This window comes from Tiliqua scincoides, chromosome 3, assembly GCF_035046505.1.
Source record: "Tiliqua scincoides isolate rTilSci1 chromosome 3, rTilSci1.hap2, whole genome shotgun sequence".
Classification (NCBI taxonomy): Eukaryota; Metazoa; Chordata; class Lepidosauria; order Squamata; family Scincidae; genus Tiliqua; species Tiliqua scincoides.
In genome coordinates this window covers 168,166,937-168,311,115 of record NC_089823.1, presented here as the reverse complement: position 1 = coordinate 168,311,115, position 144,179 = coordinate 168,166,937, and the positions used below count along the sequence as shown (strand labels likewise).

The 144,179-nt window shown below is 43.5% G+C and overlaps 2 protein-coding genes and 1 long non-coding RNA gene across 3 annotated transcripts; 1 reads left to right on the top strand and 2 right to left on the bottom strand.

Annotated features, from left to right (window-relative positions):
* Positions 1-27,866: 27,866 nt before the first annotated feature.
* Positions 27,867-72,056, bottom strand: C3H10orf143 (chromosome 3 C10orf143 homolog). Its single transcript, XM_066621432.1, has 4 exons — positions 71,938-72,056; positions 54,817-54,981; positions 54,633-54,698; positions 27,867-27,968 (listed from the first exon to the last, which is right to left on the bottom strand). The coding sequence occupies exons 1-4, from the start codon at positions 72,010-72,012 to the stop codon at positions 27,867-27,869; spliced, it is 408 nt and encodes a 135-aa protein (XP_066477529.1). The 5' UTR covers positions 72,013-72,056.
* Positions 72,057-79,389: 7,333 nt separating this feature from the next.
* Positions 79,390-88,225, bottom strand: LOC136645626 (uncharacterized). Its single transcript, XR_010794150.1, has 2 exons — positions 87,906-88,225; positions 79,390-80,656 (listed from the first exon to the last, which is right to left on the bottom strand). It is a non-coding gene; the product is annotated as an uncharacterized lncRNA (long non-coding RNA).
* Positions 88,226-88,354: 129 nt separating this feature from the next.
* GLRX3 (glutaredoxin 3) lies at positions 88,355-112,818 on the top strand. The gene is made up of 11 exons (XM_066620172.1): positions 88,355-88,538; positions 94,474-94,582; positions 100,942-101,016; positions 101,673-101,874; positions 106,653-106,825; positions 106,946-107,007; positions 107,743-107,800; positions 108,825-108,877; positions 109,185-109,224; positions 109,309-109,401; positions 112,545-112,818. Exons 1-11 carry the CDS (start codon positions 88,450-88,452, stop codon positions 112,593-112,595), a joined length of 1,005 nt encoding a protein of 334 aa, XP_066476269.1. The 5' UTR covers positions 88,355-88,449; the 3' UTR covers positions 112,596-112,818.
* The last annotated feature ends 31,361 nt before the right edge of the window (positions 112,819-144,179 follow it).

Below are 144,179 nucleotides of genomic sequence, written 5' to 3'. Positions count from 1 at the left end.
GCTACATCTCTGCTTTGGAAGACTGCACATATAGGGGTCACCCTGATTTGCTGTATTAGATAACTCGGTAGTGGCAAACAATGGAGCCCCTACACAGGTCAGATTCTAATATAGATAATGTACCCTTTTAATGAATGAAGGACTGTTATAAATGAATGGTACTGGAAGGGACAAAAAGACCATCCAGGCCAAAGATCACCATTCTTTCTCTGATCTCTCCCATGATATGATTGTCAGACCCAACTCCTATGGAACTGAGAGCAAGGCAGGCAGAACGGCTGGGGCAGGAGCTGTCCAGAAGCATGGGGAGGATGACAAAGTGATGGCAATCAGCAGTCAAAGCAGAGTTTCCTATTTACTCAAACTATACAGTACATTAAGCACATCATTAGATGATTATTGTGCATCATTGGTGGCAACGGGAGCTTTCTGCCTGGGACCAACAGATGTCACAGGGAATCCATGCCAGATGGGACCACTGAGAGGGCAAAGGGTTGAAATTCCCTTCTCCTCATTCCTTAGTTTTGTTCTGGATTGCACCTTCTCTCCCAGGAATTCCTATTTAGAGAAAAACACACACCCAAAATCTTCATATTTAATTATCTGGACCTCTCCCCCCCCCCCCAATGGATCCCAGTGGTATATTTGGCATGAGGTCTGCCACTGGTGCTGAGGGTTCAGGGTTTGGCTAGATGTACCCTCTGATGGGTGTGGGCCTTCATGCACTATCCTACAGGGCAGACTCCTGACCTCACCTGCTCCTGAATGCTTCTGTAGAGCTCCGTTTTCGTTCCTTGTTGAGGCTTCCTTAGCTGCTATGGTAGTTCGCCATGCAGTTCCCTTCCCTCCTTTAGCCAGAGATATGTGGGTCTAACAGGTAGAATCTCTGCCTAAGATTCCTCCTCCATTTGCCAGTTCAAGAGTTGTATGGACTCATGCCTAGACAGATGCAATCAGAGAACACGTGCATTTCATAAACATTCCAACAGACTAAACTGTTCCAGATGATTCTGGCCTGAGACTTCAGCAATTTCCTATCAGAGAAAACAACATGTAAGCAATGCATCAATCTGCATAGGGTGGGAGACGGTTTCTTCCTCAACTCAAATACAATGATTGGTCAACCTGAGCATGAACAAAACCAACATGTACACTGAGTTACCTAAGAAAACTTGCAGGAGGAGATACAATGCACTGAATTGTATTGGTTTCTACTGCCAGAAGAAGCCCTTTTTAAAACAGTTGTTTGCAAAAAACCTTTTCACTTAGGTTGGTTTTTTGAGGCTAGACTGGGAAGGTTTTATGCTTAGCATTTAAAGTGCTAGACTGGGTTTCAAGAAGCAAGGTATGACATGGTAGGATTTAGCCCTAATCTTCTCATTGTTCACCACAGTTTTGTACCAAAGAATCTTTCCACCACAGTCCAGGTTCAAAGGGAAAAGCCTACAGTACGTGGGGGAAAGCTTGAGAGGACAGAAACATAGGAAGGTAGAAAAGAGAGCAAGCAAACCTGGGACACAAGTCTATAGGAAAGATAAGATAGTGCTAGGGGTTTAGAAAACAGAGGGAACTGTGAGCTCTGACAGCCCATTATGGTCTGGGGTGGACCACAGCAGCTCGTTCCCATGACTCCAGGCAATGACATCATCACTAGGTGTCAATAATCTGAGAGAGACTGTCAGTTACACAGCTGACAGTGGTCTCAAACAGTCAGGACCAGGCAGCTGGTATTAGCTCTTTAAAAATGGTGCTGGCAGGAGGAGGGAGGAGAGGCAAAAGAAGAAGACAGAGGAAAAAGTGCAGACAGATGGAGAGCTCAAGAAGATCTTAAAGATAGGGTTATCAGATACAAAGGGGCACAGAATGTCTATACCTTTAACCATTGCATAAAAGAGGGGATTTTGGCAGGTGCAGCTCAGTTGGGTTTAAAAAGCTGCACCTGCCAAAATTCCTGCGTCTATGCAATGGTTAAAGGTATAGGCACTCTATCCCACTTTGTATCTGGTAACCCTAGTGATGACTGCATGCTTGTGCCTTTGCACCTGGTTCTCCCACAGGGCATTAATGTGGGGGCTGGTCTTTACCAAAGTTACCTTTGGGAGTGCTGACACCCCCCCCCCCTCCTTAGCATCCTTCCTCACTTGGGGTTCCTCCATGTGCTCCTCCTTCTGCCCCCTGTGGTTCCAGTGCTTTGCTTCCCCCTTTCTTCTCCATGTCTCTTCTCCAAGCTGTCATGACTAGGACACCCATGTGACACCTTTAGTGTCACTTCCTCTTTCTCCTCTGCTCCTGCAATCTCTCTGCTTCCCCTCCTCTCTTGTTCCACCTGTCTGCTTAACTCATTTTTGCCCAGCCCACAAATGTACAGATTTGGTCCCTGTTGTGTATATGCAATGTTGGGCAGAAATGGCTTAAACCTCCTTTTGAGCTGGAAGTACTGCCTCCTCCCTTCACCTGCCTAGTCAGCAGTAGTGTTGCTGCTAGGCAAACATGCCTCAATCCACTTTGAAGGACAGGCCAAGAGGAATGCAACACCACCAGAATGGTCCCAATCTGATTCATGCAGGCTCCAACAAACTCTTGAGGAGGAAGTCCCCCCCCCCTCACCAGCTGACAAGGAAAATATATTGAGCACTATGGAAAGTGAAACTGAGCCACACTTATGTATACTCATGAGTAGGAAAGCATGCCTGGGCTCTTATTGAAGGCCAGGCAAAGAGGAACTCAGGGCCACCAAAATAGTTCTGATCCAGTGAATGTGGAGCTCAGCTAAAGGTCCAGAAGATGATCTCACCCCTCACCATTGTGAAAAGGGTAAAAACAATTGCTTGGGTGGCTGATAGAGTGAAACCTTTTTTTTAGTCTCATAAAGCAAGGTGGGTTCTGACAGAGAGTCAGTTGAAAAAGTGGGTCCCAGTGCTAAAACATTTGGAAACCACTAAGCAATTCTATCACACTGCCTAAAACACACAGGGGCTCTGATTGATCCTTGTAGGTAAGGGGGGAAAAAAACTTTCATAACAGGACAGGCCTGTTTATGAGGCAGTCTAAGCAAGTCACCTCAGGTGATGAATTGACAAGGCCTCCCACCTCTGGTCCCTTGTCTGCTTGCCTCCACAACTCTTCCCTTCCACTCTCTTGATTTGAAAAGGAAATCAGTGGCAGAGTGAAAGAGGGTATGTGGAGTGAGGAGACTGGTAAGCAAGAGTGTCTCATGCTCTAGCTAGCCCTTAATTCTACTCTCCTCCACACTTCTGCTCTGTTCCTCTCTTCCTTTTTGAACCCAGGGAATGAAATGAGGAGGAGGAGCAGGATAGGCAGGTAGGCAGGCAAGCAAGCAGAGGTGGAAGTCCCTGCCAACTCACCACCAGAGGCATCTGGTGTGCCATTGGGTAAAGGGAAGCAATACTTAGTGTTCCATCGCATGCACAGGAAGATCTTGCATGGTACCCAATTCCTAATAACTTGAAAAGTACAAGATATTTTAAAAGGCCAGTGAATTACATCTTCTGTCTCTGAAGTGGGTGCCCTGAAACAGTGCACTGATGAAGATACCCCCCAAAAGAGATATTCTGAACATTGATGGAAATCTGCATTGAGCCACAATCAAATAATACTGCATTATTGTGAGCACAACTAGCAAGAGCCGGTATTAACATTTGTAAAACCCACTGTCTTTTGCAAATATTATACACATATGATGAGGCTTTTTATTGATCTTGTTGCCTTGTTATGCAAGATGTTTTTGCAAAGATTTACCATAATAATGTCCTCTAATGAAGCTGATTATGTCTCCCATAAGGCACATTAATATATGAATAAATTGTTCTTAAGGTAGGTCTATTTATCACATGAACAGCAATAAGCATAATGCAGTGTTCCATAGAGCATAGTATATGTTGTAATATATGGATGCATCTAATATTTATATATTTTTCTTAGGCTCTTTTCCAGAACAATGAAAATCCAGTTTGGTAAGAAAGAGGCTACAAGAGCAAGGGAAAAGTTAGAAAGTGCACTGCGAAGAAAACATGCTAGTTTCTTAACAATATCGATCTCAGCCTGGATAACATTTGCACTATCATTATGGTGGTTGTCGAATGCCACATTGCAAGAAGAACAATGCTGATTATGTTATTGTGAGTGTAAGGAAAGGGGGATAGCAGACATTGGGTATGATATGACCAAAGGTAAAACAAAGTCAAATTCCACTGTTTTAAATGGGAAAACTAAGTGGCCAGCCCAATCCTACTATGGGGCTGTGCCAGTCTCCCACACACTGCCCTGTTATTGGCTACCACAAACGTGCCATAAAGGATGTCACAGTGACTGGGAGAGGAAAGGCGCCAGGGGGGAGGCCAGCACCAATTGATGCTGGGCCTTTGAGCTGGTCAGATGACTGGTGGAACCTGTCGACGATAGGCTACCTGCTGAGCCTTGGGGAGGCATTTTGTGGTGTGAGAACGATAGTGGGAAGGTGGGGACGGAGAGTTTTGGGGCAGGGAGAGTGTCATGAATGTGTACAGTTTAGGCCTAGTAACATGTAAAGCCTGAACCAAGCTAAAACAGTTACACAGAAGTGGCTGCAGTCCTAGCTGCTAAGAATTTACAACTCAATGGAAGGTGATTATGTAGCACCTAGGCAGCCAGAAAGACGCCCATCAAGGATGGAATGCAGCTGTAGATCTCCGGGGGGGGGGGGGGGAAGAGCTGAGAGGGCGAGCTTCCAGCCCCACTTCCGGAGGACAGGGTCTTTGGTCTTTGTTTCTGGGTGAGAGAGGTGGTGGGTGCACAACCTGCCCGGCCAGGACCATGTGGCCATAGTTATCTGGCCTAAGGAACTACAAAAGAAGCTGACCCAGGTGAGAGTCAGAGAAAAATAGAGTTAGCCAGTTAGCTTTGTTGTTTTATGCTGATATGTTTCCTAGAAGTTTTTATGCCTCTAGCAATTGCTGCCTTTTGTAACTTTTTGTAACCCAATGTACTTAATAAAGTAAAAATCTTTTTTAACATGTTGGTTCATTGTCTGCTGGGGACAAAGGTTCAGAATCCTGCCTAGCCGTTCAGCAAGCTACCAAAAATTCTCATTGTGGACTAGTAACTTGAGGACTGAGACTTTAAGTAAAGAAAGTGCTCAGTGCCTACAAGGGATATAGTTAAGCTTGGAGAGTCCCTGGACTGAGACACTGGCTCTTACAGGGTGGTAGCAGTACTATTGAACAGGGATCTTTTAGGGCTCTAGGGTTCAGAACCAACAACTCTGAGCACCCAAAACCCTGGGAGTGAGACCAAGTATACAACAGGGAGAGCAGGATAGTTCAGGCTGGGGGGGGGGGGGAGGAATGCAGCAGAGACTACCGCTGCATCCTATCCCTCCGTTGTATTGGCAACCTTCAGTCTCGAAAGACTATGGTATCGCGCTCTGAAAGGTGGTTCTGGCACAGCGTCTAGTGTGGCTGAAAAGGCCAATCCGGGAGTGACAATCCCTTCCACACTGGGAGCAAGTGCAGTCTGTCCCTGGTCTGTCTCCCTGGCTATGGGCCTTCCTTCTTTGCTTCTTTGCCTCAGACTGTTGGCCAAGTGTCTCTTCAAACTGGGAAAGGCCATGCTGCACAGCCTGCCTCCAAGCGGGCCGCTCAGAGGCCAGGGTTTCCCACCTGTTGAGGTCCATCCCTAAGGCCTTCAGATCCCTCTTGCAGATGTCCTTGTATCGCAGCTGTGGTCTACCTGTAGGGCGCTTTCCTTGCACAAGTTCACCATAGAGGAGATCCTTTGGGATCCGCCCATCATCCATTCTCACGACATGACCGAGCCAACGCAGGCGTCTCTGTTTCAGCAGTGCATACATGCTAGGGATTCCAGCATGTTCCAGGACTGTGTTGTTAGGAACTTTGTCCTGCCAGGTGATGCCGAGAATGCGCCGGAGGCAGTGCATGTGGAAAGCGTTCAGTTTCCTTTCCTGTTGTGAGCGGAGAGTCCATGACTCGCTGCAGTACAGAAGTGTACTCAGGACGCAAGCTCTGTAGACCTGGATCTTGGTATGTTCTGTCAGCTTCTTGTTGGACCAGACTCTCTTTGTGAGTCTGGAAAACGTGGTAGCTGCTTTACCGATGCATTTGTTTAGCTCAGTATCGAGAGATAGAGTGTCGGAGATCGTTGAGCCAAGGTACACAAAGTCATGGACAACCTCCAGTTCATGTGCAGAGATTGTAATGCAGGGAGGTGAGTCCACATCCTGAACCATGACCTGTGTTTTCTTTAGGCTGATCGTCAGTCCAAAATCGTGGCAGGCCTTGCTAAAACGAACGAGCTGCTGAAGATCTTTGGCAGAGTGGGTAATGACAGCTGCATTGTCGGCAAAGAGGAAGTCACAAAGACATTTCAGCTGGACTTTGGACTTTGCTCTCAGTCTGGAGAGGTTGAAGAGCTTTCCATCTGATCTGGTCTGGAGATAGATGCCTTCTGTTGCAGTTCCAAAGGCCTGCTTCAGCAGGACAGCGAAGAAAATTCCAAACAAGGTTGGTGCAAGAACACAGCCCTGCTTCACTCCGCTTCGGATGTCAAAGGGGTCTGATGTGGAGCCATCAAAGACAACAGTGCCTTTCATGTCCTTGTGGAAAGATCTGACGATGCTGAGGAGCCTGGGTGGACATCCAATCTTGGGGAGAATCTTGAAGAGGCCGTCCCTGCTGACCAGGTCGAAAGCCTTCGTGAGATCTATGAAGGCTATAAAGAGTGGCTGTCGCTGTTTCCTGCATTTCTCCTGCAGTTGTCTAAGGGAGAATACCATATCAGTGGTGGACCTGCTGCTCCACCTGTGCCTGAAAGCCCTACACTTGGCTACTTGAATCTATGCCAATGCACAGTTTGCGCTGTGCCAGGGCCTGACACAGGGTAAGGAAGTAATGTTCCCTTACTCTGCAGAGACCTTCAGTTGCCTCCCTGGCCCCGTGGGATACAGTGGCAGCCATTTTGGTGCTGTTATATCATGGGAAGGGCAACCCTGATAGGTTTAGGCTGTAACTAACTTAGGGCACAATCCTAACCCACTTTCCAGCACCAACATAAGGGCAATGCAAAGGAAGGGAACAAACATTGCCTTACCTTGAGGAGCCTCCATGACTGCCCCCCCAACTGCAGGATGCAGCACATGCCCCACTGGCATAGCTATGCCAGTGCTGGAAAGTTGGTTAGGCATGCCTACTCAGAAGCACGTTGCATTGAATTCGTTGGTACTGACTCACAGTTAAGTGTACATAGGATTTTATCTTAACAAGTTATGACTCAATCCTATCCACTGGCTCTACCCTTCCTTGTCATTTCAGTGCTGATTTGTTGTCAGTTAATGGCCAAATGCTATCCCCCACTGGTGTACATGATTCATTGCTGCTAATGGGTGGCCTGTTGTATCATGCCACCAGCAGGGAACCAGGAGGGCTGGGAGAAGTAAGAAAAGAAAAATTTTACTTTCCATCATCTGCATGATCCCCTATGGTAGTAGCTCCTATGGCTGTAGGTCTTGCAGAGTGTTTGCAGGGTGGTGGTGATAGGACCTCCAGGACTGTGCTGCTACTGGGGACAAAAGAGCTTTTAAACCCTTACTGGGGGTTGCTATGTCTCTCTGGATGGTATGGGGTGTCCACGTCCCCCTCTGCAGGTCTCCCCACTGTGCAGAATGGCTAAAAAATGTGATCATAACCCACTTCCAGTTTGCGCAACAAAACTGGGGTGGGTTGCAATTACATTTTTTAGCCATTCTGAGCAGCAGAGAGGCATGCAGAAGGGGGGCACAGGCTCCCCACACACTCTAGAGAGCCACAGACCCCCAGTTACTTAAAAAAAAAAGTCCTTTTGTCCCCGGTGGTGGTGCAATTCCAGAGGTCCCGTTGGCTGCTGTTGCCCCATCCCTTAAGGGGGCAGAAACAGGGCTTCCTTGGCTGGCGTGTCACAATGCCCCAATTTGAGAATGCCCAATGAGATTCTCAGAGTGACATCCACTTTCTTCATGGCACATCTCTGAGGGTGGGTCAGGCCTGGGATAAGGATATAAGGTTCTGCGCACAGCACTGCCACTGTAATCCACCCTGTCCCATGTCCAAACTTACCTCTGTGCTGCCAGAACTCCATTGTAGAGTGCTGTTGGTGGTGCATGGCCTTCCAGGCCTTGCACTGGTGGCAGCACTCTGTAGACCACTGGAGAGGCTGCTGTGATGGCATAACTCACAGATAGGATTGGGCCATTAGTTCATTGAAGTGCCATTGACATCATATATACCAACAAGGTTATTTTCTAATGAAGACCAGTGACATTCAGGGGAATGGGAGGGGAAATCAAGTATGCATGAAAGGTGTGAGTGTCTTTTTGAGGCTCATTTGCCATCATATTGATTTCTCAATTCTTTTTGTAGCTGTGGTGAAGAACATGAATCCTACACCTTATGGCCATAGTCCCCCGCTTATTGTGAGAACTGCCTCTCTATGTCCTGAATTGTCCATGACTGTCTTTCCATCTGTTATTTGACCTTTTATGTTTTCAATTTATCATTCAATATTTAAGGGGAAATTAATGTGAAATAATTTTGCAAGACAGGCACCTGGCATCTCCATCGTACTTGGCAGTAAACATTTGATTTAAATGGAACTTACTTTTAAGTAAATGGCTTAGGATATAGATCATATTACATAATATTATTGTAGTCTAGAGACAGTCTTATATGATGGATGATGTGAAGGGCTGCAGAATCCAGCAGAAAAGAAAAGATTGTTTTTAAAACCGCAAATAAAGCATAGTTCATGTCTCAGACTTAAATTTGTGTAATTCACAGTGTTGTTTTTTTTAACTGCATGAGTAATGTGTAATCTGCATGTATGATTGGGAATACCTTTTTCATCTGAGTGCACTCCATTTTGATTTGTGTACCTCTGGAGTGCTTAACAATGAAGATGCCAGTTGTGTGGAGAGGAAGAGGTTTGCTGATTCACAAAAGAACAGACTTTATCAGAACAATCTAACAACGTGCTTTACTTTACTAAAGTAAGCCCTGTGTGGCCAGCTGGAACTTTGAAATTTTGCCGTAATCCACTGGGATCATTAAATCACAATAGAACTTATTTTTAATGAAGTTTTCTGAAATGGCACATGACTACATAATTGTCACAACAGAAATCTGTTTAACTGTGGAATAAGAAGAAGGCATTCTCATGTCCTGACAAAGAGTGGAATGCACTTCTGAAAGATGTCATGCTGGAGCAATCAGGAAACACAAGCGACTGTAGGAAGAGATGAGGTAAGCTGTCTGCAAAGAGCCCTCTTCACCCCAGAGTTTGTCACACTGTCTCTGTGTATGCTGTGTCTTTGTGCATATGTATGAACATATGGACATCACTTGCTTGCTTGCAGATCCATGCACAGTGATGCTGCTTCCATGATTTCAGATAGGAGTATTAAGAAATTTAGCATTACACATTCTGCAGGAATGTAGGATCTCCCGGGCCTGAGCGGAATTTGGCTGCTGTGCATTTGAATCTTTTGCACATGTTTTGCAGGTCCTGTTCCTAAGGAATTGGAAATGTGGACATTAGAAAGAATTGCCAACCTGTGATACAAGTGATAACCGAGTCATGTATGACACTGATGCCACAAAAAACCGAAGACAGCATCTGTAGGCTTTCCACTGATCTTCTGTCTAGGTCCACATCTGAACTTCAGAAGCATCACTGCTTCATGGGACTTCAGGCCATGTCCTGATGTAACTGCCAATTAGAGTAATCATACTAGAAAAAAACTGAGATGAATGTTTGGGAATTTTGATTAAAGAATAGTGAAAATGTTGAGGAAGCTGTTGAAAATGCAATAAAATGTGCAGGTGTTATTCACAATAGTGATGAAGCTGAAATTGTAGAGACAGTTTGGACTCCATTCCAACTATAACTGGTGCAGCATTGTGGCTAAGAGACTGACAACGCAATTCTAACTTGCGCCGGACAAGGCAGACCAGTGGGCCTGTGCTGCATCCAACCTAGCTGGATTCCAGAAGCGGCGCAACTCGAGGCAAGGGGAAAACTCAAAGTTGACCTATAAGACTGATTGTTCTGAGAGCCAATGAGATGTTATTATGACACTGCATGGAACCAGTAAGATGTTTACAGGAGTCAGTTCTCATTTCCTTGTATCATAAAACAGTTACCGCTGCTAACTGGGTAAAGAGGCATTTTTTTCAAGTGGTGCTCCTCATATATTTAGCAGGGAGACAATAACCGTCCCTTTTCACTCCAACAAAGTGTCCCTAACCAATAAGGGGCACACTTTTGTATTCACTGACAGTGCAATCCTGACTTTTGTTTAGGCCGGTGCAAGTCCCTTGGTTAAGGCACATTTGCTCCTCCTCGTGAGTTGGCTAGGCTGGCGTGCAGAGGCATACCGGACTGCGAAGGCTGACTTAAGCCTCTGCACTGATGGAGGCACCAAGCCTTGCATCGGCCGAGCTTGGCTGATGCAAGGCTCTGTGGTAGGTGGGGAGGAAGCAGGCGTTCTGGGGTGGGGGAAGGGTGGGCAGTGGGTGGCCCTGGGGGCTGGGCAGGCGGAGAGCAGGAGGTGAGGCTGGGACCTGGCAATTATGCCGGATTCCAACTCCTGTTCCTGAGCAGCATGGATCGGCATTAAACCTCCTCGGACTTGCGCAACCCCAGGAGGTGGTGCAAGTCTGAGGAAACCCATGGGGGCCCGGGTGGTTTACCCGGAGATAAGGGGAAAAGTTTCCCCTTACCTCTGGCTGAACCACTTTGGGCACCTATCCTGCACTGGATACGTGCAAGCCTCTTGCGCCCTGAATTAATTAAATTTGATTTTGTCATGGAGGGGGTGTTATAATATCCTTTTTGACCCCACGTAGCAGATAGAAGCCTTAGCTATGCCACTGACTGGGGTGAGGAGGTAGAGGAAGTGGATGGCAAGCTGCTGGGGGAAGGAGGTGGGTTCCACCCCCCCCCCCCGATTTTCACTTAAAAAGCCCAGACATGACATCACTTTCGGTTGTGACATCACTTCTGGTGCATCATTTTGAGCTCGACACAGGGCTACACAATCATTAGCTATGGCACTATGGGGCTTACTCCCTAGTACATGTGTACAGGATTGCAGCCTTATTTTCCATATAGGGTTGATGTAAAAATAGCAACAAGATACATGCATGTGTATCATGTATGCATGTGAAGCGCTATAAAATGCTAAGTACTGTATTATTAGAAAAGCTAGAAACTAAGAGAAAGCCTCTAGGCTGCGTTTAGGGCCTGATCTTATCCAATGCTAGCCTATATGAAGCAAGGGCACTGATGCAGCATCTGCTGCATCCTGCAGGCTGGCTGGGAGCTAGACTGACTTGGAGAGAAAAGTCAAAATTTATGTACCTTCTCCATTGCTCCCTGGTTCCCTATGGACCTAATCAGATCTATGCCAGCTATTTTGCTGGCGTAGATCTGATAGGGCAAAGGGGGCGTGTCAGGCCCAGGATGAGGACTCCAGAACTCATGGATGCCACTGCTGCCAAGATCTTCCTTGACCTACTCCCAACCTGGCCTGATCCCTGCCCCAATTCATCCCCACAGCCACCTCACCTACGGCAACAGCTGGACTGCTGCCAGTCATCTCCAGTGCGAAGCTTACTGGCTGCCATGCTCTCAACACATGCTGTCAGCTCAACTGTAGCAATGGCGGCCCACGAGACTCACCAGCAAATCACGTAGATAGGATTGGGCTGCCCACCTAGCAGCTAACATTGTTTGACCCTCTTGCAAAAAAAGGTTGATCCATGGAGCTCATGGGCCTCTTAATTTGTCTTTGAGGGAGGCAAGCCTGTTTCTTTCCTATGCCACAGTTTCTGTTTATGGGAGTGATCCTGCAAGTCTATCTCACGATGAAAGTCAATACGTGAGAAGGCATTAGACCTGCAATGGTACCTCTGAGTCAGACATGTGCATACTGGGAATTTAAGGCAGGGCCTCCTCACAGTGGTGTAATTTTTGCCATTTTGTACGAACACCTTCTTGTGAACAGAAACTGTAATATGGAAAGCATCCCTGAGCTTCACTGCAAATATTGTGCTTTTATCGTTTCTTTCTTCTATAAAACTTTTACTCTCACATATAGCTCTCTTAATTTAGCCCCCCAAACAATTTGGCAGAGGCAAAGGCCAGCCAAAGACCAGGTTAATACACACCTCATATATGACTTCACTAGCAACCCCCTAGTCCCTTGCTTCCCCCCAAACAGCGACTGAATTAATCATATCCAGATGTCATCTGGCAAGTATGTGCACCTGATCTCCAAATGGCCGATTTATCACAGTGCTAATGGAGGCATTCAGCACACTGCGAACAAGTGCCCCACTTTTCCATTTCCTGGAGGTATAGCAGATATGCTCTGTGCATTTCCTAACACTTTTTGATGGATTTCAAATGTGCCTCTTGACTTAGGACCACTTTGGATGTCATGACCATTTTTGAGAAAACCTGTGCACAGAGAAACTTGAGTACAGGGCCAACTTCTCTGTTAGACACACATGTGTTCCCAGTATATTGCCATGTGCAGTGCCCTCCCATGTGGCTTTTGCTTTTCCATCTGATTCCTGGCATAAGGAGTTTAGCACAACGGGAAACATTTAGGCATTACCCCAGAATCCAACTGTAAAAGGGGAAAAAGAAATCAGATGTAGTAAAGTCAGAGTCTATCTGCAAGAAAGGACTGAGATACTCAGTAGGGAGAAGGCATCTCTGAGACGACATACTAGCAGCATTCATTCATTGTAAAATAAGTATATAATGGGAAGCAGAACAGATTAAGGGCCCAATCCTATGCAATTTTCCAGTGCCAGTGGGGCATGCACTGAATCCTGTGGGGTGGAGGCAGTCACAGAGGCCTCCTCAGGGTCAGGGAGCATTTGTTCCCTCACCTTGGGGCTGCATTGCGACTGCACTGGTGCTGGAAAGTTGGATAGGATTGGACCCTAATTCTGTACAGATTTTTTTTGCCTTGAAAGCCCATATATTCATTTCAGCCATTTCAGATTTCAGTGTCTGAAGTGTGTGTTGTGTGCACACGCACACACATGTAAGATTCACCACAAGATTCAAAGGCCTGATAATGGTTATATTCAGGATTAAAGTACAAAAGTCCCCAGTGCATTCTAAAATCATTTGTTTTGGTTACTATTCTGTACCCACTTTTTCTGAAGTAAGAGATTTGTGCCCTTGGCATGCATACCTACTGCGTACATCCATTTAATGCTTTTAAAAATAGTCACTCCCAAACTAAGCATGACTGTAATGGACATGTGTCTTTAATAAACTTGTGTCTCAGGGTACAAGCCTAACCAGGTCTACTCACAAGTATGTCCTATTTTGTTCAATGGGGCTTACTCTCAGGAAAGCGTGGTTAGGATTGCAGCCCCAGAGTCATACATTTAGTGGGATGGGTGTCCAAAGGCCCAGTCCTAAGCACCCTCTCCATTGCCAGAACTAGTGTTCCAATGGTGGGGAGTGATTAACAATGTCATAAATGGCTTGCTGGCATTTCACAGAGCTGTGCGCTGCCAGCCTGCCAGCAGTGAGGTCGGAGCAGTCCTATGTGTGGTGATGAATAGACCAACAACTGCTGAGGATGGCAAGGGAGGTGGGACAGGGCGGAGGAGAATGGGACAGGGGAAGTTGGAACAGGGCGGCAATGTGTCAGGGGGAGGGCAGATTGGGTCTGGGAATGGGGTAGCTTTGGCAGCAGCAGTGACCGCCAAATCCTGCCACTCTTCCCAGACCTTCTCTGGTGGTCCATGTGGGAGTACATTGGAAGTGATCAAAGGCAATCTTTTTTTCCTGAGACTTTGCGGACCACTTCTGAGGGTTTTGCGGACCACCTATGGGCCCTGGACGAGTGCTCTAGGAGCTAAAGGCCACCAAACCAGACAGTAGCAATGGGCAGGTGGAAAAGGTGGGTGCTTTCATGCTGCTCCCCACCCTCTGATCAGTGGAGGTGCCTGCTTCACTTTGCTTCATGATGAAGTCAGCCACAATCAGGTTTAAAGAAGTGGGGGATATGTGTTGAACAAGTGAGCTAGTTACAGCTGCATCTCTGAGGAAAAATCATAAGTGGCTTGGCAAGTGAAGGGGTCACTGTCTCACTTACCCTCCCTAAATGGCCCCCCCCATGAAAAATATACATTAAAGAAACAGGTTACAGATTTTCTTCTTGTTGTGCTAATCTAGACGTCACCTTTAAAAGTACTGCTGACTGGGTTGAGGATCAAAGAGGCACTTCCTGATCCTATGCCTATTTATTCAAAAGTAAGTTCCACTAGTTCAATATAACTTACTCTCAAGTAAATATGTAGAGAATTGCAGCTTTAATATTCAAAATTACATTAGCTAGAAAAAACGTCAGCCACACTCAGAAGTTATTGCTACTGCAACTACTTTAGAATTTATTTTTTTGGGGGAAAAAATCAATACAATCCTTTCCAGTTAGGAAGACTTTGTTATGGATGCATGAATGGATTTATATAATATTCTACCAGTATGCAGAATGATGGTTTAATGAAAAGCCACTGAATGGGAGGATATGAGATACATGGCTTCATTTCTTTGCTTGGCCACCGCCTCTCCCTGTGATCTTGATATAATAATTTAATTTATCTCATAAAACTCCAATATCCCTACTCATAATTAAAAGGAATTAATACTTCCCTACTGCAATGGGGCCTTACTTAAGAAGGATGCTTTGAGCATGAAATTATTAAAAAATTGCTAGATGCCCAGATATTATATTAATGAGGACTGGAATTTTTTTGAGTCACAGGAGAACCGTAGTTCCACATTGATCTCCTTTCTAGTCTAAAGATATCACAAGGGTCAGATAGGGAAACAGCTACAGGAGTCAGTTCACTACTGTCTGTAGTCCCTATATAGAAAATACTTCCTAGACCAGTGTTTCTCAAACTGTGGGTCAGGACCCACTATGTGACTCACAAGCCAATTTCAGGTGGATCCCCATTTATTTCAATGTGCATTTTATTTTTTAATATATTAGACTTGATGCTACCATAGTATGTGACAACATCTGGGGGAATGTTACTGATCTGTACTTTTAACAGGCTACGTCATGTTGGCATCCTTCAGTCTTGGAAGACTATGGTATCGCGCTCTGAATAGTGGTTCCGGAACAGTGTCCTCTGCAGTGCGCGAAGCCTGGGTAAGGTAGATATGGAGGATAGACTGTTACCCATGCAGGAAATCCCCCCTCTCCACGTCGCTGAAATGGTCCAATGGAAAGGCAGAAGCCAGTACGGTTGGTTCCAGCGGCATTGCAGGAATTGCCAGGACATGACTATGTTCAGCCATGAACTGCCTTAGGGATTCCGGCTCCGGATTTTGCCTCGAGGTTGACTCCTAAAGCCTTTTCCATAACTGGATGTAGCCACAAGGCAGTGGAGGTTTGGGATCAGAGTTTTCCTTTTCTCAGATGAGCTGCCTTCCCAGGCTAACGAGTCCCATCTACCCGGTGGCTGTTTAGTCGCTTCTTATGACAAGTACAGCCAAACTGAGGGCCTATTCTTATCCCCCAGCCCCAAGGAGTAACAACTGCAGCAGCTGTTACCCTGCACATGCCTGATGTCTGATCTTGGAAACTAAGCAGGGTCAGGCCTGGTTAGTACTTGGATGGGAGACTGCCTGGGAATACTGAGTGCTGTAGGCTTATACCAGGGGTGCCCAAACCCCGGCCCTGGGGCCACTTGTGTCAGAGAGCCGATGTGGCCCTCCTGCCAAAAACTTTGGATACCCCTGGCTTATACCATAGTCTTTTGAGACTGAAGGTTGCCAACCACAGGCTACAATGTATATGCTTTTAGCAATGATAGTCAATGGGCTTACTCTCAGGTAAGTGTAGATAGGATTTCAGTCTTTGGGATGTTTGGGAATTTTAAAAAACAGATCAGCAACTGCTTGGGAGGGTTAGGAGGGTTCTCTATTTTAAATAAATGTTTAAACATATACTTATTGTAAATGTTTAATCTGCTTACTTAACTGATTTGATTTTGTCATACGGTGACGTTAAAAATTTTCCTGCTTGATGATGTCACTTCTGGCCATGACATCACTTCCAGGTTAATGACATCACTTCTGGTGGGTCCTGACAGATTGTCATTCTAAAAAAGTGGGTCCCAATGGAAAAAGTTTGGTAACCACTGTCCTAGACAATTTATTTGTATAAATACTGTCATGAAAGAGGAGGGGGACTTCCAGCGACCACCTGCTAATCCAGGGCAGTGATGCCTAGTGCCAAGCACTCACTCCCTTCCCGCTCCCACTCTTCCAATTTTTTTAACGTGCAACTTGATAGAACCTGACCTGGTAGATCTAGTCCATTGCCAGCAGCCCAAGAGGTCCGGTTCCCAAAGGTTCCTTGGACAAAACCCCTCCTCAAGAATGCTATGCAGGGTTGTTAAAATGTCCTCATTCTGCCAGTAGTACCTGCAAAGCTGGAAAGCTGGCAAATCCACTGATCCCAGAACATGGCAGAGGTTTTAAACCAAAAAGGTTTTATTAAGAGATGAGGAAAAAATGTGAACAGGTTTGGTTCCGCATAGATAAACATCCCCTGAATGGGGCTGGCTCTGCAGGGAAGCCTCCACCTGCAGGCTGAGACAAGGTTGAGAACCTGGAACCCCACTTGGCCTAGTGCAAGCTGAAGCAACTAAGAGCTCCCAACGTCTGGATGGGGAAGGACAAACAAATATAAAACAAAACCTAACTTGTCTAGCTTCTTTTTGGTCCCTTCCCTGGGGCTCTTCCCAGCAGTTTTCCCTTTGCTTACCAGAGAGGCTCTCCTGTCTGTCCAGTCTGGAGCATGCTCCAGAAGACAAAGCCTCCTTTCCAGCCAAGAGACTTTCCCTCAATCCTCACCTCTCCAGCTCTCCAATTGGCTGGCCCCCATTTTGAGTCTAAAGTCCCTCAGACATCGGAGGGAAATTGGAGGGAAAATCCTCCACAGAAAGCGCAACTGTGAACTCTTCCATCACAAATACCCTCTCAGACTATTTGACACATCTCATCACTAACTATAACAAATGATTTATCCAGTAGTAACAAGTTCTCAGCCTTCAAACTGGTAGGATGACAGAGTGTTTGGACAAGGGTTGCTGACTGACCACAAAGGCTGGAATACTACTTTCTAGGACATAAGCTCCAGTGAAATCAGTGGGACTTGCTCCAGGTACATTTAACTGAACCAAAAGACAGGTGAAATGGTTAAGTTGACATCCACTGTATTAATACATTAATACGTTGGCTGCATTAATACATTGGCGGCTGATGTCAATCTAGTTGACATCAGCTGCATTAAGACATCACATTTCTTCTGGATAGGAAGGCTACTCAAATCTTTGCAAATCAGCCATTATTTGCAAGCCCTGATGGCAAATTAACAACAACAACAACAACAAGGTATTTATATACCGCCTTTCTGGTCATCAGATTATTCCTCTGACTTTATTCAAGGCAGTTTACATAGGCAGGCGTTTCTAAATCCCTCAAGGGGATTTTTACAATCATAGAGGTTCTCTCTTTCAAGAATGGATCTTCCTGGTTTGGTCTCACTTCTGGCCTCCAGACTCCAGTTCTCCCACGCAGGCTGGCAAGCAGCTCCATCTCTCACAGGAGGGCAGCCAAGACACATATTGCTCACACCAAGAGCAGGTGGAATCAGTCAGTTGGGCTTGTCAGCTGCTTCAAGGTCTCGCCATTCTCAGCTGTTCAGGGAGCTGCCGGTGTTCTCGAACTGGTGACCTTCTGATGTTATCTTCGGGCTAACGGAGGCTCTACACTCTAGACCAGACCTCCTGTCCCTCTAAAGCAGACCTCCTGCCCAATTGATGAAAGAAAGGAGAGAAAAATGCTTCACATTTGTACTGGAGGTCAACAGTGGTGGCTTTCCTTCACTTTCCAACCATCCACCACTTTTGGGACTGTCTAGCCATTGTCTAATTTCACATGTTCTGGAAGCCCTCCTCTGGCATTTTTGTATGATCCATTCCTCCTATTTCTGCTCCATAGTTGCTTATGCTCCCAATACAGACCTGACTGATTGGGATGTAACAGTTTAAGGCAGTGGTTCTCAAACTTTTAGCACTGGGACCCACTTTTTAGAATGAGAATCTGTCAGGACCCACCAGAAGTGATGTCATAACTGGAAGTGACATCATCAAGCAGGAAAATTTTTAACAATCCTAGGCTGCAATCCTACCCACACTTACCCAGGAGTAAGTCCCATTGACTATCATTGTTAAAAGCACAGTTGTGTCACATTTCCCCAAATGCAGTCACATACCATGTTATTATCAAGTCTAATATAGGTAAAATATTGAAATGATTGGGGACCCACCTGAAATTGGTTCATGACCCACCTAATGGGTCCTAGCCCACAGTTTGAGAAACACTGGTTAAGGGTTTAATGGTAACAACCAGTAACTTGAACTGCAGCCAGAAATAAATATGATGTCAAAGTGGATTGTACAGCGATGAACAATATCCAACAACAATGTTCCTTTTACAAAGCCCCCATCAGCAACCTGGGAGTGGCATTTTGTACCTTTGCAGTTTCCAAGTACGCTTGAAGAGTAGCCCTATGTAGACCATATTGCAAGCGCATATCTGCAATTGCCTGAAGAGATACCTATTCTATCAGACGTTCCCAAACAAGGCCTTGGAAAATGATACTGAAGAAACAAGTTCTCTCAACAAAATTCTTGCATGAATAAAAATCACAAAGCCCCCAAATCATTTGCAGGAGTTTTTGTACAAGTTTTGTTTTTATAAACAACTATACTGAAATTGCTTCCCGATATCAAGGAATTATTTATCCCCTTTTGCTGATGGAAATCTGTGTTTGTGCCCTTAACGCAGTTGATGTTCTCAAGGTGCAGGACTTTCTGATATGCAGAGGAGAAGAAAGAGAGATATTTTTGATGGTGTGTTTATTTATTTATCTGTTATTTAGAACACCTACTTCTTGCCTTTCCCTCCTTCAAAGACATAGCTAAGGCATCTCACTACATCTTAAAAGGCATAGTCAACAACCGTGAAAATGAATTCAACGTTAAAAAACACACAACATCAATGCTAAGCAACATATAGCAGAAAAAAAAATGAGAACAGTGCAATTAAGAGGAAACAGAATAGATTAATATTCTGAGATTAATTTAAGTGAGTGGGGCCTGGGGCGGCAGAAAGTGCAATGTTCTGCTGCTGTTCTCTTCCCCATTGCTCCTTATGGGGTTACTCCTACCAATACCAGTTCTGTTGGTGGCATAGCATTTTTCTGGTATTGGGAGCATCTGTTGTCTGAAGGGGATGGTTAGAACATAGTTAAATTGACTCCACCTCATTCCTCCAATGTTCTTTCTACATCCTTCCTACATTATGTCCCAATCTCTTCCCTGTTTTGGCCTCTCTGCCAGCAGAGTTGGGCTGGCCTCCAAATGAGCTATGTCAGTCTGGCATTTTTCCGGCATAGTGCCAGCATCTGCGGTGCATCCATTGATGGGCAGTTTTTCATCCTGGCGGGGCAGTCACTGTACCAGTGTGGAGATAAACTGCCGTATCTCAAGAATAACATTGAACCTTTTGGCTGCATTCCTGTCCACATTGACCTGGGTGTAAATCTCAGTAAACTCACTGGGACTTACTTCTGAGTAGACATGCATAGAATTGCACTGTCAAGGACCATCTGTCCCCACATGACCTTGGTCACTTGCTGTATTTTAATGGGGAGATTTTGCTCCATGCACCACATGTTGGAGATTTCATTGGTAAGCACAGGGTAGGGTCTTCTCCAGAGTCAAACTCTTTCCTCCTGTGGGAAGCTCAAGCTGCACCATCCCTGTGTGCCTTTCAGTATTTTGTAAAAATGCACCAGTTTTCTTGTGTCTGGGAAAAACTGAAGGTTCACGCTCGTCTTGACTGCTTTGAGACTGGAATTTTTAAAGCAATAATTATGTTACTTTAAACCATTCTTAACCATCTTGAGGCCATTGTGGTGAACGGCTTTTTGAAAATTAGAGGATAGATACAGAAGCAGAGCTAGAGGGGAGTGGTGTGGCAAATATGGCAATGCACCATCGCTGCCCTGAATGGCTCCGATACCGAGGGGGAGGGTCGCTTACATGGCGCATTGAGGAGCACTCACCACAGTGTGAGCACTCACTCACCAGTGTGGTACTCACCAAACTGCCCCTTCCAGCTCCATTTCTGGATAGACAGATGCAATGCTATTTGTGCATCAATACATTTTACTCGAATGTACACGTGTCCTAAAAGCCAATTATGAAACCTTGGGCATGCCTACATCTAAACCATTCAGCATGTTCTATCCCTTGAGCACCTGATTTCTGAAATTGGTAGCAAACAGGCACTCCAAACGGAGCAGAGCAGGCTGCTTGTAATCCATTCAGTAAGCAACAGGAGCAATATTTTAAGTTCATACTTGAAGGTTAAAGTGTAACATCTCATACTGTAGCCGTTTCTTTTTGCAACAAACAAAAAAAAAGGAAAGGAAAGAAAAGAGCCTGTTTAGAATTTGGAATAGGTTCTTGAACCATTCCAAAAGGCCTTCCCCGGTGTATTCCACCACCATTAAGGTTGCTCTTTACTGATGTTTCCACCTTCATTTCAAGAGAATGAAATGGCAGCCTGTCTATCACATGATGAGTGAAAGCAGCAGTAAACGGAGACCGAAACAGAAGTACAAACCACCAGGGAAGCTCCACTACGGGTTTAATGTATTCCCACCAGAAATCACAAAAGTCTTCCAGGGTCTTGCGTGTTTATCGTTGAAGATCTACAATGTTTATGCGACGAAAGGCACCTGTGTATTTCACATTTTGTTGTTACACAGAGACATTTATAAGTGAATACAGAAAACAGCACGCAAGCGCTCCCAGTGCTTGCAATTGCGGACAGAAACGTGAGTGCGGCTGGAGAGCGACTTTGGCATATTCTTAATTATGTTGGCACACTTTTGTATTGATTTTTGCTTGGTTAATTACTAAAGTATCAATATGTTGTAAAATACCATGCATTCATTATCTTTGCTTGCAGTACATTTAAATAATTACAAAAACACACACATGCTTGCAGCCAGTGGCACCCCTGAAGTGGTAATGTACTCCCCCCCCTTCACACAAAACATTTATTCATTACACAAAACATTTATTTCAATCCATGTATTGTTCAGAATCCTCTTTACAGTATTAAGAATGTTGGTAGTTTTTCTGGTTTGGTGTTTGTAGAGCACTTGTAAAAAAACACAGAACACTCTTCTTTGAATGCAATTAGAAACAGTTATGTTTCTGAATCTGTGGGGATTTCAAGGTTGTTGTTTTTTTTTCCAATTACCAGAGAGTTTTACCTTATTTGAATTCCTCTCTTCTGTCTTACAGCCCTAGAAAATCTTTATGAAGTAGCCAAGAGCTTTAACTTTGAAGGAAATAACTGGATGAAAATGGTGAGGTGGGTAATTTAGGCACAATATTAAAAGGTTATTAAAAATGTTTTAAAACATGAGAAAACAAGTGGCAAGGAGCCCAGTCTAGACCAACACAGGAACAGCAGTGTGCTGCACAAACCTGCTATAATGCCTGCAGTCTCCAGACCAGGTGCTCAGGGCTGGCCTGTCCATGAGGTGCACTGAGACAGACGTCAGATTGGCAGGTGCGGATGGGAGCTGTTCGCTTCCCTTTCAGTTGCCAGTCCTCCTCCTCTTTCTGTTACCCTGCACATGCCCGATCTTGGAAGCTAAGCAGGGTCAGGCCTGGTTAGTACTTGGATGGGAGACTGCCTGGAAATACCGGGTGCTGTAGGCTTATACCAGGGGTGCCCAAACACGGGCCCTGGGGGATACCCCAGTCTCCAATGGGCCTCTGGCGCTCTGGCGATTTGTTGGAGCCCGCACTGGCCCAACGCAACTGCTGTCAGCATGAGGGTGACTGTTTGACCTCTCATGTGAGCTGTGGGATGAGGGCTCCCTCCACTGCTTGCTGTTTCACGTCTGTGATGCGGTAGCAGCAGCAAAGGAAAGGCCAGCCTTGCTTTGTGCAAGGTCTTTTATAGGCCTTGAGCTATTGCAAGACCTTCATTCATTCATATCAGGTCATCTTTAATATATTCATTTATGTAAACTTATGTAAATTTATTCAAATTTTAAATATAAATTAATTCTTTTTTTCCCCGGCCCCTGACACTGTGTCAGAGAGATGATGTGGCCCTCCTGCCAAAAACTTTGGACACCCCTGGCTTATACCATAGTCTTTCGAGACTGAAGGTTGCCAACCAACCTCCTCCTCTGACACCTGCTGGTCATGAAAAAGAAGAGAAGAATGGACTGGAAAAGGAAGTGGAGGAGAGTAGAGTGGTGGCTTAGAGCCCAGGAGATTCTCAAGGTCACCACTCTCCTCTCTTCCACATTTCAGCTTTCTGCTCTTAAAAACCAGTGGTTTTGGGTGGTGTAGGAGGAAGAGCAGTGGCTGCATATGCTGGGATGTAACTTGGTGAGGGTAGCATTTGGTTCCACACACAGCCAGTAAGGGGGATCAGTATTTGGTGTTCTATTTCAGGTTCCGGAATATCTTGAGCTGGCCCTGCGCACAGTAGTGTAGCTACAGGGGAGGCACTAAGTTTTGCAGGGCACCAGCAGCAAGAGCAAAGTGGAAGGGTCTCCTCTGCTTTGCTCTTGCTGCAGGGAATGGCTTCAATGGCAAGGGCGAGGGGCAGCTTACACAGCATGTTGAGGCGCCCTGCAAAACTTAATGCTGTGCTCCCCTATAGCTACACTGTTACCTGCACATAATGCATTGTTTTGTTCAAAATGTGACACATAGGGTGCAATCCTAACCCCTTATGTCAGTGCTTTCCAGCACTGACATAAGGGTAATGCAGCTTATTCCCTTACTTTGAGGAGGCCAACAAACATTCCCTTACTTTGGACTCCGTGAGTGACACCCAACTGCAGGATGCAGCAAATGTCCCATTGGCACCGCTATGCCAGTGCTGGAAAGCACTGACATAAGGGGTTAGGATTGTGCCCATAATGGTTTCCACATGTCCTGCCTCCACTGAACCTTTTCTACACTGATTTGTCTTTGAGAAAACTCAATGCTTTGTAGAGAATTTTGGGGCATGCTCTGGGGCATACTCACAGTTCATGCTGGGCTCAGCTAGGTCTGCTGGGGCGATTGCCTGAAGAAACTGAAAGTGGATCCCAGAGTGCATCCCTTAGGATGTTTGTGCATTACAGAGTGAAGATCAGAAAATGACTGGGCAGCTTGTCTGTTCTCACCAATCTTCTTATCAAGGGTAAGCTTCCAAAGAACTCCCTGGCTACTTGGAACACAGCTTGACATTCATTGGGGCAAAGCATTCATTTCCTCATCACCGAATACAGTCTGTTGCCTCCTGTGCAACACACTTGTGTTTACTGAGTACAGCAGATGGGTGTGCAGAAACCAGTTCCCTCATGCAGACTGCGTTTCCTGGTTGGGGCATATAAGCTCCAGAAGAATTGTAGATGGGCAGTTTACTGGAGGGGAGGAGAACAAAAGAGACCATGTGAGAGCAAAAGAGTTTGCTGCCAATTCTCAAATTTATTGGAAGAAAAAGGTATGTAGAGGGTTGCAGGTTGTCTCAAGTTTGCTAATGCAATTGGTTCTGCATGGTTGCTTGTTGTCGAGCACTTCACACTACCCACCGAGTGTGCAAGGGAAATACTTCTGTAAATGTACAAATTATATGGATCATTGACCTTTAGCAGTGGAACTGTTGAAGCAACTGTCCATTTATCTGGCAAAACACTACATGGTTAGATTATAGCAGACAGTGTAACAAGGCCTGTTTGAGCAAGTGCCCATTTTTATTAGACACTGGATAATACAAAGCTCTCTACATTTGGTTATCACCAACCCTTTTATGCAAGGAAATACAGAAAGTAGGAGAGACGTTCACCCCATCACCATTTTTGTATTTAATTTTATTCTGCTTACACATCTTTAGCTATTCAAAGATTCTAACCAACAGGACAGCCGCAATCCTAAATTGATTCCCTTGTAAGAATACAAAGCCTAGGCATATCAACCATTTTACGAAGAATAACATCCAGAGCTGCTGTTCACAGAAAAGCCTAGAGTAGGCTGTCAAATGGCAGTATGGTTCTTTTCCACTCTCGAATGTTTGACATTACATACCAGATCGCAATCTGTTCAGGAAACAAAGTCTTTGAGTGACATTTAATATCTTGGGGCAAGGGGAATCCCAGTTGGAACTGTAAGCCCGGAACAGGAAGGTCTATGCTTTACATTTGGGAAGGGGATATTTTACTGACATGTAGAAAAATTTCAAGAACACCAAATGAGAGCTGTAATATGATTCACTTGGGGTTACATGCAGACACTGTTTTTGGACAGTGCTAGAAGTAGTCCAAATCAAGGCACAGCCAATCAATCCAATCCTTTAACATCTAAAGCAGGTCTGGAGTCAGTCCTCCTGCTATATCCCTTCCATTGCCTTACCATCTATTTCTGAAGTTTAGGCCATGGCCACTGCTTCAAAGAGCCATGAAATCTAAAATAAGCACAAGGGAGAGACATCAGCAACAACTGCTGGAGGTTGGGTTGAACAGGGACGATTAAATATAAGAGAGCCACTGCTTTCAAATTACCTCTCTTTGCCTGCAATTTTTCAAAGATGCCGCTTTGCACAGTTAGCAGAGTTGTGACAAAGTGTTTATATCTTGCTCTTACAGTGAGTTCCCACTGAGCTTCCTCCCATTCAAGGGACCCATCAGGTCTAGCTGCTTTAGCATTCTGACACATCAGATGCTACTAGACCATTCACTGTACCCCAGTGGCATAGTTAGAGGGGGTGCAAAGCACTATGTTTTGCAGGGAGCCTCACCGTAGCGTGCAAACGGCCCCTCCCCCTCGGAGCCATTCCAGGCAGGGGGAGCAAAACGGAGGCATGGCCTCTGTCTTACTCCTCCTGCCCAGAATAGCTCCAAAGGGGGAGTGGCCACTTGCACGCTACGGTGGGGTTTCCTGCAAAACTTAGTGTTTTGCAGCCCCTCTAGCTATGCCACTGACTGGACCTTAAGAAAACAGCTTTCTTTTCTTCCTTTCAGTGGAAGCTGAGATTCTTAGGAAGCCATTTTGAACCAAATATCACAATTTCTGCATTTTTAAGCATCTGTGCATAGGCAGAATTCTGTACTACTGTACAAATATCAGTAGTATCTGATATCAACAACTGGAATATCTGGACTGATAACTTCAGGTGAAGACAGATAATTAGAATAGTTTTGTTTTTTTAAAAAATTTGAAACTACGCCAACATGTAACACATCCCATTGATACTGTACTATATATGTGCTTCCAGTGGGCCAAACAAATCATAGGAATATAGAAAGTTGCCTTATACAGAGACAGACTATTGGCCATCTAGCCTACAGTTGTCAGTACTGGCTGCCAGCAGCTCTCCAGGGTACCAAACAGGGGTCTTTCCCAGCCTTACCTGGAAAAGGCAGGGATTTAAACTGGGACCAACTTTTCTCTTGGTCATTCAAAATCATTCAAAAGCTCTACCAAGCATTTCAATTTGCAATGAATCCCTTGCACACGAACAATCCTCTTAAAGGGCAAATCTGTAGCTCATATGCACAAACTACCAAACTGACAAGGATGTTCATTATCACAAGAATTATTTGTGGGGATTTTAACAACATATGGAATGTTTTGGAAAATGTCAAGAATTAAGAAAAGTACAGAAAAAGAAAAATCCAAAATCTGTTTCATGACTACTTACATATTTCTGTTTCTTTAAAAATCATCCAAATGGATTAGCAAACCCTGAAATTTTTTCAGCATTTCCTCCTTACTAGAAAAAAAAAAATCAAAAATATTAAGTCATAAGCATTCACATAATCACCACTATAAACATGAATGATGTGCAAGTCCAGCTTCTGAATTCACCTCTGCACTCTGGCTCTTGGCTCTATTATCTTTGACTCCAACAACTATGCTGCATTTCCCAGCTTTTTATATGCCTGTTCTATCCTGCAGCACCCTGTGTACTTTAGTTCTTGTCATTCATTAGCAAGATTGTTCTATGAGCTTTTGCATTAAATAATATATGCTGACCTTGTTCTTGCACCCTGAATATTCAGTTTTCCTCTTCCCTTTTTTTCCTTTTAAAAAAAATTATATTACAAATAAAGTATTAATATTACAAATAAAAAAATAAAACAAACAGTTTTCCATATCATCTGGGTCTACAAAATATTTTCAAGATTCAGTTAGGATTACATCCTGTAATGTCCACATAACTGTAATGATCACACAAATTTATGTTACAGGAGAAACATTCAAGAAAACCTAAAAGTCATTCAAGCTGAATTCAATTTAAAGTCCAACAATGTGTGCAAGATGTATAGGTAAGCTCAGCCATGTATCTGACTTAAGATTTTTCAATGGATGTTCTTGTCATACATGTTTGGAACTGAAGAGAACAAAGGCCAGAACACAAGTTCCTGTGAGGGACTTTGGCACCACCTGGCATCCCTTCTTCCCAACTTGTCTTCTCCTGTCGACCTGGCAGGATAGGGGTGTCTCTTTTTCAGGTCCTCTCTTTCCTGCTAGAGGTATGGAACTGTTTTATTTTAATTTTCTTTAAAACTTTTTGCATCTGGTTTTGCTCAATAGCAAGTAGTATATAGGCCAACGCAGCTGGGCTGAATGCAAACCAGGAATTTATGCGAGTACCCATAAGACCATTCTAATACTGTAAAATTTTCCAAAGGTACGGCACAAGTCCAACTGATAACATTCTGTTCACATATTGCATATTCAAAAGACCGCACTCGTCTTGAGCTTACAACTGAGAGCGGCAGTTTGACGAATAAGTGTGTAATCTTTAAATATTTGCATTTTATAAAGAGTCTGTGTATCAACACTAAGGGGGAGATCAAGCGGAAGAGAGAGGCTCTTTATTTTGATAGGAAGAACAGGGGTTTTTTTTTATTTTTTTTTAAACAGTCTTCATTTTCACTGAATAAACCAGCAGGTGATCTCTTATGCATCTGTTTTCCCTTGATCTTACTGTGTGAGCGACACTTGCTTTACACTAGCATTACCTGTCAAAATATTATTTAGCTAGTCTATGCCTTAGAGCAAGTTTTATTAATAAAAAATAAAAAAATGTCGTGATAATTGAATCTCTTTACAGTTCCCATGTAACAGAAAGGGAGGAAGATGCAGCTCTGACCTTAGGGGAAAACACATCTGGATTTCCTCTTTGCCCTAAGATCATGTCCTCTCCCTTGCGCTCTAATAGCTTTGATTCACTATACCTTAGAGGGAGATAAAATTTGCAATGTGTGCATATGATCTCAGTGATGCAACAGTATCCTTACAAAATTGGTCTTAAATATTTGTGCATTAATAATACTTGTGCTATATCAAAATTTGTATATAATATTTATATATTAAATAAATATACAACAAGCCACAATGTCATAACAAGTAGACATACAATTATGAGACCAAATACCCAAAGGAAATCAATGCAAGACTTATTAATATCCAGACCCTACAGAAGACAACTGTCAGACAATTGGTCAACAAGGTACATTGTAACTGTTAGATACTGACTAACCCATTATGATCTTTATGGAGTGTCCTTTTGGGGTCTAGATCTTCAAATATGAGTTGCAAGACCCTTTCCTTTTATTAGTTGCTAAGCTCTTTATACTTTTACCATATTGCAGCAGGTTAGAAGTCTGAGCTTTATTGTCTTATGTTATTGAAAATCCAGATTCCCTCAGCCTTCTCCCTCAGGTCAAGATTTGTCTGCGAATACATTCTCATTTCTCCATGTACAAAGGCTGTCTGGAGAGAGGCAGAAAAAGATTATGACTGTAATATACTTAAATCCAATTTATTTGCCTGACTATAAACTTCCACACTTCACAATTGCTTCCTACAGAAGATTTTGTACTTAATTCTTTCTTGGCAGTAAAGAGCAAGCCTGATTCGGCTCATCTGACAGGTATATACATGGCCCACACCTGAACCACATGGAAAGCACTGGAAGAGATGGGGTGAAAATAGCAAATTTGCACCTTTTCATGTTCACACTTTATTTTAATTTAAGCATGGTTAATTTGCTTGGTAGAAATGGCTCTTTAAAGCTCACAGGAAAAGCTGGTTTGATGGCAAGAGGGATGGGTTTTTAACTGGATAACCAGACACCTGACACAGAGGAATTTCATACAGATGTACAACTGTTTGCATTGTAACTGAACACAAACCCCTTTTCATCTATTTTATAATGCAATACACTGTTATTGCTGAATTTTCACTATGCCTTAAAGGAGTGCATCTATATCACCTGCAATACATTCTAGGAAAAAAAGAAAAGGAAATGCTTTGAAAGGGTTCACCTGTCAAGAGCAGTGGACCTCAAACTGGGTCTGCAGACCTATCTGGAAAATGTCAGTTTCCTTCATGGATCCCAGCCACAAGGCACAATGAACCCTGTAATCTGATTGGTTGGCACTGCCTATTTAAGGTGACAGCTAGGACCTGCACATGTGCGATGAGCTAAAAGCCCAATCCTATCCAGCATAGAAGCAGCAGCACTAAATGCCCACCATTGTAACCGGTGCTGGATAAATACAGGCTGGTGGTCTCCTCACAAGAAGGGGATGTTCCCCCCCCCCAAGTAAAGCCCCAGCCTGCTCGATGGAGCTTCTTAAGTCTGTGCCAGCTAAATCACTGGCACAGGGTCAAGAAGCCCCATGTCAGGCTTCTGAGCCCAACGTGGGGATAGGATGGAGGAGGCCTTCGCCAGTCCCACTCCTACTCTGGGTTGGTCCCTCCTCCCGTTCAATCCTCCCCCACCCAGAAACCTCCATGCTCTCCCTCCACCCTCTCCTCTCCCCTGCACTGCTCAATGCTCACCATCGCTCAGCTGATGGCCAGGGCTCCTGCAGCTGTGTTGGCAGGGCAGCACAGGCCTCCCCGCTGGTGCTGCTTGTTCATTGGGTGGCACAAATATACTTTATGACATGTTTGCAACACCCACCAACGGCACTATGGTTGCAGTGCCATCAGTAGGGCAGTCTTGGACCAGGCTGCCATACTCTGTTGCTACATGAGCTCCCAGGTGTACTCTTGTTTTATACAGATCCAGTTTCTTCTAATGATTTCCCCCATTTCCCCTGACTTTATGTTCTGGGACATTTTTATTGCTTCTGATCAAATGACTGTGCATATTGCATTTATTCATCCAGAGTTTTCTATTGGACATGACCATTTAATTAGGCCATCATTTGATCTCATGATATGGTATTGGACCTGCTCCTGCCTGGACACAAAATTAGCCTGAGCTCCGGCAAAACAAAAACAGAAAAAAACCCCACTTCTGCATTATTGATGGGTCTTGATCTTGAAAAGAGATCTTGACCTTTTTACATGTTGCTGTAATGACATATTGGTTTCTGGATAGCTATAGCTACAATTGGCAAAAAAACTGAATGCATTATACTGTACACCACATACAGCGCTTTAAAGAGGAGCGCATTAAAGAATATTCCGGGCTTTGAGGCTTGCACTGTGTCACTTCTCTATCAGTTCTCATCTCACGCATGTCCTGTGAAATGGAGTCTGAAGCTTCTTGTGTGGAGGAGAACAATTGTTGTGGGAAATTCTGACTTAGAGGGCAACAGGGGAGTCTCAGGGGTGTCTCGGTTAAAGGGTCTCTGGCTCATAGGGCTCCCATTTGCCAGACGGGAAGCCCAATCCTATCCTGCACTGGAACAGGACAGCTGACTGGCCTGCACTGTATCTAGTGCAGGGCAGGAAGTTGCTGCCATGCAACTAGGATATTTATTTCCCCTTACCACAGTACAGCGGCCACCCCAATGGAGCCACTCAGATCTGCGCCAGTGAAATCACTGGCACAGATCTGAGCAGCTCAGTGTAACATTGGGCTGGCTGGGAGGAATCTGGCCTAGGTCACCCAGGCCAGTCACACCTCCCTTCTGGGCCTGGTATGCCCACCAGCCCACCCTCCCTGCCTCAAAACACCTCTGTTCTGCCCTCCCCTGCCCTCCCCAAATCTTCACGCCAGCTGCTCTTGGCCGGCGTCTGGCAACCTTACCTGGGTCTGGCAGTGCAAAGGCTGGATGCGACCTCCATGAGCCAGAGCATGTCCGTGTGCTGGCTCAACTGACCCTCCTTGAGATGCAAAAGCACTTTACTGCATGTTCACAATACTCCTGGGTCGGTGCCAGCACATCAGGCAGGTCTGGATTGCGCCCTAAAGCTCTGGTTTAGCTTTAGGACCTGGGTCTGTGTTCAGCATTTCTGTGGATTGTACTGCTGCTCCTTGTGATCTGGACTCTCTCTCTCTCTCTCTCTCTCTCTCTCTCTCTCTCTGTGTGTGTGTATGTGTGTGTGTTAGAATCCTATCAGTTGAGGTGTTCATGATAGTCCCAATCTTTCTCTGTTGTCATAAACACGGAAATAATTCTCACTCACTTCCCACATATAATCCCACCAGTTCCTTCTGCAGGGCCCTCTTCTTTCATTGTACTACTATTGTAAGTGGAAAGCACTGGGGGAAGATGGGAAACTGTAGCAGGTTTTTGATACATGTGTGCAACACTTCCTCAACCCAAGAAATAACAGTCCAAGTATGACATATTGTATATTGCAGACTTAAAAAAAAAATCTTTAATGTAGAGGAACATGCGCTATAAAACCTATGCTAGTCATAAGTCTCCCTCTTGTGTTGACAATGCCACACAACTTAGGCTGCAATCCTAAACACACTTACTTAGGAGCAATTCCCATTGAATCCAGTAGGACTTATTTCTGAGTAGACATGCATAGGATTTCAACGTTAGTGTGAGATAACTTACACCCTTTTTGTTGTGGTGTGGAAGGTGTGAATACAGAAGCATGGATGTGTCCTAACTCCTTTCATTCATTATATGAATAGCATTTTCAACATCTCCTCACTTTTGTAGCTGTCTTGTAAATCTCATTTAAGCAGTTGAGAATATTAGGACAACACATTAGAACATCAAGATAACAGACTGCTGGGTATATTAGGATAATAAGGGTGCAATCCTAAGCAACTTTCCAGCACTGACATAGCTGTGCCAATGTGGTGTGCACTGCATCCTGCAGTGGGGAGGCAGTCAAGAGGGCCTCCTCAAGGTAAGGGCAGGTTTGTTACCTTAACTTGGGCTGCATTGTGGCTAAGACAGTGCTGGAAAGTTGGTTAGGATTGCGCCCTAAGAGAATCTTGGGATAAGGCTTTATGTATGTGATGCACTGTGGTTCACAAAAGCTTATGCTGAAATAAATGTATTAGTTTTTAAGGCAGGGCCTAGGAGATGGGGATAAAGGGGGTAAGTTGTACCTGGACCCAGGGTCAAAAAGGGGCCAAAGAGCCAAAGGAGAGGGCCCAGTAATTTCCTGGGATCTTGCATTTTCCTCTGTACTCAGACTTGTTACCTCCAAGGGATGCTGGGGACACTAACGCGAGCGTGGGGCTGAAACTACTGGCAAGCCAAATCTTCTGGGCTGAGAAATGCAGGCATACTTCTTATGTATGCATGCACTTATGGGAGGAATCTGGCCTGCTACAGTAGCTCTTTGGCTTGTGGATCTGCTTACCATGAAGGAGTGTAGAGGAGCTCAGGGACACAGCTGCAAGGCTACAGCTGCTGCAGAAGCACGTTTTGGTACACACAGGACACTTTCCATTCTAACTGGAGCCTAAATATGATGATGCTCATTTTCTGCATGATTTTCTGTGTTTAAAAGATTTTAGAGAGACTTAGGATTGTGTTTCATTTTCCATATTACTGTATCTAGCTGCCAATGCTACATGGGTGGACAGAACTGGGCTCCAAAGACTCTCCCAGCTGTCTCCACCCTCCCCGACCCTGTTTTGCCCCTCCCTGCACTCATTCTGCTCGCCCATAACCACCCTCCCCCCTCTGTTTCACCCCTCCCCCTTTGCAAAGGGACGCAAAACAAACTTTGTACCCCCTGATAAAATTCCTCTCAGATGCCCTGCTTGTAGCTTTAAGGTGCCACAAGACTCTTTGCTGAGAATATTAAGTATTTTAAGAGAACTGACCTACCCAGCATGGACATGCAATGTCCAATCTAGTTCACAGTTAAGGATGCTTGAATCCCACTAAAATCACTGAAAGCACTGAGTAGCATCCAGAGTAGCAGGCTCCAGAGGAAAAGACTCTTGTTCTGGAGGGAGAGTAACCCTGGATTCTACCCATCATGACTGAAGCCCACCTACAGCCATTTCATGTCCCAAAGTTGTGCTGCATCCACTGATGGGGCGACAAGCAGAAGACCAACCAGAGATCAGCAAAAATATTTTTTCCTTACTTCTGGGTAGGCCATCTGGCTGATTATGCATTTCTTTGGGCACACCAGCTATGTAGTTGGCATATGTCCAAAGACAGAAAGGGCAACATGACTTGTGAAAGAGGGGACAGGATCCTGGTGCAAGTTGCTGGGGTTGGGATCCACCCCTCCCCACCCTGGAATTCATCTGAACTTTTCTCTTGCAACCACCAACTTACCAGCACTGGCAGGGCCTCCTGGAGCTGGTGGTGCAAATGCTGCACCTCTGCCCATTTGTGGCTGTGGCCCAGAAGCATGCGGTGGTGGTCCGGTTTTCACACCACCGCAAAGGGCCTTGCATTACTGAAATATAAGTTCCTGCAGTGCAAGGCCCAGATAGGCTTAGGCCATTAGGATGCACTCCTATCCGGGGAGTAAGCTCTATTGAACTAAATGGAGCTTACTTCTGAACAGACATGGACAGGACTGGGCTATTAAAAATGCATTGATTTCTGGATCAAGGGTGGGATTCAGAGAACTATATTGGCAAAATGCATCAGATCTAGGCATGCAACTGGGTTTCTTCTAGGCATTGATTCCCATCCCCACTCCCCAATCCTAATGGCATATTGTCAGCCTCTTCTTATGCTGTGTAAAGAGCAGGATGCTTCAAAAGTGTGCTGAAAGCTGCGGTGCCATAAAGGGTTCAAACAAAGGTTACAAACCGGCTAAAAGACTGTGAGCCTAACGGCGCAATCCTGAGTCCCTTGCACCGGCCCAGGAGAGTCATTAACGTCCTACAAGGTATGTTCCTTCCTCAGAAGGAAGCCAGGCCGGCACATGGAGGTGTGCCAGCCTGCGGAGGCTGACATAAGCCTCCATGCCAGCTTCCTTGGCAAGGCTTGCGTTGGCCCGGGTGGGCCAATACAAGTCTCTGGGGTGGGCAGGGAGGAGGCGGGGGAGGGTGGGCAAGGGGTGGCCCTGGGGGCGGGTGGGCGGGGAGCAGGAGGTGAGGCTGGGATCCAGCACTTATGCTGAATCTCAACCCCCGTTCTTGGGGAGTTTGGAGCAGCTTGAACGTGCCTTAGGAGGTGTCACTTCAGGAGATGGAGCAAATCCAAGGAGTCCCAGGGTGGCAAGGGCGGCTTACCAGGATCCGGACCCCTGTTCCCAGGGAGCTTCAAGCTCAGGAGTTGGTGCAAGTTCGAGGAGACCAATGGGGTCAGGGTGGCTTACTGGGAGGTAAGGGGAAATGTTTCCCCTTCCCTCTGACTGAGCCACTTTGGGCCCCTATCCTGTGCTGGATACAGCACAAGCCTCTTGGCTTGCCTGTTCCAGGGCAGGGTATTATTGCGCCCTTAGTCTCAGTTATTTCAATTACTTACTGAAATTATTCATTATGATTGCACCATCTGTATATGTGCTTTACACAAGAGTGAGAAAAGATCCCTTCCTGAAAAATCAATCTAAAAAAGATACAACAGGGGAAGTAGATGTTTTCAATGGCATTCCCACTTTGGATCATGGCTAAGCTGGTCTATTGGTTTATATAGACACATTTATTAACTAGTACAGGAGAGCTGATATAGCACGATTGATATATTTGATACATGTAGAAATGGCCAAACTATCCACCCAGATTTTCAGAAACATTTCCAGTATTCAAACAGTGTTTTTCATTTTTAAACTTCAAACCGTGTGCTGATTAGTTAGCTAAAAGTGTTGTGTTACTAAGTTGTAGGTCTCTGGGGGTCAGAGTAAGACATTTGGAAACCTAAATGAACATTATTTACACATTGTTTAACAACGTCAAGAACTTCAGACACTTGCTGTTCTCCCACAAAAGCAGAGAATGAAAACAAAGACATATTTGCAATCATATGTGGTAGTCTCCTTTATGTGAAGCAATTACTAAAATAATTCAAAGACGTGGATCGGATTATTAATGAAAATGATAGCCTGCAAAGTACTATAAGATACATTCCCCATCTTTTGTAAGACAAGTCAGGAGAGTGTGGAATGTAATGAATAGCCCTGGGCTTGAACACTGCCAGAAATAACATTCTGAAATCTGTTGTCTCCGCTGATGAGCTCTAAAGGGAGCACTGTCAGAAGGTGCAGCAATGATTTGGTTGTAGAGTAGATGGTAATTCTGAAGTCTACACTTCCCACATGATGTACTGCTTTCCCTTAGCTTGCATTTGCATGCAACACAATGGTCACAATACCGGTAGCACTCAACAGGAAAACAGATCTGCAATTCTATTTATGCTTACCTTGGAGTAAGCCCCATTGACTAAAATGGGGCTTACTTCTGAGTAGGCATGCATAGGATTCAGCTCTAAGAAGAGTTATTTAGATATTGCACAATCCTATGTAGATTAACATAAATATAGGTCCCACTGCATTGTGGGCCTTTCTCCCAAGTAAATTTGCTTACGATTTACTTAGAGAGCATTGCTCTCATGATTACCAGGTGCATGTGAACAAGCCCCAGTTCATCTAGGAAGATGAAAGTGTTTCTTTCCTATCTCCTACTTAACAGTACGGCTCATGCCCACATCACACCTACTACATTCAAACTCACACATGGATGGAGCACAAGAAAGGGAGCATGAGAAGAGGACATGTGTACAAACACAGGAATGTCATCATTGGCTGCAACTTCCCAGTCTGTCTAAATGCATTGGAGATTTATAGACATCATGCTCTTCTTTTCAGACTTCACACACATTTACACATAGAAGTTACTTGTACACCATGGCACTCCAGAGCCTTATGTCACTCTTGATTCTATGATTCTTAGAAGGACTCCAGGTTGATTATGCATTTTCAGAAATGCTCTGTAAAGACACTTTTCCAAATCCAAATTTCAGGCTGTTGCTGTTAACTATAAGCACACTAAATTCAAAATTTCTTATTGACTGATATGATTGGTTGGTTGGCAACCTTCAGCCTCGAAAGACTATGGTATAAGCCTACAGCACCAGGTATTTCCAGGTGGTCTCCCATCCAAGTTCTAACCAGGCCTGACCCTGCTTAGCTTCCAAGATCAGGTGATGTGCAGACCTCCCAAGGAAAAGAGTTCCACATCCTGGGGGCCACCAAAGAGAAGACCCTCTCAATACTTTCAATACCTGCCTGACAAGTTTGGATTCCAACCTCAGTTCAAGCACAGAGTCATTGTTACAGGCAGAGATTACCTGACACCCTACAGAAAACACCCTACAGAAAACCACGTGTGAGACTTGGTCTTTCAGATCTGTGAAATGTGGAATGCAAATCCATAGTCCCATTCTTAATCCGTGCTGACTCCTTAATCTTATCAAATATATACCCCCATATCCTGAGACACACGCAGCCTTAATGTTTGTAAAGTACATTTTCTCAGTAAATCCAATTTCACAATTTTTTTTCTTCTGGTGACATATTAGCCATTTCTTTACACATTCAAAGTGCTGAGGCTATTTCAACTGAAGAAGACAGAATGGAGCGGCATAGCAAAGGCAGCATAAGCTAATCACATTGCATTATTATCCTTGTGCAGGAAATGCTTTTTACTAGACATATACATAATGTTTTATGACATGCACCTGGTCTTTCCTCTTACAGCACAGGGAAATGTCTTACTCACTGATACCTATCCTCATGCTGTTTATCCCTCACAGTTACTTTGTGATATCACTGTTTACATCTGAATGGAGGTGCCTCAAGGTTCATAAATCTGTATGCAGTAGTATGGGTTCTCTAACAGCAATTCATTTTAATTATGTGTGACATAAAAGGACCACCTACAGATGAGACAATACAGTTGTAAGATTTTCAAGGTTGCTACAGGGAATACTTCATAACTGAAGTATGTTTTCCCCAAGGAGTTTTACTACCATTTGATTTAATTTTTAATTTTTACATTTTAATCAAAAATAGATCAAATGGTGGTGGTACCCCCTGGGAAACATACTTCAGATATGAAGCAGTTCGTGTTCCCTTTAAATATGTAAAGCTGCCATTTATGTATAACTCATGAATGACACCCTGTGTTGCAAGCAAATATCATGTGGCGTTTTCTATACTGTTCCAGTAACAATAATACAATCACATGCAAGTACAGCCTGATTCAACAAAGAAAAAAAAATGCCACTCAAACTTGTCAAGACAAGATTAAATTCAATATGAAGTTGGTCCTAATTAAACAGTTGTGTCTCATAGAAAGCTTAAAGACTTAAAGCTAGATCTTAAGGTGCGTCTGTTACCAAAAAGGCTGTTTTGTTTAGGGGAATTAGTATATTAACCTTTTGGAAACTTTTGGGACCATAGGCTGGATAACAAGACAGCGTAAAGCAAAGAGATCCCTTGCCTAGCTTAATGAGGAGACTGGGAGAAAGGTAACTTTCAATCAAAGGATTATATTTTTATTGCAAAAACACACAAACGTAAACATAATACAAATGGAGAATTGATAAGTATAGATTTCTAGTACTTGTGTATAGTGTACCTAGCTAGTGGTGGCTGCATGTGCTATGTATTTGGGTGTATCCGAAAAGGAATCAGAAACGGATAGGGTGTAGAGAAGTAATTTAGGGGTTCCTTAATCTGCTAAACCCAGTTGCTGACTAAAGATGGGGGAGAAGGGAGGAATAGATAGGGAAGAAGGGAGGGAGTTTAGACGCAAGATATATTTACCTGTCGGGGGGGGCAGTTGGAGGAAGAGTCCCGTGTAGGACCACTCCCGCAGGAGGGCAATCAGAGAGAGAGAGACATGTGCTCTGAGTTCTCTCTTATAAGAGTTGTCTTTGACCTGGAAGTTGACCTAAACTGACCGGAAGTATCCCAGAGCTGTGCACATGCTCAGTATACACCCAGGTGAAAGAAAGGTGGAAGGGTCCAGAAATCAGCTATCAGCAAAGCCTGACTCTGGGGGAGGGGCAGTCTGCATAAGGTGCTTAAGAGTACAACAAAAGGACAATAGACCTTTTCCTCTGGAGGTGCAGGCTTGTTTTGCATAATCAGGAGACATTCCTAGACTGGAGGAGGGGATGTAATCACCACTTTGCAAACTTGTGACTTCTACCAGGGCCTTGGACTGGGGGGAAGGGTGCCCTGTATTCTGAGGTTTGACCTGCATGAGTTTTTAGTCCATAATACATACAAAATCACAACTTGGAAGGGAAAAGGAGATTTTCACGTAACAAGTCAGGTTACAGATAATGTGAAGTATCTCAGAACATATGCAGAATGTCATACATTCATTAAAAAAAGTAGTTGCAGTCTTTCCCCTTATATTTCCAATTATGGAGCATGGCTTTCAGACAGTTGTGTGGCCTAATGCCCAGTATATTAAAAAAAAAAGACATGAACCACTAAGCAGGTCCCATGCTATTGAAAACACATTTCAAGTCACACTTAGAGGTTTCCAAAGCTCATGTGACATATTTTGAAAACCAGTAATTTCAAAAGTACAGACAGCCAACACCTAAACACAGAACTGTGTTTTGTGGAATTGTGGAATGAATAGTCTATATTATTCACCAAGCTCCATCCATGGTGGCACGTAATGGCACTGATCCTAGGAGTGCAATATGAGGCTGCATCGTCAATGCTCTATCCACAGAACCTCTCCCCAGTGGCGTCAATGCTCTATCCACAGAACCTCTCCCTAGTGGTGTCACTAAAGTTTGCGTCACCAGATGTGGGAGGCCAGTGTGTTACCCCTATGATGGACTTCCTCCCACGCGGTAGGCGGGGCAACAACTTGGGTGGTGGGTGCGGTGATGTACCATCGCCCTATCTCCGCTGGTTTTTTGGCTATACCTTTTGATACAACACAGATATTTCAACGTGGTTTGTTTCATTGCATTCTGCTGTAAATTACACTGTATATATATATAAAAAATCCTGTTCCTGGGCCTGGCTTTTTAATAAGGTTCTGGAGCTGCTTTTCAAAAGCATTCCCACCCCCCCCCCCATAAGATGTGGTGCCATAACTCTCCTTCACAGGATTCCCAACTTCCATCTTTGTTTGAATGGGATATTTATTCAGACTTGGAGTGAGAGAGACTGCCTTCTGCCTCCTCTGTGTCCACCGCTGTGGCTGGACTTACTTCCTATGTTCAGGTAACTTGTGGAGCAGGCCTTGAGGCTGTCACTTCCACTGGCTTTAGGAGCTGACACAAAGCAAACTCTTTTACCTGTGGCAGGGAGGAGTGTGCCACTGCCCGGCGCACTGCCGCTTCCTGTATAGCTGTGCAGAACCTGATGTGTCAGAGCCTTTTAATGTGCAATTTGGGGGGGGGGGGGGAATTAAAAGTGTTACACAGTGTTAGAACTTATCAACCAGTTTGAATGGTTAAGTCAATGCCTTTTTTGCACCCTCCAGTGTGTGTGTGTGTGTGTGTGTGTGTGTTTAAAATACAAAAAACTGGTTGGGCAGGAGCAGATGGGCGAGAGTTGGGGTTGAAGGTGGCAACAGAGCCTTTGGGGTTTTTCTCCATTTTCGGGGAGTCCCGGGGCAGTTTTATAGCAGTTTTTTTTTTGTATTTTTCCTCCTTTTGTAATGTCCTGTATTAATATTTAAAAATAAAGTATTTTAAAAAGTATATAATATGATGGTATTATTCCTACCAACTGCAGTTTTAGCGATTTCGGTCACTAGTGGTGTCACCCCCCGGAAGGTGTCACCTTACTAACCTTATTGGTTCCATGCTGTGTCACAATAAAAACTCATTAGCTCTTCAATCAATCAGTCTCATTGTTCCGTTTTGAATTAAGGACATATACTTTTTTTTGTTCTACAAAACTAGATCAAATATCAATGTCCAGTTTGTCCAGCCATTCGAGGACAGTTACCTTCATTGTAAAAGTCAGACCATGGGTCAGTATACGCCCTCAGTTTGCAGCCAGATACAATGTGGTATATCGTTTGGTGGGAAGACCCGCAATCACACTGTGGGGTAGATTCTAGCCTCCATTTAAACACTGAATCCTGGCAAACACCATGCAAGTCAAAACCTGGCACCTTAAGTGTAGGATTGTCTGTATATCTACCTGTTTCTGGGTGTTCGACTGCCCATTTGACTTTCCATTGGATATTGATGTTGAAATTATTGTGCAGATGTTGTGCGAGTGCCAGAGAAGTCTTCCTGGATTTAAGCCTCCCGATTAATAGATGACGAAGATTGGCATGTACTGGTAAAAGTGGGTTGTTGGTGATTTTTCTATATTCTTTCACTAAAGCCTCTTGTCTCCATAGGGTTGGTGGTGCTATGTGGCTCAAAACAGTGAGCCAACAGATAGGAGTGGGTCTTATACAGCAGCTTATGATCCTCATGGTTTCATTTAATCTGGCATCAATCTTGCTAGTATGACAGCTGTAAAGCCATACTGGAGCACAGTATTCTGCTGCGGAGTAGATCGATTCTAATGCTGATGTTCTGAGAGAACATAAGAACAGCCCCACTGGATCAGGCCATAGGCCCATCTAGTCCAGCTTCCTATATCTCACAGCGGCCCACCAAATGCCCCAGGGAGCACACCAGATAATAAGAGACCTGCATCCTGGTGCCCTCCCTTGCATTTGACATAGCCCATTTCTAAAATCGGGAGGTTGCACATACACATCATGGCTTGTAACCCGTAATGGATTTTTCCTCCAGAAACTTGTCCAATCCCCTTTTAAAAGCATCCAGGCCAGATCCCATCACTACATCCTACGGCAAGGAGTTCCACAAACCAACCACACGCTGAGTAAAGAAATATTTTCTTTTGTCTGACCTAACTCCCCCAACACTCAATTTTAGTGGATGTCCCCTGGTTCTGGTGTTATGTGAGAGTGTAAAGAGCATCTCTCTATCCACTCTGTCCATCCCCTGCATAATTTTGTATGTCTCAATCATGTCCCCCCTCAGCCGTCTCTTTTCTAGACTGAAGAGGCCCAAACGCTGTAGCCTTTCCTCATAAGGAAGGTGCCCCAGCCCAGTAATCATCTTAGTTGCTCTCTTTTGCACCTTTTCCATTTCCACTATATCCTTTTTGAGATGTGGCGACCAGAACTGGACACAATACTCCAGGTGTGGCCTTACCATTGATTTATACAATGGGCATTATAATATTAGCCGTTTTGTTCTCAATACCTTTTCTAATGATTCCAAGCATAGAATTGGCCTTCTTTACTGCCGCCGCACATTGAGTTGACACTTTCATTGACCTGTCCACCACCACTCCAAGATCTCTCTCCTGATCTATCATAGACAGCACAGAATCCATCAGCCTATATGTGAAGTTTTGATTTTTTTCCCCCAATGTGCATGACTTTACACTTACTGACATTGAAACGCATCTGCCATTTTGCTGCCCATTCTGCCAGTTTGGAGAGATCCTTCTGGAGCTCCTCACAATCACTTCTGGTCTTCACCACTTGGAAAAGTTTGGTGTCATCTGCAAACTTAGCCACCTCACTGCTCAATCCTGTCTCCAGGTCATTTATGAAGAGGTTGAAAAGCACCGGTCCCAGGACAGATCCTTGGGGCACACCGCTTTTCACCTCTCTCCATTGTGAAAATTGACACCCACTCTCTGTTTCAACCAGGTCTCAATCCAGGAGAGAACCTGCCCTCTAATTCCCTGACTGTGGAGTTTTTTCAGGAGCCTTTGGTGAGGGACCGTGTTGAACGCCTTCTGAAAGTCCAGATATATAGTGTCCATGGGTTCTCCTGCATCCATATGCCTGTTGACCTTTTCAAAGAATTCTAAAAGGTTCGTGAGGCAAGACTTACCCTTACAGAAGCCATGCTGATTCTCCCTCAGCAAGACCTATTCGTCTATGTGCTTTGAGATTCTATCTTTGATGAGGCATTCCACCATCTTACCTGGTATAGATGTTAGGATGACCAGCCTATAGTTTCCTGGGTCCCCCTTCTTTCCCTTTTTAGAGATTGGTGTGACATTTGCTATCCTCCAATCCTCTGGCATTGTGGCCATTTCGAGGGACAAGTTACATATTTTAGTCAAGAGATCAGCAGCTTCATTCTTCAATTCCTTAATAACTCTTGGGTGGATGCCATCAGGGCCTGGTGACTTATTGATCTTTAATTTATCAATGAGGTCTGAAACATCTTCTCTTTTAACCTCTATCTGACTTAATTCCTTGGTCAGGAGGGGCCGTTCGGGCAGCGGTATCTGCCCAAGGTCTTCTGCCGTGAAGACAGATGCAAAGAACTCATTTAATTTCTCAGCCATCTCTAAGTCTCCTTTTATCTCCCCTTTCCCTCCCTTACCTTCCAGAGAGTAGTGGCCGAAGCTCCCCATCTTGTTCCTATTAATTTCTGGAGTATGTTGTTCCTGGTATTGATTTTTGCGGTTGTGTTCTCGAGGTGTGACTTGTAAGAGAGAATCTGGTCCAAAGTTACTCCAAGATATTTTGGATTGGGATTGTAAGGGAGTAGGTTGTTATTTAGATAGACCTTTGGGGCTGCATTAGCTAATTTATTATTAAGGTGGAAGCATGTAGTCACTGTTTTGCTGATACTGGGTATTAACCTCCAGTCAGCAAAATATTTTCCCAGGATCTTAAGGTCTTCTGACAGGAGGTTATCCAACACCTCCATGTTTTTTCCCTGAACTGCTAGAGCCTGGTTGTTGACATATCCAAATTTACATCCCCTTGTTACTGGCAAGTCTGAAATGTACAGGTTAAATAGTGTGGGTGCCATTATAGAGCCTTGTGAGAGGCCATTGTTTAGCCTTCTTACCTTACTTGCATTGTCCCCCATTATGATCTGGAAAGATCTGTCACTTAACGACCAAGAAAGGCGGTATATAAATACCTGTATTATTATTATTATTATTATTAACACGTTGTTGACTAGTTGTTGACTGTATAGTTTTTTACGGTGGATGATGTGACACAATTTATATAGCAGTCCCTCCCTCCGAACAGTGTCATATGCTGCGATTAGGTCAATAAATACAACTGTGGTTTTTAAACTTTGTTGAAAGCCAGCCTCAATATAGCTTGTCAAGCTCAACACCTGGTCAACACAGCTAAGATTTTGTGGAAAGCTCACTTGTTCTACAGGCAGGTGTTCATCTATTATAGGGCCAATTCTGTTTATGATTAGTTTCTCCAAAAGTTTGTAACGCAAGGTCAGAAGAGCAATTGGGCGATAACTGTCTACACTGTCTTGCGGTTTACCGGGTTTCAGAAGTTATATTACTTTAGCTTTTTAAAGTTCTGGTGGAAGATGTCCACTAGAAATTATGTCCGAGAAGAATTTGCCAAGCCACTTCTTTGTATATCTGTTAGAATGTATTAAAAACTCAGGATGGATGCCATCAAAACCAGGGGCTTCGCCACACCTCAAACTGCGTTGATTTCATCCATTGAAAATGGGTGGGAAAATTCTGGATGCTTAGAGTCTGTTAGTCTACTGCTACAAAAACAAAGACTCTTGCATCACCTTAAACAACCAATTTATTTCAGGATAAGCTGAAATGCATGAAGTGTTACCTGCAGGTGGCAGGTGTGTGCGTACATTTACACATATACCTGCTTACACAGTGATAAACAGAACTGTCAAAGGGCTATGGAATGGTACAGCCAGTTATTATCCCATAAAATTTCAGGATGTATTACATACAAAGCCCAACTGTTTCATATCTGAGTATGGTATCCTTGACTGTAGTGTTCCTATAGGGGTACCTGGCAACAGAAGAGGTGTTTGTATACCACTTCAACAGGATGCTGCCTGTGGTAGATCTATCAGGAGACTTTGGAATATGCTAACAAAACAAACCTCAAAAGAAAAAGTTGAGACCTTAAATCCTGAAAAGAGCCCTTTGAGGTCAGACCATTTACCCCAGGGAATCTGGTCCAGGTCAATTCCTGGAGAAAGTGGATTGAGGAATGCAGACTGAGAAATTCTAGCCTGACAAGAAAGAATTAAAAATGAAAACAAGCCAAAGAAAAAGTCTGGGAATGAAGCAGCCTTGTCGTGAAACTGAAACCTTAGTCTTGAATGTTTTTCTTGCATGTAAAGGTGAGTTTGGGCTGCTCAGATTTTTCCACATTCTGTGGTGACTTTTGAACCTTGCAACGACCAAGCTCTGGACAAGCAGAAAAACTATAACTGCAGGTTCTATAACACTATCCAGCCCTCTTCATTAACAGGAATGATCACATATGACAAACATAATCCTACGGTCATTTTTTCCTGCTATTGTCCCATGGAAAAATCTTTATTGTGAATGGACCCTTGTGGCTTCTATGTATTCATGAGATACGAACAACAGCTTTGAAAACATGCATCCTCTTCAAGACTGGTTTACCATATGAGAAGTATTAACTTGTTCCTGTGATAAACAATTGTTCAGCTTTTCTTCCTCTGGAATCCTACCATATTGGAAAATGTCAGCAAGTGATATATCATCTTCCAAGCCTGCACCCTTTCTTTCAATGTAATACCTCCATGAAACTGTGCAGGTGGATGGCCGCTGGTAACATGTGATCAAACAGAGACAGCGGGAATTGTCTGCAGTAAGACAGGAAACAGTATCTATCTGTATGACAAGTGTAAAGCCAGACTTCAGGGGAAAGGTTAAACTTAAATTTTTAAAAGACACATTTTAAACCTGGCTTTTTGAATGACAATAAAATAAAAACGAAGTCAGCCTTTAAAGATGCTATTTAATGTGTCCATTTTTAAAAAATAAAATGTGATTTACAAAGTACAAAGATTTTAAAAGTTCAAATAAAAATTCAGCTGTATCAAATATGAATTAAAAGACAACCTATACATTATTTTACATTTTTGAAAGAAGCAGTCATATAGGCTTTGCCTACAAAAGGGGCTATATTATGCAATATATCTATAGAGTTACAAGGTTCAACATTATAAAATCAAAAGCAGAGAATTTTCTGAAAACACTTTTCTAGTGATAAACAATATCTTTTCTATAAGATTAAAAAAATACAATATAATCATTTTAAAATATTTTTTAAAACTTTTAAGATTAAATTTTTATACTGTTTGCATACTGGCCTGTCTGCATAAATATTGTCTGCTCTATTGTACGTAAACACCTCTAGAACAAAGGTGTCAAAACTGGTTTCGTATAGAGAGCTGAAAAGCATTCACGGTGCCTGCTAAGTGCCAGCAGTGACATCATTAAGCTGGAAGTGATGTCATTAAGCCAATGATGGTTAGAAACAAGCAATTTCTATGTGAATTTCACATAGAAATTCATTACCTGCAAATGACAGAAGAGAAAATGTGCAAATCTTGTTCATAATTTCAAGATATGAGAGAGCCCAATTATCATGCTGGGAGAGCCCAATTATAGTGGGGGTGGATAAATTGCTTCCAGGGGCTGCATCTGACCCACAGGCCTTATGTTTGACACCCTTGCTCTAGAACATATACAGAATGCTCTAGTATTGTACATAAAAACAATTCACAGCTTTCCAAAACAAAACCAGAGGCCTGTGTATTGTGGCCCTGACAGACCATGTTGCCTTGCTGGAAAACAAGGGAAAATCTACTGTTTCCAAACAGGACCTTTTGACAGGTTCTGATTTTAAGAAGTAATGATTGTGCCAGTTGGGACTGTTTGCACTGGCCTCTGTCAGGTGGACCAACAAGTGAGTCTTTTGCACTTGGCACTCTGCTCCCCTACCACATGTGGGCCCATTGAGTCCTCTCTTCCTAGGGTACAGGAATGGTTCCTTTGCTTACTGCCTTTTGTTCTTAGGTTTCCTTAAGACTTCATTGGGACTACTCTGGGTAAATGTTTAGAACAACACAGCCTTTAAACTCCTACAATGGCAACACAACTGTGTTTCCACTACTATGTGGTTACTACGCGTAATAACGACTAGTCATTTCTCAAAATATTGCACATCTCCTTAATATTAGCACTTCATTGTAAGCTATATTAAGATGGCTGCAAACAAAAGATATTGAAAGTGAGGATATGTGGAATTGCACAATATATATTAAAGTGAATTTTCCATGGCTTGAAGCATCCAAAAGTCTCATTTACTAGGTTTACTGTTGTTATCAAGTAGCTCAACTAAAAGCCTATGGAATTACAAGATTGATGCTAAGTATTCACGAGTGGTTATTTTTTCAAGCTTTGTCCTTAGCAGAATCAGGTCTGTTTTTGCTATCTCTATTCTCCGTTTGCTTGCAGTAGTTTCTCCCTTTATGCTACTGGTACTTTACAGGTAACTTTTACATACAACCAACCAACGATAAAAACTCACTTGAAAATGTCTTCATTCACATTGTTTTTCCAATATCTACCATGAAAGTAGCCTAAGTTTAATTACCTGACTAACAGCATAATCCTATATATGTTTACTCAACATTAAGTCCGACTATGTTCAATAGACTTATGCTCAAGTAAGGGAGTACTTACCTGGGAGTAAGCCTCACTGAACTCAGTGAGGGCACTTGGGCCGGCATAGGAGGGTTGCAAACATGCCGTAAAGCATGTTTGCGCCTCCGTGGGAAGAAGCCATGTTGGTGCATGTAGATGTGCCGATGCGCAGAGGCTGGCAGAAGCCACTGCGGCGGCTTCCTTGCTGCTGCTTGTGTTGGCGCACCCGTGCCGAAACAAGCAACAACGGTAGGCGTGGGGGCGGGGAGGAGGCAGGAGGCGGTGTTTCTGGGTGGGGGGAGGGCGGGCAATGGGCAGCCCTGGGGGTAGGCGCATGGGGAGCCGGGGGCGGGGCTGGTACCCAGCAGTTATGCCGGATCCCAACCCCTGTCCCCGCGGAGAACAGAGTAGCTTCAAGGCACTCTGCTCTCCTCAGACTTGCACTACCTCCAGAGGTGGTGCAGGTCCGAGGAGACCCATTGGAGCCAGCAGTCCTTTCCCAGGGGTAAGGGGAAGAGCTTCCCCTTGCCCCTGGCTGAGTCGCTGCAGCCAACAAACCTGCGTTGGATGCAGTGCAAGCCTCCTGGCTTGCCTGCTCCAGCGCAGATTTGGATTGCGCCCTGAGACTTGCTTCTGAGAGCGCAATCCAATCATGAAGTTCCCTTACCTTGAGGAGGCTTCTCTGACTGCCCTCCCCTCACAACAGCATGAAGTGTGCGCCCCATTACATAACTGCATGAGAGCTGAAAAGTTGAATAGGATTGTGCTCTGAGTAGATATGATAGACATGCCCTGTAAGAAAGTAAGCACTGACTAAAAGCACAATCCTGTGTGCTTTTGTGATTGCTACTGTGGGTGCAGCAGCTGCTAGCTATTGTAAAAGCACTTTTCAGTGACTCACATGTAAGCAGTGCTGGCGAGAAGGACTGTGCCATCCTGCTGGTGATGTATCTCAATCGCCAACTACTGGTGAAGCAAAGCAGTCAGCAGTGCAGGGACTGAGGGAGGGCAGAACTGAGGTGGAGAGGGGGTGCTTATGGGTAGGGGGAGGGCAGAATGGGGATGGGACAGGCCCAGGAGGGGAGCAGGATCAGTGGAGAAGGCTTCTGCCATATCCTATCCTCTCTCTTGAACTTGGAAGCCCTACATGGGACTTCTTGGACTTGGGCCAGCTAAATAGCTGGCGCAGATCCGAGTAACCCCATTGGACAGGTTGGGATGTTATTCAGGGTAAGGGAAAAAATATTATCTTACCCGGAGGAAACTTTCAGCTTGCTCCTAAGCTTTGCTAGATACAGCGGAGGTCATGGGGCCCTGCAGCACAGGCTAGGACTAGGCTGCCAATTTAGGATATAATCCAACACTTTCTGATTCTGAAAATGTGCACACATACTCGAGAATAGTATGGCCATAAGAGTATTAATCATACTTATAAGAAAATCTTATAAGAAAATACGGCCTTTGCATCGAGATTCAGTCACATCTTAAATTGGGGGTAAATACTTTTCACCTTCAAAAGCCAAGTGCAAGGTGTTTCTGCAGACATTAATCAGGGACCATTTCCTAAACCATTTATGGAATCTCTGCCTGCAATTCAATAGCTGAAAAGCTTGCATAGAGATCCCTTGTTCTTATCACTGGTACAAAGAGAAATTCCTTTGAGCTCAGAGAGCATTTCACTATCTAGAGGAGGATGGGAAGCCCCTTCAAATGTGTAGCTTTGGATTGTCCTCTTTATTTAGCAGACAAAGGTTTTGAGGGAGATTGAAAGAGGGGACCTGCAAATGGAAGCAAGCAAATCTCTGTGCCCTACTTTGCAATCACCATCTGCCAATTCTTCCCAACTGTCTGTAATTTGAAACTAGATGCATCCTGCTTAAAAACAAGAAAAAGGGGATACACCATCTTAGTACTAGGCAGAGACAGGAAAGAAGACCGGAGGATCCAGTTTCCCATTTCATAAGGCAGTGTGATTTCTGTCCTGATCAGCTCCCTGACATGCTCTGGAGTCCTTCAGCAAACGCAAGTGATTTGATATTTAGAATATTGGTATCCAGGATTAAGTGAAAACCTATGGCCATTCCAAGGAAAATCAAACAGAAAAAAGAGATCCTTTTATTCTTTCCTTATCTCCTAAAGAGAGTGGCAAAGGAACCAAAGATAAACCACCACCTGAGCATTTTGGCTGCACTCCCTGCACCATTGTGGGGTAGTGGTGGAAAGGGGAAATTTCATTACTGCTCAATGTCTCCCATGAGGCAGTGTGCTCCACAAATGACCTCAACACTTGGTATAAGTGAGTCCTACATTAAACATTGGGAAATACAAATTACAAAAAAAAGGGAAAGTCTACAAAATATGATTAATACTCTTATGACCAGGTTTAAAGAAAAAAGAGAGAGATTGATTTAATTATGTATTGTAAAATAACTTCAGCAGTGTTGAGGACATTTTATAGCATTTCCAACAAGCATGCAAATTAATGTTCACAACCATCAAGCAAGGAACCACAAGTTGAATTAATCTTCTATTTCACTTTTGTTTGAGTAGGCATAAAGCATGCAGTTCTGATATGACAGTAAAGATGTGGTGTTTTTTTTTTAATTGTGGCAAGTTATACATCTGATTGCTCACAATACAGGTGGGCCTTAGAGAATGGTCAGCATGTTTAGAGTTAGAGTTCACTTATTCCAGTGAATGAGGACCACAAGCCAGCTAGATTTTTGTCACTGTTTGCTATGGAATGTCTTGAACACACAAAATTCTGACTTCCACAACTGACATTGAGAGTTAGCTCCACACTGAGAGTTAGCGGATCACTGAATCAAACCCTCTGGTCACAACCTGGGTCTACTGACTTGGTGATACCATTTTCAAAAGGAGCATTTAAAGGTAACCTAAGTATAGTCTATCCAAAGATAGTCTACAATATCAGAAAGGCAAAGCATCTCAGCGACAATCAATGAGATCGGTGTTGTTTGAATGTGTTACAGTGAATGTCTGAAATCAGGCAAATGATGACATTCACAACATATGAATGTGGACAACCATTGTGAATCATTAAAAATTCAGACACACCAGTGACAATCAACTAAGTGATAATTAAAATTTCTTATACATTTCCAAGTGTGTAAATATATAGGCAAGTATTTACAAAATTCATCTGAGTTACTCTGCATTCATGTATGAATGCTGACATCCATCAGATTTTGAATAGTCACTGGAGGAGGAGGAGCCAACAGTGGATGAACAGACATGTCTCCAGGGGCTCCTGAGACAGTCTGTTTCCCCCCCAAAAAACTGCAGGTCTGAAGAGGATCTGAAGATCTTTATCAGGAGAGATAAGATCTTTCCACAGTGCAGGTACCAGAGACGGGGGGGGGGGCTTTCTTCTCGGAAACCTAATTGTCAAGGACAGTATTGGGGGAGGTGCAGTGTCTGCAATCAAGCTGCTGGCTCCATGCTAAGATACCATATGGAAGAAAAAGCATGAAGCGTAAAGTTTAAGTTGGAAATTTAAGATAAGTATGTGTTAATATTGTCCCTGGCTTTGATTGACTGATTTGGCTAAAAGCCCTGGATACACTGAAGGTGTTAATGAGAAACTTTTTAAGGATGTTGAAAGTGCTCTTTATCTTTGTAGTGGAATAAATTGGTCGTGGATTATAACTATAAATATAATTTGATGTGTGGACTAAAATCCAGAATTACTTGTGGACATAATTTTTACTAGACTTGAAAGAGTTTTGTCTCCTTGAGACTGTTTCTTTCATTTTGTTTTTCTCCATTAATCACACTCTTATCGGTAAGAAAAATTCAAAAAATGCCTGACTGAAAAAACATGTGGTGGAAGTAAGGAGAATAATACGCTGTGGACATCTTGTGGATCAGAGACAAATTGCAAGATGGAGCCTGTTCCAGATATTTGGACTCAAAATGGTCCTCAAAAATTTGGAAAAATTGCTCACAATGAGAAGACAGCAGTTGAGTTGGTCCTTGCAGATTCAAGCCAGTTTAAAGACTCTCTCTCAACAGATAGATGTGTGCAAGGAGCAATTGGAAGATGTGAAGAAAACAGAAGATAAACAGAAGGAGAAAGCAGAAAAGATGATGGTGAGGGATGAAATCATCATCAGGAGAGTGGATACAGAAATTAGAAGAGTGGAAAATCAACAGGATCTAGAGACACTGATGGAGATTGAAATAGAGAAGATGGACAGAGTAACATGAGTGCACAAAATACGAAATTTGTTCGAACACGAAGAAGAAAACATATCCCAGTTAATTGGAAGAATGAACATACCTTATACAAGAAAGTGTGGGCTTATTGAATTCTGTTATGGAGATAAATTATTAAAGATGTTACAAGAGAAAAAATGGACAGAAAGAAAGAAAAAGAAACCTGAGGGTTAACCTGGGGGTTAAAGAAAATTGGAGAGTTTTATTTAGTTAATAACTGGTTTAAATTTATTTTAAAAATAAATATATACGAAATTGATATATATGAATTAGAATGAATTAGAAAAAATAGTTGGAAATGTTAGCATGTGGATGAATTGCTTTATAGGTGGTTATTATGTTAAAGAAAAAAAATGTAATCAGATTAGAGAATTAGATTGAAGAATGGTAAAGAACATATTATAAGAGAACATAAGAACAGCCCCACTTGATCAGGCCATAGGCCCATCTAGTCCAGCTTCCTGTATCTCACAGCGGCCCACCAAATGCCCCAGGGGGCACACCAGATAACAAGAGACCTTATCCTGGTGCCCTCCCTTGTATCTGGCATTCTGACATAACCCATTTCTAAAATCAGGAGGTTGCACATACACATCATGGCTTGTACCCCGTAATGGATTTCTCCTCCAGAAACTTGTCCAATCCCCTTTTAAAGGTGTCTAGTCTGGACGCCATCACCACATCCTGTGGCAAGGAGTTCCACAGACCAACCACACGCTGAGTAAAGAAATATTTTCTTTTGTCTGTCCTAACCCGCCCAACACTCAATTTTAGTGGATGTCCCCTGGTTCTGGTATTATGTGAGAGTGTAAAGAGCATCTCCCTATCCATTCTGTCCATCCCCCGCACAATTTTGTATGTCTCAATCATGTCCCCCCTCAGGCATCTCTTTTCTAGGCTGAAGAGGCCCAAACGCCGTAGCCTTTCCTCATAAGGAAGGTGCCCCAGCCCCGTAATCATGTTGGTTTAATTATAATTTGGAAATTAGATTATTATTATTTGATATTAATGAGTAATTGAACTAGTTGAGATGATAAAAAGTGAATATTTAGAAAAGATATTATAGGGAATTAGGAAAAATATATTATATTTGTTATAAGAAATATATAAATGTGTAGAAGAGTTAGAAGTAGATGTAAGAATTGTTTTATATGTTTTTATACTTTGGTAATTAGATTATTTTGTTTTAATATTAATGAGTAATTGAAGTAAGTTTGTTTCATAGAAAGTAGAAAATATAGTACAGGGTATTAGGAAAAATTTAGTATATATTATAGAAATAAATGAAACTAAAGAGGCAGAAGTAGATGAGTAGTAGATTAGGAGATATAGTATGATTAAAGAGTAATGGTATATGGTATTTAGCACTCTTAAATGTATGTTATGTTTGTATGTCTCTGTGTGTTAATTAAGAATGAATAAATAAATAAATAAAAAGATTTTGAATAGTCACTGACAACAAAGCCTAATATGTGTCTACCCAGAAGTAAGTCCCCTTGAGTTCAATGGATCTTACTCCCAGGTAAGTGCATATAGGATTGCAGCCTCACATACATACATGAAACGAAAAGACTCATTTATACTTCTTGCAGCTAACACCCAACATTCTTTAAAAATGTGCCAACTATGTGGGGATATATATGTATGGGGGGGGGGGAGGACTCATCAAGTTGAACTTTCTTTTGAAATGATAACAGAGTTCAGAATATAAAAAAAGAAAGAAAAATGAAATTGTTCTGATAACATTTTTTAAAGCCCGATCTCGTCTGATCTCAGAAGCTAAGCAGGGTCAGGCCTGGTTAGTACTTGGATGGGAGACCGCTTGGGAATACCGGGTGCTGTAGGCTTATACCATAGTCTTTCAAGACTGAAGGCTGCCAACCAACCTACAGCCTACATCCATACATTTTAAGAGGCACATAGAAAACAGTTGTTCAAAAATGCATAAATAGTTTGTTATGGAGTATCAGTGCATCAATATCCTTACAGCGTCTACAAGCCCATCATATGGCCAAAATGTCCCTGAAATGAAATAAATGTGTGTATGAATTAACAACTAGAATTATTATATTCATCAAATACGTAGCAAAAGAAATAAATACAAAATAAATAAACAAATAGTGACAACATCAGCAACCACAACAAACCTGGACAGTTTTAGCTATGAGGCTGAAAGATTAATTTTAAGAGTGAATCTACAGGGGGCCGTAGACAACTACAGACAGTAGTTTCCTATTATTAGGAAACGAAGTCAACATCTTCTTTTAATCTCAAAGATTGAACTTTTTAGGTTTATTGAGATTACTGATTTTGTTACCATTTTTGTTGTCATCTGGTTTAGGCTCCCTAAACATATTTTGGTCTAAGATTACTTTACTCCCTTCCAGTTTGCATAACAAAATAAGAACAGGATTGCTGGGACAGACCAAAGTCTACTTAGTTCAACATTATGTCCCCAGAGTGGTCCAACAGATGACCCTGAAAAGTTGGGTATCACAGTCATAGCTAAAAATTCCCCACCCCCAGCATTTTCTAGCCATCAATACACATCAGTTTATCTAATCCTTTTTAGATCCCAATCCTAGGCATGTCTACTCCAAAGTAAATTCCATTATAGTCAATATAAGGCTTACTGTGGATAGGATTGCAACCTTAAGAAGTGGTTCTCAAACTGTGGGTCCAGGACCCAACAGTGGGTTGTGACCCAATTTTTAGTGGTTTATGAAACTGACAGGGCAGATTAGGTTATGTGTTTCAGGTGATAAAGAAGCTGCTACAGGTGTGGGGGGGAGCACTGCTGCCCAATCATCATTATAGCCACACCCCTTGACACTGATAAATTAGGCAGCAGCCTCTAGGGCCTCTAAAAGTTTGAGAATCACTGATCTAAGGTAACAGCTACCACCATATCTCCTGCCAGTTCTATCAGTAATTTATAGCAGAAGAAACCATATATTAAGATGAGTTGTCCATATAAACTAAGATGAGAGATATCAGCACAGAGTTCTTAGGTGCCACCTATTTTTCCAGGGAACTTCTCACATGGCGGTGGGGATAGGTGTGAGTTCTTGCTTCATATGTTGTGCAGAAGTGAAAAAAGAAGAGCTCATTCATGCTTTATTTTGCCTCTGTTTCTAAAGTTGCTTCCAGAGAACAATCAAAAGCATTCACTGTTTTTTTCCACCTGGCTCTTGGGATACTGGGAGCCACAGAGTATAAATGGCCATTGACCACAGGGGCCTAGTTGTACATTACATAGGTGTGTGGGGCAGATGCAGGGGGGTGGGTGGGAAGAAGTCTTCTCTTTTGTGGTCAGTCATCCTTATTTCTTCTAGGAGCCTCATTAGAGATAATTGTAAGCAAAAATGTGGACAACACAACAACACATATTATGGAAATTAGTGGGTACATGCCTACAACATTCTCCATAACACTGACAGTCACGCATTTCTTTGGCCTTGGTGCACTGTATACAAAAATTATGGAGGACCATAACTTGCCCTAGGTTCAACAATATACAAACAAGGTCAGGGAGAAAAAAAAGAGTATAAATTCATACAGGAACAGGAGACCAGCCCTGCTGGATCAGGTCTAGAATTCTGATTCTTGCAGTGGTCAACTAGCTGCTCTTGGAAAGCCCACAAGTAGGTAATAAAGACATATCCCTCCTCCACCATTGCTTTCCTACAACTGGTTTTCAAAGGCATACTACCTTTGAATCTGAAGGCAGCGTACAGCCATCATTAGCAGTCATTCATGATGACCACCACCACCAGAACATACAGAATCTAGATTTCGCTCTTGAAATAAATGCCTTAATTAAATGAAGCACTTGGATTAGCTTTAACTCAAGCATGCCAATTAATGAGGGTTGCAATCCATAATGTCTAAAACACTGTTGCAGCCTCTGACCCACAAACAAGCAAAAGAAACCAATTTTAAACAGAGTTCATCCAGATCTTCAACCACAAGAGCTTCTCCATTCAACTCAAAGTAAAGAAATGAATGTGCAAAGCTGTCCCCTCTATTGAATTGAAGGTAGATGCCTACCTGAATGTTGCTGCACACATGGACCTCTGGGTTGGAGACATTATCTTTACAGGGAATCCCTTTGCTTCTCCTAAACTGGGTTATGGATCAGACCAAAAATATCTAAAAGCAATCCGTACTTATCCACCTGTGGGAACATTTCTAACAATCTGTCGACAGACACTCAATGTCTCCTAATTGGAAGTATTCCTGGGATAGACTCATCTGTGCCTTTTCAACTTGAATTGAGATTCATTTACATGACTAAACTCTGCTTTTCTGGAGTGTGTTTGAAAAACGTGCTCATACTCTCTATATTTTCAACCTGATGCAGGAAATGTATTAGTTTGCACTCTGCTAGCATACCGAGGAAACGCTAAATCAATCTGCCTCTTTTTATTTACATGCTTTATCCCTGAGAAATGTAATTGCAGGATTTTTTTTTATTAACTTTATGTTTTATGGCTCTAATATTTAAGAACAAGCCTATCTTTTATGTCAGAATAAGAAGGTTAATATACTTACCGACTCTCCAGCAATACATCTTGGGCAAGGCTGGGCAGCAGCTCTGGTTTCATTATCCGGAAATATCTGATTAACAAGCACATACACAAAATTCTCAAAGAAACAACCATTCTTTGACGTTTTTATTATGAAATATATTAACATCTTCTGCTAAAAGCATGGATTTGGGCTGCATAAAACATACCACGGAATTTGGCTTTTCTTTCATAATCTGAGGACTAAACAATTCAGGAGTATCTAGCTTTCTCCAGTCTTGCTCCATGTTCCAGTAATCCATAGTATACTTGCTTGGTGGGTGGCAAGGGCTGATCTCCTGTGGAACAGCCTCCAAATTTCTACGTACTCGTTTCTGAAGAAAACAGAATGAAAATGAAGGGTTTTATTATATATGCATCATGACCAGAGTGATGTGGATTTGCTAGATCGTAACAATTCAAGCCCTATTTTGACCACAGGCTCACTTGGTGCCCATGAGCTCTTCGCAATCCCTCAGCCACAATTCCCTACTGAAAGACTGGGAATTAAAATCAACAAACCCAATCCTATCCAACTTTCCAGCACGATGCAGCCCCCAAGTAAGAGAACAAATATTCCCTTACCTTGAGGCATCCATGACTGCCCCCCCCAACACAGGATGCATCACATACCCCCTTGGCATGGCTGCATCTGCACTGGAAAGTTGAACAGGATTGGGCCCTCAGTGCAGTGAGGTCGGGGGGGGGGCTGGCTGGGACGGACAACAGGAGGCTGTTAAATCCATTCCATATTAAAGCACTATATAAATGGTCAATAACAACAACAACCTGGGATGTTGTTTTTACAAAAAGATAAGTATTAACATCTATGATATACAATATGAGTTTGTAAATGAACCCAGATGTCATATTGGTACATATGTACCACTGAGGCACCATTTTGATGAAGATATTTATTTATTTATTTATCACCATCAATGTGCTTTACATAGGGTGAAAAGACTCCTTGGCCCCAAGGTGCTTGCAATCTAGTTACTGACGAAAATAAGAAAATATTTCTTTACTCAGCATGTGGTTGGTCTGTGGAACTCCTTGCCGCAGGACGTGCTGATGGCATCTGGCCTAGATGCCTTTAAAAGGGGAGTGGACAAGTTTTTGGAGGAAAAAATCCATTACGGGTTACAAGCCATGATGTGTATGTGCAACCTCCTGATTTTAGAAATGGGCTATGTCGGATGCAAGGGGGGGGCAACAGGATGCAGGTCTTTTGTTATCAGGTGTGTTCCCTGGAGCATTTGTTGGGGCCACTGTGAGATACAGGAAGTTGGACTAGATGGGTCTATGACCTGATCCCGTGGGGCTGTTCTTATGTTCTTATGACGCAAGAGACACCACGGAGGAGGAAAAGGGATAGAAGCAACAATAATGAAACAAAGAAAGATAAGTCTCTAGTCATCTGTCCTGATGTTCTTGACTATAGAAAATTAGAAATGCTAGATAGCTTGCTGCTAACTGGGCAAAGAAACAGCATTTAAAGGAATGATCCTCTTACATAGAGCAGGGGAAAGGTAACTGCCCTTAATCATCCCAGCAGAACAACTTTTTTAGTGGCTGTTTGCTGGTTTCTCTCTTGTGTCTTTTTTTTTTGATTGTGAGTTTTTGGGGGAGAGGAGACAAGGAACCATTTTCCCATTTCTCTGCTATTTAACCCATTTCTGCCCGGCCCACAGGTGTACACATTTGGTCCCTGTTGCATATATGCAACATTGGACAGAAATGGCTTAAACCACTTTGTGAACTTTTGTATTGAAAAGTTGTATATAAACAAAGCAACAACAACTATAATAGGGACTATGTTACTAATGTGCTACCTATGGTCAAATTTCCGTATTAGCCTGTTGTTGTTGCAGACTCAAACATTCCCTAGTGTGCAATATCAACTCTTGCTTGACATACAGAAGGATGAAAGATTAAAAACTGCACAGAGAAAAATCACACATAAATGCAACACATGAATAATCTCTTAGCTCTACAAAATAATATGTAAGTTTTTTTTATATTACATTTATATCTACAAATGCACACCCTTGCCCAATGAGCAATAATGTCATACAAATTCGTTACAAATTGTGTATGACACAATTGTATGACACAAGAAGTGTCATACAAATTCATTACAATTCCAAATTCATTACGGGTATTTACCAATTTTAGCATTAGGGACACTGTGGGCCTGATCCTACCCAACTTTCCAGTGCCAGTGCAGCTGCAATGCAGCCCCAAGGGATGGGAACACATGTTCCTTTACCTTGAGGAGGCCACTGTGACTACCCCTCCCTCACTACAAGATGCAGCACATGCCCCATTGGCATGGCTGCCTCAGTGCTGGAAAGTTGGATTGGGCCCTCAGTTTATACTCAGTGCTCTGTGTGTTTTTCATGATTCAGAGTAGCATGAGTATGCATGCACAGTGCTTTTGTGTTTGGATAATTTTTTTCTTTCAGCTGCAATCCCTCATGCGTTCATGAGCCAGACCCAGAAGGTCCTCAACTTTCCGGACATGGAGGGCTACCACCGGGAAGGAGACGCTGAAAACCCCCTCTTGGGAAGGGGGGGAAGAGAAAGAGTCTGCATAGCACTTGTGGCAATTCTGAATTCTATATTCACTGGATATGTGAGAGAGTTTTCACAAACAGGTGGTTTGCTACCAAACTATATAGACTCTTGAAGAGTGGAAACTAAATTTAAAATGTGAACATAAACAAAAAATCCTGGGAGATTAAATCCAACATGGATAAAGACAAGAAGAATCTCCAAGGAGAAAGGTGAAACAAGAACATTGTTGAGAGAAACAAGATATATCTAAAGGAAGTGAATCAGAAACAAAATATGTATTATACTAAGAGTGTGCAAAATGTAATGATAAAAAACCTGAGAAGGCCCTCTGAAAGGCAGGCCTCTTTCCACTGGGAAAACATCCGCCTCCTTTGTTACTGCAGAATTTGTCCTTTATTAAAAGCTATGGCATGCAAGTACAAGCAGTGTAATAGCAAGATGCAGGAGACGAAGGATAAAAGGAAAAAGTGATTTATGGCTCTGCATTAGAAGAAATTTTGCTTATCAAAAATAAAATCAGACTATTGCTTTGGATCTAAGGTACTTAGTATCAGAGATGGAAATTCAGCCTACAGAGGAGCTGGCTAAGAATCTTATACTAATGCAAAAAGAACCTGTGGAGGTTTCCACCGTGAATTCTAAATTATTCTGATATTCAATGGCACTGGAAACATCTCCTGGAATGACAACAGACCAGTATAGAATTCTGATCATGGAGGTTGCATTAATAACACGGTGCCTGGCAAGTCCTTGGCAAGGTCCAGCGAGGTCAGCTAGTTTTAGAGAGCTCTTCTTGTTACTGAATTTCATCAGTATGATGAATAAATGTGCCAACTCTGCTCTGATGGAGCTTAAAAGTCCAAATATGTCATGTAGTTCCATCTGATGTGGGGACAAGAACATTCATCTGGTTAGCAAGGTAGGAAGACAAAAAGGATAATTCCAAAGAAAAGTATGCAGATTCATTTTCACCTCTGGGAACCTAAGCAGCCAACGCAGGGTTTGTTTTTTTTTCCCCCTACTCTATATGAACATTTGGGAGCAGATGTGCAATACTGGGCAATTCCATGTGGGTTAAAATGCCTGCATTGGATTTTGGAAAGTTATGCATAAATGTGATTTTCTGGCTTCGCAAGATGTATGGAATGAGCATATAGGAGAATGATAATTTATCATTAACTATATCAGCAATAGCTGCGCTGGATAAAATTCAGAAAGGCTTTTGCAACCATGCAATTATCTACTGGATTAAATTACTATATACTATGATCTTCATTCTATCTTACACAAATTTGACTCCAGGACCTCCCTTGATATGGGTCTTTTATTGTGTGATTGCTTCTGTCCTAAATTTTAACATAAACAGGCTCTGGAGTTATTGCTTCCTTTTACCTATAAATAAATTGATGTGCGTAGATTAGCTTTTTAAATGTTTAGATACTTTTTATCTATTTTAAAATATTTCAAATCTATTTTTTAAAAGTAGATTATGATTTTAAAATGTAGCATGCGCCATGTTGTCTTATATGCAAGGAAATACAGGACCATGGCAGTAATTTTTCAGCATAAGTAACTCAAGGGCAGCCCAATCCAGAGCTGCCCAGGGCGCCCAGTGGGAGGCCGCTGGATCCTGCGTGCCCTGGGCTACTGCGGGAGGCGCCTCAGGAGAAGGGGATTTCATCCCCTTCTCTTGGGTAAGCTAAGCAGCCCCGCAATGGGGCTACTCACTTTACCACCGACGAAAAGGTTGGCAGTAAAGGTGCTCGTGTAGGGCGCCGAGCCCTCCACAAGCACCTTGGATTCAGTGGAGCTCCACAGACCCGCCTCCCTCCCTCTCCCCGGCACACCTCCCACCCCCCTTCCCACGTCACACCTCCCACCATCCTCTCTCTGCTGGCTTCCCCCTCCCTGGAACGCTTCCTCCCCGCCCCGCTTACCGTGCCGCGGCTCAGCAGTCCGCGAGACTGCCAAGCCGCGGAGGCTGGGCGCCCACCCTGCACCAGCCCGGCACTAGCCCAGTACCGGTTGGTAGCCCGGGCAGTACACTTGCAAATGTGCCTTATGGCACATTTGCAACAGTGTGTGGAGGCACGGAGCTGCAGCACTGAGCCCAGGACTGGGCTCTAAAGGCCCAATACTATCTGACTTTTCAGCATCAATGCAGCCACAATGCAGCCCCAAGGAAAGGGAAAAATATTCCTTTACTTCGAAGAGGCGTCTGTGACTGCCCCAAAGGATGCAGTGCATGCCCCATTTGCATGGTATATCAGTGCTGGAAAGTTGGCTAGGATTGGGCTGCAAGTGAAAACCAAGGGGAAGAAAAGAATGAATGTGGAGCTTCAAAGCAAACTCTATAGACATGAAGAAATGGTTACAGGGACAACAACAGTCATATTTCTACCCCACCTCTCTCCCCCTAAGAGGACCTAAGGTGGCTTACAACAATTCAAGAAAGTAAAAAAAATAAATAAAAATGCAATATATAATATACTTATACAATATTAATATTATATGTAAATACTGCTAGGAATACACCAAATGCTTCTATTAATAACAATCTAAATTTGCAATTGTCAAATCACTTATACTGAGTGAATTCTATTGAAATCAATGGAAACATTCAGACCCAGTTAAACTCAAAAGCAGTTGTATTGAAATGCAATAATTACACAGGCCAGCACACATTTTGCTTCCTTAAACATTATACAAATTCCCGGGTACATTTAGGGTGCCGATTCCAAAAATGGCATCTGTTTTGCCCTATCACGTCTAGTTTTGGAGACACGGCATAGCTTCTTTAGTGAATGGTTCAAGCAACCTACCCCATGGCTTCCTCATGAGAAAGCTGCTTGAACCATTCACTAATGAGACTATACTATATCTCCAAAACTAGACGCGATAGGGCAAAACGGATGCCATTTTTGGAATCGGCACCCCAAATTCATATCAAACCACCATAAAGTTTGGGGAAAACTTTTCTGACCCTCAGTTTTGTAGACCTGTGTTATTAGTGTAATTTGTAGTAGTTATTTAAGCCAGCTTAACCAAACAGCTCACCTTCAAGTGAGCTGAAGTGAGCTGTATGCAAGTGAGTGGCGTGCAAACGGCCCCTCCCCCTTCTGAGCCACTCTGGACCGCTAGAGCAAAACGGAATGGCTTCGAAGGGGAGGGGCTGCTTGCATGCTGCGGTGAGGCGCCATACAAAACTTAGTACTTTGCACCCCCTCTAGCTATGCTAATGCACCCCGCGCCCCCTCCTAGGCCTGAATCCCCCCTTCCCGCCCTGTTACACCTCCCTCCTGCCCCATTCTGCTCTACCTCTACCCCAGTAGAGAGCCTACCTGCGCCACTGGGCACAACTCTGAGTGGTGGTGGCAAGCCAGTGCAGGACTTGCCATCACCGGCGTCTACGCTGCCGCAACATGCCTTTTCCTATGCTCTAGCTGGCCTAAGATAGGATCGTGAATCGCATAAAGTTTCATGGTGCTCACATTTTTATTACAGGTTTCAGCAAATTAGAAAGTTTGGAGCCAGTGATCATTCCTTCTGAACTAGAGCCATCATGCAATTGTGATATATTAAACTAATTCCAATTTTATATGGAAATTTGCCTTTTTCCTTATTTGTAGGATAAACAGCACTAGGATCAAACCTATAGGCATGGTATGGGAAGGGCTGCTAACAATTATTATTATAGAAATGTTTTGAATGGCTCTGTTCATGAACTTGTAGGGTCTTGCACATGTAGGGTCTTGCACATGTAACAACCAAAAGAAGGCAACATTTCTTTTTCCATGTAGAGAGACTGTGGTTACTAGTGATGAGACAAGCCGTACAAGCAAGAGTTCACTGAGCAAATTTTATTTTTATCTGCAAATGACATTTCTGAGCTGGACAAGGTCAGTATCTAACTAGATGGGGTTTTGCTTTAGTTTTCACTTGAACAGACACGAGCAACCTGCAGAACAGGCCTTGTGCAAGTTCCGTCGTGGTCCTATTAGTTTCCCCAGAGCAAACACCTTGGCAGAACTAAAGAGACACACAAAGAGACACCTTGTTCCAATAAACTCACTGAAGGACATAAATGCAGTCAAATCTCATTAAAACATACTCCCCCCCCCGTACCAGAACATGAGAAGATTCCAAAAATGTCCTCAGAAAGCACCTTGACAGCCCAATCAGCAACCCAGTAAGGATGAAAAAGCTGAAATCAAGTGGACTGGCTTTGAATCCTCGTACGCTGCCTTAACCGAAGCACAAATCAGAACGTGGAGTTAGTGGCAAATGTGAATGTTAATCAGTCTAAACTTACAGTAATGTAGGGGCCTTTTGCATGACCTTTGCACTTTTGTGTAGTAATATTGGCAAGATATCATGCATTGTATGCCACTCACTGGCATTTTGGCAAACCTACATCCAGATTACACTGACATGCCTCCTGTAGGTCCAGCGACTATTCCCCTGGCTGATCCACGAGCTTCTCTCCCACTGGGCAATATTTGCAGGATATATTTCAGACATGGCTTGTTGAGGTCTGATCTTTCTTTGGGTGCAAGAGGTTCGAGGTTGAAATCCTAGACAAGCCTTGAACAAGGCAATAGGGTGGCTATACCTTTAAAACATTTGGGAGGGGCTGTCGTTCAGTGGACAGAGCATCTGCTTTGCATGCAGAAAGTCTTAAATTCAATCCCTGGCATTTTCAGATAGTATAGGAGAAAATCACACCTGAAGCAATGAAGAGCCACTTGCCAGAATAGAATAGACAATACTGAGCCAGACTTTTCCTCTGATTTGGTAAAGCACTTTCATATGGTCAGGGAATATTTACTATTGAATCACACAATATGGCACATATTATTGGTGTATGAATACTGTATACCATTAAGAAAGTTGCCTGCATGGTCTTTTTTTCTTTTTGCTTACAAGCTTGCATTGCAAGGGTGGCGGTCAACTTTTGGCCAACTTGACAAGATGGCTAGGCTGAAAATTGGGTCTGATGATTTCAGGCAACCTCTGTGACTAAGAAGCAATAACCCCTGCTAATTGGGTAAGAGGCACTTTTTCAAGTGGGTGCTCCTTTTTTTAGCAGGGGGAGAGTAACTGGCCCACTTCACCCCAGCACTGTCTGTTCTAGTGGCTGTCTGCTGGTATTCCTTGGCATCTTTTTAGATTGTGAGCCCTTTTGGGACAGGGAGCCATTTAGTTATTTGATTTTTCTCTGTAAACCGCTTTGTGAACTTTTAGTTGAAAAGCGGTATATAAATATTGTTAATAATAATAATAATAATAATAAAAACCAATATCCAATTAGTGGTCTGTTATCGGAGCCCAACTGTGTGCCTGCAGAAGTTCTTGGGTGTCTCAAAAAGGGCCATAAACTGATTTGCTAGGAGTATCTCTGCAAACTGCTCCCTGTTCAACTTCCTGATACACACAAACCCCTCTCCTGCCCCTCCCCCTGCATCCCGTCTGCCTCACCACTGCTCCCTGTTCAACTGGTAAGTTGAACAGGAAAAGTTGTTTGCCCGAGTTGCACTGGAAAGTTGTTTGCCCGAGTTGCACTAAAGAGGCTCCAGGTACTTGCAGAGAGCGTTTATCCAGAATCACAGTGCGGATTCCGAGCCAACAGGTCCACCACTGATATGGTATTCTCCCTTAGACAACTGCAGGAGAAATGCAGGGAACAATGACAGCCACTCTTTATAGCCTTCATAGATCTCACGAAGGCTTTCGACCTGGTCAGCAGGGATGGCCTCTTCAAGATTCTCCCCAAGATTGGATGTCCACCCAGGCTCCTCAGCATCATCAGATCCTTCCACAAGGACATGAAGGGCACTGTTGTCTTTGATGGCTCCACATCACACCCCTTTGACATCCGAAGCGGCGTGAAGCAGGGCTGTGTTCTTGCACCAACCTTGTTTGGGATCTTCTTCGCTGTCCTGCTGAAGCAGGCCTTTGGAACTACAACAGAAGGCATCTATCTCCGGACCAGATCAGATGGAAGCTCTTCAACCTCTCCAGACTGAGAGCAAAGTCCAAAGTCCAGCTGAAATGTCTGCGTGACTTCCTCTTTGCCGACGATGCAGCTATCACTACCCACTCTGCCAAAGATCTCCAGCAGCTCATGGATCGTTTTAGCAAGGCCTGCCAAGATTTTGGACTGACAATCAGCCTGAAGAAAACACAGGTCATGGTTCAGGATGTGGACTTACCTCCCTGCATTACAATCTCTGCACATGAACTGGAGGTTGTCCATGACTTTGTGTACCTTGGCTCAACGATCTCCGACACTCTTTCTCTCGATACCGAGCTAAACAAACGCATCGGTAAAGCAGCTACCACGTTTTCCAGACTCACAAAGAGAGTCTGGTCCAACAAGAAGCTGACGGAACATACCAAGATCCAGGTCTACAGAGCTTGCGTCCTGAGTACACTTCTGTACTGCAGCAAGTCATGGACTCTTCACTCACAACAGGAGAGGAAACTGAATGCTTTCCACATGCGCTGCCTCCGACGTATTCTCGGCATCACCTGGCAGGACAAAGTTTCAAACAACACAGTCCTGGAACGTGCTGGAATCCCTAGCATGTATGCACTACTGAAACAGAGACGCCTGCGTTGGCTCTGTCATGTCGTGAGAATGGATGATGGCCGGATCCCAAAGGATCTCCTCTATGGAGAACTCGTGCAAGGAAAGCGCCCTACAGGTAGACCACAGCTGCAATACAAGGACATCTGCAAGAGGGATCTGAAGGCCTTAGGAGTGGACCTCAACAAGTGGGAAAGCTTGAGCGGCCCGCTTGGAGGCAGGCTGTGCAACATGGCCTTTCCCAGTTTGAAGAGACACTTGGCCAACAGTCTGAGGCTAAGAGGCAAAGAAGGAAGGCCCATAGCCAGGGAGACAGGCCAGGGACAGACTGCACTTGCTCCCAGTGTGGAAGGGATTGTCACTCCCGAATCGGCCTTTTCAGCCACACTAGACGCTGTTCCAGAACCACCTTTCAGAGCGCGATACCATAGTCTTTCGAGACTGAAGGTTGCCAACTAACATCTCTGCAAATTATGTGCTATAAGAGGGCTGTTCACCTGCTGCACCCAGGCACAGAATGACTGTACTCTGACCTGCATTCCTGTGTGAACGACTGTACCTAGGTTCATTTTCAAAACCAACCGTTTGCGAACACACAGACTGCACTGCATTGAATGGAACACATGAATAACTGTGCTTAGGTACAGATGAACAATGATTGTACTCCGGTGCGTTTGTACTCACACTGTTTAATGTGTGAACAGCCCAAGATCTTTGCGAGTGTAGAAAGCTATTTGCTTACTGTTTGAGTTCCCCAATTCACCAGTCACTTCTCTTGCAACTTTTATAGTATTTTTCTTAATCAAGGGCAATGGGATTCCATAATTGGTGGCTGGTGGAATCACAGCAATGCTTCCTGAGCTTGAATTCCAGACAATGCTTTATATAACCCATACACAATGGGGTACGTGCTGAAGTTCAAGGTTCATCTAATAATGATTAGTAATCTTTTTATTCTGCTGTATGTACTATGACATGGGTATTTTATTTCTGGAAGCCTTTGTGAACCTGATTGTCTTTGTTCCTCACTCAGTATTTTTTGGTATGGTTCCTTCTGCACAGAAAATACTGTTTGACCCAAGGGACAGCTAGGCTAGGTAGCTTGCACTCTACCACCCTGGCACGGCAGCATTACCATATGGCTGCGAGCACTTTCTTAGCTAAGTATATCAGTGGAATAAAAATTAAAGGAGACACCAATTACCAACTCTGATCTCAAAAGCTGCAGATAAGACCAATCACCCCTTAAGGGTGATATTAAAACTCACTCTACTGAATATAAAGCATTAAAGAAGATGGCCTTTAGACAGGCACTGAAAATGAGGATGGCATTAACTTGCATTATTCCAATCAGCATAGCCAACAAATCCAATCCTCTGTAGAAATGCTATTAGTGTCGCCCCCTCCCCCCAAAAAAAGAAAAAGGGGAAAAAAGAAATAAAGAGGGGGTAAGGAGGATAAGGCTTTGTGCAAGGTCCCTGAAGGAAAAGAAGCAACTAATGTCATTAATGCGTTAACAGCCTCTGGTCACTTAACAGAGTGGTTTTAATAGGCTCTAGAGGGGAAACATGTCCAGCCCTTTTCAGCCAAAGGGAAGGTTAGAGCTGTGTGTGGGTTTTGAAGATAGTGGGTTAAACTCCTGGGGGACTTGCCTGCCTTGTTGTATATTTGCAAATGTCCTTTTAATAAAGCAAATGATGGCTAACTACAATTAAGTACCAAAGGTGGCTCTTTTAACAAGCACATGCCATTGCACTGATAGGTTTAATTACACTATAAAGCTCACTGGAAACACTTCGGGAAAAAGATACAGGGGCATCAAGCTTTGCAAAATTAGTGTATAACAAATCACTGGTGATTTCAGCTTCTTGTCATGAGTCTGCAGCTGCATTTAAATTCCAAATTATATTCCAAGTCTCTCTTTTTAAAAAACAAACTGGATTTTGCTCACAAACTCTCTCTCTCTCTCTCTCTCTCTCTCTCTCTCTCTCTCTCTCTCTCTCTCTTTCTCTCTCTCTCAATTAAGGGCTTTTCCCTCTGATACTTCTATATAAGTGAAAGTACTTGCCCGTGAAATCTTTGGATTGGACTCAGTAATGCTTAACTATTAACACTAGAGGGCTAAGACAAAAATTCAGTTTGTGGTAACTCGATTCTCAGAAGTAGGAAACATTAATATTTTAACACACAAAAACAGTTTACAGTTGTTGAAAATCTCTTTGCTTTCAAAACTGGCAGAATTCCAACTTTCAAGAAATGTTCTTTTGTCTAGGATTTCAGTGTAGTTTCTAGGCTTGGGGCAGAATAGATGGGTAAATGGTGGAGTTGTGAAGGGGATATTATTTTAAGTCATGGGGGCAGGTGGTACCTGCCACAAGTTTTTCACAGTTTCCTAGATCCTTATGTCTGTTCCCATCTCTTCCCTCCTCCCCTAGCTCTTAGAGAAGGTGAGGAATGTACTTTCATAGTTTGTTATTAATATTTATACAGTACCATGAATGTACAGAGAATGAGAGGACAAGTCCCTGCCCCAAGGTGTTTCCAATCCAGAAACTGAATTTACCCCTGCCAACTAGAGAACATGCACTTGTTTCAGTTACACAAGCTTAGCCACTTAAGCTTAGTGGACAAATATTTCAAATTCTAGAAATCAGCAGTAAATGTTTAGGGGCCCTGACCCCATCCAACACCTTCTTTCCAGTGCACACAACTCAGCGTGTGCCTTTCTCCAACTCTGCAGCATCAACTTTATCCTTATCCTCAGAACTGACAGGGTGTAATGTCAGAAACATCTACCATCTAAATTTATAGCCAGGTAATAGTTTCTGACATTTATGTATATCCAAGCTGCTACGTCTTTCTCCATTCTCATGTCTATGACAGCTCATGAAATTTTCTTGTCAGAAATCTGCTGCTTTCTTGCAAGGTGGCAAGGTCTGATGAATGGGAAGCCCCTCTAGGAAGGTGATGGAGAATCACATGAAGGCTTTAAGAGGCAGTAAAAGCATATGTCAGGCACACCGTAGGCCTAGGAATCCCTGCATTGATGCAGGAGGCTGAAGTTTATGACCCAGAGTCTCTTTTTTCAGTCATACAGTTTTATAGTTTAGTCTTAAAATAATTAACTTGTAAGTCAAACACACCCTCATACAAACCCAAACACACCCTCATCAATGTCTGACTTGCAATCAAACATTACAAGTCATTCTATCTTGATGAAAAATCAAGAACTGTCAAGAGAATAACACCCTAAGACAGTGCTTCCCAAACTTTATAGCATTGGGACCCACTTTTTAAAATGACAAGCTGTTGTGACCCACATAGTTTTACTAGACAAAAAGGTAATCTAGAAAGAAATAATATTTTTATTTATTATTTTTATTAAATTATTATAATAATTGGGGTCCTGTGCTCCCAAGGCTGCTAGAGTCCGTATATATAATATGCGTGTATAGATATTTACTAGACTCTCCCTAGAAACTGAATTCAAGAACTGTTCCCCCAAATATTCCATGGTCATTCCAGGGTACCCATAAGGCTGAACTGTAAAGCAAGATGTGCAGTTAGGAACTACCAGGCCAAACAAAAGGCTGATCCTGGGATTACATTTGATCTATGGCAGGGGTGCCCTCGAGGCCTCTCAATGCGGCCCTCAGGGAGCCCCCAGTCTCCAATGAGCCTCTGGCCCTCTGGAGACTTGCTGGAGCCTGCACTGGCCGGACGCAACTGCTGTCAGCGTGAGGGCGACTGTGTGACCTCTCGCATGAGCTGTGGGATGAGGGCTCCCTCCACTGCTTGCTGTTTCACATCTTTGATGCAGTAGCAGCAGCAAAGGAAAGGCTGGCCTTGCTTTGTGCAAGGCCTTTTATAGGCCTTGAGCTATTGCAAGACCTTCATTCATTCATATAAGTTGCATTTCTAATAAATTCACTTATATAAATTTATTCAAATTTTAAATGTAAATTAATTCTTTTTTCTTCCGGCCCCCAACACAGTGTCAGAGAGATGATGTGGCCCTCCTGCCAAAAACTTTGGACACCCCTGATCTATGGCATGCCAATTACTAGAAAGAAAATTGGAAAATGTGACATTTTAATTTGGGGTTATAAAGATTATCTCATACCAGAGGTCAGCATTCCAGCCAGGAAAGTGGTCCTTCCATACCGATTGTCCACTGCAGCAATTTTCTTCTGCAAACTGGGCAAGGGCACTTGCAAAGTTTTTTTTTTAAATATTTCAGAAACTTTCATATATGCATATCTCGATCTTATTTTCAAATTATGTAAGCCCAATCATCATGCTGGGAGAGCCCAATCATCATGTGGCCACCCATGCAGCAGTGCCACTTCTGCCAAAGTACACTTTGCAGCTCAGCAGCTGAGAGGTGGTCTGTGAAGTGACACCTTGGCAGAAGCCACACCGCTGAAAGGGTGGCCTGTGTGATAATTGAACTCTCCCAGGACCTCAGCAGCCTTTCCCTCTCTCACCCCTCTCTTGGGTGAGAGAGGAAAAGGCTGCTGAGGTTCTGGAAGAGTGGTTTTGGGAGACCTCTTGGGTGCGAGGTCTCAGAAGTTAAGGGAAGGGACAACAGGGGAGGGAAGGGACACCCCTCTCATGTTGTCCCTTCCCTCTCCTCTTGTCCCTTCCCTTGACTTTTGAGACCTCCTTCCACCTCTTTCTCTCAGAGACTTGGCAGAATTGATACTGTTGAAAGGGTGGCACTGAGAGAAACTAATTATCATATGGGTCAGATAAAGAGCTTAAGTGGGCCGGGCTGTGATGTTTGACACCCCTGGATTAAAGTGTTTTGGACCTTACCGGTGAATGTGCATGTATCTGATGATTCTAAAATAAGCACCTGCACCTGCCTTGGGGCTGAAGGGGGAGGGGAGAGAGAGCAAATTCAACCCCACCCTTCAGTCCCAAACCAATGCATGGGGGCAGACCCAATGCAATGTCCTAAAAACAGTGAGAATGCAGTGCGCTGTACTGGCCTCCTCAAGCTCCCTTCTCCTGATGAGTGCAGAATTCAACTGCAGAAACGGAGAGGAAAGATCAACACCTTACCTCTTCTCTTCCTCCCCCCAGTTCCTTACAAATCTACTAATCACCTTTTGAAGAACTAAGAATACCTGCAAGGTGAAAATGACATCAAGTAAGCTGCTGACAGTACTGAACACAAAGTTGAAAGAAAGAGGAAGCTACTTTGAAGAACTAAAGCTGTAATCCTATACACACTTTCCTAGGAGCAAGCCCCATTCAACACAATAGGACTTACTTCTGAGTAGACGTGAATAGGCTTGTGCTCTCAGTATGTATACCAATGGCATAAATGTTATATAGCCACATATTTAGAGACATATCTTGATTGGCTGAGGAAGGCATGGCTAAATCAAAGTCACAATTTAGTTGTGAGTGAAGGATGTACATCAATGATTTCAACCTTTATCATCCCATGGCGCACTGATAAGCCACTGAAGCTATCAAGGCACACTATCAGTTTTTGGACAATTGACAAGGCACACCAAACCACTAGTGGGGAGCTCAGATCCCCAATGGCTCCACTAATAAATGATCCTCCCCCAAACCCTGTGGTACACCTGCAGACCATTTGCGGCACACCGATGTGCTGTAGCACATCGCCTTAGAGATCGCCTACTCCTGTACAATCCGGTTTGTCCTCTTAGGTCTTCAAAGAAGGCCTTTTTACAAGTGCCGCAGCCTAGGGAGGTACGTGTGCCAGCGGCAAGAAATAGGGCCTTCTCAGTAGTGGCACCAACACTATGGAATTCCCTTCCCCTTGAGTTAAGAACTACTCCCTTTCTTGAAACTTTTTGGCGAGGCCTGAAGACCCTTCTGTTTAGACAAGCCTTCTGAGTTCCTGGCCTTTTTAACATCTTTTTAACATCTCTTAATATTTTTTTAACATATGTTCACAGGCCTGATCCTTTTCTAATTTGCTGCGCTATGCTCTTACCTGACTAGTTTTATCTGTTTTTATATGTTATGTTTTTTATCTGTTTTTAAATTATGTTTTTAATTTGTTTTAACCTTGTTTTGTAAGCCGCCTTGAGTCCCTTCGGGGAGAAAGGCGGGGTAAAAATAAAGTATAATAGTAATACTAATAGTAATAGTAATAGTAATAATAGCACAGTGGCTAAAAATAATGGATGCACACAATTCCATTTCCAGCTCATCTAAGGGCCCAATCCTATCCAACTTTCCAGGGCTGGTGCAGCCACAATGCAGCCTTGAGACATAAGAACATAAGAACAGCCCCACTGGATCAGGCCATAGGCTCATCTAGTCCAGCTTCCTGAATCTCACAGCGGCCCACCAAATGCCCCAGGGAGCACACCAGATAACAAGAGACCTGCATCCTAGTGCCTTCCCTTGCACCTGGCATTCTGACAGCCCATTTCTAAAATCAGGAGGTTGCACATACACATCACAGCTTGTAACCCGTAATGGATTTTTCCTCCAGAAACTTGTCCAATCCCCTTTTAAAGGCGTCCAGGTCAGATGCCATCACCACATCCTGTGGCAAGGAGTTCCACAGACTGACCACATGCTGAGTAAAGAAATATTTTCTTTTGTCTGTTCTAACTCTCCCAACACTCAGTTTTAGTGGATGTCCCCTGGTTCTGGTGTTATGTGAGAATGTAAAGAGCATCTCTCTATCCACTCTGTTCATCCCCTGCATAATTTTGTATGTCTCAATCATGTCCCCCCTCAGGCGCCTCTTTTCTAGGCCGAAGAGGCCCAAACGTTGTAGCCTTTCCTCATAAGGAAGGTGCCCCAGCCCAGTAATCATCTTAGTCCCTCTCTTCTGCACCTTTTCCATTTCCACTATTTCTTTTTTGAGATGCGGCAACCAGAACTGGACACAATACTCCAGGTGTGGCCTTACCATCGATTTGTACAACGGCATTATAATATTAGCCGCTTTGTTCTCAATAACTTTTCTAATGTTCCCAAGCATTGAATTAGCCTTCTTTACTGCCGCCACACATTGAGTCGACACATTCATCGACCTGTCCACCACCACCCCAAGATCTCTCTCCTGATCTGTCACAGACAGCTCAGAACCCATCAGCCTATATGTAAAGTTTTGATTTTTTGCCCCAATGTGCATGACCTTACACTTACTGACACTGAAGTGCATCTGCCATTTTGCTGCCCATTCTGCCAGTCTGGAGAGATCCTTCTGGAGCTCTTCACAATCACTTCTGGTCTTCACCACTTGGAAAAGTTTGGTGTTCCCTTACCTTGAGGAGGTCTCCATGACTGCCTCCCTACTGCAGGATGCACTGCACACGCCATTGGTATAGCTGCATCAGTGCTAGAAGGTTGGATAGGATTGGGCCCTATTGCTGTAATCCTAACAGGGTGAACAGATACAATGAAGGGCAGAGTGCCTATACCTTTAACCATTGAATAGGAAAGGGAATTTGGGCCAGTGCAGCTTTTTGAACCCTTCCATGCTGAACTGCACCTGCCAAAATTCCCTTATCTGTGCAATGGTTAAATGTATGGGCACACTGTCTTCCATGGTATCTGGTCATCCTGAATCCTCTCTACACTGTCCTGGGAGTAAGTTCCATACACTCTAGTGGGACTTACTTCTGAGCAGACATGCATAGGATTGGGCTCTAAGGCTACAGGCCTATTCACACTTTCCTGGGAGTAAGTCCCATTGACTCCAGTGGGACTTACTTCCGAGTAGACATGCATAGGCTTGGGCTCTAAGCTCCTCGGGCAGCTCCAGAATTATCTAGCCTGGGGATGTGGTGCTGAGCCTTTATGCCCGGAAAAGAGAGGGGAGGCTTTGGCTGCACCGCCCTCCCACTGAGCGCAGAGGGACCGAGCTGCAAGTTTGCCCGGGACTGCAAAGCATCGTCCCTTCGGAAGATCCCTCCTTCCTCGCCCCCCCCCCCAATTAGAGGTGCCGAATTCAGCCGCTGGGCAGCAACGTGCGGGCTGCTGTCGCCTCCTCCGGAGAGCCGAGCCTGCTCGGCGGGGAAGGGGAAGGGAACGGGAGGCCCTCGGCGTCAGCGGATGTTCCGGAGAAGGCTTCAGCTCTGCCACTTGCCGGCCCGGGCAGCGCACCGGGGGGGAAACTTACGCGCTCCGGCTCCTGCCTGTGCAGGTCCGTGCCCTGCAGCGGCCGCCGCCGCTCCGCCGCCAGGCTGAGGCTCATCGCTCCGGACGGTCACCCGGCAGTGGCTCCTTCTGTGCGCTCGGGCTTCTCCAGGGGCGACGCACCCGGCGCTCCGCCCTCGTCTTCCTCTCTAGCCCCACCTGCTACAGCAGCCGAGGAAGAGGCATGCCTCGCTGGGGACAGACTCTGCACTTGAGCGCTGGCACCCGGGACAGACTCTGCGGGTGCTACACTCAGGGCTTTCTTGGAGCGGAGGAGCTGGGATCATGGCTAGGGCAGGACACCGCTGCAGAGAAAGTTGTTGTTGTTTTGTTTCCTTTTAATTATTTTCAGCCCATCCTCTCCACACTTTCCTGGGAATAAGCCCCATTGACTCTAATGGGACTTACTTCTGACTAGACCTGCATAGGATTGGGCTCTAAGGCTACAATCCTCTCCCCACTTTCCTGGGAGAAAGCCCCATTGACTCTAATGGGACTTACTTCTGACTAGACCAATCTGCATAGGATTGGACCCTAAGGCTACAACTCTATCCACACTTTCCTGGGAGTAAGCTCCATTGACTCTAGTGGGACTTCTGAGTAGACATGCATAGGATTGGGTTCTAAGGCTGCAATCCTATCCACACTTTCTTGGGAGTAAGTCCCTTTGACTCTAATGGGACTTATTTCTGAGTAGACATGCATAGGCTTGGGCTCTTAGATACAAGCTTTTCCTGTATCTACACAAGGCAGCTCACATACACTGATAAAATATCAAATTTAGGCAATATTAAACAATACAAATGTAGGCGAATGCCTAAAAAATACATAGCTGTTAAGGCAGCAGACTAAAAACAATCCAAAGTTCCCATTGATCTCTAATACATTATTTCTCAACCAGTGCTATGGGTACCATTAGTGGGTACTTAAGGTGGTGTCTCCTAGTAGTCTCGGGACACCTGTTGCCCGGCAGCAAGAGCAGAAATGCAACCCAACAAACAGCGGTAGGAGGCTTAGCTTGCAGCACAATCCTATACCTGTTTACTCAGAAGTAAGCCTCATTTTACTCAATGGTGCTTACTCCCATGTCAGTATGCTTAGGATTACTGCCTCAGGGTGCAATCCTAACCCCTTATGTCAGTGCTTTCCAGCACTGACATAAGGGCAATGCAGCTCTGAGGTCAGGGAACAAACATTCCCTGACTTTGAGGAGGCCTCTGTGAGTGTCTCCCAACTGCAGGATGCAGCACATGTCCCATGGGCACCGCTATGCCAGTGCTGGAAAGCACTGACATAAGGGGTTAGGATTGCACCCTCAGTGAGCTAAGCCTACTCTTGAGGACTTTCACCAGTATGTAACCCTACTTTGAATATGGAAAAGCAAATGGGTTGGTTTTGCTAGGTGGGTTCAGTTTAGTGCTCAGTGTGGCATAAACTCTCAGTCTAAGCATTTTAGAGCTGACCCCTTTTTGTATTCACTTTTGATAAAATACTGGTTTTATATGTAATATAAAAAGTTGGTATATAAATAACAACAAGCATAAATACATCTTAATAAAACTACTGTCTGGTTAAATGAGAATAATCTAATGGTGATAAGAAATTGGATTATTCATGTGGAGTAGATTATATCCAGCAGGATTTTCCATCTCTATTTAGGGGAGAAATACCTAAATAGATGAGAATAAAAGTTTTTAACATCATAAGCACAAGAACACAACGAGGCTTCTTTCTCACAAATGTTGAACATCTGTAGTTCCCCGCAGCTCCGCTTCCATTTGTTGCTACATGTACCTTTCTGTCCGATGCTGTTTGTGGTCCATGATAGTGTGTTGCTAATATGCAGTTTGGCAACAGTATCCATAGGTTTTAGCTCTAATCAATAATAATGTTTTTATAGCATCCCTTGTGGTTTTCAGCATTCCCCTCTCCAACCAACTGGTGGGTCTTATTTCTAGGGCTGCCTTTAAAAAAAAAGAAAAAAAAGATGTGTGGATTGTAGTTACCTCTTTGCTTTTAGTTAAATAGCAAGGGGAAAAACTGCAACTCAGAGGCAGGCTTAGATTTAATAAATTAAAAAGAGCAGCAATCTTACAACTGATTTTAGGGGGGAAAATTCTTGCTAACATATAAACTAATGTGGCTTTGTGTAGCAATGGATTCCAGTAAAGGTGTTTTCTGGATCAGATTGTTTTCCCAAATCAGTTGTGTTGCTCTATTATAGAACACTCACAATAGGTTCAGCATACTGAAGTGTTCAGTTTATGGCACTGAACCAAAGGAAGTCTTTTGATAACTGCAACAGTGGTAATCTACCAGGCCCCCAAGAAGTCCCATTGCTCATGCGGTAAAGCAGGGGTGTCAAATATAAGGTCTATGGGCTTGATCAGGCTCTGGGCAGCATGCAGTTGTAATAGGAGCTGAAAGAAGAAGTTGCCACCAATTTATCTCTTTGCTATCTAATCATCCTCATGTCAGCTGGAGCCAGGCTAGGTGTGCAGATTGCTAAGAGAAGTTGTGATGAAAGACTTAACCATTTTAACAGTTGTGGTTTCTGTGGAAGATTTTCCCTCTGATTTCCCTCCAATGTCTGAGGTACTTTTGGCTCAAAAGCAGGAGGCAGCCAAATGGAGGGCTGGGGGAGGCAGGGCCCGAGGAGGGTCTCTCTCTCTCTCTCTCTCTCTCTCTCTCTCTCTCTCTCTCTCTCCTGCTGCATGCTCCAGACTGGGGAAGACAGGGAGAGCCTCTCGGATAAGAAGAGGGAAGGCTGCTGGGGAGAGAAAAATCAAAACTTTAGATATAGGCTGATGGGTTCTGAGCTGTCTGTGACAGATCAGGAGAGAGATCTTGGGGTGGTGGTGGACAGGTCGATGAAAGTGTCGACCCAATGTGCGGCGGCAGTGAAGAAGGCCAATTCTATGCTTGGGATCATTAGGAAGGGTATTGAGAACAAAACGGCTAATATTATAATGCCGTTGTACAAATCGATGGTAAGGCCACACCTGGAGTATTGTGTCCAGTTCTGGTTGCCGCATCTCAAAAAAGACATAGTGGAAATGGAAAAGGTGCAAAAGAGAGCGACTAAGCTGATTACGGGGCTGGGGCACCTTCCTTATGAGGAAAGGCTACGGCGTTTGGGCCTCTTCAGCCTAGAAAAGAGACGCTTGAGGGGGGACATGATTGAGACATACAAAATTATGCAGGGGATGGACAGAGTGGATAGGGAGATGCTCTTTACACTCTCACATAATACCAGAACCAGGGGACATCCACTAAAATTGAGTGTTGGGCGGGTTAGGACAGACAAAAGAAAATATTTCTTTACTCAGCGCGTGGTCAGTCTGTGGAACTCCTTGCCACAGGATGTGGTGCTGGCGTCTAGCCTAGACGCCTTTAAAAGGGGATTGGACAAGTTTCTGGAAGAAAAATCCATTATGGGGTACAAGCCATGATGTGTATGCGCAACCTCCTGATTTTAGGAATGGGTTAAGTCAGAATGCCAGATGTAGGGGAGAGCACCAGGACGAGGTCTCTTGTAATCTGGTGTGCTCCCTGGGGCATTTGGTGGGCCGCTGTGAGATACAGGAAGCTGGACTAGATGGGCCTATGGCCTGATCCAGTGGGGCTGTTCTTATGTTCTTATGTTCTTATGAGAGCCCCAGGGTTAGTTTGTATTGGTTTGTCCTTCTCCATTCGGAGGCTGGGAGCTCTTGGCACCCTCAGCTCAGGTTAGGCCAAGCTGGAACCCAGGCTCTCGACCTAGTCTCAACGTGCACGTGGAGGCTTCCTTGAAGGGCCAGCCCCATTCAGGGGACATTTATTTGTAGGTAACTTTATTTGTAGCATCCTGTTTAAGTGTTTTTTCCTTACCTGTTAATCAAACCTTTATGCTTAAAACCCCTGCTTGTTCTGGGATTCGTGGATTTGCCAGCGTCCCTGCACTGCAGGTACTACTGGCAGAGTGAGGACATTTTAGCAAACCTGTATAGTGTTCTTGGGAACAGATGTTGCCCAAGGAACCCCTCTGGGAACCAGATCTCCAAATCTACTAGGTCTGGTCCTACCAAGCTGCAGGTTAAACCGATTGGAAGAGTGGGGGACAGGAGGGGAATGAGTGCTTGGCACTAGGCATCACTGCCCTGGGTTAGTGGGTGGTCGCTGGAAGACCCCCTCCTCTTTCATGACAGAAGTGATGCTTGGTAGCCAGACATGAGTACAGTTCACTAACAGAAGTGATGCTTCTAAAGAAATCAGGGCCAGGGTATGGTGACTGAGGAAGGCAGCATTAGAGGGTGAGTGTGGGTTTGAGGGAAGATCGTTATAGTGAAATCAGACTGGCCATTACCCATTTTAAGATGATAGTGGTTATGTGCTGCTCAGGTCATTAACTGCTCCACAGGGTTGGGGAAAAAATTAGCCAGAACGGAATACTAATATGTGAGCTTAGCAGAAGCAGGGCTGCTGAAAAGGTGGACCATGTGATAATTGGGCTGTCCCATATCTGAAAATATAACCAAGATTTGCATATTTTCTCTTCTGTCATTTACAGCTAATGAGTTCCTAGGTGAGAAGTATTTATTTCTGGTCATCACCTGCTCAGTCATGCCACTTCCTGCTTAACTGGTATTCTACTGTAGATGTATCCCCTGGGGGCTGGGGATAAGAATAGGCCCTCAGTTTGGCTGTACTTGTCCTGGGAAGGCAGCTCATCTGAGAGAAGGAAAACTCTGATCCCAAACCTCCACTGCCTTGTGGCTACATCCAGTTATGGAAAAGGCTTCAGGAGTCAACCTCGAGGCAAAATCCGGAGCCGGAGTCCCTGAGGCAGTTCATGGCTGAACACAGTCACGTTCTGGCAACTCCTGCGACGCCACTGGAACCAACCGAATTGGCTTCTACTTTCCATTGGACCATTTCAGCAATGTGGAGAGGGGAGATTTGCTGCATGGGAAACAGTCTATCCTCCATATCTACTTTAGCCAGGCTTCGTGCACTGGAGAGGACACTGTTCCAGAACCACCATTCAGAGCGTGATACCATAGTCTTCCAAGACTGAAGGATGCCAACAGTGTACTGTAGATGTGTTAGTGCAACACTGGTAAAAGGTGAGATACAAAAAAACCCGCCCACCAATTTTTTCTATTGTAAGTGGCTTGGTGAAAGAATTTTTCTGTAGTTTCCAGAGTGTTAGTCAGAAGACAAAGATCACTGTTTTAGGGAAACTGAGGGCCCAGCAGACACCATGAATGCTAATTTGGCCCACTGTATGAAAAGAATTTGATACCCCTTAAGCACCTACATGTATTTTGTAAGTACAAGCTGGGTTTCTGCTATATTATGAGGGCCTTCCAATACCTTGACAAACCAAATTAAGGTTACTGTTACTGGTCTAGATGGCCCAGTGGTCTGAGTATGAGATATGCAGCGCAATCCTATCTTGCCCTGAAATAGACAGGCCAAGAGGCCTGCGCTGTATCCAGCACAAGATTAGGGCCAGAAATGGCTCAGTCCGAGGCAAGGGGAAACTCTTTACCCCCGGATAAGCCACCATGGCCCCAATTGGTCTCCTCTGACCATAATAGCCAGGTCCCAGTCCCGCCTCCTGCTCCCCACCCACCTGCCCCGGGACTGCCCTCCGCCCACCCTCCCCCTGCCCCGCAATGCCCCCCCTCCGCCTCCTCCCCAGACCTCTGCGTTTGCAAACGCATCCCTCTCTCTCCAAGTCGGCATGGAAGCTGGATACTGCCTCCTTGGGCTGGTGCGCATCCCTGTGCTGGTCCAGCCTACTCCTGAGGAGGTGCAAATGTGCTTCATGGCATATTTGTGACCCTCCTGGGCTGGCACAAGGGATTTGCACCGGCCCAAGCCGAGGTTAGGATTGCACCCATGTTCATATAACTAAAATTAAACTACAAGAATTTAGTCTAGAGCAGGGGTGCTCACACTTTTTTGGCTCGAGAGCTACTTTGAAACCCAGCAACGCCTGGAGATCTACCAGGGGGGAAGGAAGCGTCTGACAGACACCCCCTTTAATGTATGGAGCCCCTGCTGGAGTCTAGTCAGTTTCGTCAGTTTTGTTGCTGCATGCCTGAAGAGCAGCTAAAGTGTCCGTTTCAGTTTAGTGTCAGTTAAATATATCAGTTTCATCTAGTCACTAGACGAAACTGACATATTAACAGTTTGGAGAGACAGGGCTCCGCGATCTACTCATTTTGCCTCGTGATCTACCGGTAGATCGCGATCCACCTATTGAGCACCCCTGGTCTAGAGTCTCTCCAGACTCTGGCCTACGGGCCAGATCTGGCCCCCTTCCAAAGCCTGCCTTGGGAGAATGGTGCTTACCGTTCCCTGCGAGAGCCCCGGCAAAGTGCATCTGTTCACCCCCATTCCTACTTGTGGCTGGCTACTTCTGATATCCAATGCCCCAGCAGGCTTTGTGCATGGATTTTCAGGCAGAGGCAGCTGGATGTGAGGAAGAATGGAGGCGCTTTGTCAAGGGTCCACCCCTGTGGAATGGTAAGCACTGTCCGTACTAGGAAAGTCTTTGCTGGCATGCAGCGGTCTCCACTTTGGAGACCACTGGTCTAGTAGAGCAAGGATATGTAATGTATGGCTCAAAGGCCACATTTGGCTGTAAAGAAAAGTTCATGTCCATTCTGCCAAAAGCACCAGTAGCTCATGATAATTCAGAACCAGCAAGAGAGGGGCATAAATTACTGACCCCTGATCAATAGTAAATGAAATTATGTAACACTAAGGCAATAAATTGGTTTCATGTTATAGAAACATGAAGTTTCTTATCTGCATTTATGTTGTTCTTGGGGTTTTTATGCAGATTAAATTACAACTGTCTGCTGGATCAGGTGATGAATCTCCTAGTCCACATTCCATTCCAAACAGCATTCATGCCAAAATGCCTTTAGCAATGGAAACTCACAAGCAGGGCATGATGATGAGAACCAAGCCCCTTGGCAACTGATTCAGTGGCACTATGTCTCCTTCATTAGGTTATCATGGTGACCAACTGTTGAGGCACTTATCTCCTAATTCCTGCACATATAAATTGATTCTGTATTGTGATGTTTTCTGCAGAAGGCTATATTTGTATACTGAGTAGATACTCAGATATGAAGCTGATATTTTTGCAGCCTATTCCTACGTGATCTAGGGCCAAATCCTATCCAATTTTCCAGTGCTGGTGTAGCTGTGCCAATGGGGTGTGTACTGCATCCTATGGTGAGGGGGGCAGTCATGGAGGCCTCCTCAAGGTATGGGAACATTTGTTCCCTTACCTCAGGGTTACATTGAGGCTGCACTGGTGTTAGAAAGATGGATTGGGCTCCTAGTCAGCTATGACAATAGTCTGAATAATCTGTTCTGTTACAAATTAGCAGTTAGTCACAAAACCAGTTAAAATGATTTTGAATTAGCAAAATAGTTCTAAAGTAAGATATTTTTATTCTTTGAAAACGTAGGCAAAATATCCTGTAAACTACTGTAAAACTACAACATCTACTATCTGTACAGTTGACTGTGATCGTTATAAATCATCAGTTATGTATGCATGCATGCATGTATGTATGTATGTAGTGCTTTAAAGTGTTCAGAGTACTTCACATACGTCATCTTATAATCTTCAAAACAATCCTGAAAAGCAGATCAGTGTTATCCCCATTTGTTAGAAGGAGGCTGAGAAGGTTTGCTTAAAGCCACCTAAGTGAGTTCATGGCAGATTCCTGATATATTGTCTCTTAGCCATGATGATATTGCTTTAGCTGTCTATTATAAGATTCTTCTGATTAGCTAATGCAGAAATGGCTATGCAAGGCCACAACATTCTTTTAGCAATGTTCAGTGTCTGTAGCAATCCTTTCCAATTTAGTTAGGTCATTCCTCTATAACGTAGCCATAGTCTACAGAATAGGTTGTCATGGAAACTCTATGTAGCTTATTTAAGCATGCAGTTACCTTGTTTTGTAAGGACAAGGACCATAAGCAATAGGAACGAGCTTGCGTGTTTAGCAGTGGAATTGTTCGCAAAATGGATTTAATGATCAAAGATGAAACAACATCTGCCAAGCCACTTCCTCTCATCTTCAGCTCCCCAACTGAACTATGGGGCAAATAATATTTGTCTACCTTCTGGAACAGTGTAAGAATTACATCAAGATAATGAATGTCAAGCACATTACACACTCTGAAAGAACATTATATATACTTATTTATAGATTCATACTGTGTCCTTCAATCAAAAATATCTCCAAAATATTTTACTTCAAGACTTCCAAAAATCAGTTTGGTAACAATACAAAAAAACAAAAACAAAAACATAACCCAGTAGTCCCTTAGTTCCTTGCTAATGACTCCAACTCACGTCTCCAGTCCTTGGGCAACTGGTAATTGGAGCAGAAATCTGTTCAGGTAGTGAGGGGGAGATGCTGCTCCATTTTCAGGTCAATAGTAGCGGCCAGGCTGATGTTCCCTTTACTATGGTGTTCAGCCTGAGAAGAATGGGTGCAACCTTCCAGGTATCCTTACGTCTTCTGGCCAATGGTAGAGAGTAGAGAATGCCTCCAGTTCCTTCTCCAGTCCCTGGGAAATTGTACATGATGATCTGAGCTGACCATGCCATGATTATGGTGATTATCTGGTCTGGAGGTGGTTTTTGCAGTGTTTGGCCTCCAGAGGGCTTGTTGGAAAACCTGGGGCAGAAACAACATGAAGGCATTTTCAGGCCCAAATCATACGATTTTAGCCCATATTTCAGCCCAGGCTCGTATTTCAGCCCAGGGAGATTCTAATTCAGAATTATTCAGAACTCAAGACTCAAATCAGTAAATGAAACAGCCCTTGGTTGTGAATTCAAACTTTTATTTGAATTCTACTATCCTGATACTCTGTGTGTATGTATGTGTGTGGTCAAGCCCTATAGCCAAACTCATATCCTTGTTAGGACAGAATACAGACCTTTCTCCAGTATGTGACATTAAATGGGGCAATCAGACTCCTACAAAGTAAAATTAAATTTTGCTGAAAAAAATCATTTTGGACAATGTATACAATCTGAACGCTAAGAATACTTTTGCAGATACAAAATCACAGCAATTACCTATCTTTTGTTCTAATATTGAAGATTTTCATTATGCATATATTTCTCTTGATTCAACAAAGCAACTTTTAAAAACAACAAAGGAAAAGTTTGATCATTTAAAACTTTTTCCCCCTCCTGTGTGACACCTAATCATACCAAGAAGCTTTAACAGCAAGGCAGAGTTGCTGTCTTCAGAGGCTGTGGATGCCACCTACAGACAAGCAGCTATCTTTACAGCTTGGACTTGTAAAAAAGAATAATTTTTGACATACTCTCCTTATAGAAAGTCTTCCTGAAATTTTAATCTGAGTTAGGCAGTTTTTGAAACTTTTTTCCTGTTTCTTTTTTTTTTTTTTTTTTTAATATCACCATCATATTCCCATTCCAATATGACTTTTTGTCATGGCTTTATGAAAGCTTGTTGGCAACTCTAGAATTCAAGAACTATATCACAGCATCCTCAAGACAGGGGGAGGCCATGAATATCAAATATCAAACTGGCTGCTTTACAATTCCATTTTAAGGTACGGAGCAGCTCTCCATGGCTCATGGAAAGCTCTGGACCCGGAAACCTGAGTTCAAGAAAGCAGAAAAAAACTTACAAATGTATGTCAGAACATAAGAAATTGCCTTATCCTGGGCAACTCGCTGGTCCATTGAGTTCAAGTCAGCACTATCCACACTGATTGACAGTGACTCTCCAAGGTTTTGTCTTTTCCAGCCTATCTGGGAAAGTCAGACCTTGAAACTTGGTTCTTCTGCATGTAATGTATGTGCTTTGCACTGAGCTATAGCCCCAAACCCATTTGAATGAAGGTGTTTTCAGTCACGGGGGAGGTGGGTTTCCATACAGAGTTATGGAAACTGGTTTATCCTAGGATAAACCAACAGATATCCTCACCCTACACCTGACATTTAGCCTGGAGGTCTAGAACCCCTAGCACCAGTAATGCCCCAGCGGTGGCAGTAGGGCGAGGAGCAAGCCCTCTTTAAAACACCCTCCCCTGGACCTGACTTGGAGAAGAACAAAAAACAATGTCTGAATCCAGGCTGTTTCTGGCTTGTTTGTAGTTAGGTTCCTTGGGTGAGGAGACTTGATGGAATTGTTCTTACCTTTCGCTCATATCTAACTGACTTGGCCTCAGCAGTGGGTCAAAGTGCAGTGGTTCTCACACATTTATCACTGGGATCCACTTTTTTGAATGAGAATCTGTCAGGACCCACCAGAAGTGATGTCATGACCAGAAGTGACATCATCAAGCAGGGAAATTTTTAACAGTCCCAGGCTGCAATCCTACCTACACTTACTCAGGAGTAAGTCCCATTGACTATCATTGTTAAAAGAATATACATAGTAGCTAGTATAGGTCTGTAACATTTCCTCAAATGCAGTCACATTCCATGGGAGCATCAAGTCTAATATATTAAAAATAAAATATTGAAATGAATGGGGACCCACCTGAAATTGACTCGCGACCCACAGTTTGAGAAACACTGCTCTACAGAAGCATCCAAACCAATCCAGGAACAGAGTAGATAATAAACTATCTGAATGTGCTTTTCTCTCTAGCTAAATAGAATTTCAATCTCCTGCCTCCCTCAGAGGTTTATTTTATCTCAATGACTGCATCATTTTCTGTGATCACCTTTGTACCTGCTTTTATCTCTGTTTCACCAACTGGAGATATATTTATAAGAATGTGTAACTTCTGAAGAATTACAGCGTGTCTGGACCTTGTGTTGAGGCTTCTGTGTTTAAATGATTATATAAGTTCAGTGAAAGACCTTCTAAGCTTCCAATTGTGTAATTGTGTCTGGGTCAAACATGAACCTCACTAAAGTGAAGGAAACCTTGTTTGCTTGTATTCATTTTATACACCCTTCCTTGTGACATGTTTAGTGCTTGGCTTCATATAATAATCCGTCAGTGGTTTCATAAAGTCTTCCCAATGTTTGGATCAAATGGCTAAAAAAACCGAACAGCAGTATCCTAATCTTAAACATATTTCCTTGGGAGTCAGTATTATTTTCATTGATTTTCAAGTAAATGTACTTAGGATTGTACCCTTGGTATGGTTTTGCCAAACATGGATTGTCCATCACAATACGAGATAGACAACTACAGTGTGCTGCCATTTCAAGAAATCATGTTTGCATACCTGATATTGGTTAAATAGGTTAAGCTACAAAATCTTAACAAGACAAATACTGGGTAGCATTTTGAAGCTGTTAATGAAATACTAGTGTTCATTGCCTCAAAAAGTGTATCCTCAAACTGCAGATATTTTAGCTTTGTATACTGACATGTTATCAGTAACTGAAAAATGTACTGCACACTGCTTCTGGCAAAATATTACAAAAAAACTTTGTTCATAAAAGGTTTGTATATATGAGCTTCCCAACCCAATTAATACATAATAAACAGTGTCAATGTTCCCAACAGTGCTACAATTTCCCAAATCTGGAAGAGGGCACATAACCAGAGAAAATGGGGAGGAAGAGATTTTAAAGTATTCCTTGTAGACATTTGGTTAAATTTTTATGTATTTTATTACAGCAATGGAGAAATAAAATTTATGTAAGGAATTTAATCTTGTGTTTGCCTTGAATAAATTTTAACTCTGTTGTCATGCATTTTCCCATGACTTCAATCATTTCTCCTTTGTGATCTGAAAAGACATGTCCTCTGACCACTGCAATGACTTTGACTGGCTCTGTGTGAAGAAACAGTTTTAAGGCCAAAGAGCTTAAAGAAGTAAATCCTATTTTCCTTCTTCAGATAAAAATAGTGGTTCCAAAGGGACTCCTGGAACAGGATTCTGTTTAACTGTGTTAATTTTTAATGGGGGAATGTTCTCTTGTGAATACAATGAAATAAAAACCAAGTTTGTCAGAAATATGTTTTCATCGATTCAATAATTCCAAAGGAAAATTTGTTTATAATATGTGACTGTTGTAGATAATTTGCAACCCTTTTTGTGATTAGAGATTAGATTCATTTAGATGATGCAGTCAAGAACTGTAAGCCCTAAAAAAAACACACTAGTTACGAGTAGTCTTGGGGACTCCAATTGGACTACTCAAGTGGCTATAGAACTGTAGGTGATGGGCCATGTGGTTCTCAAGATATTTTGTACGTGTTCAATATGCTTTACCCTACATTTGGATACAGATTCTATAATCAGGTTCCTTTTTAACCTGAGGTGAGTACCTGCGCATCTGGAAACTGTGGTTTTCATACTCAAAGAGCCGTGTTTGCTGCTGCCCCATTCATTTCAGCAGGGCTTGTATTGGCTGAGCGGTTGGAGGATTATACTGTCTGGGATGTTTGCCAGATTAATTTGGCCTGCTGCCTGTTGTTCAATCTGGAGCCACTGAAGCCCTTGGTTTCTCTGGGACCCTGCTGCCAGATATTCCATATGGGATGCCCAGAAATATAGCCTAACATTAGGGAGATTTAGTTCTCCCATGTCTCGCTGGGCCTATACATTTTTAATGACAATTCTTGTTTTTTGCCTACCAAATGAACCTTGAAAAGGTCTTGTGGAGCTTATTAAAGTGTGAGGTTTTAAATTCTCTGAAACAGTTGTAGTTGATATAAGAGACTAGGGAGGGTATTTATTTTAGGAAGCTGTATTCTTTCCATAATTGATGCAGGCAGATTCATCCACCTATCCAGATGATCCTTAACATTCAGTGGCATCAGGTTTCTGCTTGGTTGTTGAATGGGCCTCATTAGAATTTTAGAACTTCAGTGAGGTTATGTAGGGTAAAAGCTTGAGTGGGTTGTGGATCATAGGTGTGGTGTACTACAACAGACTGAAGTAGGGACAGAAGTAGCATTTTTGCTAGATGCCTACATTGCTGCTCTACTCACACTGCATGGAAATAAGACCCACTGATTCTGGTGCAAATTATGTTTACTCATGATGGCCTGTAAAAGAAATCACCCATACAGCTGGAGCTTCTCTGTTGAAATACAGAAAGCAACAGCTTTCCCTCTTTCCTCAAAGGTTTTTGATTCCATAGAAAGCAAAACATAACTGCTTTCCTTCATGGGTGGCAAAGTAACTTCCCTCTGCATGATTCCAAGTAGACCAAACAACAGGAAAAGAAAGGGTTAAAAGCAGTCCCTGTCCCCAGTCAGACACACATAGGCTACCAACTTCCTGTCGCTATGTACAAGGCATAGCACTCCTAAAAGTAACACTTTTTCACTCAGTTGTTTTTCTTCCTCTCAAACACAGGTGAGTGTTTAATGATGAACATGGCACAGTGTAAAACATGACCACAGCGTAAAATATGGCCAAACAGTATATATATATATAGGGGATATTTGCCCCGGCTAAGGGCACAGACCCTGCAATGGGTCTCCCCCAGTCTGCACCAGCTATTTGGGAGGGTAGGGGGAGAGAGGAACTAGAATGTCTCAGGGTGGGGGGAGGGTGGGCAGTGGGTGGTCCGGTGGGCAGACCAGTCCCGGGGGGGGGGCAGTACCTTGATTTGGCACTTAGGCTAGATCCTAACCATTCTCCTGAGCAGCCTGGCCTTACACCAATTTTGGTAGCACAAATTCGAATAGCCCCATTGAGGCAGCTGCTGTGCAACATGGGGTAAAGGGAATTAGCCATGCCCAGCTCAGTTCTGGAAAAGGGGCAGGCCAGCTGGCCTGTCAGCACTGGTTAGGATTGCACTGCCCCCTGTTATTTTCAAGTAACTGTTGTTTAAACAGTTCCTTTCCCTTCCCACCACAGCCTGGCTAATGTGAGTTAACAGCCACATGCCATTCAAGTTCAACCAGTGACATATTCCTAAACACAACACCTCCTTGCTGAGTAAAGCTACCTCACTATTTTTTTTTAAGTGATCAGATGACACTTGCCAAACATTTTGCAGGCAGTAGTGATGGATGGCACATTTTTTTGGTCAAAGTTACTTTGCCACCTCTGCTGCCAGATGCAAATATTATCATTACCTTTTACTCATTAATCACAGCTAAACAGGATACGTTGCAGCAGCTGGGGGGAAAGTCTCTCCTCTGATTAACAAAGGACTTCACCTGATTCTCTGCACAAGTTGGGGGGAAGTAGACAGGATTGTGTCAATGTACCACCGCAGCCACCTTGCCCTGGTCAAAGGATCAAGCTGCACAGCTACAATCTTATATTTGTATGTGAGGCATACTTCTGAAATCCATGCATAAGACATGGCTACAGAGGTATCTTTGGCTGCAAACTTCTACACCAGCAGTTCTAAAACATATTACCGCCATGACTGGCTGTAGCGGCCGTGTCAAGACTCAGAATGCCTTGTGGCTTCCGCATAGTGCTCCAGAATGCAATGCTGTGAGGCGTTCTGGGTGTGATGAAGTCGGGTGTGTGCTGGCACTACCTGGAAGCCGCAACACATTCTGGGGTGTGACATGCCCCAGAATACCTGCTGCTTCCAGGTAATGCTGGCTCCCATGAACCAGCAAAAATTGGGTCTTGGCCCACAATTTGAGAACTGTTACTATACACACTACCTTGGGAGTAAGCCTCATCGAACATGATGGAACTGACTTCTGAGTAGATACGCTGAGAACTGCAGTTAGTTTCTAACAACAACAAGAGATGGGGCTCTTGCTAAGTGTTATAGCCCACATTGTTCGTGCAGAATATTCCAGGTTCAGTCTTTCCAGGGAAAGATGGACAAATGACCCAGATGGACAAATGGTCTGATTCCCTTTAAGGCAGCTTCAAAACAATGTTTTGGCCTTACTAACTACAGCATCAAAAATGTAGTATATAAGCTGAGACCTGGAACTTGGTAGCTGTGTAGTCTGAGGTCCAATCCTATCCAATTTTCCAGCACAGTGTAGTCGCAATGCAGCCCCAAGGTAAAGCAACAAATGTTCCCACACCTTAAGAAGTGACTGTGACTGCTTCCTCACTACAAGATGCAGTGCATGCGCCATTAGCACAGCTGCATAAGAACATAAGAACAGCCCCACTGGATCAGGCCACAGGCCCATCTAGTCCAGCTTCCTGTATCTCACAGCGGCCCACCAAATCCCCCAGGGAGCACACCAGATAACAAGAGACCTCATCCTGGTGCCCTCCCCTGCATCTGGCATTCTGACATAACCCATTTCTAAAATCAGGAGGTTGCGCATACACATCATGGCTTGTACCCCATAATGGATTTTTCCTCCAGAAACTTGTCCAATCCCTTTTTAAAGGCATCTAGGCTAGACGCCAGCACCACATCCTGTGGCAAGGAGTTCCACAGACCGACCACACGCTGAGTAAAGAAATACTTTCTTCTGTCTGTCCTAACCCGCCCAACACTCAATTTTAGTGGATGTCCCCTGGTTCTGGTATTATGTGAGAGTGTAAAGAGCATCTCCCTATCCACTCTGTCCATCCCCTGCATAATTTTGTATGTCTCAATCATGTCCCCCCTCAAGCGTCTCTTTTCTAGGCTGAAGAGGCCCAAACGCCGTAGCCTTTCCTCATAAGGAAGGTGCCCCAGCCCCGTAATCATCTTAGTCGCTCTCTTTTGCACCTTTTCCATTTCCACTATGTCTTTTTTGAGATGCGGCGACCAGAACTGGACACAATACTCCAGGTGTGGCCTTACCATAGATTTGTACAACGGCATTATAATACTAGCCGTTTTGTTCTCAATACCCTTCCTAATGATCCCAAGCATAGAATTGGCCTTCTTCACTGCCGCCGCACATTGGGTCGACACTTTCATCGACCTGTCCACCACCACCCCAAGATCTCTCTCCTGATCTGTCACAGACAGCTCAGAACCCATCAGCCTATATCTAAAGTTTTGATTTTTTGCCCCAATGTGCATGACTTTACACTTACTGACATTGAAGCGCATCTGCCATTTTGCTGCCCATTCTGCCAGTCTGGAGAGATCCTTCTGGAGCTCCTCACAATCACTTCTGGTCTTTACCACTCGGAAAAGTTTGGTGTCGTCTGCAAACTTAGCCACTTCACTGCTCAACCCTGTCTCCAGGTCATTTATGAAGAGGTTGAAAAGCACCGGTCCCAGGACAGATCCTTGGGGCACACCACTTTTCACCTCTCTCCATTGTGAAAATGGAGCACAGTGCATGGGCACTGGAAAATTGGATAGGAGTGGACCCCAAGGCATTTAAGGGCAAAATAACCCAGCAGAGCCTGGCAAGTGGCTTCACGTTCTATTGATACGCATGCGCGAGATTTCAGCGGGAACTCGCGAGAAAACAGAACTTTTAAAAGACCAACCAAACGCTTCCCCACTGGCGCATGCGCAGTAGGACCGGCAGAGGCTGGGCAGCGGCATGTGTGTTTAGCGCCACCCTGTTCTCGCCCTCCCCTCCCCTCCCCTCCCCGCTTGGCGGCGGCGCAGGGATCAACACCAGCCATGGCGGCTGCGGAGGAAGGGGGAACGGCAGCCCTGCTGGAAGCCGTGTCGGCCGGCCAGTTCCACGACCTGCTGCAGCAACCGGGCAGGTACGGTCGGCGCCGGCCCCGCGCTCTGCCTCTGCGGGCTGGGAAGAGAAGGGAAGGGAGCGCGGAGAAGCCTCCAGCAGCATCACCGCCTCTTTCAGGCCGCTTCTCCTCAAGCCCAGTCCAAGGCATGTCTATTCAGGAGTAAGTCCCATTGGAGTCAGTGGGGCTTACTCCCAGGTAAGTATGGGTAGGATTGCAGCCTCAAACCCAGTCCTAGGCATGTCTACTCAGGAGTAAGTCCCATCATAGTCACCGGAGCTTACTCCCAGGAAAGTGTGGCTAGGCTTACAGCCCACTCTATGCCTGTCTACTCAGGAGTAAGACCCATTAGAGTCAGTGGGGCTTACGCCTAGGTAAGTGTGGGTAGGATTGCGGCCTCAAGTCCAATTCTAAGCATGTCTACTCAGAAGTAAGTCCCATTAGAGTCAATGGGGCTTACTCCCAGGTAAGCGTGGATAGGATTGCAGCCTCAAGCCCAGTCCTAGGCATGTCTGCTCAGGAGTAAGTCCCATTAGAGTCAAGGGGGCTTACTCCCAGGTAAATGTGGATAGGAGGACAGCCTTAGGCAGCATTCACATGATCAATTAATGTGGGTCTGCAGCCTAGTCCTGTGCACTTTTGTTCTGGAATGAGTCCCACTGGGGCTGAAACTGACCTCAAGGCTGCAGTCCTGGGCACACTTTCTCAAGAGTAAGATCATATTGGGTAAGATTGTGTTCCTTTGGGGATGTTGGCTCCCAGGGAAGCATGCACAGCTCTCTGGCCTCCAAGATGCAGTTCTGTGTGGGCCCTACCTGGGATGAAGGCTGCAATCCTATCCACATTTACCTGGGAGTAAGCCCTGCTGACTATAATGTGACTTGCTTCTGAGTCAGGTTGACCAGGCCTCCTCTTTCTTAGCCTTTTGTCCTGGAAAAGAACTTAAATGTCCTCCTTTTCTCTGTGAGCAGGCAGCACATAGCCTTCTTGTAATGAGTAAATTATGCAGTTGTTACAATGAGTATCAATGAGTGAATTGTTTTAAATTTGATAATATAGTGTTTAAATTAACCACATGAAATCAATCTATGAGTGTCCTTAGCTTTTATTTTGTCATGTCCTACATTTTTCTTGGATGTCCTACATTTTGGGGTGCCTTGTCCTCTTTTGTGGTTATGACCCTTTTCTGAGTAGACATGCTTAGGATTGGGCTACTAAGGTCCATTGAGCCTGGGGTGGGGGAACTGACTCCCAATCAACATGCATAAGATGGGGTGATCAGAGATGTTAAAGGCCAGCGCTCACCCACCCACTCACCTGCCAACCTCAAATATTTCTGTGCATACTCATGTGGGAATAAGTGATAAATCAGTGATAAACTGATAAATCAGTGATAAACTCATGTGGGAATAAGTATCAGCTTATTCCCATGGTTGAGTTTGAACCTGAAATTTGTCTCATGTGTTAATTTCAGAGTCTAGTAGTCCATGATGAAATAATAATAGAAAAAAGTGCCTCTGAGTATGTGCAGAATGGCTTTTGCAGCTGTTTGGGATTGGGTTTGAGGTGTAGTCTGGATGACATGGCACCCAGTCAGGCTGAAGGCCTGGAATCTTCCCTTTCAGAAATTAGCATTCCCCTCCCCCCCAGCAAGAGTGTTTTAATATGTGGTATTATATCCACCAGCACCAAGTGAGGAGGAAATGTAAGGACATTTTCTAGAGAACATTCTTTCTCTCTGATCCTCCTCATCTCTTCTTTTTGGATTTGTCAGTGGGCTTTCTCTAAAATTTCTGAATGGCTTTTCTTCCTAGAAGACCATGAAGGTAGGTTTGCCAGGGGTAGGCAAATTCTGTTACCTTAAATGTGCGAGAGAGAAATACGGTGTTGGGACTTTGAAAGGATAAGACACTGATTGAGACTGGTGACATGGTGATGTTGTGGAAGAAAAGATGAAGAATATTCCCTTGCATATTATGGAACTAGGACGTACATACTATATGTACCCATGTTATTCATAACGTGTGAGAACCATACTTTTCATTTTGGATACAAATCTATTATACAACACCACAGTTGTCCTTGGGTTCCTGCCACATGTAAAGTACAGTATACAAGCATGTCTCTTTTATGTTATGGGGAGCACTGTGGAAAGAAAAGATATACGACTAGTTTTTAATGAAACAGAAAACACCCATTGTTCTAAAGTCTGTTAAATCAAGGTCAGTTGAATCAAAGGTTCACTGTATGTGAAGCAGCCTTGAGAGAAAATTACCAGTGAAGGATCAATTCTCTCTATTTTTATCCCTGGGCAGCACAGGACCAATGTCCCCCTGTTACCCTATAATTGTACATAAGAGGACAATGTTTACTTGGGTTTCTTGTTGCTTATTTTTAAAAATAATGCGTTTTCCTATATACCAGGGCCTTCCAAACCCCAGCCAGGGGGCCAGATTCAGGGTTTGGAGTAACCCTTCTGCCCTGTGATTGGAGCTTACTGTTCTGCTGGGTCACCGCATGACTTTCCTGAGATTGGGTAACAGGTATGCTTAGGGCAGTTGTGTCTGCCCCATATGCCCAGAGCTTCCCTGTCCCCCAATCTCAGTAGAAGTAGTGCAGGGATCTTGTGGAATGGTAATCTTCGATCTGAACAGGGGACTGCTTTTTTGTTATGCCGCAGTTTGGCATAACTGAGTTTGGCATGGCTGCTATATAGATATCAGTGATATGGCGGCAGTGAAGAAGGCCAATTCTATGCTTGGGATCATTAGGAAGGGTATTGAGAACAAAATGGCTAATATTATAATGCCGTTGTACAAATTGATGGTAAGGCCACACCTGGAGTATTGTGCCCAGTTCTGGTCGCCGCATCTCAAAAAAGAAATAGTGGAAATGGAAAAGTGCAAAAGAGAGCGACTAAGATGATTACAGGGCTGGGGCACCTTCCTTATGAGGAAAGGCTACGGCGTTTGGGCCTCTTCAGCCTAGAAAAGAGACGCCTGAGTGGGGACATGATTGAGACATACAAAATTATGCAGCGGATGGACACAGTGGATAGAGAGATGCTCTTTACTCTCTCACATAACACCAGAACCAGGGGACATCCACTAAAATTGAGTGTTGGGAGAGTTAGAACAGACAAAAGAAAATATTTCTTTACTCAGCGTGTGGTTGGTCTGTGGAACTCCTTGCAACAGGATTTGGTGATGGCGTCTAGCCTGGATGCCTTTAAAAGGGGATTGGACAAGTTTCTGGAGGAAAAATCCATTACAGGGTACAAGCCGTGATGTGTATGTGCAACCTCCTGATTTTAGAAATGGGTTATGTCAGAATGCCAGATGCAAGGGAGGGCACCAGGATGAGGTCTCTTGTTATCTGGTGTGCTCCCTGGGGCATTTGGTGGGCCGCTGTGAGATACAGGAAGATGGGCCTATGGCCTGATCCAGTGGGGCTGTTCTTATGTTCTTATGCAGGGGAGTGTAATGCACTGCAGCACTAAGGACTACCATTTTCCATATCCCTCTGTTTGGAGTTGAAGATCAACCATGAAGGCCCTGTTTTCTGGCTCACCACTAAGTGTGATTAGTTTGGGACAGAGCCTTTTTGTTGGCAATACTACAGACAGAGACACTTGATTGGCTGCCTCTTGCCACTCTTTAAGTCAAAGCTGAAGATCTTATTTCAGAAGCCATACCTGCAATGACTTAACATTTCCTGTTGTTGATTATTTTATCATTCATCCTTGCTGCTTTAAATTGCTGCTGTTTATAACCACGTGAATGTATATTTGATAAAGTACTTTGAAACAATCAAGATAAGAATTTGGTTGAAAAGGGGAATAAATTCATTAAATAGCTTTGATTGGAATTTTAGCCTTTTGGATGTACTGGGATAAGGCGTAAGGAATGGGTTAAAGGATCACACCTCCAAAAACAAGGAGCATTCAGAAATAGCTGCTCCTGTTTGAAAGGCTAGTTTTCTGTGAAGTAAGGTTGTTCCTTTGGGGGAGGGAGAGGATAAAGGAGCATGTCCTCACTTCTGAGAAGTGAAAAACAAAACATGTAGGAAAAAAAGTTGCTTACTCTTCCTTCTCTGATTTTGAGCTTTTGTGGCACAGCTGTGATGCTTTGGAATAAAGTGATGGTCTTTCATTTAAGAGAGATCTAGCAAATCGCTCCCTTTAAGGTTTACTAAGGAGTCTCACAGTGAAGGGATGCTTCACTTACCAGAACTTAATGCCATGCCTGGGGTCTGTAAACTTCTCCTTTTAAGTTGTTTAGTAGTATTATTCCCGACTGTGCCTTGTGTTGTAGAATGCTGGAAATGTAGTTCTTGACAACTGCTGTTCTTACTCTTGCAACTTAATGCCTGTTCAGTAAAAGTCCAATGACTTAATAAGAAATCTGCTTTGCTGCTGTAGCTCCCTATAGATTCTTTCTCTGTCACCTCAAGACAGACTTGATCTGGAAATAGCTTCTATTAAAATGCTTTTATTAGATGTTGTTTCCTTAGATCTAGTTTGTTGCTCAGCAAGAAAACCTTGGTGTTGAATGCTGACCTTGCTGAACAGGGTGTTTGGCCCTGAGGAAGTCTGGCAGCTGAGGTATATGCTTGGGATTGCACAAGCACCTGCAGTGGAAGAGCAGAATCACCTCCGCAGTTGGGGAAGGAAGAGGGGAACCAAGCCCAAAGCTGAAAGCTACTCTTAGTGAGATGGAGGGAAATTTTGCCATTGGCTCCAAAAGGACAAAGATTTGACCCAAACTCATAATTGTTCAGCTTGGCTCACTTACCAAGTGTAATTTAAAAGATCTGTTTCCCAATTTTATTTGCTTTTTCCTTTGTGAATTATCTTAAACACCTTTGTATGCAGTATTGGGTAGTTTCAGGGTAATTGTGTGTATAAAAAGGTATTAAATATCACTTTTTATTATTAATTATATATTGCTTTTCAGCCAAACATTTACATAGAAAAAGAAATAAAAAATGGTTCTCTGACCCAGAGGTGTGACTCAGTCTTAAAACATACACCGTCATCATCACTACCAAACAGCCACTGAGAAGATGCTGTGTTGGGATGAATAGAGGCAGTTGCTCTCCCCCGGCTAAAATAAGAGAACCACCACTTAAAAGTTGCCTCCTACCCCTGTTAGCAGAGGTATCATGAGGTTGAAATGTAGTTCTATGGTTCGTTTTCAGACTCTTAAGAAACATAAAATTCAGTGTACTGTACATTGAATTCATACACTGTAGTATCAATCAGGAGATAGGGAGAGGGAAGGTTTTTTACCTCTTTGCTTTTATGCTGGCTGGAAACTGCACCCCCAGACTGGTCTTACTGTCTTTTGGGAAATGATATGAATGGCAGGGTGTGTCCTTGCAACACTTAAAAGAAACCTGAAAACATTTCCCAGCACTCTCTCTAGAACTTCTGTGACTATAAAGACTGCTGCTGTTTGAGCCTGTGCTGCAGAGTGGTGATAAGGTGAACTGACAAGTTCAACATGCAGCCTAGGAAACTGCTCAGTTGGAAGTCTTTTGCATGTAGTCTGCCAGGAGGAGCAGCTGATCTTGAAGTCTGCCACATTTTCTAGTGGTCATAAATGAACTTAGAGGAACAGCATATACTACAGGTGTAAGTTTGACTAGGATCTCTCTGGACCAAAATAAGTAAGAAGACAAACTGCAGGAAATACATTTTGCCTTATATCAAATCAGATCATTTGCTCATTCTGCCTACTCCTATCTGTCACAATTGTAACTCTACAAGGCAGAAAGACCTGTTTAAAGAGCTGTCTAAGCTCTTTGGTTTCGAGATCTATGAGAGATCCGGGATTTAACTTGGGCTTTTACACAGTGGTTTCATTTGCTTTTCTTTTTTTCAATATCTTGTTGCTCATAAAGAAACTGTTCTGCAAAAATACTAGACCTCTCTGTGTTTCCTGTTTTGTCATAGGTCTTTAGTGGTGGTTCATTTTTGGGCCCCATGGGCTCCCCAGTGTGTTCAGATGAACAGTGTCATGACTGAACTGGCAAAGGAGCACCCACGGGTGACATTTATGAAAGTAAGTTGAATTGTCAGAAGTATAATGTGTTTCGATCTTGTGTGATTGCTGGCCTTTATGTGTGCTGCACCTGGAGAGAGGGAGGGAGAAAGAGGGAATTGCACCTTAACTAATTCTTCCAGTTTTTTCAGATTGACTAAAACCTTGAAACTGGGCAACCTGCATGTATTTCTGTTCCACAGTTGTTGCCTTTTCCTTTCTCCTTGGGTTGTGTGCAGGCTTTGGGAGAAATGGTTTTCTTTGTTTGACCCTTTACTACTAATAGGTGAGGGTGAATGGGAGACTCCTCCAACCACTGTATCTTTGTCATGCTGAATTTTCAGCCTGTGTATGCCCTTCCCAGAGGAGAAGAAGAAAGCATCAGTGGGAAAGATAAGCATGGCCAAAAGGAACTCCAATGTGTGGTGTTTAGTGAAACAAAGAAGTGAAGTGGTTGAATGGGAAAAGGACCCTTATACAGAAATTCACATTTCTCCTGAATGCTGTGATCCTCATTCTTGCTAGTGAGGAAATTTTTGAGCTGGACCTTGTGAACTGTGCTTGAACCTCAAGTGTGGTTCTGACCTGGATCAAGAAAGAGGGAAAAGGTCATCAAGATATGGGGGGGGGGGGAGAATGGTACTAACACTTGCTTGCTTTGCCTTTGATCAGCGTTCTCAAAGCTTTTCACTGCTCTGTCCCACTTTGTCAGTTGCGGCAGTTGCATTGCCCTTCAGAATGCCTTGTGGCTTCCAGGTTGTGCCCTCGAATGTAAGGCCACAAGGATGTGGCCTGGAATGATTGTGACTTCTGGGTCCGGCATTGCAACCTGTCAAAAATCAGGTCACAACCCACTTGTGGGTTGCAACCCACAGTTTGAGAACCACTACCTTAGATTTAAAATGATGAGTATTTTTCAGGAGCTCTGTTTGGTTCAGTTGCGATATGCACTTAATCTTACTTAATCTGCAGCAAACCACTGGCCTGCTTCCCTGGTTCAGTAATTCCTCCAAGACTAGTAAGATTCTGTTCAGTCAGGACATCTAATATGAAGTATATACAAGGTTGGGATGGGGTTGGTAAAATATTTGTATTTATCTGTAAGGCAAGGATCTGAAAATTGACTTGTTCCAAATTTCTCTTGGAAGGTTTGCTGTTACTAGCTTGTGAAGAAGGTCCACATCCTGTTCTTGTGCTGTAGCCAAGCAGCTAGTACTCCCTGTCTCTCCTTTAGGCCTAGGTTCAGGGTGGATTCTTTCACTGTATATTTCTAAATGTAATGCAGCTACCTTGCTTTAGTAGGTCGCTCCAAAGCTACCTTGCTCTGAGTTTGAAGCAAAACTTGGTGTAATATGGTATAAGATCATAGAAGAGTGACTTGTTTTGAGAGACTACATGTCAGCTTCGGCATCAAGATAGGTTGTGTAAGAATAGTTATTTAGACCAGTGCTTCTCAACATTTGTCCTCTGCCATACCACTTCACATGGTCCACTTGCCGGAAGTAACTGGCATTGACATCATTGCCAGTTACTTCTGGGATGGGAGGCCAGATGTGACACAACAAACATTGCTAAGAGGCTCAGGTGAATGGGAGGCTTTATCAGGTGTGGAAAAGCATTGGAGCTTTCTGCTGTTGCTGGTTGTGTTGCATTCCTGCTCTCACTGCCAGGTGGCAGGGGTCCTGTGAGTACCACCAGACACCATCTCAAGTACTACTGGTGGTACTCATACCACTGGTTGAGAAACACTGATTTAGACAGTGCTTTCAGAGTGTGCAGACTGCTTCAAATGTAATATCTTGATATGATCTTTACAACAACCCTGTCAAGTAAGTAGTATTGGCCTCATATTGTAGCATGGGGGGGGTGTCAAGAGGCTCAGAAGGGAGTGGCTGATATAAGACTATCTGGTGAGTTCCTGGTGGAAGCAGGTTTCAAATCGGGGGAAGTCCTCATTCATAGCTCTTTGCCACTACCTCACATCAACTGTCTGCCATGGGATCTGAGAGGTTGGGAAGCAAGTGGGATTGTGAATAAGGGTATATGGTGAAACTTTGGATTAGTGGATGAGGGAGAAGTGTCACAAAGATTATAGGGGCACTTTTGTGCACTTAGATGCGACAAATAATGCTATCCTTAGCTGAGGAACTGGATACAAAGTGGTATGAAGCAGCATAGATGCTGTGAGTTCAGGCTGGTGTGGGAGGCTCTGAATTCCATATATTGTCTTGAAATAAATAATAAAGTATTTGACCACCAAGTATCTAGATCAGTGATTTTCAATCTTTTTCATCCCACGTCACACCGACAAGGCACTAAAATTGTCGAGGCACATCATTGGTTTTTTTTTACAATTGACAAGGCACGCTGCACTGCCAGTGGGGGGCTTACAACCCTACTAATGGCCCAGTTAGTGGGGCCTACTAATGGCCCTACTAACTGGCCCTACTAATAAATGACCTTCCCCTAAACTCCCATGGCACACCTGTGGACCATTTGTGGCATGCTAATTGAAAATCTAGATTCACAGTTCCCCACACCGTGTACTGTGGTGCACCGGGAAACTGCAGCAAACTCTTAAGGCATCATGGGATATTTTAAATTTCTAAGGAAAACATACCAATGGAACTGTACAGGATCTGTGAAAAAAATTACTGAGAACTGTAGGGGATGCTGTGACCTCTGATCTAGATATATATTCATATTCCTTTGTTTTAGTTAGCCATTCCAGAGTTTTTTTTCTGCACGTAATGTACCTGGCAGTTTGGTTAAATTCTACATTTTTATCCTAGGGATTTGAGATTAAGAGAGTAATACAGGTGCCCCCACCCCATGTCCATGGATTCAGTTATCCGTGGGCTGCCCCCCGTGTCGTTAACGTTTAAAGGCTTAACACAGCCAAGTGTTTCTTGCTTTTACAGTGTACTATAGGCATGCAAGTTTATAGCACATGTAGGCATGCTGCTAGCAGCCTGAATGCTTGAAGACACTAGATCAAAGTTCCCCTGTATCTGAGGTTTCCATATCTGCGGCCGCCCTGGAATGGATCCCCCAAGAATATGCAGAGATGCCTGTACTGCTGTCTTAAAGTTCCTTTGATTTGATATAATGATGTTGCTGGTTAAGCAAACATATAGTCCCCTCCTGATTTTTTAAGGTATTTTATTGAGCTGACAAGGGGAAATACATCTTAGGATTTACGTAAATAACATGTTATAGCTGTGTGGATGTACTAAGCTAAATGCTTGCTGGGAGTTGGTATTTGTGTATGAATATTTACAGGTCCCAGTAACAGAACTGTAGTGGGCAAAAAAAGATGAATGCACTAGACCTAAATGCTGTTTATTCTAAAAGCACTTTGCCTCAGTTTAATGAAACATATTTGTGATTATAGTGATAGGAGGCAATAGGATAACCAGCTGTGTATGTTTATGGTTTAATGTGATTTCAGATAGCCTTGTGTTCTCATGTAGTGGCTTCAGACATTTTGTAAAGCAGAAAAAAAATGGTGTTAATTTTCAAAACAGTTTTTAAGAGAATCCGTAAAACTGTTTTTAATTTTCAAAAATCTTAGCAATTGCCTGAGCATATTGAAACCTGCTGTGAGGAGTGGGGAGTTGTGTCATCCATGGTTTTATGCGAAGTTTTTTTTGCAAATGGCAATGGTAGATTTCAGCGTTTAACCTTGCACATGATGATAGAACTGCACAGTGCTATTAGACTAACTTGATATTTGCAGAAATGGTATGTTTTTGGTATGTTGGATAATCCGCTGTAGTAGGTGCCTCTGTTTTGGTTTAAAACCAAGCTGAAATCCCCATTCCATTTACAGGGAATTAAATTCCATACTTTCAGTGGAACTTAGTTTCAAATAACTGTGCATGCCATTTGGTATTTTCCCCCAAAGAATGGGAAAACTAAAAATCTGTTGAAAGAATTGCTAGAACTTACACCACATGCAACTCTTGCTAGATCCTATGTAAGAATTTCTATGTTACATGTCCGGCCTCACTTAAACAGAGCTTCAAAATATGTAACAGAATCTGAGTGCAGTGTTTTTGGCCAAAGAACTTTGGACTTGATTGTACGGAACAAAAATGATATTACTATAAAATTAGTAGTATTCATAGTTGATTGATATATTATTATATTATCAACAACTGTTAGTGCAACTTCCCTATTGAGTCTGCCGTGCAAGTCTATAACTGTACTGCCTAAAGTCAAATTAATTATAATCTCTTTGCATATTAATGGTAGCAATTAGAGTGTTAATGTTGTGTTAGAATGAATTATGATGGAGAAAGGAGAAACATGGAAGAACAACTAAATTAAATCTAAAGTTGATGACTTTCTTGGCCTGGGGAAGGTGCTCCGGAGTAGGCCAAAGACAACCAAGCAGACACTCAATGCAGGCTTTTCCCAATGCCTGCTTGACTGTCTTTGGTCTGCTCAATGCCTTGTCGCAACACTTCATAGCTGGGCTAGGCAGTGCAGAGATCAGAAATTGTCTGGCTCCATGGACTGGTGCCTCACTGGTGCCATGGGTGGCAGGTTTTCACAACCCCTCAAAAGTCAGACGGAGACCCACTGGTGGGTCATGACTCACAGTTTGACAACCACTGCCATAGAAAATTCAAAAATGGTGGTCCCAGTACAGGCTATCTCAGATAGCAGCAGTAGATACAAGGTTTGTAGTCTTAAAATATTGCAGACCCCACCCATTGATTCACCCACCAACCACATATTTGGCATTAGTAAGCAAGGGTATATAGTTATATGCACTATCCTTGCAGGAAGTTCTAGATAATCAGTGTTCCTGCTGACATGGCTTATGTGGTCACACACACCCCTTTGCTCATTAACATTGAATGTACGGCTGGTCGGTGTGGCCAGTAGACACATAGGTGCAGCTATCAGGTGTAGTCCCTCTTTTTCTTCCCCTATCTTGTGTTTACTGAGCATGGGCAACATTTCTTCATGCTGAAGAGTCAAAGAGTTAAGAACTGTAAGGCTGCCTGATACATTTTCTCCCTCGATCCACATATCTCCTAATCCAAACAACTCGACCCAGTTGATGGGTGGAAAATCGATCCTTCAGGTCTTGATCCTGTGAATATTTGATTTACATTTTCAGCTCCAACTGTGTCTGTAATTTCATTTTGAGCAAATGGAGTAATATGGCGCACTAAATGTTGATATCAACATTTGCAGATTGAGCCACAGTTTCACCACTAAGCAAAAGCAAGCAGTATGGCTTCTGTACGCTAATGTACACCCACTTTAAATGTTTGCTATGATGTTCAGTTTTTTCACGTTCAGAACATACATGCCATTTAGTAGCATATATTATTACATATACACTGTGAAAATGTTACTCATTTCTTACCAGTTAGTTCTGAACATGTTCATGTTTTGAGTGTTGACTATCTCGGTAAGTGTTCAAAAGCTTGTTTGCACTAGTGAAAGTTGACAGTTCCCTACTGTGATCAGTGGGGTAAAATATAGCTATTTTGGGGGCATTTGCAAAATTCATCTTGGGTTATCAGCAGCTGCATATTAAAGGGGGGCATCAGCCAGCATTTCAAATGTTTGCTGTTACATATATAACTATCACATACGCACACCAAGTTAATACATTAATTCTGGTGTTAAGTTGGTTAACAACTCTGGAGCAAACTATAAGCCTGAATATTTGGATAACTGGTGAAAACCAAGTGTCTATGAATGTGTTAATCTTCTATATATGTGCGTGGAAATTTGTTTGCTGCTTGCATTTTCTAAAATTTTGAATTTGCCCATCTGTTTAGGTTTCTGGATGACTAGTCTACTAATATCTGGCAGCCTCGTAGGAGTTAAAATGGCAACTTAGCAGGCATCAATAGTTTATTGAAGAAATACTCCTTTTTTGTTTCATAATTTGCAGAAGGCTGCAAATGTCAGTCATGATGTACTGCCTCTTGAAATTAGTCAATAGAGCAAACAGCAAGAATTGCTGTGGGCAGAAAATAAGCACTGTAATCATGACATAACTGGGGTCAGTGATTTATGGATTTCAATATAGTAGTAGCTGCATATGATTGAAAATTTACTAGGTCACTAGTGCACCAAAAATTTTATTCACAGCCTCCAGGCATCTTTTGAAATGTGCAACAAAATAAAAACCTCTGAACCTGTTTTGACACTGCAGGCTCAGTGGATGACAAGGCTGCCCTGTGAGTTTCATTTAAATGCAAATGTGTCACAAACTTTTGCACTGAAATCCTTTTTAAACATTTAACATGACTTAAGAAAGAACAGTGTAGATGAGATCAGCCAGTGGAATCTCAACTATAAATAAGGGTGTGAAAATAAAACTATTTTATTTATTTTTTCAAAAAAAGCTGGATGCCGAAGCAGTTCCTGAAGTGTCGGAAAAATACGAAATTACTTCTGTTCCAACCTTCTTGTTTTTTAAGGTAAGCATGTTTTAGTTGGGCTTCTTTGTGTACATACCATTTGGGTGCTAGAAAATGCTTATAAGGATGTGCTTTGTTTGCTTACTGTTCAGATAAGGAGGAATCTTTGGGGAAACATCTGATTAACTTGGAAATGCCAGGAATTTGGAATACCATCGCTCTCCATTGGGCTGGGACCCAGTTTAAATAACTGAGGCTTACCTGTGCTGAAACTCACAGAAGTGTTTTACTGAGAGTGCAGGTTGTCCCACTAGACAGTTCCTGAACCTGCAACAGTTTGTGATACAGCTGTTTCTATCCATGGGCTATTTGTATTGATGTGGAAACGATTATTTATTTGATTCCCAAGTTCACTGTAGTATAGCACTTCCAAAACATTTTAAAATGTAATTATATTATCGTTGGAGTATAATGCAGCAGAATTAAGTCCCCTACATACATGTTAGTGCAGTTTACTCCCTTCTTCTTGTTGTACAGTCCAGTTGACAAATGGTTGCATATCAGTGCTTGGTGGAATTCATCTGTGGCTTTTAACCTATGGTGGATGAAGATGGGATGACAGTTCTGTTTCCAGATAAGGGCTTTTTCAAAGCATGTACATGGACATGTTTGGGAAGTTTATAGCATTTACCTAGACTGCATTTCTCTGTTGGTAGAATTCCCAAAAAGTGGACCGACTAGACGGTGCTCATGCACCAGAACTGACCAAAAAAGTTCAACGCCATGCGTCCAGCTCCACTGTTCCAGCTGGTACTAATGAAGGTGCTAAAGAGGACCTTAATGTGAGACTCAAAAAACTGATCAATGCTGCGCCTTGCATGTTGTTCATGAAAGGAACACCTCAGGAGCCTCGTTGCGGTAAGGAGCAGGACATACTTAAATAAGGGGAAGATGCGAGTAGTTTTATTCATAAGGTTGGGTAACTGGTATCTGAGTGGCTCCATCCTGCTGTTGGGAATACTGTCTCAATACCCATTGAGACAAATGAGATCCTTGTCCAAGTCATCAGATCAGTGCACCCCTGTCTGTTGCTGCTCTTTCCTTTCTGGGTTTTCCTACTCTTCGTTTGCCATGGTCCTGCCGCACCACACGATGGCTCATGATTTTGCTAGATTCAGGACAGTAGAATGTGGTTGCTAGGTAACAATAGACCACCTTAAATAGCACAAAGGTTAGGACCTGAGAGAGGCACAAAGGAGAACAGTGGGACTGTGTAAATCTAAGGCTGCCTGGGTGCTCAGATGTCCAAGTCCAGCAATAGGGATAGATATATTGGAAACTAAGGCTTGAGCTCTGCAATCAAGTAAGGGCAATGGGTCTCAAACTTTCTGAATGTGGGTCCAAGCATTCAGGTAAGCAGGGGGTCCCAGATGTTGTCTTACCGACGAAACCCAAGCAGGTAAAACAATATCTGTGTTTAATCCAAGATGGAAAAAGTCATTGTACTGTGCAGAAGAATTATCCAAAATGCATGTAAAGTTGCAGGAGGTTTAGTCCTGTGGTTCAGACCTGAAGTTTCCTGCAGAATCTGTCACTAGAGAGCATCAGGAGTATTTTGCATGTATGAATGTGTACCTGTGAAGTGCCATGCAGTGCTCTCTCCTTTTAGGAGGGAGACATGGAGTGGTGTGTGTATTCCCAGCCAAGCTGTGTTAACAGCTGGGCAGCCTGGCTCTTCAGAGAGAGAGAGAGAGAGAGAGAGAGAGAGAGAGAGAGAGAGAGAGAGCGAGCGCTTGTGCACATGCACGGGACAGTTTTCCATTAGAGGGCAATTGCTAGTTGCATCAACAAGTGGTAAATTCCGATTATACTATCATTTGAACATTTTAACATACAGGTATTAGAGTGAGTATAAAACTGTACAGGTAAGTAAGGGGTTCCTAACTGCTGTTCGGTTACAGTAAATGAGCCTTTTTAGATCAGTTAACGCTTCTATAGTTGAGCCACTAAGAGAGTTGCCTTGGCTGTCCTGTCTTTATCCATAGATGCCTTCCTGGTCAGTATTATTGGTGCTGCACTTCACAGCTTATCTTTGTTGATAGAAATGACCAATTCACAATTGGTTGCTCCTCGTTTCCTCCAATCCCTGAAGGGAGACCACAGAGGGTCACTGTGATGGTAACCTGAGAGGGTTAACTGTAGCCTTGGTTGGGGGGGGGGGTGAAGTAGCCCTCCTTTCTGAACTCCCTGAGTCTTTCTGCAGGGGTCAGCCCACTCAGCATATCTGTGTTTGCAAAGCAGCTCTGGGCTCAGGAGAGGTCAGCTGGGAGCTTCTGCACACTGCAGCTTGTGCAGAAGACGCTCCTGATGGGTTGTGTCCAGGCTAATTTTCATACTAATAACAGCTTGTCGATTGTAACCGAGTGTAATTGGGAGCTTGGTGCAGAATCAGAAATCCTTGTTATGTTCTGTATTTCACCACTTCCAATGGAAAGCCAATGCATAATAAAGTTAAATGAGGTCTATCCCCTTGGCTCTGTGCTCACAGGCTTGTTGCTTGCTTACATCATTAGTATTATAATTGTGCATAGCATTCTATCACTAGCAGTGCAGCCGCCGCATTAGTCTTATAGTGGTTTGCATGTTCACATACGTGCATCTCGGTCGTACTTTCATTAGCTTTTTGTATTGCTCAGATGTTGTTTGTTCAGAAAGTCAGCCTGAATCTTTTTGTTATGGGAATAAAGCGGTGTTGGCACTTTATCCCTAAGCATAACATTTCCAGCCTGCCACTTTAACCCTTAAAAATGAAACACCACCAATCAATCTTTCTTGTCTGCATGTAGTTGCCTACAGGTAAACTGAAGCGCGCTCTCTCTCTTTCAGCCTCTTACAGTAGAAATGAGTTAATATATTGGCAGCAGAATAACCATCAGCAATCAGCCTGTAGCTGTTTACTAATGAACTCCCAGATGAATGAATGAAAAAAAATTCAAGATCCTTGTTTCACTCGAGGGTGTACAAGAACTTAATGTTTCAGTTGTGGGACAGAAAGCAACTTCGATGCCATATAAATAAATGCTAGTTGCTTGTGGCTACACATGCAGATTATGTAGACCTCCAGCTACAGTACAAATCAAAAGTAGTGGATGGATTTGCCAGGCAGAAATCTTGCAAAGGTTCTTTTGTGTCTTTTGCCTCTAAAAACTTTTTTAAAAAATCTGTTCTTTTTAAAACCCCATTTGTTAGAGCCATTTGAAAACTGACAGGAGCTTTTCATATATTGGTAGACAAAGCTACTTTGGTTTATATAGTTTGTCACTTGGGGAAGAGTTTTCTTTTAAGAAGAGAAATGTAAGACCAGAGAGAAGAAAGTAATCCAAGATGACCTAGGTTGTCATTTCAAAGCATACTGCATACTGGTTTTGAGTATTTTTGCAGTTCTTTTACCTGGGAGGAGAGTTAACCTTGCAGTTCCTTTTGAATCTTGGACGAATGGGGCTAGTTGCGCAAAACAACCTGTACAGACCTGGGACAAGAAGTGCTTCATGCAGGCCTAAGTAGGATAATGTCTCATTATGATTAGAACAGATTTCATTCATAAATTGAGCTGCAGTCCTAAAAATGCTTTCTGCTGACGGAGATGGAACCAAATCCCATATGTACACAGTCAGCATGGGTGCTCCAGCATGCATTTTAAATGGAAATTTAAAAAGTGTTTATTGCAGAACTTTTTGGGCCCTGTCTTGTGCGGTAGTTGTGGGGATGCGAGTTGTACTTAAATACATCTGCCCTTGATATTAAAATAATATATCGTAATGCTTTGATTCAGCATGAATTGTCTGCACATTCAAAAGGATATTATGTCATGTGATCTTGCTTGATTGAGTTCATGCAGATCCCTTACACGCAAGTGGTCTGTATTGTCAAGTGGATCATGCTGATTGTTTGTGGAGGGTTACAGTGGTGTGGAATGCAGATGCGTTTCCTCTTTCTAGCTTTCCATAACCATCTGGGATGTCAGGGCTGATGCATTGTTCTTCTGTTCAGTAGGTGTAGATCTCTGCACCCAGCGGTGTGTGTCCAGCAAGATATTTGTTTTCAGTTATGCATCTGAGCCCGGGTGTCTACTTATGGAAAGACACTTTTAAATACCCTTTGGTGGCCCAGGTGCTTTATAATTCTTACCCAACAGCCACTTCATGCATGGTTCACCCCTCCTCCTTTTTAAGGACTGTAGAGGGGAAAGATGAACCATGCAGAGCAGGGGTGTCCAAACTTTTTGGCAGGAGGGCCACATCATCTCTCTGACACTGTGTCGGGCCGGGAAAAAAAGAATTAGTTTACATTTCAAATTTGAATACATTTACTTAAATGACTATAGTAGAGATGAATATATTAGACTTATATGAATGAATAAAGGTCTTGCAATAGCTCAATGCCTATAAAAGACCTTGCACAAAGCAAGACTGACCTTTCCTTCGCTGTGGCTGCTGCTTCACAGACATAAAACAGCAGGTGATAGAAGGAGCCCTTGTCCCACAGCACATGCGAGAGGTTGAACAGTTGCCCTCATGCTGAGAGCAGTTGCATCGGGCCAGCATGGGCTCCAGCAAGTCTCCAGAAGGCCAGAGACTTTGGAAACTGGGGAGTCCCTGCCGGCCAGATTAGGAGTCCTCAAGTGCTGCAAGCAGCCATTGGGATGGGTTTCAGGCACCCCTGATGTAGAGGAAAGTACTGAATTTGTGGACAGCAGCAAACAGGTTTATAGTCTGTATTAACCAAGCCCTGCAGTTTTCCTTGGAGTTTGTAGAGCAGGTATGGTCCTTAGGACAGCAGCCTGGAGAGCAGAGAAGGAATAAAAGTTGCAGCTTGGATACTTATGCTGTAAGGCTGTGTTAACCCAATGCACAGCATAGTCACTACCCACCTAAAGAGTGGTACTCTTGGCATTTTTTATAACATTTGCAATTATGAATGAAATGGGATTGAAGCTAGATCATCAGTGCCAAAGAAGCCCACCTTCTGTGCCAAGTGATGAGTTTTCCCAGCATAGATTGTGCAGCTTGAGGATAATTTGTCTTGTTTTGTGTCAGTTGATTTGCCCTTCCTGACAATAGGGGAGGAGGAGGAAAGGACACTGAAGTCCTGGTTCCTGAAAATCTTATTCCGGCACCACACTGGTTTTATGAGTCTTTGGGTGTGACTCATGCATTCTCCAGCAGACCTTAACAGCCTTTTTTTATTAAAAAAATTTTTTTTTTAAAAAGGTTACATTCTTAGGGCCCATCTGTGCAAAGCTCTAGAATATACACAACATCCTGAATTAGATGATGATCCAGTCAAGCATTCTTTTGGAAGTTTTAGATGTACAAATTGCTTCAAGTTAGGAAGCAAGTTACAAATTGTGCTACGAAGACAAATCTTTGTCTCTTTATCAGTAAGTTCGCAGAGCTAAAACTTTTTGCAGAGCTAAAACTGCCCAGGCTGCTAGAGGACATTCAAAGCACAAGCTGTTCTTAAGTAAGTTCTGTATTTATGGTCAGTGTTGATAACACAAATAAACTTGGATCACTGTAAGTCCCTTCTTTGGGGGATTGTTTGTGTTTAATATGAACTGTAATATAGACTATGGAACACGGAGTTCTTTAAAAGTGGGACAGCCTCATTAGTGTGTGCCTCTCTTTCTTCTGCAGGCTTCAGCAGACAAATAGTGGAGATTCTTAACAAACATAATGTTGTGTTTAGCAGCTTCGATATCTTTTCTGATGAAGAAGTACGTCAAGGTCTGAAAACCTACTCCAGCTGGCCTACTTATCCGCAGCTGTATGTGGCTGGAGAACTTATAGGTGGACTAGATATTGTCAAGGTCAGAGCCTGTGATCTTTTGATATTGATCAATGTGCATTTAAAAAGGATGTCATCTGTTTGCTGTGAAAATGATGTATATTCCTTTTTCCTTATGAACTCAAAGCAACTTTATTTTCAGGAGCTTGAAGCCTCTGGAGAATTGGATACCATCTGTCCCAAGGCACACAAATTAGAGGACAGGTATAGTCTATCTTTTATTCTACTAGTGTATTGTCATGACAGTATATTGCATGTATTTAGGATTGAGTATTGAGTTGAAGGCCAGTGGAAAATTAGGGTGCACCCCCCAGCTCAGTTTAGGTTGGGTTCCTTGTACACAGTAAACAAAACTATCCAAATAAACAATGAATTCAAATGACTAATGGGGTGTTGTAATGGGGGGGGGGGGGAAACTATTTAGCATGGTGAAAAAGCACCTGCTTTGCATGCAGAAGATTCCAGTTTCTATCCTCGACATCTCCAGGTAGGGATGGGAAAGTCCTGCCCTAATTTTTCCTGGAAAGATGGAGACTTGGAAGCTCCTGCCAGTGTTGTGTTGAGTCTCTGGAAGGCCAGAGACTTTGGAAGCTGGGGAGTCCCCGCAGGCCAGATTAGGAGTCCTCAAGGGCTGCCAGTGTTGTATACAGTGTTGTATCTCCATAAGGCAACTGTATGTCTTCTTAATTGATCACGTTCAGGGCACTCTCTCCTTTCAGCATCCTGTGGTGTAGCGTACTTTGTCCTTGCTGTACCTTGCACATGAGTGTTGGCCTGAGCCAACACAGGTGATTGTTCTTCTCAGGTGTGGCTCTCAAGCAGTATACCTGCGTTCTAAAAATGAAAGGAACCTTATCGCCCCAGGTTTTGGTTGCCTTGCTTCTTAGATGTGCCTTTTTTCAAGAGTGTTCAGTTTAATCCTTATTCTTCCTTCTCTAGACTTAAAGACCTGATCAATAAAGCTTCTGTGATGCTATTCATGAAAGGAAATAAACAGGTAAGGCATTTTGGAAATGATTTTGTTAACACTTTGGGCTTTGGAGCGCAAACAGGCACCAGTTCCTTTTCTGGCTTTTGTAAATAGTATTGTGGCAGTTCATGCTGACTTCTCTGTGTGATCATCTACTTACATGTACGTGGGCACTTGACCATTTAGTGAGGTTAGTGTGAAGCAGGGAGCGCATGTGGGGAGCTGGCAGCTACCTCCATAATTGTGACAAATGGAAATGGTGTAGCCATGAGTAATGGATTGTTAAATTAAAACTCTCTTGTTCAGTCTTGCACTGAAAGTGAATATACAGTGGTGTGTCCTGAGAAGGGATTTTTGGAGTGGCTAGACGTCTAACTCTGATGGTTTCAGTCTCCAAATTTTCTGTTCCCCAGTGCAGTGATTTTCAACCTTTTTTCATCTCATGGCACACAGACAAGGCATTAAAATTGTCAAGTCTTCATCAGTCTTTTGCATATTGACAAGGTACACCATGCTGCCAGTTGAGGCTAACATCCCACATTGGCTCTACTAATAAATGACCTTTCCCCATATTCCTGTGGCACACCTGTGGACTGCTTTTGGCACACCAGTGTGCCACGCCACAGTGGTTGAAAATGACTGCCCCAGTGTGAATGGAACTTACCATTCCACTGGAGAGCCTGTTACCTTCCTTTCTGATTTCCCAGCTTCCCAGTTGGATTTGGAGGGCTTGGGGGTGGTGGTTTGGATTAAGACTGAATCCACAGATGCAGAACTTGCTGATTACACAGGCCCCCTGTAATCTAACCTAACAACAATTTAAAAAAAATGTTCAGATTTAGAAGCCCCATCATTTAGTTCCCATACCCTAAGAGATATGGATACCCCAGTTAAGAATCTCTGGTTTAGGAAAAGACAGATAATCCCAAGATTGTGTTCATAGATTGTAAAGTTTATTTGTGGTTTCCAAATGCCAGTTTACAGGTTGGGATGGTATATTTTGTTTTAAGGCACTGGAAAGCAATACTTTTCAGAATTTGTTTTACTGTAGGTAGCGAAGTGTGGATTCAGCAAGCAAATTTTAGGAATCTTAAACAATACTGGGTATGTAAGCATTTTTCTTTCTTAACTGTCCCCCCCCCCCCCCGGAATAACTTTCTATGGCACTAGAGCTGATCTCTGTGTGAAATTTGTTGGTATATATGGATTGGTTTATATATTGTTGTTTTCTACAATTTATGCTCTTATCTATGTGTTTTCCTTATTTGGATATTTTGCTAATAAGTTCATTGTTAGTATTAAATTATCTTAGCTCTTAAATTATCCTGTTTTCAGAAAATTTTTAAATTGATAAGAAAAATAGAAACTAGTGTATTCTTGTTTAATAAGTGTCTTGTTTTTTTGTTTTTAGTGTTGAATTTGATACATTTGATATACTGGAGGATGAAGAGGTATCTTGTTCCCTTGGCTCTTTCCTATTAGTCAGTTTAGAAATCTATAGCATGGAACATTGACTAGGATTATTATTTTTTAAGGTGCGACAAGGATTAAAAAAGTATTCAAACTGGCCAACCTACCCACAGTTGTACGTGAATGGAGAGCTTGTTGGAGGGCTGGATATTGTTAAGGTAAGCAGAGAACTATTACCTGACTGGTCCATAATAATTAAAGCAAAAATGTTCTTGCTACACTTCGCTGAGAAATTTCATATTCTGAGAAGGATCTTTTTTTCCGTATTAATCCTTATTGTACCAAGTTTCAGGGCTGTAGTAAGAGTATACCATCCCACCTAAAGATGTTTTTTGGTTTAAAAAGTGTCTTTTTATTTGTGTTATGATGGCCTCCATTTAAAGAATGAGAGCTCTTTTTTTAAGGACAGGAATAATTTTAGTTATACAAAACATATTATTCATTATAGCAGCTGCTAACTCTCCCCGCAACCCTGCCAATGCAGTAGTCTTCTAAAGTCCACTCTTTTGATCCTAACAACTTTGAGTCTGCACACTCAAAAACTGGCTCAGGGTGAATTTTCATGACTGTAATTGCCCGTGTGCTGACTGAAAACAAAACACATTATGATAGTGAGTAGAGCAGAGTGATTTAAAAGAAGGTAAGAAGTATTGTAAAGTGATCTTATAAAACAGCAATCATAAGTGACCCATTGGCCTCTAAGCAATGGGCCATTGCTCTTCTAAAGACCCTACTATACTCATAATCTATCGTTGCTGGAAGGTGAAGTTTTTGTGTTTTGTTTTTTTTAAGGAGCATTTAAGGATGAAAATGCACACATGTTCAGGGGACAGCTCTCAAATCCATACGTGACCCTGTCACACGGAAATGTAGTCATTTCTTCTTCGCATAATCATGCATGCACAAAATGGCAGCTAGCCTCTCTTATTACCTCTCCAAACTATGACCTTGTTACAGACCAATTGAGCATACAACAGCAGCTCCTTTGCTTTCTTTTAAAGTCTGGAAAATCACACTGTTCTCCTTTTCCGTCCTTGTAACTAAGGAAAGCAAAAGGAAAGGGAAGACGGTAGAAATGCTGCACACTCTCAAATAACTGTAGTTAGGTGGTCAGGCTTGATTCAGACCAGGGCTTCAGTCACCTCAGACTTGCAGTTTTAGACCTCTCAACTTTTACATTGCCTGTGATGTATGTTGATTTTGGTTCTGAGAAACTCCCCAGTTTCCCCTTTAATGTATTTGAAGCTCCATGCAGTAAAAGAGGCTGGCTATGGCTCTGCTGAGTTTATTCACTGATGTCCCTGTTAACTATTCTAGTAGGCTATTAACGTGCTCCTTGCTGCCTGCCCACCTACAGTTTAGTCTACTTGTGCAGTACTTCCGGTTATACAGTACACTGAGTTTTTTCCTGTTGCTCCTTATCCAAACTGCTGTAGGCTCTGTGCCTTGTTTCAGCCAATTTTAAAAGGATGGCTAGTGGATCTTGGTTTTTTATTTTAAATACAATATGCATAACTCTTCTCCCCTTCCCCCCATCACAATTCCTTTTTTGATTTGAAACCGAATGACTAACTTGGCTTTTCCACGATTCTATCATTAGTTTAATATATTGGTGAAAGGAGCCCTAAATCTCCAGTGTGCAGCTGCATTGCCTGCTCATGTAGTGCTGAAATGTATTTTCTTGACAGCAGTCAGTTACCTTTCTGTAACAACCATTCCCACCCACCCACCCCTGGGTGCATTTACAGATTTCATTTGCTTCTTAATTTTAGTTTTTGACATTGGTTTTTCTCAAATAAGGTGATGACATTTTTCCTAGCAAATTGTGTCATTCCTGAGGAAAGGTAAAGTTTTATTGTATACATTTTTTGAAAAGGCCCCAAAGCAACAAAAATAGATCTGCATTTTTTACAGCATGTTCTGATACTCTGTGTGTGTGTGTGTGTGTGTGTGTGTGTGTGTGTGTGTGTGTGTGTGTGTGTGTGTGTGTGTAGCAGAATAAGCACAAGCTTCTATACTTCTATACACTGTTGAGCCTATTCTTGTCTTGAATGTTTTATAGCCAATACCATAGGCATTGTAACTCCTGGGAAGACCAAATCAATAAATCTCATTAGGTTTTAAAAATAAGTTGCTGTTACTTAGCCTGTGAAGCTGATTTTGTGTTGCACATATTTATTTAGCAGTGTACTGCTTTAAAGTCCTATTTTTATGCCCTGTACATAAAAAGAATGGAAAAAATAGCAATTTCTTGTGCATGTCACTGTACCTCCTGTTAAAGTTGCTTTTTGAACAGGTGCTGTGCATTTTGTGGAATTCACTCTCGATACCATTCCACCACACAGTCAGTGATCTGAACTGAGATACAAAGTGGAGTTAAGATTCACATTTTAGGCATTTTGGAAGCTTTTGGTGTGTTTCACAGCATTTTTAAACTACAAAAGGATCTGTTTATGTACATTCAGCTATGCCCAGTTAAGAACCCCTTTTTTCTCTATAGTCTACTCCTCCTTGCCTTTGTTTTAAACGTGATAAGATTCTACAGATTGAACAGTGTTATTTTGTGTTTAGAAGATGGCGCTCAGGCCAGAACTGTTTGTTCACAGCCTGTAAGGGAATATGAAATGAGCATGTTTCCTGGTGGATAGCAATGACACCTGACTTCCTCCTCACTGCTTCAGCCATCTGTACTGGGTGAACTGAGATTGGGCTGGGAAAGGCTGGTCTAAGCTGTTGCCTCCACCCTAAAGCTAGAAACTCCAAAGAGAGATTTCCACGAGAAGACTCCCAATTTAATAGAGACCCCCGGAATCTGGGGATCCCCTGAAAACCAATTGTTAGCACAGCGTGGTCTGGTCGATGGAGCAACATACCCCCTCCCCAAATGAATGGAGGTCAGGCAGGTAAACTGCAAAAGTAAATTGTTGCTGGCTGAAAAATCAAAACACTGAAGAGGAAAAATGCAGGGGATAAAAACTAACAGCCTGGAGGAAAATGAACAAAAATCTTGACATGTTTAATTGGGTAAGATTCCTACCCTACTGATTCACGTTGTTTCAGGATCCTGATTTTGTGGCAAGGTGAACTGGCAAGTCCCCTGTGAAGTATCAGATGCTTCTGATGTCAGACCAGGACAAATGTGAAAAGGTTGTGGGATTGGTTATAGGTTATATAGGTTATATAGGGTGTGGTAACCTAGCTTTCTGTTTGTACTTCATCTAGTTAAACTCCTGAGTTGTTGTTTGAAAAAGATTCTTTATGTGCCATCAACCTCTGAGAGTTTTTTCCCCTATATTTCCAGGAACTAAATGAAAATGGTGAATTGTCATCTGTTCTGAAGGGGGAAAATTAATGCCAATAGACACTTAATGAAGAAAATTGAGATAAAAACCATATGATTCATTGCACTGGAACAATTCATGAATTAGCCTTGAAGAAATTGAACACAGGCATCCGACTTCCTCTTCTTACTTCACAAGGCCACGCCAGAGCTGTACTTCAATGTAGGTTTTTGATCCAATCACATAAGGTGGTGCACATCTTCAGATTGAATTAAAGTTGGAGTGTTCCAAAAAGTGTGTGGTTTTTATTCTTGTGCAATCTGTGTCCTGTTCCTCAACGACTTCAGCAGCCTGCGTATTTAAAATGCTTTGCCTTTCAGTATAAACACACATAGGTAAAGACTCTTAATAGCTTTTTGATCCTTTTGGTTTGATGCTCTGGGCATACTGGGATAGATGCCCTGCACTCGGATACCGTGACAAATAGCAGGAAGAATAAAAGCAGGTAACGTAAGTGCCGGCATTTTCCAATAGGTATGTTTCAAGAGCCAGGATATCGACTGACTAGAAGTGACATGTTGAGTCTGTAGTAGATGGAAAACTTGTGAAGGAAAGCTACTGACTGTCTTTTTCAAGGTGGCTGCTAAGGGGCAACCTGAAGGTGAACTTGCTGAATTCCTTTCCATTGTGGAACTGTCTGCCCAAAGTTTACGTGCCTGGAGACCCCGTTCAGAATAACTCCCTACGTCTTTGATGGAGGGTGTCATTTGCTTGTAGAAAATCAAAGATTTGAACTTGTTGTAATTCAGTTACAGCCAGGCTGGTGGCACAGGTATTAGTACCTGTGCTAGGTACTCTAAAGTGTTAGGATTTGGGAGTGCTGGGTTCCATTCTCCATATAGTCAAAAAACTCACTGGGTTAGCTTACAGGGCAGTCCTGTGCATGTCTACTTGAAAGTAAACCCAACTGAGTTCAATGGGACTTGCATGGAATAGGAGGAAGAACAATGTGTGCCACCCTGAGCTTGTTGAAGGAAGGATGGAATATAAATGCAACAAATATTCTTATACACACACACAGACACACACACAAGCAGTTCCCACCTGTTACCTTAAAGAGTTTAAGACTTTGGTGTACAAATCAGAATAAATATTTCTCTGGAATAATGCATATTTGGGTACATAAAAATACCATACATATATGTTATTTATCTCCCTTTTCAAAAGGTGACCAAAGTGGCTTATAAAAAACATGTACAGTAATAAAAGCCGGAAAACCATGCAAGCAGTAGCATACAATCAGGGTCAAAACAGCAGGACAGTAACAGAAGCAAGATGGGTGTGATTATACAACATGCTACAAATCTCAGGTGCATTTGAAGATGCTTTCTAGGCATTGCTATACCAAAACCAGAAGATGATCTCTGGTGCAAAAATGTTGCAAATAACCAAGGCATCTAGTAAAACAGCATTCCCCATCACACGCATGTTTTAGCCTAGTGGGTGCCTTCAAGGCAGTTTACAAACTTAAAATACGCTATCAATACAAACTGCTGCCATTAGACTGCTAAGGACTAAAATTCAGAACAGGCTACAGCTTGAGGGCACAGAAATGTGTCAGCTTCCAGCAAAACACTAGTAATGAGGAAACCATATGGGCCTCTTAAAATAGAGAGTGCCCCAATCCACAAAACATGCCATCTTATCTGACAACAAAAGTTGCTGAAAACCAAATAACAGTAAACAGTTAAGTTTAAACCTGTGTTTGAATGTATCTTTTCAGAATTGCAAGTAGGAGTCTGACTTAACTAAACTTTTAAGTATCTAGCTTGTCTCATGCACCTATTCATTGAAGCGACGCTTGGTCCATTCCACTGGGCATGGCCTGACTGGTAGTGACTCTAGGTTTTCAGGCGCAACTTCCAGCCCTGCCTGGCGATGGCTGGGATTGAACCCAGGTCTTTCTATGTCCCAAGTAAGTACCCTTCTTCTGAGCTGCAGCCCTTTCCCCCTAACCTTCATGCCAGACCCACCTTATTATTTATCTGGCAGCACTCATGTCTGTGGTGCTTTTTCAAAGAATGAAACCATAGGTTCCTGCAGAAATTACAGTAGTAAATGGTTTCAAGGGTCACAGGGGACTAGCATGCCTTTCCCCTCTCCCCTGTTCATGCAAGTTTCGTTTAATTTTTTGCCACAAGCCTTTAGGCTACAATATACACAAAAAAATAAGTTGTATTTTGAGAGAAAAGGAGTGATAGTTTGCAACCCTGTGTTTCATCATTCCTCCAAACCTTTGGGACAGATGTAAAGTGCTGAGGCCTTAAACCACCATATAGGGTGGAGGTATAGGTATAATAATAATATATTTTTCAGTCAAAGAGAATATTTAATGTCCCCTTTAATAACTTCTTGGAATTCCTGTTGATGGAGTTTGGCACACTATGCCCTTTTGCCATTTCATTAAAAAAAAACACAACCTCTTCTTGTGTCAACCACCCTCCTATTTGATTATAACAGCTAACTTGGGTGGCTTCCATAGAGTGTAACATTAGTAAGAGATGTGTGGGTTCCAGAGATTGTGTGGCATGTTTTGTTGACATACTTGCCTTCAGCGTATTTACACATCAGCTGGAGAATGGCCAAGCTGAGATCTCGCTTGCCATAGATGACTTCAGTATCAAATGGTGCATTTGTGAAGCAGCTGAGCGACAGGCTTTTCCTTTGAGGACAAGAAATACATACTTAGCAGATTTTAGAGGATGGTTATGCCAAAAAAGTGTTCTGCTGGTTGAGAGGTGATGAGACTCTACCCCACCATAGCCTTATGTTGCAGTGACACATGTTTACTGGGGAGTAAGTCCCATTGAAATCAATGGAGCTTTCTTCTGAGTAGACATGCATTGGATTGCATTGCTAGTCATTGTTTGAAAGTAAGATTTAAAACACACCAACACTGAACTGAGTGGGTCTTCTTAAATACACTAGTTTGCTAATTTATCCCTGTGTTGTTTGGCTCATTGTGTCTGTCCAATCAAACCCTTGCAGGTTTACAACTAGTGGGGCCAGTCCTGGCATAGTTTTGAGGCTGGGGGTTCTCTTGTATGCATAATGGCTCTCTCTATTCCTTGGTCAATGACCTCTTATGGGCTAAAATTTGTGCTCTCTTTTCAATTGTTTTTACTTGGCCTTGTTTGTCCGCTCCTGGCTTTACTCTAGTCGCATGATTATCATCAATCTGCCAGTCCAGTGTTATCGCTTCCTCCTCCCTTGGCACAGTTTGATGATCCTTCATCTGGCATAGCCTGACCAGTCATCTCTTACTGCTCTTAGCTTTTCTTGTCCTTGAACAAGCAATTGCTCCTGGCACCCTTGGTGTTTTATGGTCCAATTAAGTCACACACCCCCCCCCCCCAAGCAAGAGGCTAGTTTGTGGGGCCTTGATCTTGCTTGAAGCCAAAGAATCTCAAATTGTTGATCTCCAGGCTTGGCAGAACCTCTGGCTATTCTCCAGTTCCCACGAACCATAAGAACCCTGCTCTGTGAATCAAACATCTATTCAAAAAGCACCCTTAACATGGCTTGTGACAAGAGGAAAGGAAACTTTTGGGCCAGATCCTTCTAGCCCTGTAGGAATTCCTGTTTTTTATTGCAATTGCAATCCAGCATGCTTTTGTTTTGAGGTGGGGGGCAGGGCTAGCCTATCCATGAGGCCAAGGGAAGACTGGTGGGGAAGTGAGTGCCATCCTCCTTGCCTCCACTGCTGCTGTCCTTCTCCTCCTCCCTGGTTTGGGGAGGTCTTGAGCCACAGGGATTTCCCAGCGCTCAGAAATACAGGCAATGGTACGCATTATACATTCGTTCACCTCCCGTTCTGGCTTCCTAGAGGTATTTGGGTGGCCTTGGGGGAAGCAGGATGGTGGACTTAATGAACTTGAGCTGATCAGGGCCTCTAACAATTTTAGGTGCATTGTTTCCTGCCAGACAGGTCAAATGGCAGGGAAAGCTCTACCTATGGGGAATCAAACTTGCTTTTTGCATTCTATGTCGTGCAGTGAGATCCAGGCCTGGGGAGGCAATAATGCACACTCACTCTTCCCCCTTCCTCAACCCCTTACACGTAGTCTCTGAAATACTCTCTCTCGCTCTCTCTCCCCCTCCCAACCCTGTAAATTTAAGAAAACCTCACCTTCCCCCACCGTGAGCTAGGGAGAACTCAGCACAGGCCCCCTGCGGCAACTGTTAAGGCCCCCTGGTGCTCTAGACTGAGCAGTTTGTTAGTACAGATTCCCTGCTTTTTTCAGGTTTTGTTTTTTTTAACAGAAGAGAAGCAACTCTTCCTGCTGCCTCCCTAGAGCTTGCTGATGCAGGCATCCTGCTATTTTTTTATTGGCTAGCCAGCCACCCTGCTCTCTCTCTCTCTCTCTCTTTTAAGTTGAAAGGCACCTATTATTACAGCCTAATCAATTGGAGGTAAGTCTTCCTGTTGCACCCCCAGAGACTTATGGTACAAATGCTGTCTTTTTTTTAATTATTGGGCAAATACGTAGCTTTCCCTGGTGGCTTTAACTATTCAGGTGTCCCTGCCTGTTTTGTCCCTTGCAAGCCAGCATAGTGACTGAGCTCATTGGCAGCTCTCCTTGTTCCTTCTGTGTTTGTGTGTATTTGCTTTAATAAACAGAGCAGAAAGGAACAACATGGGAAAGGCAAAAGGTACATTAAAAAAACAGCACACATTTGGGGCCCTTTACTTTTTTTTTACCTGCTGGGTTAAGTGAGGCTCTGCCTAGCTTGCTGCCCTGACTGCACATCACTGATGACATCACAACAGCTTTGTTTAAGATGTACTGTACAATACTCTGGTGGTATGATAGCAAATGTAATTCCAAACAGTCTAGGTGCCTCTGCACTTGGTTAGCAGCTTCAATAATCATTGGTGATTGTAGGTAGATTATAACTAATTCTGGGAACCCCCCCTATAATGATGGTTAGAAGTGCCTGAAGCATGGATAATTGTACTGTGGGGTGGAAGTAGGAGAAGCACTCAAGTGAGTGCAGCTCCTAGGCTGTTAATGTAAGATGCAATTTAGCCTCTAGTGATGGCTGGGGATATCTTCCCCAAATTGACATACTTCCTGCAGTGTAATGCAATCCTATAACTGACTGCGCTCAATGAGACAGTTTCAGGTAAGCATGCGTAGGACTGACACCTTAATTTGAGTTTTCTATTCATCTCACTATAACCATTGTGTGCCCAAACCGTCCTTTCAGCCCTTGCTTAGATTTGCTATTAGTATATGGATGCTCAGCCTGGATTTTTGTTGGGAGCTATATACGTAATATCTTGTATAGCTATCATTATCTGCTACTAAACAAATACAGAATTACCTTTATGTTTTGAATTTATCTGTTGATTTATTCTTAGAACGTTATGCAAGATAGAGGTGCTTTCCTCCCTTGTGAAACAAATCCATTAAGGGTGCAATCCTAACCCACTTTCCAGCACTGACATAAGGGCAATGCATATCTGCGGTAAGGGAACAAACATTCCATTACTTTGAAGAGGCCTCCGTGAGGGACACCTAACTGCAGGATGCAGCACATGTCCCATTGGCCACAGGTATGCCAGTGCTGGAAACTTGGTTAGGATTTGGGCCTAAAGTACATACAGGTAACTGCTGACAGTAAAGAGAAAATAGCCCTTACATGTTTCAAAGTTCAGGCACAACTTACAAAAGCTAATGGAGAAAAAAAACAACCAAGATCATTTGGAGGAATTCTAAAAGGTGGTATCATGCAATAGAGAGCCAAATGTTTGAAAACACACACACACACACACATGTTTTGAAAAAACACACACAAACCTTATAGACCAGTGGTTCTTTTTAGCACCAGGACCCACTCTTTAGAATGACAATCTATCACAGCCATTTTCAACTACTGTGCCGTGGCACATTGGTGTGCTGCGAATGGTCTGCAGGTGTGCCACGGGAGTTTGAGGGAGGGTCTTTTGTTAGTAGGGCCAGTGGGGATGTGAGCTCGCCACCAACAGCACAGTGTGCCTTGTCAATTGTCAAAAAACTGATGGTGTGTCTCGACAATTTTAGTACCTTGTCAATGTGCCGTGAGATGAAAACGGTTGAAAATCGCTGATCTATCGGAACCTATAGGAAGTGATGTCATTAACCTGGAAGTGATGTTATGGCCAGAAGTGACATCATCAAGCAGGAACATTTTTAATACCCCCATATGATCAAATCAATTAAGTAAATTAGGGCACAATCCTAACCCCTTATGTCAGTGATTTACAGCACTGACATAAGGGCACATGCCTGATCTTGTCTAATCTCGGAAGCTAAGCAGGGTCAGGCCTGGTTAGTACTTGGATGGGAGACCACCTGGGAATACCGGGTGCTGTAGGCTTATACCATAGTCTTTCGAGACTGAAGGTTGCCAACCATAAGGGCAATGCAGCTCTGAGGTCAGGGAACAAGCATTCCCTTACTTTGAGGAGGCCTCCGTGAGTGACACCTAACTGCAGGATGCAGCACATGTCCCATTGGCACCGCTATGCCAGTGCTGCAAAGCACTGACATAAGGGGTTAGGATTGTGCCCTTAAAGGTTTACAATAATTATGTTTAAACATTTATGTAACATAAATAAGAATCCTCCCAAGCAGTTGCTGATCTGTCGAAAATACATTCCCAAAACATCCTAAAGGCTGCAGTTCTATCCACACTGAACCCAGAAGTAAGGCCATTAACTATAATTGTTAAAAGCATACACATAGCAACCTGTTAAAAGTAGAGAACATTTCCCCAAATGCAGTCAGATACCATGGTAGCATTAAGTCTAATATATGAAAAATAAAATGCACATTGAAATGAATGGGGTTTCATTCATGGGGACCCACCTAATGGGTCCCAAGCCCAGTTTAAGAAATATTGTGTAGAAACAAGTATTAGTATAGAAGTGACAATATCTATATCTTGAAGACATATGGATCTCGGAAAATTCATGAAGTGTATGCAGTTATGTTCTTTTTGCATGACTCTGGTCTTTTTATATACTCTGCCTTAGAGAAATACTATCTCTATACATAAATGCAAAAGCCCTGATTCACTGACTTATCAATGGTTCCCCTATTTCCATTTAAGCTAAACCTTGAAATTTGGCATGCAGCTGTAATGCTGTTAAACAGTTTGAACCTGCTGAAACTTCGTAATGATATGAAGCTTCCAATCAAGGCCCTCAGGCACAATGTCATTGCGGATGCAGTTTTTACAGGATGTGCAGAAGGTGAAACTGTAGTTATTCCTTTTAGACCACCCACTTTAACTTAAAAGACTGTAATTCCTGCTCAGAGTATGCGTTGCAATGATTGTCACTAAGTCCCAGGGATCATCCTTAACACAGGCTGGCATCAGTGTAAGACAAGACTGCTTCTCTCATGGGCAATTTTATGTAGCATGTTCAAGGGTTAGTAAACCAAGTCACTTGCTGATATTAGCACTGGAGAGTAAAACTGCAAATGTAGTCTACAAAACACACCAATCACATAGCAATGCAATTTGTTAAATCTTAGATGTTAGACCACCAACAGGGTAGAAATTAATAATTTTTAAAAATCCTTTCAAAGAATGGGTACTTCAGCTAGTTTCTGTATATTTGTTTAACCTGTTCAGTTATTGAAAACAGTTATTTTTTTCTTTCTTGCCAATTATTAAACCTTTTCTTTGGTGGTGGGATCTGTTACAATGCAGAATTGTAACAATGCTAAACTGTGTGATGGTTTTAAACTGATAAACAGTTACAATGTTTTTCCACAAGAGGGAACCGCAAACCACCATTCTGAAGGCAGCCTCAGAATTAAACTGCAGGCATGCAAAAATGCCTTTTGCCACAGGATGTCAGCATAGGATTGTTTGTGCGGTGCATGGCGGCCTTCTGTATGTTCTGGACAGGAGCAAATGTGTCTGCTTCAGTTTCAGCTCTAGGACTAGGTCTTCGTTTGCTGCTACAGACTAGAAGGACACTATGCCAAGGAAAAGGCTAATGCAAAGGTACAAGTGAACTGAGCAAATGGGTGCCCTGTGGGTGCTTCTGCACTAGCCACTGGTCTGTAATTGACATTATTTGTTGAGTCAGGTTTTACAGAGAATCCAGGTGATATTCCTGCCAAACAGTTGCACTCTGTTTACCCTGTTATCCTTCCATCCTTTCTTTTTTTTAAAGGCCTGGTTTGCAGACTGTTCTCTGACTTGTTTTTCCTTGGGGGAGATGTCGTTTCATTCTTGTAGAAATCTTCAGCAAAGGGCCATAGCAGCGATTCTACCTCGGCCTTGCCTATTTGGCTTCTTTCACCAATTGAAGGCCTCCCTCTTCCAAGAGACATTTGGCTGTTGCTTGGGCAGTTTAAAAATTTTAACTTGTGGAATAGAAATGATGTTGTATATCTGCTTCGTCTTCTAAAGAATGTGCTTTGTTATTGTCCTAATGATGTTACCAGTGTAGTAGCTAGAATGCTGAAGTCCTGATCCCTGTACAGCCTTGATGCTTACTGGACAATATTGGATCTTTCACTGTCTCTCTTACCTGACAGGGTTGGGGTGAGGGTCAAAGGAGGAGAAGAACCTTGGGCAATTTCCTGAGCTCCTTCAAGGGAGGGTGGGATGTAATTGTGAAAAATAAACAATGCTCTTTTAAAATCTTTTCAAAACCACACTGGAATTTTTTTAAATTGAAAGTCAGGGTGTAAGTGCTTTAACACATTTTTTAAAACTCATAATAAATAACTTGGGGATAGGATCCTATATTAATATTTCAAAGAAGTTGGTTGTAAACTCCTCTGTCCATAGCGGCAGCAAATGTTGTTCCTCGAAGTCCATCAGCAGGAGTCAAATTATGAATTGATTGCATCCAAAGCAGCATGCAATACGTCCACTGCCAAAGATAGATTATTGCTCAAAGTAAGTATAGAACGATTGATTTTTTTTTTCCAAAGTAGAAGCAGAAAATGTGTGTGAAAGATCACTGTTGAAAGACTGACTCCATTCCACATATATGTAAAGATTAGAAAATGATACCCAGATAATGTTGGCTTCCATTAACTTCATCCCTTTCCTTTTTGCTTTAACATGACTTTGTTAGCTAGTCTCCTATCAAAGACACATTATAGCAGTGTAGGGTTTATACCAGCTGTATCAGTGCAGAGAATCTACATTTGGAATAGCTTTATATCGCACCAGCAGAACATTATCAACACGAGAGGGATGACTGAACATGTGGTGGGGGAAAAAATGAATTTTTTTTCGGCTCATTCAGTTTGAGGTTGCCAGTGTGTTAAAAACATTTTATTAGTTCCTCCACTTAGGTGTATAGGTGCAATGTTTATTCTCGGGGCATGTTGGGGTTGCCGCTAAGCCCCACCTCTTTACTGCTGGGTCCTTCTTTGTCTTTTTCCATTTTGCAAAGGTTGGCAGTCTTGTGACATCAGAAAGCCCTTCAATGTTCTCAGGACTCTCAGCTTCTGGGATGAATCTGATTTGGCAACTTCACTCAAGAGCTGGTTCCTCCTCTCCTTTCCCCTGAAAATGGTGTAATATAATACTACACCTATTGAAGAGATGGTTGGTTGTTGTGGGATTTTTATCCCACATTTTGGCCAACAGAAAAATAAAACAAGCTTCAAGAGCAGGGTGTTCTAAAATGTGGGGGGGGGGGCACCGGCCTACAGAGGCAGAGTAGAGGTGAGGTTGCAGTGATTTGGTCATTTACCCCTAACTGAACCTCTGACAGTGGGGAGCTTGGAACAGGACCTCAGGTGATGAACAAAAAGGGGTGGGCAAATTCATATAAGGTGAGACAGTCCCTCAGATACACACACATACTCTAAAGCTTTTAAAATATGGTAACCAGTACAGACAGTATCTTGTCTGATCTTGGAAGCTAAGCAGGGTCAGGCCTGGTTAGTACTTAGATGGGAGACCGCCTGGGAATACCGGGTGCTGTAGGCTTATACCATAGTCTTTCGAGACTGAAGGTTGCCAACCATGACAGATAGTACAGAATGGGAGTTGCATGCATGCCTGAGGTCCCAGCCAGAACCTATACTACTATATTCTGGACCAGTTGAAGCTTCCAAATGTATTCCATGTGGGGCTACCTTTTGAGAAAAATTATAGTAGTCTAATCTTAATATGACAAGAGTACTAAAATACTCCCAGTACACTCAATGGAGAACCCAAAGTTATAGTAACTGCACAAAGGACTCGGGCTATACATAGTTAGAGACCAATTCTATGCATGTCTATTTAGAAGTTCAGATAGACACTGGAGCTTACTCCCAAGTAAGTGAGGGTAGGATTGCACCCTTTGGGCCCAATCATATTCTGTTTTTCAGTGCCGCTGCAGCCATGCCAATGGGGCATGCACTGCATCCTGTGGTGGAGAGGCAATCACAGAGTCCTCCTTAATGCATGGGAACATTTGTTCCTTTACCTTGGGGCTGCATTGCAGCTTGCACTGATGCTGGAAAATTGGATAGGATAGGCCCTAAGTCAATTACAGCACACCACCAGGACTATACAGAAACCGAGCCAAGCATGAAGTCACATCACTCTGTCCCCATGTTAAGAGCGCATGTGGGAGCTTAGTGGTGGAGACATTGGCTATGGAGCACTTTGTCAAAACAGGTGGGAAGAACATATGGAAGTGATGAATAGCTCAAGAACAACAACAACAGCAACAGTGTTTAAAACCAAGACAATAATATCAAAATAAAAGTAAAAACCATAAATACAGCATTAAAACTCATGAGCTGTGACTAAAAAATCACCCTACATCTATCAAACTATGGGAACCTTATTCTGTCAAGGGAGGAGGATGCTGTACATTTCCCTAGGAGTGCACTTACGCATTATATGTGGGATGGATGTGGAGAATGATTTATCACGGTGTTGTGACCATCCTATGTTCATTGATAACTGACTAGGTATGAGTCAGGTGGAGGCATTGTTGATGGGTGTTCAAGATTGCTCCTGATCATGGTGTTTCCAGGGATGCTGTGGGAGTGTCTGTCAATGTTGCTATGATAGCTTTTGTTTATATAGTTATTGTTGTGCTGCTTGAACTTGTGACTTGTGTGAGGATTGTGACTTGTGTGAGGATTGTGTGAGGAGTTAGTGGTGCAGTGGTTACCTATATAGAAGGACCATAGATTTCTCCTATGTAGAAGGACCTATGTAGGTAACCTATGTAGAAGGTTACCTATGTAGAAGGACCATAGCTTTTGTTTATATAGTTATTGTTGTGCTGCTTGAACTTGTGACTTGTGTGAGGATTGTGACTTATGTGAGGATTGTGTGAGGAGTTAGTGGTGCAGTGGTTACCTATGTAGAAGGACCATAGATTTGTCTTTAAATTATTACAATTCACAATATATCTTGTATGCAGCAACTATTTAGTACACACCACACTGATGATCTGTCATAATAATGGGTGCTAATAATGGGTAGTTATTAATGCATGAGAAATTCAGAACAAAGTTAGCAAATGAGATTTAGCATTAATGGATGTACTGTTCCTCACCCTTACGTTCTCTTTCTCATGAGAAACAAGTATTTGCCTCTGAATACGGTTAACAGAATCCAAAAAGGTTTCAGTCCACAGTGACCTACCTCATTTCGTCTTTCTTTTAGGATGGGGCTGTAGCTCATCCTAAAGCTCATCTTCCTTTGAAGATGTTCTTCAAAGGAAGAATATCTGTTTTGCATGCAGAAAATTCCTGGTTCAATTGTTGGTATCCACTGGAAGGGCAGAGAAAGGTTCCTTGAAGAACTGCACTAGATTAGCCTGCTAGATGGACGAATTGACTCAGTACAAAACAGCTTCCTGTGTTCCTTTTTTCAAAGCTCCTTGAAATTTTACCGTAATTTTTTTTTTTTTGGAAGAGGTCTGCCCCGTCTGGTACCAAGGGTTGCCAATTTAGCCAAAATGATCATGTTCACCCAGTTGTTCCCTTTTAATTTTTCTCAGGTGCATGGCTATTAAAGCTGAATCTCTGGTCATTTGGGGGGCAGTACTGGGCACTGTCTCTTTCCCCCCTGCATTCTTCCCTTTATCCTCATTGGGTTTTCCCCCAGTACTAGATCCCACCACCACACTTTTCAAGAGCTTGGAGATATTACCAGGCTGTGTTGCATACGGACCAGACAGTCCTATGGGTGATTTGTAACACGAGTAGACATTGACTACTTTAACATCAATTTAGCTTTCCTCTAATTAGCATATTACTTTAAGTTCTTAAGATGTGTTTTTCAAAACCTTTTCTAACCCATTTATCTACAGGAAATGAACAAACAGAGGTTGGCAATTCTTATAATACAATGCCAAGTATTCTCTTGTTCCTAACTTAACATTAAAAAAAAAGTAATAAAGGCTGCTATCCTATGCACACATTCCTGGGAGTAAGCCCCATTGAACATGAAGGGATGTACTTCTGAGTAGACATGCATAGGATTGCGCTGAAAGTGTGGCAGTTTGTGTGGGTTGGGAATAGTTATTTGTCCAGATATATTTGTCCAGTTTAATTGCTTTTGATTGAAGGGTGTTCGTTCGTGGGGTGCATGTAGTAGTCCCTCAGCGGTCGAATGACACAGTGTGATGAAAAATCTGATTACCATGCCTGACATTAAAAATGGATGACATTCTTAGCAATTATTCTAAACTTGCTCAGTCTGCTTATAGTGAGTTCAGAATAAATATGAGCAACACTAGATGGGGCTTTCTCCGCTCCAGTCGGAGCTGTCAGAGCGAATATACTTTTTCATTTGGGAAGGAAAACAGTAAGGAAAGGAGGTATTCCCAGTGTACATAAGGAATGACTGTTTTTTGGAGGAAGCTAATGCTACAGCTATGTCCTCCATAAACAAATAATTGAAAGGAAGAATTAAATTGCCCAGAGCTTCTCTTTTGTAGAGGAACCAACAGTGTCAAGTACCAACTATTTATTAATAGTAATAATTTCTGCAGTACACCCAACACCCAAAGTGCTTTGTAGTTTCTGCATCAAAACAAAGCTGTAAAGTAGATCATTATAACTCCCACTTGATCAATAAGGAACTGAGACATGTTCACAGGTGGTTTAGGATTTTAGCAAGTTCATAGAATAGCTGTGGTTCACCACTTCACCTAAGCAGACCTCAGTGGTCCTCCAGCTAGAAACAATGTCATATACTAATGTATTTGCCCCAGTCCAGCAATGTGTGGTAGATATGGGGACTCTGTTGCATATATAGAGCTCCATTCATTTCAGTGATACGGACAGCTCCACATGTACATTCCCCAGGCACTGATCCAGCAAGGGAGATAATATGGCTGGTAGTTAACTTGCTGGGTCTGAAACTGCACAGACATGTAGATATGAAGCATCTGGTGCAGAGGTGGCCAAGCTTAAAATAAGAGCCACATACGATAAATTTCAGATGTTTGAGAGGCTCAAGAATGATGTTTGAGAGCAGCAATATTTAAGAAGCATTTAAATTCTTAGATATATTTACTCGCCACGAACATTAACTTACATTTTAATCCAGTGGACTCTCAGGGCACAATCCTGCAGCACCCATGGACCGATGCAAGACCAGCTCAGGAGGGTCACAAACCTGCCGTAAGGCACGTTTGCGCCTACTCAGGAAGAAGCCAGGCCAGTGCTCAGAGGAGCACCGGCCTGACACAAGACTCCATGCTGACATCCTCCGCAAGGCTTGTGTTGGCCCGGCTGGGCTGATGCAAGGCTCTGGGGTGAGTGGGAGGGAATCAGGAGGGAGGTGTTCCTTGGCAGTGAGTGTGGGCAGTGAGCGGTTTTGGGGGAGGGCGGGTGGGGAGCAGGAGGTGGGGCTATGATCTGGCAGTTATGCTGGATCCCAGCCCCCGTTCCTGAGGAGATTGGAGCAGCTTCAAGCTGCTCCACTCCCCTCAGACTTTCACCACCTCAAGAGGTGGCCTCTGGTTGAACCCCCTGGGGCTCTGATTGTGACCGTTAATAGTGGCATCAGAACATGCTGTGTGTTTTTTTTTTAATGCAACAGTTGGATGTCAGTGCACTCGAAACCATAAAAAATGCACAAACAAATGACAGATATGAATCAGATCTGCTTTAGCATTGCTTACAGACCCATGCTCCTTCAAGCAAGTCCATAGTCAAGAGCACTAACTAATAGCTCCATTAAGAATGCAACCCCTTTTTAAACCCTTTAATGTATTTTTAAATTGCATGCAAACAACGAATGCAGGATGTTGACAAACAGAAGGAAAGCACAATACAGAGGGAGAGCATGTATAAAACAAATCTTAGGCATTCTTCCTCCCTGTGAAACCTACAATTAGTATTCATAGTACAGACTCTCACAGGCCCACATATGTTGATTTATAAAATGTAGTCTCTGTACTGGGCTGTTGTAAACAGCAAACAAACCTTAGCCATAAAGCTCTTTCAAATTCTAGAAAAAAAAAGATCTAACAGCCCAAATCTACATAGATCTCTGTGTGGTGATAAGTGATGCCAGCACAGGCTGCACTAAATCCTATGGGGGATTTTTAGCTGCTGGAGAATACCTCTTCTTGGGGTAAGAGGACATTTGATCCCTCGCCCCTGAGTAAGCCCCAGCAGACTCAATGGGTCAACTTGAGCCTGTGCCAGCAATATCACTGGTACAAACCTTCATTGATCTGTGCCTTGGAAGGGGGTTTGGATACAGTGCACACCAATGTGCTCCACACCTGGTCTTTGCCTTGTTGTAAAGAGATTTATGGTGCAACAGCACATGCTGGCGGAAGGCACATTCCTTGATGCAAATCTTTGTTTAGGATTGGGCTGCAAGTTGTTCTAGAATCAGGAAGAAAATTATTTTTCTAACACCATGGCCTGTGTTTGGCTTTACCAGCATAACTCAGAAAAGTTAAGATGACAAATAGTCTGGGAAAGAGTCTGTTTGTGGGGCTTGTTGGGCTGCAGTCATGAAAAAGATCGCAAGAATCGCAAGAGACTACAACCAGAAAAAATCATGGAGGGAAAGTCATCTCCTCTCTGGCTGCTGGAAAGTTATCATGCCCGGATCATGGACAGCAGAATGCTGCTAGACAGGTCCACTAGATGGAGGCTGAGTTTTTTGGGGCGAGGACTATTTGTTTGAAAGCTGCCACTAACCCAAACATCAAGAGGAAGAGGCTGGATATGGAAGCTCGCCACTGGGGGAAGGCTTGTTCCATCTGCCTCCCCCAGCTGCTTGAGAGGCAGACCCCCATCTCTTCCCTTTCTCCTTCCCTAACAACTGATTATACTAACATATTGTTTCCCAAGAATCCTTCAGGTTGCCTGCTCTGTGTCAAGGAATGTAATTCTCAAATATGTCTGTATATCTCATTAAAAAATATTCTCTTCGGTTTGAAATTGGCCAGGAAGGATATGCACTGTAATGACTTATGGGTGATCAACAGATTGTCATGTAGAAAAGTCAATATATTGCTAGCAATATATTGCTAGGGCAGGAGGTCTTGTCTAGAGGGTAGAGCCTCCGTTAGCCTGAAGATAACATCAGAAGGTCGCCAGTTCAAGGATACCGGCAGCTCCCTGAACGGCTGAGAACGAGACCTTGAAGTAGCTGACAAGCCCAGCTGAGTGATTCCACATGCTCTTGGTGTGAGCAAGAAGTGTCTTGGCTGCCCTCCTGTGAGAGATGGAGCTGCTTGTCAGCCTGCGTGGGAGAACTGGAGGCCAGAAGTGAGACCAAACCAGGAAGATCCATTCTGAAATGATGTTGTTGGTTCTTGAAAGAGAGAACCTTTTTGTTTGTAAAAATCCCCTTGAGGGATTTAGAAATGCCTGCCTATGTAAACCACCTTGAATAAAGTCAGAAAGGTGGTATATAAATATCTAGTTATTATTATTATTATTATATTACTACTGCCACTCGTACTGAGGGTTCAGGGGTCAGCCCATCTGGATGGGCCCTGTGACAGGCACTGGACCTGAACCAGTGTGCGATATGGCCAAATAATAACACCATTCCTGGGTGTGTGTGTGTGTGTGTGTGTGTGAGAGAGAGAGAGAGAGAGCGAGCAACAGGGAACCATTTAGGGAACCACTTAATAGTAGAGGGAGAAAATCAGCATACTACTATACTGAGACATGGAACAGAAAATTGCTTTTCCATAACCACTACCACCTCACGCAAACTTTTCAACTGTACTTGCTCTGATCCTTATCATACTAAGCAGCCTTCAATAAATGTTTAGGCTGACATTACCTCAATATGCTGAACAGAAAATGTAATAATACCCTAACCAGCTGATGCAGCAATCAGTCAAGGACTATTAACAAGGCCAGAGAGTTAGTCTCTCAGGTTATTTAAGCTTAGGAGTACAGACTGATGTTGAATGCTGATTTTCTTGCATGTTTAGATTCTTTTTGAGTTTGTGTGTGCGGTGGGAATGTTTGCTGTTCCAAAATGTACTTTAGGATCCATACTGAAGCAATTCTTTGCCATAATTCCACCTATGGTGATTCATTTTTTGTTGTTTTAACATGTTATCCATAGGTTTAGCAATGTTAGCATTGTCAAAAAGAGTAGGTTGGTGGGATGATGCCCCTCCCTGGCTGAAATCTGTTTTGTGATGGCACTGGCAGGATGGGTGATAAAATTATTTGAACCTTTGTGGATCTAGTAAGCTTACAGAGACCAGGAAAACTGGAAACAGGAACAGTCTTGGTCAGGAATCCCACTTCTGTTATGTCTTTGTAAACATGAAGGTGGCTTCTCTGTAAAGACCATTTCACATGGATTATGCAGAGAGAAATGTGGGTTTGCCACTAAGGATCAAGCTAGACGTGCCTCTCATTGTGTAATGTGATTCATTAGCTGGTTAGTTTTATTTATCAGTACAACACCATCAATGCAATCAATATTTATCAGAAGCGTATAGTGGCTGCAAAATATGGTGACATTGTGATATCACCATATCACAAGTGGAGGGACTTTAGGACTTTGCCACCATTTTGGTCCAGATTGTGCCCCCATGCTATTTTTAATTGGGGGGAATCAATTGGCTTTCTATGAACTTTTATTCAACTGACAGCCCAATCCTAACCTGTGCTGGAACAGGCAGACCAGTTGGCTTGTGCTGTATCCAGCACAAGTTGGAAGGTAGAGGGGGCACAACTTGGAGTAAGGGGACTTATGTCCCTTTATTCCAAGTGATGCCCTAGTCACCTCAGTGGGGCTACTCAGATATGCGCCAGCAAAAGTTCCAGCCTAAGTGCCCCCTTCGTGGGCCCTCCCATTGGCCAGCCATCCCTCATCCTCCCCAACCCGCCGCACCATCCTCCCCAGGCTAGCACAACCTTACCTGCTTGGCTGGTGCAGGGGACAGATGTGGTCTCCGTGGGCCAGCGCACATCATCACACCAGCCCAGCTGACTCTCCTGGAGATGCAAATGTGTGTTACAGCATATTTGTGACACTCCTGGGCCAGAGCAAGGTGCTTGTGCCTGCCCAATGGAAATTTGGGATTGCACTCAAAAACAGTCTGCTGTGGGAACCACTGGGATCAAAACTGTGGTAGGGACAAGGAACTAAAGCCTCCCTACACCCTGCTGTGGGGTTGCCACATTTTATGACTCCCTCGCTTGCTGATGTTAAATAAAATGATTCCTCCATGGGCTATGGTGAGGCACACGCCTATTTTAACCCTAAGTGCACTTTCAGAAAGCATCCAATCTATGGGTCAGCACTGCTTCCTTGGCAGAAGTACATTGGTGAAAAATGGAATTCTGTTCATTGTGTTGCCTACTCATCACAGACAAGTCAAAGGCAGGCAACCAAAGCATGCAGCAGTTCCAAAGGGCCTTTACATGCCCATAATATATTTGATATAGCCCTTAATTCTGAAAGCACTGTCGCTGTGAAGAGGCAGTGAAATTACCCAGTGATTGGAGGGCTTGGTGTTATGCCCCCTTAGAATAAATTCCTTACAAAGTCACGGAAAACTCTGAGGACTCTCTTCAGTTTCTGCCTCTTGTAGTCATTTCAATAGCCTGACAAAGCCAAATTACTGCCTAGTGCAAAGCTGGACTCAGCAGCATGATAGGATTGTAGTGATGAATATTTTCAAGTCCTTTTCCAAATTAGGAAATGTATGAACCTGCCTGTTCACTTAAATATGCATCTGTTTGAAGATTAGGCAGGTGGACACTGAAGAAAGGGCCGTTTCTGTGACTGCACCCTGTCTTTGGAACATGTTCTCCTATGAGGTTCACTTGATGCTTACATTATTTTCTTTAAGGCATTAAGCCATAATGTTTATTTTCTTTTCTTAGGCATTTCCTGACTGATTCCGATTCCATATGAACGGGATCAGCCCAAGACCTCCTGGTACTTGAGGAGACATGCCAAAGGCTGCCCAATGTACCTACCTCTTTCCTCTTCCCTTGTCTTTTCCAATCCAGGACATAGTAAATGGAGAGGAAATGTGGAGAAGATGAAATGGGTGAGCAGAGCTGCCTTTACACCCATGCATGATACCTGTGAATGCCACACATTGTGTTTATTTAACACAATGCATAAAACACAATGCATTGATGAATTTCTCAGCCTTTTCCTCTGATGCATTGTTCATGTTAAGGACGTTTCATTTTACTGCAATTCTCTTAACATCAACAATGAAAAGCTAACCACAGTGAATTTTTGTACTGTGTCCATTCATACCAAGGCAATATCTAATAGTGCTATGGAGCTATTTCCTTTTAATGTTTCATGTTAACAGTGACCTGGTTTGTTGCAAACACCAAAAGAACAATGAGAGATTTTTTTCTACGGTTTACCGTTCGTCATCCAGTTTTCCTTGAACTTCTTTCATCTCTGCGAAGATTATTATCTTTATTTTGCCACAGTGTTGTAGCTCTAATGGAAGTGAATGACACAAGACAATGCTTGCACGCAACAAGTGTCTGTTATCAAGGAGAGGGATGCCCTGGACAAAAACGGTCTGAATGTATGGCGCTTTCTTGAAATCTATGGCATAGGAGAGTGTTTAGCTCGATAAACACAAAGGTTATGTTTTTGATGACAGGTGACGTGACATCTTGTCACTTCTTTGCAAACAGGCTGCTTATGTAAAACTAAGTAGTACCAATGAGTGTGTTGATGCAAGTCTGAGAGCCCAATCCTATTCTTCCCACCACTGGTGTAACCATCTTGAATCACATGCGATCTCACGAGATTTTGCATGATTCAAGGTGGCAGTGCCTTGGAGGGCTGGGTGATGGCACTGCCCCAATGGGGCACCATGACCGGGCACTGTGATAGGGCACCATGACTGCAATAACCGCTGCTGTAAAGGTATGTATTATTATCCCCATATTGCAGCTAAGGCTGAGAGGGAATGACTTGCCCAGGGCCACCTGTTGAGTTCACGGAAGAGGAAAGATTCAGACTGGGAAAGTCCTGATTTGCAGCTCTCAAAACAAGAGCTTAAAAGGTTTTAAACGTCATGAGTGACAAGTAAGTCCAAATGAGAAAGGCATGGTCACAGCTATAGGCATGGAATAGGCACAAAGAATTCATGGTTGTGACTGCAACATAAACATAGAAGAACCCCAAGACTGAACCTGAGCATCAAAACAAAATTAGGTTACATTACATACAAGTTTAGTCTCCTATCACTTTCTAACCCTGAAAACCTTTTTGGATGCTTTCCCCCCCCCTTTTATCAGATGCAGGCTGCTCCAGTCTCATTGCCTCCTGTATCAAGTTCCCTGCTGCTCTCCAATCACTGGCTAGCCATCAGCTCAATTAACGTTTAACTGCAGAGACAAGTGAAATGTCTGTAGAAATACTCCGGAAAGCAATTTTGGTGGAGGCAAAGGTGGTATTTGTTCAGCCAAATAGCAGGGTCCACAAAAAGATATGGATCATGCAAGAGAATGCAGAAAACTAGGATCATGCATAACAAGAGAATCAGATGGTTATTTGCTCAAGCGGGATCCTGTAAATAGGGATGGAACTAAGGTCACATCTGTTTTGACCTTCCATGGGCAGAGGCAATTGAACTCCTTAAGTGACAGGGGTGCCTACTGTCCTGGAAATTAGGACCAGAAGCCATTATTATTTCGATCTTGTCAGGATTAAGCTTCCATTAGCTTATCCATATCCAGTCCCCAGCCACAACAAGGCTCTGCAGTGTCTTGGTCAGATAGAAATAAGAAAAAGGATCAGGTAACACTGGCCTCTGAAAGATATCAAGTGTCAAAATTTGATTCATAGCACGCTCATATACTTATTGAAAAGGAAAAGCACTAGAATGGAATTCTTTACGGCAATGAAGGCTTGTTGCCCATTTCCACTCCTTGTGACCTCCTGTCCAAGAATGTATGGAGTCACAAATGAGAAGTACCATTGTCTTGGCATTCTTTTGCAATCTTAATGGTCAACGGTATCAGTGCCACCAAAATGTATCCTATTCAGCACTCGTGACTTCTTGTACAATCATTATTTGAAAAGATTAGTCCATCTAGTCTGTTTTCCTGCCAAAACGATTTTGGCCCAAACTGAAGAGACTACTGTGTAAGTTTTCTCTTTCTACCTGTAAGTGGAACCTTGGGTTAGTTACTCACTAGGGGCCCAATCCTAAAGCGTGCATGCTGGCTCACCACTGGTGTGCACTCTCGCAAATGTGCCATAAGGCATGTTTGCGAGCCCTAGCACTGCTGGAGTGCCAGTGCAAGCCCAGTGCTGGCTGGCACTGGAGCACTGGATCTCCGCCACTTGGCAGTCGCATGGACCGCTGGGCAACAGAGAGGTAGGTGGGGGTGCGGGGGGAGTCAGGGAGGAGGCATTCTGAGGTAGACAGAGGGTGGGAAGGAGGAGTGCCGGGGGAGGGAGTGGGGTGGTAGGGAGGCAGGAATGGTAGAGTTTTGCTCCACTGGATCCTGACCCTCTGTGTCAGGCTGGCTGCCCGACACAGAGGCTCTTCATTCTACGCCAAGCTTCGGGTCATCATAGTATCAAGTAGCCCCACTGCGGGGCTACTTACTTTACAAAAGTCCCCTTCTTCTGAGGAAGAGGCAGTTTTGGTGCCATTTTTAGCGCCGCTGCAGCTCTGCACACTGGGCAACTCAGGATTGGGCTGTAGGTCTGTTTTTTGAAACCCAGTAATGCAACAAGGAACTTACAGCCTAGTCCTGAGCTGCCCAGTGCACGGGGCTCCCGCAGCGCCAAAAATGGCTGCCGCAGCATCTTAAGTATGCCAGGCATCCACCGGCAGCTCCTCAGGGGACGGGGACTTTAATCCCCTTCACCCAGGTAAGGGACGTAGCTTTGCAATGGGGCTATTCAATTTTGCAGTGGCTCATTAGCCAGTGCAGAATCCAGGAGTTCTGTGTCGGGCCGAACAGTCTGACATGGGGCTCTGGATCTGGTAGAGCTGAGCTCCAGTGGTGCAGGCCCCTCGCACCTCACTCTCGCCTCCTCCACATCCTCTGCCTGCCCCAGAATTCCTCCTCCCTGTGTCCCCCAAGCCCCTCTCCACTGCTCGGCGGTCCAGGTGAGCCAGCGGGTGGTGGACTGCGGGTCCAGCACTGGAGTTGGCCCAGCTTGGGCTTTTGCTGGGCTAGTGCTGGTCCCACGGTAAGGTTTGCAAATGTGCATTACAGCATGTTTGCAAAAGTGAGCCAGCATGTGAGGCTCAGGATTGGGTCCTTAGAAGGATCTGTAGACAACAAAAAGCAAAAGAGGAGCAGAGCAGAAAGGAAAATGTTAGGGAGAAGAGAGTAGTGGGTTAGAATGGTGGTCCCCAGTCTGTGGGGGCAGCTCCCAAGGACAGCACCGAGAATGCGCAGGGGTGGCGCAGGACACTCACCACCAGGCAGTGGTGCTAAACACAGTGCTAAATATGGTGGTAAGAGGCTTGGTGGGCAGAGCTCCATGTGTGAAGTTTTCACACCTACCCTGAGCCTCTTACCACCATTTTCAGTACTGCTCCATGGTCTCCTACTCAGAAGTAACTGGCAATGATATAATTGCATCATGCGTCACCCCCACTTACTTTTGGGTTCCGGGTGCTGTGTCTGCGGTATGGAGGATGTCACCATGAGGGTAAATTTGGATAGAGCTGGGTTAGAATGTCTCTGACATTCAAGCCCTCAACTCCCCCCTCCTTTGCACTTGCTCTTCCATTCTATTTTCTTTTTCCTTTTCAAATCCAGGGAGTGGGAAGGAGAGGTGATGGAGCTTGGCAGGTTGTCAGTTGGGAGACCCCGCCAATTAACTGAGTGAGGTGACTGCCTCATTCAGTCCGCCTTGTAGCTAGGTTGGTCATGGCATTGCCATGGTCACAAGCTGCCCCTCTTGCATGATAGGGCAGTCAGATCTGAAGAAGTCTGACAGATTGGGTAGAACTGCGGTTTTCAAACTCTCAGGGAGTTTGAATCCCGCAGTAAGTCTTTGCGGGGGCGGGGGGGAGGCTGCGGCGTGACCCCCAGGATTGCACCGCTCAGGGGGGCTGCAGGGGCTTGGTGCATTTGCTCAAGCCCCCTGCAGCCCTCTGGGGGTGCGGGGAGCCCTGAGTGATCTTCGGCAGGGTTCCCCGGGTCAGGGAAGGTGACAGCTGAGTGATTGCGCCCCGCTCCGCTAAACCGGAAGCAGTGCACGATCGCCCCACTTCCCCTTTTGACCGGGCTGCAGGGACTGGGGTGCACCCTCCAGTCCCTGCAGCAGCCATCTCTGGCTGTGGGGAGCCAGGCGCGAGCGCCTGCAGGGCTTCTCGGGTCAGGGAAAGTGAGAATGGGGCTCCGGGAGGCAGAGTGCAATCGCCCTAAGCCCCTGCAGGCCCCCTGAGCGGCGCAATCATGCCTCCTGGCTGCCTCCTGGCTGCCCCCGCCCCTTAAGGGGAAAGGGATCAGGACCCTCAGGCTGGGGCGTCGCAACGCCCCAGTTTGAATACCACTGGGGTAGAGGGTTGATAACAGGGAGATCATTGACCACCACAAGCAAATGTCTTGTATCAAATATCTGCAGAACAAGCATTTACCAATGAGTACCGCTTCCTATTTAGCAAGCTACTTGCACTGTAAAGCTATAGTTAAGTTTGTTACTAAATAGTCATTTCCCAAGTGGGGGTGCTCTCAGATTTAATTTTGATGGATGGGAAAGCATTGTACAATATTAGATCTATCCTGTGGATCCATATTTTCATCCTGCCTTGGCTGACCTAAATAATTTTGTCATCTTACTTTTCAGATAGCTAATCTGATAGTTAATTCAGATAGTGGCATTGAATACATTGAAAAATGCCAGACCTAGGCCCTGTCTCAGGGGCACTCCACTATTAACCTTTTTCCGTACTGAAAATTGGCCATTTATTTCCAGTTGGTTTCTTGCCTCTTAACCTGTTTAATGACCTTAACCTTAATCCATGACAACAGGGTTTTTCCTTTTGCACAGTGGTTACTAAGTTTCCTAAGAGCTTTTTGCGAGGAGTTTTATGAAAAGCCTTTTGAGTCTCTGAATAATCTACTGGGCTTTATGTACTTAGTTTAAATCTTCCAAAAAGAGGTACAATTTTTCTTACTGTTCTTTAGGATAATAATTGTATGTGTGAGTGAAATGTGAGTATTGGCAATTTCAGATGAATGTTGTGAATTTACAAAAATAAAAATCCCCCCCTTAAAGGTTTATTTCCTAAATCTCAAAATCATCCAACTCTCTTCAGGAAGTGAGTTCTATCATATATAGTGAATGCTAACCAACATTTTAGGTAACTATCCATATTCTATCTATTTTTAGACATCTACATTTTGTTTTAATTTTTATACCACCCTCCCTCCAAAGAGCTCAGAGGTGGTGTTTCTTCCATTCTTTTGTTCTCACAACAACCCTGTGAGGTAGGTTAGACTGAGAGGTAGTTATTGGCCTAGGGTGACCCAGGAAGCTTCATGCATGTTTTACATGCCCAGATGCACATTTACTTGTAAGCAAGTCATACTGTCATCAATGGGGCTTACTTAACTTATTGCTGTTTCCTATTTTTGCGAGTGAGCTTTGAGATCAAGGAAGCTGGGAATGAAAGAATATACATCAGGTAATAGTAATAACTCCTGCATGCTATATGAGTAATAGTTAGCTGAGGAATAGGACAGCCAATTTATGTAGAGCTGAAACTGTCTCCAGGCATGATAAATGCATATGTGCGTTTTTCAATGCAAGTAGTGGAGTCTGTCAACTGAGGAACTTAAACTACATATTCTTGATTTGCACATCTCCTGACAAACTTCTGCAAAAATCAGCTACATTTATGAAAACAATACATACAACATACACCTTGAAATACACAGCACCTTTGAACTGTAAACCTGATGATTACGTTTATTATAGGATGTTGCTCTAAGTCAGGGGTCCCCAAACCCCTACCCTGGGGCCACTTGCGGCCTTTGAGGACTTCCAATCCGGCCCTCAGGGAGCCCATCATCTCCAATGAGCCTCTGGCCCTCCGGAGAGTTGCTGGAGCCCACGCTAGTGTGATGCAACTGCTCTTAGCGTGATGGCCAACTGATCAACCTCTCATGTGAGCCTTGGGATGAGGGCTCCCTCCACTGCTTGCTGTTTCACACCTGTGATGCAGCAGCGGCAGCAAAGGAAAGGCCGGCCTTGCTTTGTGCAAAGTCTTTTATAGGCCTTGAGCTATTGCAAGACCTTCATTCATTCATATAAGTTCCATCTCTAATATATTCATTTGTGTAAATTTATTCAAATTTGAAATGTAAATTAATTTTTTTCCCAGTCCTCGACACAGTGTCAGAGAGATGATGTGGCCCTCCTCCCAAAAAGTTTGGACACCCCTGTTTTAGAACAATCCATTTTCCATTTTCTCAACTGCTGTAGCAACTTCAAGATCAAACACCAATACAAGATCAGGAAAGACTGATGAGTGTTGCGTAAGTTAACTTAGACCTACCACTTCCTCACCTTTCCCACACACATAACAGCCCTCTGTCATATTCTCCTGTATATTATTTGCATGAGCAGCCACATAAGCAGGGCCAATGATGTAATTCTTACCCTATTTGCATTTTCCTCCAAGAGAAAAGAGTGCCAATCAGGAGGAAAAGAACCATGCAGTCATCCTCTACATATGTGTCTGTACCCATTTATTTCATCAGTTGATTCCATGGTGGTTTATGATATATTAAAACAATAATATACAATAAATAAATACAATATTGCGACTTGTTTCCAAGGGGCTTTGTATAGATGTGAAAAGGGTCTTAAAGCTCTCATTTTGACCTTAGTGTCTTTTTGGGGGGGGGGGGAGACATTTTTCTCTTTACAACTTTCCTTACCAATGTTATGACTTTTTAATAAGAACCTATCATACCAAGCATATAAACTAGGATGTATACCAATCACAACCAACTCCTTAACATGACTGGCAAGTCGGCAGCTTCACTTTTTGTTTATATTGTGTTACGTGATGAATCCATTATTTCAGACAAAAAGAATCAGGTGCATACCAATGAATCTCTGGAGAGGAATTCTACTCCATTGCCTTTACAGGAAAGCAAATGAGTACACCAATGGCTTTATATGAATATTAACACAAAAATATGGAACTGGATCTTTCAGGTGAGCCAGCAGCTCAGTACTCCATTGAAAAAGGACATTTAATTCAGGGAGGTCATTTAGCCTGCACCCAGAAATTAAACATAACATAAAATAACTGTAAAGGATACTGCAAATGTTCTTATTCAGGCATTATTAATCCAGAAGAAATTATTAATCACTCCCTGACGAACCTGTTGATGACTATTCACCTGATACAAAAAGCTATGGATAAGAACATTGAATCGTGTTTCAGATATCCCTTTAAACACTCCCCTGCTGTCCCCGCCTGTCCCATCTAAGGCAACAGTGCAGAATGCACCAAACCCTTCCCTTCTCCCATATTATTCCAATCCAGCTGTGACAAAACCCAACCCTTTCACATCATGGGCATGGCTAGGAGGAAGGACACATCCCAGCTCAGCAAGGCAGGAGGGTGTGGGAGCCAGCGCAAGCAATTGAGAAAACCCCCACTGTGGCTCCATAGAAGAAAACGGGGCTGCTGCCAGGCTGTGTGCATGTTTCTGAGTTCCCTTTAAACACTCCCCTGCTGTCCCGGCCCATCCCACATGTTAGGCAGCAGTGCAGAATGCACCAATCCCTTCCCTTCCCTTCCCACCCCAGCCATGACAAAGGAAACCCACCCAACCCCTCACATCACGGGCACAGCTCGACAAGGTGGGAGGGCATGGGACAGGATGGGACAGGGAGAAGCCCAAGTAAGTCCCTGTGAGATCAGCTTACACAGGGGAGGCGAGACGCATGACCCCATTGGACACAGCAGCACTGGCAGGTCAAGGGAGGCTGGAGAGGTAACCTGTTGCTCAGACACACAGTGACTGACAGTTACTTTCAGACATGTTTCTAGAACATGTCTAGAAGGAAAGGAGGGGTGTTCTGGGGGGCCAAAGTACCCACTATTCATCCAGGTGTTCCATAGTAACAGCAGCCTATCAGCTTGCACATGGGAGATTAACCCTCTGCATGTCAAGCAAGCAGCATGCAGGCAGTGAGGAATGACACACTTCAGTTCTGCAGCCTGCTTCATCTAAGCCACCTGGCTAGCATGAATTGAGCCACTCTGAGACACACCTGACTTGTAGTATGGACTGGAGGTGTCAGAGGGTTGCTTCATCCACCCCAGCCCTCTCCTCCCCCCCCATCTGCAGCAACAGGGAGGGAATTGGCTGGTTTGCTTGCTTGCCTGCCACCAGTGAGGCCAGACCCCCAGGGGTAGAGAGAGCACTGGTGGTGGCACTGCTGCTGGCACAAGATGGTGGCTGGCCTGACTGGCAGCAGCAGGAGGAGCTCCATGGACCCTGTCAGGCAGGCTGAATCAAGGGAGGCAGGCTGCTGCTCAGACAGTGACTGACAGTTACAAGATGCTTGATGAAGCCTGGAGCAGTGGGTGGCTCTTTATCGCTTCAGGAACAGTCTTCCCTCCTCAGCTTCCCCCACCTCCTGCAGTCCCTCCTTCTGCTTGCAAAGCCCACTTGTCCCTACAGGGAAAAATGGCTTCTCCTGCCCCTCTTCCTCTCCTGGAGACACTGTTACCAAAAGGACTGTTTTGGTTTAGGGGAATTAGTACACTGCCCTTATTGGAAACTTCAGGACCATAGGCTGAACAAAACAGCGTAATGCAGAGAAATTCCCTTTTAGCTTAAGGAGGAGACTGGGAGAAAGATAACTTTCAATAGGATTATATTTTTATTGCAAAAACACACAGGTATACATAATGCACATGGAAAAATGGTAAGTATATGTCTACTTGAATCCTAGTACTTGGATCTAGTGTACCTAACTTTTCATGGTGGTTGCGTGTGGAGTGCATTTGGTGCATCCGAGGAAATCAGAAAAGGATAGGTTGTAGGGAAGGATTTTCGGGGTCCCTGATCTGCCAACCCAGTTGCTGACTAAAGATGGGGAGAGAAGGGGAGAAAAAAAGGGGGGTAGAAAGGAAAAGGTTCCAGACGCAGATATAGTTACCTGTCTTGTGGAGCAGTTGGACGGGGGGTAGAGAGTCCTATGGAGGAGGACGTCTGCCTTGGAGGGGCAGCCAGAGAGAGAGCACATGGCTGGAGCTCTCTCTTAAAAGGGTTATTTGCTGTGACCGAAATGGGCTGGGCACTGAGCTGGGGGAAAGCTGCCGCCCACCAGGGTGTTTGGGGTCAAGATGTCCCTTATCAGCATATCAGCAAAATTCAATGGGTCTAATGGCTGGCTTCCCTGGCTGGGGAAACTTACAATTCGCAGTGATTGATTTAAACAATACAACCATAGGAGACACTTAAGCAACGATTTACTCTTTAGACTTTGTTGCTAAAGTCTTTGTTGCTGTGTGCATGGAGAGCTGGAGGTTGTGTAAACTTGTGACTTTTACCAGGGTTTTTGGAAATTGGGCCTGTGAGAAGTTTGGCCTATAACCAGATATAAAATCACAACTTAAAAGGAAAAAGGGGATTTTCACGTAACAACACATCCTTCATCCAATGGATGCTTTAGGGGACCAGGAGAGGCACCTCCCTGTCTCAAGTTCTTTCTTCAGGACCTTCATGTGGATTAACCAAGCCAGCTAAGCCAGATAAAACTGATAATTCTGCAAAAGTTGCTACAACGTCTGCATCACAAGACCCTGCAAGTTTTTTTAAGACCTAACAAAAAAGGTTAACCATTTCGCTTCTACCACACACCCCCAGTCCCTGTCTCCGAACATCGTGTATGCTGCTGCTTGCATGCACAAACCCAGCTTCCTGATCGTCACAAGAGGATTTTTGGGCAAGATGGAGGTGGCACAAGCAATAACCTTTGGCAGGTGACTTGAGTTGTCCAAGTCAATAGTGACTCATGAGTCAGGGGCCCCTCAGCCCCTGCCAAGTCTTCCACATGCATGACTTGAGTCTCCATGAGTCAGCAAAAAACACTAATTTTCGTGACTTAGACTCAAGTCACCTGACTCAAGTTCCCATCCCTGCGAGTCACGTTGAATGCCAGTGGCAACCGATAGTTGAAAAAGAGCTGCTGCTTTCATGAGCTGCTGGTGGACTTCATGGAAGCATCCATTTGGCCACTACGTGAAATAGGATGCTGAACTAGGTGGGCTTTTGGTCCAGTCAAATGAGACTCTTCTTAGGTTCATACAGAACGTACCCATAACAAAAATTGCAATCTGTTCTCTATGACATGGACATGACATGACATCACATGTCATTCTCTGAAGGTTTCACACCTTTGAGGGATGGTGTTCCCTACTTGGTTGGACATGTATGTCATTAGATAGGCTACTTCTGAAGTAGTTCAAAACATAGTGGAACGATAAATAAATCTGACTACATGAGATGGCCTTCACACATAAGCTTTGCCTTGACAGAATGATGTGGAAAGCAGTGTTTTTTTCCTTGTTGGCAATTATCTTGAAAACATACTCAGTGACCCAAAACATTCACAGGTAAAATGCTGGGAGGGGGGAGCAGATCTTTGAAGAGTTTTGCTCTAAGAGCTTTAAAATGCAAATAAGAAAGAAGACTGAGTCTGTGTGGGGAAGACTGAATTAGCTATGCAATGTGCATACTTGGTGTCACTCTTACAGATAAGCGAGGAGTATGAAAGGATCGTGCTCACAGATGCACTTATTGCAGTCATAGATTTCAGAGGTGTTAAAAATTGATTTGCTCCCTGGATCTCTGCCTAGTCTGGCTCTTCTGGCAAGCTGATATTTCTCATGCTCATAAAGTGAGCACTTTGCAGGTGACTCTGAGTGCCACTGTTTCCATCCAGGATCTGTAGAGTACATTTCCACTCAACCCAACAGGCACACTGATAAAAATGATTTAAATTCCTTTTACTTCCAGATAACCCCCAGACAAGCCATGATATCCATGGCTTAATCTTTCAGTTCTCGTCTTTTCCCCCATTTACAAGCAGCTATCTCAAAATCTTATGTATTTTTGAAGGAACATGGCATACCTAATGATCTTTTACCTCTCTTATGCTCGGATGTTGCTGAAGAAAAAAAATAGAAACACAACTAATGAAACAGAAAGATAATAGAAATGCTTTGTATGCGACCTCTTCAACTCCACTCGTCAAAAAGAAGACATCTATTTGTGTATTTAACACTTATATAGTACTTTTAATTTACAAATTATGAGCCAGTGATACTAAGGGCTAGTTCAAAGCAACAATCTAGATATGACCCAATCCTATTTAACTTTCCAGCACTGGTGCAACTGCAATGCAGCCCCGAAGTAAGGGAACAAATGTTCCCATACCTTGAGGAGGCCTCTGTGACTGCCTCCCCCACCACAGTAAGTACCCCATTGGCACAGCAGCACTGAAAAACTGGATAGGATTGTGCCCAGAGACAACCACATTTGTTATTTACATGTTTAATTAATTAATTAATTAACAGTATTTATATACCGCTTTTCAACTGAACGTTCACAAAGCGGTTTACAGAGAAAAATCAAATAACTAAATGGCTCCCTGTCCCAAAAGGGCTCACAATCTAAAAAGATGCCAAGGAATACCAGCAGACAGCCACTAGAACAGACAGTGCTGGGGTGAGGTGGGCCAATTCATTCATATACAAGGTGGCACCAGGGCCACTGAGAACTGGCATTAGACCTGGGGTCAAGGTGCCTGATTGGGGCACCCCTTCTAAATTTGTTTTGCACTGTAGTTTGTTTTGTCATAGCCCAGGCCCTGGGCATTTTGCCCCCCCCCTCCTCAGGCCCGGGTGGCACTGCTAAGAGAAGTCGAACTCTCCCCGGGCTTATACCACCACATTCTTGCTTCTGGCCTTCAGTTCCCAGCCCAACTCATTTCTGACATCCAAGTGGGGGGGGGGGGGAGTGTCCACAGCAACAAGAGCATAGGAATTTAAGGCAGGGGAGATTAGGGTACACTAGAGATTTGTACCTATAAAATTCAGATTGAATTTTATTCTCTGGATTGAATTTTATTCTGACTGAAATTCAGATTGAATTTTATTCTGTTTTAATTAGAATGCTTGTGTTTTCCTGCTACCCATCCTCAAAAACCAAGCAAATTAACTATATTCCTCTTGGACAAAATTCTTTCAATTCTTGAGATGGCAACAACCACAAACCAGTGGCTTGCCCCACCTGCTATGTTATCACTAAACTTCCTTACTGTCAGCTAGGCCAGTACAAATTTGCCATTCAAAGACCCTACCATGAAACTGAATGCCCCTGACCTCACCTCAGTAGCAAAGCCATGCATAAGTCTTGTCAAACACTTTGCCTTGGGAGAATTCCATGTTACAAGATGGAGCACCAAATGTGACAAAAGCTATCCCCTTCCAGCTATCCTCAGATGAGTGCTTTACTCCCCCAATTTGTGCTCTTCAGAGCTTTTGTTTTGTTGTTTCTTCCCTTGGCACTATTTGAGCAGAAGAAGTACATCGCCCTAAGACTATTGTTGTTTTGAAATAAAATTAGTTCAGCATTAGCCACTAGGCTATATGCTAACCAATTGTCTTAAATAAATATAAGCTGTTTGGTAGAAACCATAACGTAGAGTGACATTTCATGAGAGCTTCTCACAAAAACACACAGGAAAATGGGGACAGGAAGAATAGACCAAGCTTCAATTTTTTCCCTTTGTTTTTATCAAAGATTCATCAACCTTTTAAAACGCCTTTCCGTTTGTGCCCTTCATATTCTAAACATCAACATTTCCCTGTGGCAAGTGAGGCAACAATTTTGATCAGCCATTTTCAACCGCTGTGCCGTGGCACACTGGTGTGCTGCGAATTGTCTGCAGGTGAGAGTTTTGGGGAGGGTCATTTGTTAATGGGGCCAATGGGGATGTAAGCTCCCCACCAACAGCATGGTGTGCCTTGTCAATTGTCAAAAAACTGGTGTGCCTTGATAATTTTTGTACTTTGTCAGTATGCCATGAGACGAAAAAGGTTGAAAATAATAATAATAATAATAATAATACAGGTATTTATATACCGCCTTTCTTGGTCGTCAGATTTCTTC

Coding starts and splice junctions, on each gene's coding strand:
- C3H10orf143 (XM_066621432.1), bottom strand. CDS start 72,012: ATGAGCCTCAGCCTGGCGGCGGAGCGGCGGCGGCCGCTGCAGGGCACG. Junction 54,699..54,816: donor AAGAAAAGCCAAATTCCGTG/GTATGTTTTATG, acceptor CTTGTTAATCAG/ATATTTCCGGATAATGAAAC. Junction 27,969..54,632: donor GATGTATTGCTGGAGAGTCG/GTAAGTATATTA, acceptor GCCTCTCTCCAG/ACAGCCTTTGTACATGGAGA.
- GLRX3 (XM_066620172.1), top strand. CDS start 88,450: ATGGCGGCTGCGGAGGAAGGGGGAACGGCAGCCCTGCTGGAAGCCGTG. Junction 94,583..100,941: donor CACGGGTGACATTTATGAAA/GTAAGTTGAATT, acceptor TTTCAAAAAAAG/CTGGATGCCGAAGCAGTTCC. Junction 107,008..107,742: donor GCACACAAATTAGAGGACAG/GTATAGTCTATC, acceptor TTCCTTCTCTAG/ACTTAAAGACCTGATCAATA.